The sequence below is a fragment of the Rhinatrema bivittatum genome, chromosome 4 (genome assembly GCF_901001135.1).
Source record: "Rhinatrema bivittatum chromosome 4, aRhiBiv1.1, whole genome shotgun sequence".
Classification (NCBI taxonomy): domain Eukaryota; kingdom Metazoa; phylum Chordata; class Amphibia; order Gymnophiona; family Rhinatrematidae; genus Rhinatrema; species Rhinatrema bivittatum.
In genome coordinates this window covers 405,856,838-406,001,016 of record NC_042618.1, presented here as the reverse complement: position 1 = coordinate 406,001,016, position 144,179 = coordinate 405,856,838, and the positions used below count along the sequence as shown (strand labels likewise).

Below are 144,179 nucleotides of genomic sequence, written 5' to 3'. Positions count from 1 at the left end.
TTTTTACTAAATTGATTCTGTATGCATTTTTGTTCATCACTCAGGCCTTTATTGTGTTGAGCAATTAAGAAATTTTAATAAATGTAAAATGTAAATGTAAATGGAATGTGTGTGTCAGAGAGAGAAAGAGTGTGTGTGCGGGGGTGTCTTTCTCCATGACACACCCATACACTGTGGGGTAGATTTTATAAATTTGCGTGAGCGTGTACTTTTGTTCACGTACCAGGCACGAACAAAAGTACGCTGGATTTTATAAGATATGTGCGTAGCCGCGTTCCCTCCAAGGCCGCTCTGAAATCGGAGCGGCCTTGGAGGGAACTTTCTTTCCACCCCCCCCCCGCACCTTCCCCTCCCTTCCCCTACCTAACCCACCCCCCCCCCCCCGGCCCTATCTAAACCCCCCCTACCTTTGTTGCCAGATTTACGCCTGCCGAAAGCAGGTATAAATCTGCGCGTGCCAGCAGGTTGCTGGCGCGCCATCACCCGACCCGGGGGCTGGTCCGGAGGCCTTGACCATGCCCCCGGGCGGTGCCACGCCCTGGCCCCGCCCCGAACCGCCCCCTGACCCCCGGACACGTCCCTCCCCGCCCCTTTTACGAAGCCCCGGGACTTATGCGCGTCCCGGGGCTCTGCGCGCGCCGGCGGCCTATGCAAAATAGGCGCACCGGCGCGCGAGTGCCCTGCGTGCGTAAATCCGGCTGGATTTATGTGCGCAGGGCTTTTAAAATCCGGCCCTGAGAGTGAGAATGTGTGTGTGGGTATCTTTCTGTCAGAGAGAGAGACACACACTCACACATACCCCCTTTCAGACACAAAGTGGGTGTCTGAAAAGATGTATGTGTGTGTGTGTGTGTGTGTGTGTGTGTGTGTGTGTGTGTGTGTGTGTATGTGTATGTGTGTATGTGTGTATGTGTGTATGTGTCTGACACTGCCTGGCAGTATGGTTGTCAAATTATTTGCCAACTGCTTCAAGAGCTGATTGGTTGGCAAGAGACTTTAATAACTAGACCATGAATCAAAGATATATATGAGAGATGTAATTGACTTGGGGGCAGATGGCAACCAATTGTATGGATGGTAGAAGGCCCATAGCTCTGTTTGCTCACCTCTGTTTGAGGGTGTGTTCTACTATTTAGTTATTTAGGAAAATATGAAATTTACGTTGCAGATTTTTTGGCTCAGTTCTGCCAGGCCCCAGTCACATGATGTACCTCTGAGGGATCAGTTTGGCGTGCTTTTGGGAACTGTTGAAACATCCTGCAGGGAAGGCGCACAAGGGAGTCAGTAGATTCCATGTGGGCCGGTTTTGAAGAAAATCCCCCGGACTGATATTTCCCTGCAATCCGCCCCTGTTTGGGACCCTCTGTTCTATCCAGTCACACTACAAATGTTCCCTCCTGGACAATGTTTCTCTCACTTCAAATTCTCAGGACTGATCTGTCCTCCCTTTCTATTCATCCTTTCTGCCTGGTGATTGTGCTGCATAATTATTTTCAAAAATTCCTTCACGTTGTATTCCCTTTTCTTTATTTCAGCTAATAGTTTTTTGTTTCCCCTCTGAGTCAAATATAATTTCTATCCTTTGATACTCCATAGTTATCCTCATAATGTTCAGTCATCGATATCTCATTATATTTATTTACAAACTCCTTATGCCCTGCTTTACAACTCATTCTCCATAGCCTCAGAATTGATAAGTAAAGAAAACGTTATGAAATTAGAAGGTATTGCCCTATAGGATTTTTTTTCTCTCCAGTCCAGGGGGATTCATTTCTCTCTCCACTGATTCCAGTCTACTGAATTTCATTTTCTTTTACTCAGAAAACTATAATGCTTAGAAAACAATGAACAGAATAAGCAGTATTTCATTGACAGTGGAGAGCCCTAATATGAATTTGAGCAAGTCTACCACACAATTCCATTGTAACACTTGTAGCAAAGCAAATCCTATGTATGTCAAGATATGTCCTTGTGATATTGTTCACACCATTAAAATGAAGGTAAAATGCAATTGAAAAATGCTTGAAATATGATTTGGAAAATATTTTCCTGAATCTATTCAGCAGTTTTGAGAAGAATGAAAAAAAAATACTACTACAGCAATACGGTAAATTATAATTTAGGTAGTAGTGTAGGGGTTAGGGGCCACTTTTACATGCAGAGTGAGACATACGAACAGAACAGTACACTCTTGTGAAGATTTGATGTCCTTCGGAGTGAGGAAACTCACACAAAGATGAGATTTGTACAATGTTCTCTCAATCTAGCTTAATGTTACCCAAGTAGCTAAATGTTGGGTACATATGTATGACTGATGTGTTCTGTTTGTGCATGTTCCTATTAATAGTCTTGAATTGCAGGTTAGAGTGGTATAAGGAACATAGAATTTAGATTTAAATATAATACACTTTAGGATTCTTTTTCTTTCCAGCACTCAGATCCAGCAGTAATAAGAACAAAATTTCAAGTAAATAAACTCAGTAGGAATATTATAATCAATTTAAGGAGATGTAAAAGATTTCTTACATATACTGTAACTTTTAGATGTTAAACTCTCAAAGACAATATAGTATTGAAATTTACAACATATGTAAGAGCAAAATATGCTCACGTTATGGGTAATTTTAATGTTTAAATGTACCATACAAATTGTTGCTTTCAGATTCAAAGGTATGTTAAAATATCTACTTCCAGATGCCCTCCTTACACTGTGTTTTTTATTCATCCTTGCTCTGTTCACATTAATAATTTGGCCTAGATGAAAGAATACCTTGGCCTTGTGAGCATATGTATTAATGCCAGACAGTTGTCAAAGAAAAAGAATGGATTTCTATTCATTAATCATCTGAGTACACCCAAAAGATATGTGATGAACATGCCATGCAAGGCAAAATGAAATGGTAACCTATTTTAGAGGTCACTAAACAAGATTTCTATACTTAATCCTGTAAAATTTATCTTTTATATTATTTCTTTGTGCAATATATACTCAGAGTTCAATTCAGGGTTTCCCTTTTGGTAACCACTTACCAGCTTTCTCAGGAAAAAGCCAGAGAAAGGGAAAAACAAGAAACAGTTATTTGTCTTAACCAAAGATATAACTTTATTTCTAAATATGCTTCTCTGTTCAACACCCAACACTGATGGTGTTTTGGCATCCAAATGCCTGCCTTATAGGTCACACCATCTTGAAGGAAGCAAACCTAAAACATAACAAATGTTTGTTCCAGTTGTTAAACAAAGGTCTACAATAACAGCTTGCACATATTTATGGATATTATATCTCAAATTTAAAAAAAAATGGCAGATCAAGCACTCTATTATAAACTCTCACTCTCCAAATGGATGAAATAACCAACCAATCAGCATACTTCACTTAGAATGACATCAAATCAAATACTGCTATATAGGAGGCAAATATCGAGTGAAATACAAATAACCCAAAATACAGTTGATCACTCAATAATTTCAAATGATAGGAGTATAGTCTAGTGAATAGTCATAAATATATAGGTAAAGACCATCACAATTGTGCTGCAGACAGCATACATAACTTCCTATGATGTTAGGAGTGGTACCTGGCAATTTCAATCACTTGGCCTTAGTATGTACATTGATCCTAATATACATTTTTTGGGATTTTTTTCACTATTGCACATAAAAACGTAATAAAATCCTTGGAGAAACATAATTGGACTGAATGTTCTTAATTATTTAACTTGTGTCAATGTTGAACATCCCCGACACTGGTCCAGCATTTCGAAATGAACCATTTCTTCATAAGGGGTATCACTAGTTTTCTGCGATGTCCTAGGGTTTTATAGTGTAATTAACCAATGTCTAAAATATTAACTCCTTGGGGGACAAATTGTCACCTGATTGTGTAACTTAGATGTTCTCCAAAGTTCTAAGAAGAAGGCTTGAATCAATAAATATGTATTGGAATCATACATTCAATTTAGATTTGCTCATAAAGCTACTGAGAAACTGACATAATATGTTGTCCCTGATGAAGAGTCGAAATGCGTTGCATGTTGGGCATCTTACGGGCTAGATTAGGAGTTCCCAATCACTATTTAATATCCAGCCATATCTGCTGCTGCGATTAAAGATAAATGCACACCTTTTAAGCATCAAAAACTTCTTAAGGTTACGTTTTCAGACAAGGCACAAGATATTAATTATTTAACAAAATAAAAAAATATAAAAATATTTGGACAGTGTTGGAGACCACTGATTATACAATAAAGGGATGTTTCTGTTTATCTTATATGGAACAACATTCAAGTGAACTCCTGTAGCCCCTGAATTATGACAGTCTCTTAAGTTAAGGTGTGGGCTGAATTTTGAATTTCTTCCTGGGTTGTTTTGTTCGATGATTTATTTCACCCTGGTTTTTTTGGTCTTTTGTTTGTGATTTTTTTTCCATAGGAACTTTTGATTCAGTGTTTTTGAAAGCAGTTTATGCAAATGTCTCAAAACTTTTAAACTTAAGTTGTTCTTTCTTACAACTTGGTTATTTTTAAGTATTAGACAGTCATCTGCATTCTAGTCATTTGAGATTATTTGATGCATTGATTTTACTGGCATGAAAAATGAATCTCAATAACTGGAAAAACTCCAGTATGTTAAGTTTTGGTGTAACATTGTATTAGTCCTGGGAGAATTCTGCGCTACTGTGAAGCTCAGTTTGCTCAGAATTCTCCCCCCTGTGCAGAAAATAGCAGAGAAGACCCCGGCATGCCGCAAACGGAGTGCACGAATACGAAGGCCCACGTGTGCCGCGGGGTGCTCTCTGTTCGCGGCGAAGATGAAGGCCCCAGTGATACGTTCGCGGTGAAGATGGAAGGCCCCCATGTGCCGCGAATGGAGTGTGCTCCGTTGGTGGCAAAGATAAAGGCCATGGTGAGAGAGAATGTGTGTTTGAGAGAGGAGAGGGGGGTGTGAGAGAGGGGGTGTGTGGGGGGGGGGAGGGCTGAGAGAGAGCAGGAGGGTGTGAGAGAGAGCATGGGAGATAAGGGGGTTGGGGGGATGCTTGAGTGTGGGTTTCAGAGAGAGGGAGCCTATATGAGGGGAGGGGTGTAGGGGAGGGGAGGGTGAGAGAGAGCATGGGAGGTAAGAGAGTGGGGAGGGATGCTTGAGTGTGGGTTTCTGAGAGAGGGAGCCTATATGAGGAGGTTGTGAAGGAGTGTGTATGTGTGTGAGAGATTGGGAGCTCATGTGTATGAAAAAGGGATCATGTGTATGTGAGGGTGCTAGCCTGTGTGAAGGGATTGTGTATGTGTGTGAGAGATTGGGAGCTGTGTGAAGGGCTGCGTGAGAGGGAGACATAGGTAACTGTGTGAGGATGTATGTGTGAGAGAGAAAGGGAGCTTGTGTGGGGTGTGTATACAAGAGAGAGGGCCCTGTATGAGGGAATGTGTGTGTGTGCGAGAGAGTGAGGGAGCCTGTATGAGGGTGTGTGTGTGTGAGAGAGTGAGGGACAGAGGGAGCCTGCTGAGGGGCAGTAAGAATTGGGTCAAACTCTGGGATTGGCAATAGAGTGGAAGGGGTTGAGCCTAGAGGTGGAGGGGAGAGATACTGGCAGGTGGAGGAGTTGGGGCCTGAGAGGGCAAAGTGGCCAGGGGAGTAGGGAGAGTGAGTGGAAGGGAAACTCTTACAGTTAATTTCTAGGGAAATTCTGCTCAAAATATTTAAAATTCTGCATCTTTAAGTAATACTTTTTTTCTGTATTAATTTGAAATGTAATTACTTAAAGATTGTCATGTAAATTGTGTTATTTAGACCAATATAAAGTTTGCAGAATTTTGCAGAATTTTTTGTGCACAGAATTTTAAGTTTTTTTGTGCCGAATTCCCCCAGGAGTACATTGTATGCTTAGCATATGAGTATGAAATTGTTCGCCTTGAGGGCTGCTCCTGCAAGCAGTCACTCTCACCTCTGTGGCCAGGCTGGCTGCGTGTCTCATTGGCACAGTGGAAGGCCACTGACATACTTTAGAGCATGTTGCTTTCGGCCAAGCTTGTTCCAGTCTTCAGCTGTCCAGCCTGCCTCTGCCCTATCTGTCCTTCCTCTTCTCCCTCAGACTGATACCTGGCCTCAGACCTTGCCTGAACTCTCACTATACCTGAACGCTGCTTGCCTCGACCCTTGCCTGGACTCTTGATACATCTGACTATAGCCTGCCCTTGGACCACGTTCTCGTCCTTCAGCTGAGACCTTTGCCTGTTGGCCCAGGCACTCAAAAGCTCAACCTGAGAGATACATGATCTGGTAGAGGTGTAGCTCCTGACCAGTCTCTGCTTCACCTGGGTCTGCCTGCTAACACTGATAACCTGCAGAGCTCCTCCCTGCAGATAGAGCCAATCTCGCCCCAGCCCAAGGGTCCACAAATACAACAGTTTGCTGAGACCATGGACTTGGCAGGCTTGACCTCACTCCAAGGCATCCCTTGCATAACCTGCAGGCTGCAGGATCAACAGGGTGCCTTGGAGCTTCTTGTTGAAGTTATGGATTGCCTCACTACCTGTCTGGATGCCCTGCCATGCTGCCCATACTGATGCCGCCATCTCCTCCAACACTCAGTCAGCCAGTTTCTCAGTTGCTAGCACCATCCCAGTATGCAGGGGATCCCATGCAGTGTTGGGGATTTCTCAATCAGTGCAGAATGCACTTTCAGTTGCAGGCTCTTCTATTCCCCAATGACCAAGCCAAGACAACTTATGTCCTTTCTCTGCTAGATGGAGCAGTGCTGGCCTGGGCCTCCCCCCTCTGGGAACAAGGGGATCCCATCCTATTCAACCTCTAGCAGTTCATGGAACAATTTTGCACTGTCTTCAAAGAGCCAGATCGAACAGCCTCAATGGCCTCTGGTGTACTCCATCTTCACTAGGGCTCCCGAAACTTAGGTCATACACCATGGAATTCAGAACCCTGGCCTCCGAACTAAATTGGTGGAAGGATAGCCTGGTCACCATCTTCCTGGAAGGCCTTTCAAGGAAGATCAAAGATGAGCTCGCCATCTGGGCGCTCCCCACCTTGCTAGAGGACCTCATTGCCCTACCAAGCAAAATAGGCCGATGCCTGCAGGAAAGGGCCTGGGAGACCCGACTGGCATGCAGAAGCGTCCCCTTGGCTCCTGGCTTCCAATGAATGCTCTTGCCTGCTACCACTACATCTTTAGCCTCTCCTCTTCCTAAGGAACTGATGCAGTTGGGTCATTGCCACCTAGCCCCTGAAGAGAGGCTCCAGTGCAGGTAACAGGGTCTCTGTCTCTACTACGCTGCTTGGGTCAACTCCTGGCTCACTGTCCTGAGAGAAAACTTAAACACCTAGGGTTAGTTGGGGAGACAACCCTAAGTCTCATGGTCCCTGCTCTCCAACTTCTCTTGCCGTTGTTCACTGTTCTACTCCTCTCCCGGAAGTTACCATGAATGTTGTTCACCCTGTCCATGAGCCCTGTCTTTTGCATTGTCATTTCATCTAACCTTAGGTTTAGTGCCCAATATTCCATGATATAGAACTGTCTTCCACCATACTCTTTCTGAACTTTATGTTTTACATTTTTTGGGGGGGGGGTTTTGCCAGTTCTTAAATCATATTATTGGCTTCCTGTTCATTATCAGATACAATATAAAATTGCTGTAATCATTCCTTTTTCATAATGTTACTTCACCTTGGATACAATCTACATTATCAATTCACTCTCCTGTTCATGCTTTGTGCTCTGCGAATCAATAACTTTTATGTTTAAATCTTGTTTATTAAAACATTTGCATAACAAATAGTTAACAACAGCCTGATTTGCTACATCTATCTTAACTCAGGCAAGATAAAACAATTTTATTACAATAACATGCCAAAGCCAAACATTATAACAACAAATAAAGACAACCTGATGAAAAGAGGTTATGCAAGCCATCAGATAAAATTGTATAATTGGAAGTACTTAATGGGGAAGCCGCCAGCATCCCAACCCTTCCTCTGCTTCCCCTCCCTCTCCCTCCCTCTGATCCTGAACCATCCCTTCATGAAATTACAAGGTCTTTTGCCACTCTCACCAGTTAAATGATGTTGTATGATGTTGAACAATCAAATGAGCAGGTCATTAAGAATCAAACCCCTCACAAAAGGAGATAAAGAATTCAAATATGGCTCCCATCGTTTCACAAAATCACGTTTTGTCTTGAACCATTCAATTTTTTTCAACATATTTATCCAATATACACATTTGATGTATAACATTTCTCAACTGTGTCAAGGTCGGCGGTTCAGCAGATAACCATTTCTGCAAAATACATTTCTTAGCCAACAAGATCGTCAGTCTGCACCACCATTTAACATATTTATTAGGAAATATGATGCCTCTCATGTCATCCAATAAAAATATATTGACCACTAGGAAAAAGGTAATACACTCATCATGTAAAGATAGCCATTAACTGCTAGCCAAAATCTGTGGAGTTCAGAACATGTCCAGAATTGGTGTCCTAAAGTACTATCTGCTTCCTAACCTATAAGCTATCTTAGATGGAATATAGAATCTGTGAAGAAACTTAAATCGAAGTTCCTTGAGAGTAATATTAACAGATAAAGACTGAGTTGTCATAAAGCACCTTGTACAATATGCTGACATCAGCCTAGACCCCAATTCCCTAATCCAACCCTCCACTAGGGTGCCCCAGTTTAGTTTGGGTTTTTGCTTATTGAGTAGTTTGCACCAAAATGAAATTGTGTGTCTACTTGGATCACCTAAATCAAGAAAATCTGAAAGACGTTCTCATGCATGATTGTGAGGATCAGGCAAGGACAACAAACTGACATAAAGGCCTAGATTCACTAATACCGCCGGGCTCTTTGAATCGCGCGGTACAGGGGGTGGGGGGCGAAGCGGGAGGGGGGCGAAGCGGGAGGCGAGCCTGCGAAAGCCGGCAGCGATCACACCTCTGCGGTGCGATCGCTGCTGGCTACGTTAGAAAATCCAGGCCTTAGTGACTATATCCTTGGGATAATTCCAGCAAATCGGTCACATTTAACTGTCTCTGTTCTTCTGACTTTCCTTGATATCTTTCCGATTGCCTTTGCGGTAAATAATAAGCCTTTATAATTAATGGGAGTGCCTCCTTCGGAATTTTTAGCTTTTCAGTTAAGTATTTCTTAAAAAGCTCTGTGGGCGATAACTGGGGTATAATTGGAAAGTTCACCACTCTTATATTTGTACTCCACAAAACATTTTCAATGTTCTCCAATTTCTTGTTTGAACATTTTCCACTTGAATTATATTTTGCTGACTTTTTTCAATCTGTTTCACTTTCTGTTCCACATCAGATATCTTTTTCTCTTGTATATTAATTCTATCTTCATTATTTCAGCTATTTTTATTTATTTCAAAGGCAGATTTAGATAAGCCTATTATAGCATTCTCTATCAAGGCTAAGGCATCCCATATTGATTCCATAGTTATTTTTACCGGATTGACCAGGAAGGTTTTTAATTCTTTTATCTGCTCACCTCCTCTTGTGGCCTCAGTTACATTGTCCCGATTCAATTCCAGTGGTGGTTCAGCAGGGGTTGATCGACTCCAGGAGTGAGGGTAAATAAGCTCCCAGTGGTGAACCAGGTAGTCCCCCTCTGTCGATGAGCTTTTCCCTTCCCCTTTTCTTATTTCTCCTCGACTGCTCTCCTTCCGAGCTTCCAGCTCAGCGGGGCTGTCTTGGAGGGCCAGTAAGACAGCCTCTCCTGCTGCTCTCATCCGCTGGAGTGGGGACGGGGTCTTTGGCGCGCCAGGGCTTAGCGAGATCTCCTCAGCCACTATTGGTGACACTTGCTATGCATCTCCAGTTTCTGCAGCCCTCGCTCCCAGCTCCGTTGGCGTTGATGCGAAAAATGTCTTAATAGTTGGTTGTTTATTTTCCAAACTTTTGGCGACCACTAGGCTTTCTCGGAGTCTAGCCTTTCGCTTAGTTTGAGGCAGGATTATCAAGGAAAATCCGAAATTTAGGAAATAGTGCAGAGCAGAATCTGCGAGAGCTTTTCGGACCTCCTAGTCTGTAGCCATCTTGGCTCCTCCCCCAGTACCCTTGATGTCTTGAATGTCATCAAAATGTCTTCCTTTCAATATTTCCTTTATCTTCGGATAAAGAAAAAAGTCATTGGAGGCCAGATCAGGTGAGTAGGGAGGGTGTTCCAATACAGTTATTTGTTTACTAGCTAAAAACTCCTTCACAGACCATGCCATGTGAGCTGGTGCATTGTCGTGATGCAAGAGCCATGAGTTGTTGGCGAAAAGCTCAGGTCTTTTTCATCTAACCTTTTCACACAGGCTTTTCAGCACTTCCAAATAGTAAACTTGGTTAACTGTTTGTCCAGTTGGTACAAATTCATAATGAATAATCCCTCTGATATCAAAAAAAGGTTAGCAACATCGCTTTGAATCTTCATTTGGACTGATGGAACATTTTTGGTTGTGGAGAATTGGCTGACTTCCATTATGCACTTTGACGCTCACCCAGTGATAACATGGCCCAAAACATCGTCTTGCATTTCCTAAAGGTCTTGGCAAACTTCGACTCTGCTTTGCTTTTGTTTATCAGTGAGCTCCTTTGGCACCATTTTTGCACATCCCTTTCTCATGCCAAGATTTTCGGTTAAGATTTTCCTAACTGTTTCTCTATTGATGTTTACTTTGTCTGCTATGTTTCTCACAGTCAGTCGATGATTTTGACGAATAATTCGATGAATTTTTGCAATGTTTTCGTCAGTTCTGCTTGTTATTGGCCGCCCTGACCTCTCTTCATCAGTGATGCTTTCTCTCCCCTCAGAAAAAAGTTTAATCCATTTGTACACTGCTGTTTTCTTCATGGCATTATCCCCATAAATGTGGACTAACATGTCCCTGATTTTACTTCCACTCTTGTCAAGTTTAACGAGAAATTTGTTTGTTCATTGCTCTAATTCAAGCTCCGACATTTTCACAACGTCACACAAAAACATGCAACAACAATAATGAACGCCACTCAGCAAGATAGTGCCACACGTTGACATGAACACAGCTGTGAGACACTGATATATCAAGTTTATGAAACCTTACCGAGCTGTTTGTACAGTGCTGTTTGTAAGCGCACAGTGGCAAGTTTGCGAACTTAATTGTCAGACCCTCGTATATAAGCAAAAACATGCTTTGAGTCCAGATCAAATTCTACTTGTAAAGCTTGAAAGGAGCGCATGTGATTCATGTCATCAACTACCTATACTACAGTTTGAATACCTTTATCATGCCAACAGTCTGCATGCCAGGACTAAAATCTTTAATATCCAAAAAAGGCAAGAAATGAATAATCTGCAGATGTAATCCCATCTTGTGGCAGAATCATCACCACAAGATGATTCTGCCACAAGATGAGCACCAAGATGAGCACACTATTCTGGAAATGTATTGGAAGCACATGTTTAGTTTTATGTAAAATATATCGCAATTCTAATAGCTTGACTCTAAGTTTTTCTATTGGCAATGGCATATTATCCATTATCCAATCTCCAATATGGTGCAAGTTATGGGCTACATTATGCATCTTAATATCAGCTAGCTCCAGTCCACCATGTATCTTGAGACACCTCAGTTTTACTAGAGATATATGGGGTTTTAAACCTTTCCAAAGAAACTGCCGCATTTGCTTATCTATGCCCGCAAGCTCTTTCTTTGTCCAATAAATAAGGAGTAGCTGCATCAAATATAACAACTCTCCCAGCCAATGATATCAGAAAATCCATCCATTTTTTTAATTGATTACAAGTACACTTCCATGTGACATCATAATTTAAAGCTTGCACTTTCTCTGGGATCCAATGGATCAGTATACCTAGGTACAGTAACAAATCTTCCACCCTAGGGATGGGAAAATCCTCTGTCACTTAAGCTTGGAGTTCTGGTTTAGTTAGCAAAACCAGAGATTTGCCTAGATTCAATTTTAATCCCACCACCTCACCGTAGGCATTAAACTCCACTAACAGCACCGTCCAAGATGCCTGCGGATCACTGAGATGAACTAAGATATCACATGTTTATTTATTTATTTTATTTATTTCTTTTATATACCGACATTCAATCGAGATATCACATCGCTTTCCAGATAACTAAAAGAATAGGGTGGTAACCTGTTTAAATGGTGCCACCTCCTCCAGCCTCATAGAGATCTCTTTGATGTTATCATTTCCTCTGATCTTGTTTAATAAAGGCTCCAAAGTAATAAGGAATAAAAGAGGAGATAGGGGACATCCCTGTCTCATACCTCTTTGGAGCTCAATGGAAGCTGAGGGAACTCCACTGATTAGCATGGATGCCAAAGGATGATAATAAAGAACTTCCACTACCTTACGGAAATATCCTGCAATGCCCATCTTGTCCAACACCGCAAACATAAAAGCCCAGCTTACCCAATCGAATGCCTTCTCAGCATCAAAACTGATCAGCATCAAGGGAATTCCCTGTCACTGGCAAGTCTCCAAAGAGGCCAGGATCTTATGTACATTTAGAGATGAACTTCTTCCCTTAACAAATCCCACCTGATCATTCTTTATTAGATGCGGCAGAGCTTTAGCCAGTCTATTGGCCATTATTTTAGCTAAGAGTTTGTAATCAAAATTTAGCAGAGAAATCGGTCGATACGAGACTGGGGAAGTAGAATCTTTATTAGCCTTGGGAAGTACAGTACTATAAGCCAAATTAAGGGAATAAGGTGAATGTCCATGATCAGCAAGATCTTTAAATACTGCACTCAAAGGCAGCGCTAATTGTGTGGCTAATATTTTAAAAAATTCTGCCAAGTATCCATCAGGGCCAGAAGTTTTGAGTAATTTAGCCTGCTTGATACCAGTATTATTTTTTGAGCCTGAATAGGCATATTAAGAAATGCCAACTGAGAATCCATCAAGTGGGACAGGTCAGAAGACAGCAAATATTCTGCAGTATGGGCTTCAGGGACCAGTTCAGCTGAATACAAAGTTTTATAATAAGCATGAAATATAACACTAATGTCTTTAGTAGAGTTAATCAATTTACCTTGCAAGGTCCACATCACAGAAATCTATCTCTTCCCGCCCCAAGATTTAGTCATATTGGCAAGTAGTCTCCTTGGCCTCTTCCCATACTGATAATACTTAGCTTTATAATACCAAAGGGTTTTCTGTGCCCTCTGATGTAGTATGGAGTTTAATGTATATTGTGTAGCAACCAATTTTTCCCTATTTTGCTTAGTCTGTTTCATTTCATAGGTCGACTTATGACCTCAATTGACTTTCAAGTTGCCGAATTTGGGTGACCAGGGCTCTGTTCTTAGCCACAACAAAAGCAATGATTTCTCCCCGCAGTACCACTTTAGCAGTTTTCCAATACAATAGTAGTTGACACTTATGCTCTACATTGTTGCAAGCATATTCTTCCCATTTTTTCAGTAAAAATGTTCAAAACCCGTCATCCCCATATAAGTATTTGGGAAATCTCCATATCCTAGAATCACTTATTGGACAGAATTCCTGCAAATCTAAGGTCACTGGTACATGGTCAGTTATTTCCAGCGGCCCACGCATCATCCCTCATTAAAAAATAATCTATTCGAGAACCTGTTCCATGTGCTCTCGAAATGTGGGTGTATTCAACATCTGTTGGGTAGAGTATTCTCCAAATGTCCACCAGATCTAATGTGTTACACACATAAGATACACCTCTTGTCATGAGATCCCCCAATTCTGGGCACCCTGATGTCCTGTCCAATGCCAAATTTAACATACAACTGAAATCAGCTCCTATTAATAAGAGGCCCTGAGCACATTCCGCTATCAATTTCATTATCTTGGTGAAAAAAGTATGTTGATAAACATTTAGAGCATAAATGTTATAAAATGTGATCAATTGCCCATTCACCCTCCCTATAAGTATAATATACCTTCCATCATCATCTGTTATTACCTGTTCAGTTTGAAAAGACACCTGTTTACCAATAAGTAAAAGAGGCAAAAATTTAAGAGACATTGCTATGCATTCTTTTTCACCTTTAGAAACTGCTGTCTTCGAAGGACTTGGACCATTGAACCCAAGTCACTTCTTCCTCCATCCATTACCATATCCCTAGATTTATGGCAACAACAAGGGATGCGAGTTTGGGGACGAGAGAATATCATGCTAGGACCAGCCTATATGCCTATAAGGATTTCAAGCCCGGTTATGAGAACCCGGCATTTCAGTTATGGAAGGATAGGGGGATATGGACATGGGATCAAATTTGGGGACCACGAGGGCTATGGACATTTACGGACTTACAGAGACAATATGATTTACCTGATTCGACAATATTCCCTTATTCGCAAATACATCATTTTGCTCTTACCTCTATGATTGGATTACACTTACAACAAGACATACCTGACTTTGAAAAGTCTACAAAACTGCTCTCAGTCATTTATAGACTGCTGGGACAAATCGATGAGGTCAAAGCACCACATCAAAGAGCATGGGAGAGAGACCTCCAACTAGATTTGACATCCCAGGAATGGAAGGGAATCTTTCAGGATTTGGGCAAAGGGTACATCGCCTCTCACCTCATAGAAAATTCATATAAACTGTTATACCAATGGTATATGTACCCATTAAAATTACATAAATTTACATCCGCATCTTCAAATATGTGTTGGAGGAATTATAAGGAGGAAGGTATGTTTCTCCACATGTGATAGGACTGCCCAGTCATTCAAGGGTTATGGAGGAGGGTGACTCAATGATTGAGAGAACTGGTACCCGACATCCCCATGATCGCGCCAGTTCAAGCACTTTTAGGTAAGGCAATTAAGGGGATATCTGTAGAAGATAACAGACTAGCACATCGTATTCTAACTGCCACCTGCTGTGAAATATCAAGAGTGTGGAAGTCCTATAGTGCACCAACACAAGTACTTATACAACAGAGGGTGGAAAAATATATTTATTATCCAAGATAATAGCTTACAAACATAAACATATACTTACATTTGAGAAGACATGGCAGGCATATCAAGCATGGAAGACTCAGCAGAATGCTAGTACACAAGTTGCCTAGGACGACCAGTGTGGTCAGCATTAATATGACATGCTCTTTGTAGCATTGAGAAGCAGAATCAGAACACCTCTATCTCCATTGCTGCTTCTTTGCTACTCTTCATATATGAGAACCTTACATGAGTACCTGAGGGGGGGGAGGGGGAGGTAACAGTTAGTTTTCTTAACAGTGAACCAAAATACAAGATAGATACATTTGTTTTTAGGGGAGGCTTTGCTGTCTAAGTTGAACAGGTTTTGATATTACAGTATTTATCTGATGTTTAACCATTTCCTCCCTGTATAAGGTTCAATGTATATTGTGTTATGTTCAAAAAAGTAATAAACTTTAAATTAAAACCAAAAAAGAAACTGCCAGCTTGATTTCCTACACTGAACCCAATCCCTGTGGCAAATGTAGTTTTTGTATACAGTCTGTCACAGTTACACATTGGACTGAACCGGCTTCTGGTAGAATTATACAGTTCCTTAGCAATACCAATGTTTGACCACTCATTTCATTTCCTTCCTACAGTGTCTTTGTGATAAGGTCTGTATCAACCGTACTAAACAGAGCATCAAGACGCATCTGATTAAACATAAAAGCATGAATACGAGTAAGACTCAGGCCATCTTGTATCCCATTGCTTGGAATACAAATACTGTTTTGAAGAATTTAAATGAGGTGTTCTGGAACACATTACAGATACTTTCAGAAAAAATGACTGGGCTACTGTCGAAAGAACAGTTTTGAATTTACTATTTGAACACTGTCATCCTGAGGGGTCTAAACGCTGAGATTGAGTGGTACTCAGTCATATAAAGAGCTCTATAAATATCCCTACCAGAACTCTTCAGGTTGTAGCTTCCGGTTTTTCAATTTTGGTGCCAAGGGAAACACTATGGCAATGAAGGGTAATGTTGTCATTAGACTTGTCATAACAAATGTTTGTACTGTGAACCTCCATTTTCAAGAAGTACAAGACAAAGAAATTTGCTGGTGCCTGAGAGCTATTATCTTGTGAAAGGCACTCTTTCTTTTGCCTTGATGTACTTTCTCATTGTAATATTGATGGCGTCTTTTCTATTGCAGCAACCTGCTAATATTTGAAAGAATTCATATAAGAAGAAGCGAGTGGCATTATATGAACATTCCCCCAATGCAGAGAACAAAACACGGACTCGTGTCGGTGAGTTTCAATGTGCATAAAAAAAGCTTGAAAAATAGTTATCGAGTACTGGCTGATGATTAATATGTAATGCAAACGAAGGTAACTTATACCAGGAGTGCCTAGTATGATGGCCACATAGATGGTAAAGAATCTTTGCTCTGGAAAGGGGTTTATGGTTAACTTTAGTAGGGATGTGCAGAGGGACTGCATACTTTACATTCGGTATTTGTATTCGTGGGGGGGGGCAGATACGTTGCATTCGGCAAGGAGGCCCCCGATCCGTTCATGCGTTCCATTCTTATTCGTTTCCCAGCTAAAATTTAATTAACTACAACCCCCACCCTCCTGACCCCCCCAAGACTTGCCAAAACTCCCTGGTGGTCCAGTGGAGGTCTGGAAGCAATCTCCTCCACTTGGGCTGTCGGCTGCCAGTAATTAAAATGGCGCCAATAGCCTTTGCCCTTACTATGTCACAGGGGCTACCGATGCCATTGGTCAGCCCCTGTCACATGGTAGGAGCACAAGATGGTGCCGGCCGTCCATTGCTCCTACCCTGTGACATAGTAAGGGCAAAGGCTATCAGGCCATTTTGAATACCGGCAGCCGATGGCGTGAGTGCAGTAGATGGCTCCCGGACCCCCGCTGGACCACCAGGGAGTTTTGGCAAGTCTTGGGGGGGTCAGGAGGGTGGGGGTTTTGTTTAAATTTGCTCCTTTAGACAGCTGAATAATTCAGTGAAGATTTGTTGTATTCGTGGGAATCGCAATACGTTTTGCTTCCCCACGAATACAACGAATATGGCCCTATACGTTGCGGATTGCCAATACATTGCAAATGAATGCACACCCCTAATCTTTAGGTCCTTCCTCTATTGCACCTTTGTTATATCATACCAATAAGTATCGCTACCCTAGCAGACCTAGTCGAGGACTGTGCAGAATACACTTGCCCCACCCACATATGACATAGCTTCTGGTGTTCTGCATGATCCAATTTAGTGTCTTGCAAAAACGCTACATGAACTTTATGCCTTTGCAATGATTGCAAGAGTTTACATCTTTTGACTACTGAGCCTACCCCGGAAACATACCAGGACCAGAACCTAAAATGTGTTGACGTCAGATTGTTGCAACATACAGAGTAAAAAAATCAGACTGACGAAACAGCACAAAAGAGCCCGGACCTCCCAGCCACGATCCAAGATCCAATAGATGAAAGTGTGAAAGTAGCCTCATATATCACGAAACCATACCCGATACCTCAGGATCAGCCACCCATGTCCCCCTAGTATATTCTGCAATGGAAAAGCCTAAATTCCATGGTTTTCCCCACCCACCCTCCTCCTCCCCCCATTACCGACCTTCAGAAATGACACCATACCACTTACTCAAGGAGTGCAGAGCCAGTAGCATACATGTGACATTCCATCTCCCCAGAGAACATAAAAGGAAGAAAAGGAAAAGAGAAAAGAGAGAAGAGAGAAAAAGAAAAATGAAAGAAATGAAAGAAAAACAAAACAAACAAAATACAAACCTCACCCTCTCGGGAAGGTTGTATCAGGACCACTTACATCAGCCTCTCAAAATGCAAAAGTAACCCACCAAGAAAGTCTACTGAAAAAGAGTGCCTGCTATTAAGCTACCAGCTTTCCCAATCATAAAATGTAGGGATATAGAAGTTGCAAATGAGTAAAACCTTCTTATAGTTCTGTGATTCCAAAAATAAGCAAACTTCGCTTACAGCTCAATCGCCATACTATAAAAAATGAAGCTCAAAAATTATGCAAAGATGCAACAGCAGCAAAAAACGTTAAAGTCAAACATTAGGTATTATGCCTTTGCAACCTAAAACTAGCTTACGAGGCAGTCAAGGTCCATGGTGCATGTAGCCCACGCTTCAAGTTGTTCCACTTTTTTCTAGACTGCATCAGAATGGAAGTATCAAGTCCAACAATCCAAATTGCAGGATTCCAAATTCCACACTAAAAAGAACATAACCAACCAGTACTAGAGGATGAAAAAGCAAGAGAGGTGGTTCAAGTCCTGCACAGCTAGCGCGAAAGTGAACCTATTTGTAAATGACTTTGCAGCTTTACAGCTCTTGTGATTGTCCCTTAGCAGAACAATTCTAATATAGCAAAGAGCTTTTCAGATGATATCGGGATGGCATTTGGCCTGGACAAATGTACTAAGGTGACCAAATTTAAAGGAAATCTAAGTAAAACTGAGAACATCTGAAGACTGTAATGTAAAAGAACTTGAGCAGTAAGGTGCATCCAAATATCTAGGAGTAGAGGAAGCTGAAACAAAATTTACAGAAAAGATCAGCAAAGACTACTACAGGAGACTGAAATTGATACTGAAAAGTGCTTTAACAGCAGAGAATAATAAGTTACAAACTATCGATCAACTTGCAATTCCCGCAGTCTCCTACAGTTTTGGAATTATAGGCTGGCCCCACAAAGATCTTGAACAGTTAGATGTAAGAACAAGAAAACTAGCAGATAATCTATAAAAGCCAGTGCTTGCCAAGACTGTAAATTAAAAGAGCTGAAAGCAGTATGGGTCTTATAGAAATAGATTAAACATATAAAGCTGCCATAACAGGCATAATTAATATAGCATCGCCAGGCCCAAATATTCAAAAAGTGCTGACATATGAAAGTGAACAGCCAATATAGGTCTCTATCCTTAAACTTGCACATGCATTCTGATGAGTAGAAAGAATGAGCAGTGTGACTTCCATATTAGTCTAGTGTTATATTTACTGGTAATGTCATCTTTTGCTTAGCTGATTTTGATCTGAGAAAGAGAATATTAGCTCTAGAAAGCTAGTGAAAAATGTATTGTCCAATAAAAAGGCATCACCTTATATATTTTTTTGTTTTAATTGTTTTTTTTATTTGTTTCACATGTGGGGGAAAGTGGTTACAGAAAACAATCTCTTTAAAGAATCAGGCCTACAAATAAGGAAAAAGAATTGCCAAAAGCATATAAATAAAGTTGAAAATACAAGGAGTTTTTCAGCAATCACACATAAATCAGAAGCTGACGAGAGGTGAATTGAAACCTAAAGGTGAGAGATTGATAATTGCAGCACAGGCCAGTGGACAAGATGACTCATAGGGCCTTATTTTCCAATATCGCATTAGGGGGCATTACGAGAGAGAGAGAGAGAGAGAGAGAGAGAGAGAGAGAGAGAGAGAGAGAGAGAGAGAGAGAGAGAGAGAGAGAGAGAGAGAGAGAGAGAGAGAGAGACTTACTATAGTGCCTATGCCCTACATAGGTATTTCAATCCCTATGGGAGGGCTACCTACTAACTCGGGGTGGGGATTAGGTATGAGCGTCGGGGGTTGGGGGCCACTTTCGCATTCCACATGAGACCTACGGACAGAACAGTGGTCTCTAGTGCAGATTTGCTGGCCGTCGGAGTGAGGACGCTCACTCCAAGAAGTGGTTTGGGCAACGTTCTCTCTACCTAGCTTGATGGACACTCTACCTGGGCAACAACATGCTAGGTGGAGAGAATGTTGGCCAAATCTCTGGCACTATAGTAAGGCTCTCTCTCTCTCTCTCTCTCTCTCTCTCCGGGAGCCTGAAACAGGCTGTCTGGAGGTATCGTGGATGGCGATACTCCTTTTCTGGCCCGTAGCGCAGTCCATAACGCAAGGTTGGAGTTGTAGTTATTAGCCGCGCTAGCAGCCACGCTAACACTGCTCCGCCCCAACTCCGCCCCCTGAATACCAAATGACTAATTTGCATTCGCAAATCGCGTTAACAGCTGTTAACGCGATTTGCGAATTTATCGCACGCGGTAAAGTGCTTGGAAAATGAGGCCCATAGTCTGCATGGCAAAAAGTGGTGCAAAAAAGACAAATGCAGATTCTGTACAACAGAACTGGAAATGGTTATACATCTCATTGCTGTGTGTGACGTGCTGATGTCAGAAGAGGCGTGTACAAAAAAAGCTTAGTAAGGTGACACAGCTCATCCATTGGAATATGCATAAACACTACAACATCATGGTACCAGAATAAACATTGGGAGCACGACCCTGAGAGAACTGTAGAGAATGAAGACATTATGATCACCTGGGACACACATTCCAACTAATACAAAGCTTGACACAAGGAAACCAGACATTGTAGTGAAGGAGAAAAAACACAAGAACAGTATTGCTGATAGAAATGTGAATACCAAACAATTATTCTGTACAACATATGGAGAGAAAAAATCCTTAATTGTCAAGAAATGCAAACAGAGAGCAAGAAAATGTGTCAAAAATATATAGAAATAGTCCCAATTGTATTGGGCACCACTGGCCTGGTTAAAAAGAAATTCCAGGTGCACCTTGATATGATGTCTATACTTTTTACATTCTAGGAACTCCAAAAGAAGGCCCTCGTTGACACAATGCAAGTATTAAGAAGGGCATTAGTAGTAAATTTGGAAGACTAAGATCATACCCAACGTAATCTAACTTACAAGTAAGGTTCATGTCTCTCATAGTATGTTTACAATAAATCCATTTGGAGGCATTATCACATAAGAGACATTTTACTAGTTCACTAATTTAAAAAAAAATGTTTTTCCTTTATTGTTGGTCATTGTGATATTCAAGTGATCACACAAACAGTCTACTTGTTAGTCATTTTACGTCTATCCCTTTATGCTTTCTTCCAAGGCTCATCTGCCATTCCCATGTATTGAAACAAACAGCAAGATACTACAAACAGCTTTTAAGTTATTAAAGTATATTAGCAACAACTGAAGTAGATAAATATTCATTTGGTACCACGGCAAATATAAAAATTTAAATCTTGCCCTGGAAATGTGTTTAAAAAACGGTTTTCAAAGCTACAAAACAGCCAGACCACTATTTCTAAATTGCAAGGAAAATTCTACATTGTCTTATTAATTATTACTATATCACCAAGACGCAATTCCGATTTGCAACAATACTTTTCTTCTAGAGTTAACATTTAAAAAATTAGGCCGCATGCTGCAGACTACAATGAAAGAAAGGCTAAAAAGTCTAAACAGTCACTATTTTATCAGACAACAGCAAAAAGCTTGCAGAACAAAAAGTAAATTGCACACATTATATCATATGAATTCATTAGCTTCTTTTATGAAAAAATGATCTTTTAAGCTATTTGAAGAATTTGTAGTCTTTTAAAAATAGACCAAACAATACATTTAATGACTACAATTGGACAATTAGCTTCTGTAAAACTGAAGTTAGAACTTAATAAAAAATAGAGTAACCAAGCACACTGAAAAAGAAATAGCTGTTTTACCTATACTACAAAAAGGATTGGAATTATTTAGGTTAACAATAGGTTACGTTACAGTTTAAAGCATTATTATTAATGATGATTCCAATTCAGATATTGCAGTTAAATATGGAAAAAGACAAATTTAAGTTTCTACAGCAACATAAATTGTTTTAAAAAGAAATCCATGACGATCTTACCACCACGAATCTCAAGCTATTTTTTTTTCATAGTTAAGGTGTCAAACACTAATTGGGGAAGAGTCAACATGGTTTTAGCAAAGGGAAGTCTTTCCTTACCAGTCTTAGATTTTTTTGAAGGTGGAAATAAACATGCAAATGAAGGTGAGCTGGCTGGATTTTCAGAAGGCATTTGACAAACTCCCCTATGAGAGACTCCTCAGGAAATTAAAAAGTCATGGGATAGGAGGCAGTGTCCTATCGTGGATCAGTTACTTGTTAAAACACAGGAACAGAGGGAAGAACTCCGTGGTCAGTGTTCCCAATGGAGAAAGGACATTGGTTAAGTACCACAGTGATCAGTACTGGAACCCATGCTGTTTAACATATTCATAAATGATCTTGAAAAGGAAGTGATAAGCGAAGTGATCAAATTTTCAGACGTCACAAAGTTATTCAAAGTTAAAATAGCAGCAGATTGCAAGATTAGTGGAGATGGACCTTGTGAGACTAGGAGAGTGAGCATCTGCATGGCAGATCAAATTTAATGTGGAAAAGTGCAAAGTGATGCACATAGGGAAAAATAATCTCAACTACAGGTACACAATGCCGGGCTCTGTATTAGAAGTCACCACCCAGGAAAAGCAACTTGGTGTCCTTGAGAACAAGAAATTGAAATCCTCAGCGGTCAAAAAAAAGCAACTAGAATATTAGAAACAATCCAAAAAGGAATAGAGAATAAAACGGAAACTATCATATTGCCTCTTGTATCGATTCATGGTATTATTTGCTTCTGTATCTATCCTTGAGTATTATGTGCAGTTCTGCACCACATATCAACAAAAGATACAGAGCTAGAAAAGGTATAGAAGAGGGAGACAACAGGGCAGAATGACTTTCCTATGACGACAGGCTACGCATGTTAGGGCTCTTCAGCTTGGAAAAGAGGTGCCTGAGAGGGGACATAATAGAAATTTATAATATCATGAGTGGGGTGGAGCAGGTAGATAAAGGATGGTTATTTACCCTTTCAAATAATACTAAAACAATGGGACGCTCCAGAAAATTAACAGACAGCAATTTAAAACAAATTGTAGAAAGTACTTTTTCACTCAGCACACAGTCAAGCTGGGGAATTCGTTGCTAGAGGATGTGATCAAGGCAACTAGTATAGCAGAGTTTAAAAGAGGTGTGGACAAGTTCCTGGAGGAAAAGTCCATAAAGCATAATTAATCAGGTAGATTAAAGAAAGCTATTCCTGTCCGTGGGAGTAAGTAACAGGAATTAGATCTACTTTTGCCGGGTTCTTGTGACCCGGACTGGCCACTGTCGGAGAGTGGATACTGGGCTTGAGCAAGCAAGCATGACAATTCTCAGGTTCTTGAAGTTAATCTGATAAAAGTCAAAATGGGTTTTAATTCTTGCATCAATAATAAACAGTAGAGATTCCAAAACCTGAACCTTCTTTTTATTTCTTTGATTCTGCATGAAGATGAAAGAACTTGTAGGAGTTTACTAGGTAGGATGAGCTGACTGCAGTGTCTGAAATCAAAACATGACAGGAAAACCATGGAACAATAAAATACTTATGCAATACCTTGATTTGCTTTTACAATTACAGGGGCGGATTTTAAAAGGCGCGCGAATAGCCTACTTTTGTTTGCGCTCCAGGCGCAAACAAAAGTACGCTGGATTTTAGTAGATACGCGCGGAGCCGCGCGTATCTGCTAAAATCCTGGATCGGCGCGCGCAAGGCTATCGATTCTGTATAGCCGGCGCGCACCGAGCCGCGCAGCCTACCCCCGTTCCCTCCGAGGCCGCTCCGAAATCGGAGCGGCCTCGGAGGGAACTTTCCTTTGCCATCCCCTCACCTTCCCCTCCCTTCCCTACCTAACCCACCCGCCCGGCCCTGTCTAAACCCCCCCCTTACCTTTGTCGGGGGATTTACGCCTCCCTCTGGGAGGCGTAAATCCCCGCGCGCGAGCGGGCCTCCTGCGTGCCGGGCCGCGACCTGGGGGCGGGTACGGAGGGCGCGGCCACGCCCCCGGACTGGCCCGGGCCGTAGCCATGCCCCCGTACCCGCCCCCAAAACGCTGCCGACACGCCCCCGAAACGCCGCGACGACCGGGCCCGCCCCCGACACGCCCCCCTCGGAGAACCCCGGGACTTACGCGAGTCCCGGGGCTCTGCGCGCGCCGGGAAGCCTATTTTACATAGGCCTCCCGGCGCGCAGGGCCCTGCTCGCGTAAATCCGCCCGGTTTTGGGCGGATTTACGCGAGCAGGGCTCTGAAAATCCGCCCCACACTATTTTATATAATGTACATTAAAAAAAAAGTGTGAAAAGATTAAATATGTAAATTATAAAATCCATGGCCTATCTGATCTATACAGTTCTCATACAGAACTTTTAAAAAGGTAGCACAGGTGAAGGATGAACTGATGTTTTTACATGAACAAATCATTCATTCAAAGGACTCTATATTCTCACTTAAAGTATTTCATAAGCGTTTAAGACAGATACCATGTTATAAAAGAGATTCCAGGCTAAAAACAGAATTTGTTATAAAAAGTTGAATAGCATAATTGAGAAGAATTAATACATTGTATCCCACTTTGTGCTTTGAAGGATTAGTGACTTATAAATAAAATCATGATACTAAAAATTGCAAAATGAGTAGCTAATCAGAATGCAACAGTGAAACTTCTTTAATTGCCAAGGAGTCTACCAGTAGGCAAGGTAAAGTCCAGGAAATCAGACTATTAGGCACTGCCCCAAATTCAACAGATATACCTCTTTCCCTGTGCCCCTCCTCACAGTTCTCTGCCTGGAGCTTACACAACATGGAGCAGTTGTCAAAAGTGCACATACCATATATATATATATATACTCACATTATTGTCACATTATGCTTTATTCAGTACTTAAAGAAGAGGGCTAGAATTGTAGGAGTTAGCGCAGTTCCTGGAATATACGTATAGGAGGTCTTTTAATTAAACTATTGTTTTCCCAATGATTTGATGATATGGAAGAAAAGTATCAATGATCCACATGGGTATAGCTTAGTTTTGTATCAATGTTGACATATAAATCTGCAACACTAAATTATTCATAAACATTCATCAGAAATATCTTTTAGATCTTCATACCACAAGGTGAACAGGCCAATTTAAGCTAAGCCAGTATATCTCACACTTTAATCATCCATTCATTCTAGTCCAAACAGCCCTTTTACTTTTATAACAAACATGAAAGGATAGACTGAAGAATAGATTATCTTCCTGGAAAATCAGAACATAAATTCCCAGATCAAAATACCATTCAATGCTTTTATATTTATTTTATTTATTTATTTATTTATTTATTTAAAATCTTTTCTATACCGTCGTTAAGCGGGTGCCATCACAACGGTTCACAAAAAGGCACAAAAACTATGTTGTATAAAGTGTTCAGAATTCTAACTCTTAAACAGGTGCCATCAAAAATACTGTAACATAATATCATAATAAATACTATTTGGTGAGTGTTATAAGTCATGTCCAGTTTTTCTAACTCCGTTATAAGAGTTATAATAAAAATTAGAAGAAAAAAGGTGATGAAACTAGAACTACATCTTGGTATAAAATATTACTGAATCAGAATACACGATTTTAGTTTACACTGCTTTATGTACACCACATGGGTGGAGCACAAGGGAAGGCGGCACATCTTTGAACATTGCAATTCTTAATTTGCTGCCTGCTCCCCTGCTTGGTAAGTGCAGTCAATAGCTCCAGAAAGTGTTAAAAAACAATAATCTCTTGTTGATTTTAAGTAATTATTTATAATGATAATAATGTCCTTCAATATCAGCAATTCCTTTGGTGAATTTTGTCTCTTTGGGCAATCTATACCAAGCATACACACCAGACAGTAATTTAAATAATTTTCATCTGGCAATTTAATATTGATTGTATTTGTTGCACTCCTGCTCGCAGGCCCAGCCGCAAGCAGGCGCTTACCTTCGCGGCCCAGAGGCCACCAACATCAGCCCTGTTTCCTGCGGCCTGGAGGCCGCCCGTGTTGTCTCCAGCACGGCGGGCCTCTCGGCACTTAAAGGAGTAGGAGTTGAAGCAGAAGGTATTTTATCTTGTAGAAAATTAGAAAGTTGTAAAGGCATAAAGAAGACATAGGTGCAATTCTGATATTTAATTACACATTTGCAGGGAAATTTTAATATAAAGAAAGCCCCCAATTCAAGAACCTTTGACCTTACTAGAAGAAACTGTCTTCTCTTTATCTGAGTGGATCTAGATAGGTCAGGATAAGCACTAATTTTGAGACCCAAGAATATCTCAACGATGACAAAAAAAATAGCTTCAATATCCATTCCTTGTCCGACTCCAACAAAAAGGAAACAATTAAAGTGGAAGGCATAATTGAGTCTTTCTGAGTGGTGGTTTCCAAGACATTAGTTATATCTAAAGCAGGAGACAATGGAGTAAGGACCTATATACCTTGTTGGTTCAAGGATTCTTTCGTAAAAGGGGGAATAAGCCCTAGAGACAATAGGTAGAGTTTGTTCAGGCATTTTCAGAATCTCAGTCATATACTTCTTCCACATGTCTTTAGGGAGAACTAACAGATCTTTAGGAAAGTTTATCATTCAGAAATTTCTCCCACATATTTGGTTCTCCAGTTGTTCCATTTTATAGGAAAGGGATTGAATTTCCTTAATAATATTTTGATAGACAGCAGAGAGATTATCAACTTCCTTTTTCAAAGAGGAACAAGAAGCTTTATTCTCTTCAACTGGTTTTTCAACTAATTCCAAATGCTGCTCCACATTATGGAGAGAAACCACTAAAGGATTAATATGAAGAAACAAGTTCTCATTTAAATACTGAATCACTTCCCAAATGGAATCCAATGTAATGCAGTCCGGTCTTACCAATTGAAACTTCTGTATAGGACAAGGTAATACTCCATTCTCCAACTGTCGAGATTCCACGTTGCTTGCAGTCTCCCTGGCTCCGGCAGAGGCCCCAGGGAGCTCCACAGCAGCTCCAACATCGCTCATGGCTTCCAGACACAGGTCAGCGTCTTCCAACATGCTACCCTGTTCTGAGCGGCATGCCTCAGCTGGGTTCTCCAGGGCCCTACGTCCTTCTGGGGTCAGAGATGTCTGCAGTTCCTACAGGGCAGCGAGTTCTGCTTCCACCCCACTGTGAATTTCCTCCCGGTGCCACGGCCTCCTGGAGCAAATGAGCATCCATCAGACCAAATAGTTGTTTGACGAGGAAGAAGATGTTAACTCACTCTCCTTGGCATGGCATTTCCTCACCGAATGTGGCATTACAAGAAAAAAGAAAAACAGGTTGTACGGAACCACATCAAATGCGTCCAGTCAGTTCTGCCATCTTGGATCTCAAAGGCACTCTTTAACATTTTGTTTGAAAATGTTCAAACCAAGGGGCCGATGTACTAAAGTGCACAAGCATTAATGCACATACAAAAGCTGTATTAACATGCTTAATCAAATTACTGCATTGTCTGTTTGCTGGTCTTAGAGAATCTTTTCTCCAAAGTTCAGAAGGCAGTTATTGAATCCCTGGTGATACCTGATCACTGCTCGGTAACCTGCACTGTTAAAGGCTTGGATGGTGAGAAAAGGAGGATGCCTATTTGGTTGTGCTCAGATAAACACTTCTCTACTTTTCTGGAAGGTAAATGGCTGGATTATGTAACTAATAATGCAGCTGATAAGGATACTCCCATACTTTCCTGAGACATGAGAAAGGCAATCTTAAGAGGGGAAATTATTAGTTACTCTACAGGATAGGCTAGAAACCTTGACTAGGACATATTAAGGCTGACTAAATTACTGGGAAACTACAAAAAGGGGATGTTGCATTCAACTGATGGAATAATAAAGGCAAACTTGTTGATAATGCAGCAACTATTGAATGACAAACTGCACCAAAGGGATCAAGCTTTATTGTATTCTTTAAAACATAAATTGTTTTTGTATGAGAAGCTCTGACATCAGGCCTGGGTTGGGACTCTGGCCTAGGCCTAGGCCCAGGCATTAGGACCCAGCCTCTTGGCTGGCCCCAGAGTTGAGACCTGGTCTCCAGACTGGGTCTCTCTGGCCTAGGCCGAGGCCCAGGGATCAAAACCCATTCTCCAGACTGGGCTCTGGCATAGGCAGAGACCCAGGTGTTGGTACCCAGCCTCCAGGCCAGGTCTTAACTTCAGGCCTGGGCTTGTCTGGAACCATTCTCTGGACTAGGCCCTGGTGTTGGGCCTGTGTCCAAGATCTGGCCTAGGCTAAGGCCCAGCTTTGGGACCTGGCTTCGGGCCAAGCCCAGGGTCAGGCCTGGGTCTGGGCTGATGTTTTCATTGTCGGATCCCTAAAGGATTAGGTAAGTCCTAACCCCAGAAAACATTTTTGGGCCTTGGCGTTTGCTCAGGTTTCATCTGAGACCCCAGCATTGGGCCCAGGCCTAAGCCAAGACCCTGGCGTCGTGTTTGGTCATAGGCTGTGGCCCCTGTGTTAGGCTGAGAACTTGGGCCAGGGCTTAGGCTGAGATGCTGGCATCATGCTCAGGTCTAGGCCACAGCCCCTTTTATGGGCCTTGGGCCTAGGCATAGGCTTAATGGGAGATTTTATTTATTTCTACAAACTTCTGTTCTGCTGATCATAAAATCTCAGCGGAATACAAAGAAATAGAAAATAAAATAGACAAACAATAACTTAATATTAAGCTGCATTAGCAATTAAGGAGCAAAAGCTACTGGAAACCTGAAAGGAAAGAGGCGGGAATCACATCAGTCACGGAATGTTTTACAAATGAAACAAATAGGATTCAGTGAATTTGGGGGCCCCATGAAAGAAATGAATTGGCCTTATTTGTTTCATTTTTCAGATTCATTTTTTCTGAACGCACATCTCTAGTTACTAAAAGAACAAAAATCTCAGTGGAGGGATTTGCCATGCTCAAAGAATCTCTGGACAGAAAAAGTCTGTGCTTAAGCAAGCCTTTGAAGCATTTACTCTGGCTTTTAAGATAGCAGCTTCTGGCTCTTTAGTGGAGAGATCAGGCTTGTGTCTGGCACAGCACGTGTAGGATGATTTAGTTGATGAATCCACTCAATTGGAACCAGGAGCAGCATATTGAACAGATGCCTGTTTTGATTTGGTATGGACATCTGCTAGGGGTTTATGTTCCATAGTGTTGGTTGTGTAATTGGTCGGCAGATTCCATGTCTAAGACCAATTTGACAAAACTTTCTTTTAAGGAGAAGCTGTTTGGGGAAGATCTTGAAAAATGGTGATGGCTTGGGGAGACTCTAAGATACGCTACCAGAAAATAGGTCATGAAAATCCTCACTTTCCTTTCTGACTCAGAATAGTTTTCAGGACTCTAGAAGATTTAAGAAGAGAGGTACTGCTTCTAATCGGAGATCTAGAAACTTTAGCAGATATCAATCCTTTTGTTTGAACATAAGAAGATGTAAGGAGGATACTCAAGGTCATGTGCCTCTTGAGGTGCCCACTGAGTATTTGAGGTCCTTTTCTCCAGTTTCAGAGAGAGGTGGTTGTCTGTCGCAAATCTTTCAGAGATGGGCTCAAATTATGTCAGATTAGTGGGTTCTGGAAATCATATGAGAAGGTTATGCCCTGGAATTCTCCTGTCCCATTTCAGATGTTTTTATAGGTTCCCCCTGTCTCTCTATCAGAAAGCAAGAAGCAGTGTGAACACCATTAAGAAGACTCCTCCACTTGAATGTGGTAGTCCCAATTCCAAAAGATCAGTGGGGACAAGGTGCATATTCCATCTATTTCACAGTTCCCAAAAAAGAGGAATCCTATTAGTCCATTCTGGATATGAAAACGGGTCAACAAGTTTGACAGTAACTCATGTCAGACTGGAAACTTTGAAATTTTATGATTATGGCAAAACAAAAGGAATAATTTCTGACTTCCTTGGATATAACAAAGGCTCATCTGCACATTCCAATAATATTGGCTCATCAGCGCTTCCTTACATTTTCAGTGCTAAGAAGGCATTTTCAATTCCAAGCCATGACCTTTGGGTTAATCATGGCTCCAAGAACCTTTTCAATGATGCAGCAATGCTGCGCAAAAAAGGGATTTTGGTACATCTTTATTTGGATGATTGTTTAATAAGGGAAAAATCAATTCAGGAGTGTGTGCTGGCTGTCTGGAGAGTAGTTCATTTTTTGCAGGAGTTGGGTTGGTTAGTCAATTTTTCAAGAGCAATCTTCAACCGTCTATGACTCTTAAGTATCTTGGAGATCTGTTCAATACAAACATAGGCCATATTTGATTGACAGAGTAAGGATCCATAAGGTGATTCGGCAGATTCTAACATTATCTGTCAGGAATCCGACTATATAGAGCTAACTTCAGCATTTCAGTTCCTGTGGTTGTGATGTTAGATCTAGTGCCAAGGGCAAGGGCTCTTATGAGGCCTCTTCAGAGAGCTTTGTTTTCCAGATGGAATCTTCAGTCTCAAAACTATTTCATGAGGCTTCCAGTTCCATAATCCATCAGGGCAAGCTTGCAGTGATGGTTAGATTGCAAATATTTAGTGCTAGGATTGGACCTAGAACCTCAAGCTTGGGTGTTTGTAATGATGGATGCCAATATTAAAGCTGGGGGGCTTATTGTCTAGGACAGATGACTCAAGGTTAGTGGATATCCAAGGAAATGAGATGGTCCATCAGTTGCCTGAAGGTCAGGGCTATTCATTTTTCTATTGAGAATTTTGCTCCTCTGCTGAGGGTGCAGTTATTCAGAATAATGTCAGAGAATGCCATGGCAGTAGCGTGCATAAATCATTAAGGAGGCACCAAAAGTACTCAAGATTCCTTGGAAGTGGATTTACTACTCCATTGTGCAGAAAATAATCTGAAGATGATTGTGTACTCACACATAGCTGGTATGGAAAATGTACAAGCAGACTTTCTAAAGTTGCAATGTTATTAATCCCTAAGAATGATCACTGTCTCAACAAGCTTTCAATCAGATTGTGGCCAGATGGGGGAATTCCTCAGATGGATCTCATGTCAACCTTCAAGAATGCAAATGTGAAAAGATATTTCAACTGGACATGAGACAATCGCTCATCAGATCTCAATGCTCTGATTAAGACTCCATGGCCAATGATAGGGATACTGCTTCAGATGATTTCCAAGCACCCAACTCTAGTGATTCCAGATTGGCCGCAGTGTCTGTGTGTGGTATGCGGATCTCGTCAGGTTGTTGCACGAAAGTCTGGTGAGCCTTCCTTTTCACAAGGAACTATTTTCTCAGGGTCTGCTTTTGCATGAGACCTGGTTTGATTTTTGTCTCATGGCCTGGCTCATGAAAGAGCTTGTTTAATGAAGAGGGGTTATTCCCAAAGCATAGTGAATACTCTTAAGTGCTAGAAAATCTCCCACTTCTTTAGCTTATGTGTGTATTTGGAGACTTTGGGGTAGATTTTAAAAGAAGCGCGCGGACGTACATGTACGCATGCTACCCGGCACGCACACACGTACGTCCAATTTTATAACTTGCGCGCGCAAGTTATAAAAACAGGGATCAGGGGGGTGCACAATTGTGCACCTTGTGCGTGCTGAGCCACGCTGCTTTCCCCCATTCCCTCCTAGGCCGCTCTGAAATCCCTTCCCCCTAACCTAACCTAACCTTCCCACCCCTTCCCCTAACCTTCCCCCCCCCAGCCCTACTCTAAACCCCCCTGACCTTTGTCTTACCTTTTGTGCTTGCCTCTGAGCAGGCGCAAGTTGCGCGCGCCAGCAGCCTGCCGGCACACGATCCTCCAACACAGCAGTAAATGGCCGCTGTGTCGGAGGCCTCTGGCCCCACCCCGCCTCCGGACCGCCTCTTTAGTAAAGCCCCAGGACTTAGATGCATCCCGGGGCTTTACATGCATCGCCGGGCCTTTCTAAAATAGGCCCGGCACGCGTAGGCCTTTGAAAATCCGGCCCTTTATGAGCAATGGTATGGAGAAAGGCAGTTTGTGGGGAGCGCAAAGCAGAGATATGCCGAGAAGCCTTATAAGATTTAATTAAATCAGCTTACCTGGCTTATTACCATATTGAAACAATTGAAATTGAAAATAAGTTAAGCTTTTTCTTGCCCTTTGATGTAGTAGAGTATTAATTGTGCTTTGGAGGGCAAAGTATCGCTCCCTATGAACACTAGAAGGGACTTGTTTTAGGGCGTGCCAGACCTGGCGCAGTTGCACACTGAGGGACAGGAGTTGTTTATCAAGAAGCTTCCGTCTATCAGCTAAATAAGAGATAATATCCCCCTGCAATACTGTTTTTGCAGTGAACCAAAATAAGACCGGGTCAGTCAGGTGTGTGCCATTAAAGTGAAGATAGTCTGCCCACTTGGAACGCAAGGAAACTTGGAAAGAATTATCGTCCGCTAAAAAATAGGGATAATGCCAGAGCCTTCCAAAAGGCTGGTCTGGAGACCAAGCCAATTCCAGCCATATGGGAGCATGGTCAGTCACTATCATATCTTCAATATCGGCACGTGTGATCTTAGAAAAAAATCAATCACTCACCAATAAATAATCAATCTGAGTTTGAGATGGATGGGCCCTGGAAATGTGGGTAAAAGGCTTATCTGTTGGATGTAAAATCCACCATGGGTCAACAAGGTATAAGGATTGCTCCAAGAAGTGGATACCTTTCCCTGGAGCCATATCCTGGGCAAGTGCACTTGTCCTGTCTAAACCAGGATCCTTAATGGAATTAAAGTCGCCACCCAAGATCATGTCATAATCTATATTTGGTACTAAGTGGCTATATAGGCTTCGTAAAAAATCAAAACGTGGGTAATTGGGTGCATAGAGGTTACATAGTACCACAGGCTGGCGATAAATTTCAGCTACTAATATTATATACCAACCCTGAGGATCTTTAATTTCTGCCTGGACTTGTATCAGAATATTTTTATTCAAACCTTTCATTAAATCTATCATTAAGGAATGCTTCTTTAAGCTCCAAACCATAAATAAACTCAAACCACTGCTACACTTTTCTGATTTCCGCACTGTACTACAGTCTATCATTTTATCTAAGGTAGACTATTGTAATGCACTTTTTCTAGGCATCCCCGCTACCCATATCAAACCCCTACAACTACTACAAAACGCTGCCGCCAGGATACTATCAAACACGAAAAAAAGAGATCACATCACCCCCACACTCATCGAACTTCATTGGCTCCCTATACACTCTCGAATTCTCTATAAAGCCTGTTCCATCATCCACAAAAGTCTGTTGAACTCTAACCTGAATTGGATTAACCCCCCACTCCTCCCCCGCACCTCGAACAGACCCACACGTACTGCCCTCCAAGGAACCCTACGTGCACAACCTATCAAATCTTTCAAATTATCGTCCACTATAAACAGAGCTTTCTCCCTAGCCGGCCCCCTCTATATGGAACTCCCTGCCTCCTGATATACGCCTGGAATCATACACACCCACTTTCAAAAAAAAACTGAAAACATGGCTCTTCCAGCAAGCTTACCACACATCACCTCCCATTACATAAATCCTTACTGATTAAATAAGTGATTCTCCTAGAATCTGATACGCGACTTATGATTTATTTCTCGGATTACGTTGTATGCCTATCGATTTTGTACTTTGACTCGGCTATTTATGTACTTATCTTTTGTATATAGTTTTGGTGATATGTATATAGTGATTTTGCTGTTCTCAATTTTATGTAAGGGCCCTGCCCAAAAGTTAACCTGTTTGCAATGTTATATGTAAGGGTTCTGCCCAATGGTTCCTGTTTAACTGTAAACCGATACGATGTGTGAACGGTTATCGGTATAAAAAAGACATTAAATAAATAAATAATATAGCTACACCGGCTGACCTGGTAGTTGCTGAAGCATAATACACCTCTCCCACCCACTGACAACTCAGTTTTTGATGCTCTACGTCTGTAAGATGTGTTTCTTAAATAAAGACTAAGTCTGCTGATTTCTTTTTTAATACAGATAATAATTTTGCCCTTTTTACGGGGGAATTAATGCCACAGACATTCCAAGAAACACAGGAATAGTAGACATTAATTAAGACTCAGAAAAAGACAATATGAAACATTGCAAACATATCTTTGTTATTGGTATGTGAAGGCCTTCCCAGCCGAGACCTTCACATAGATACCTGTCCAAACAGTGTGGAAAAAACTTTTAGAGTCCAATAAAACCCCAGAAATGTTTCACCTCGTGCAGACCATGAGCAGAGAGATCCCTTAAACCCTGGAAACCCCCCATTCCCCCTCCGCCTCCCCCGTCCCAAGCCCAAAACACTTTATGGGCTCAAACCAACAAAGACTCCTGAAGGGAGCGCGAGAAATCACCCACTGAGTTAACTGCCCCCCCCCCCTCCTCCCTATCCAGCCCCATCCTCAATCCCCATATTCTCCCAACCGTAAAAAAAAAAATCTTTCAAGGAGCAGAGACATAAGATGACCAGAACCCCGAACAACCCAGTCCCAGAAAGGGACATAAACAAAATATTCCCAACGAAGGGTAATGGCCAGTTGCAGTAAAGATATTTGGAAACCAGTCCTTAGTGTTTATTCCCGTGGGGAGAATAAAAAAAAAACAACCCCGTAGAGGAAGCAGAGAAAGATGATCTCTGAAATCTCCTGAGAAATTGAACGCAGCCGACAGGCCAGCCAGAGGATCTCCTCCGAGTAGCAAAAAATCTGTTGAAAAATATAGGCTGATGTCTCAAGAGGAGGCTCTGGCTGGGATCAAACAAACAGAAACAAGATCCATTTGCCAGGCCAGAAAACAGCCCCCAGCGACCCAGAAACTTACAACACCCAGCCTGCACCGCCATGTCTCACACCACAGTTCAAGAGACACCGTCTGGGACTGCAGGAGCTTTACCCCGTTCCTGAACATAATGCTGCTCCTCGGACGGATCCGTGAACCACTTGATGCCGGTTGAAGTGACCACGCGGAGTCTGGCCGGGTAAACAATCACCGCCTTCTCTCCCAGTGCATGCAGCTTCGTACAGAGAGGCACCAATATTCATCGCTGCTGTGCCACTGCGGCAGAGAAATCCTGAAATACTAAAATCTTTTGATTATCATGCTGCAGCGATTTCCCTTTGCGCAGCGCAGTCAGAATTCCCTCTTTATGGACATAGTTAATAATTTTGGCTATCACTACTCTCAGACGAGCTTCTGCCCCACGCTTGGGGCCCAAACGATTAGCGCGCTCAATTCAGAAAGTGCCGAGGGTGGGAGCCAGGTCAAGTGCGTGCGGGATCCAATCCTCTAAGAATTTACCCAAATCCCGGTTAGCGATTGACTCCGGCAGACCCACAAATCGCAAATTTAATCTTCAGGTGCGATTCTCAAGGTCCTCTAAACGTTCTGTCTGCCTTCCAACTGTGCTCTTAAGTGCAGCCACTCCCTGCTGCAGAGTGAGGTGGCCATCTTGCAGGTCAGAAATCCGTTGTTCCGCTTCTGTAAAACGATTTTCAAAGGAATATATGGAGGTGGACAATTCAGTCAGTTTAGAAGATATTAGCAGCAATTCTGGCCTGATTGTCTCTTGAATCACGGCTTTAATGTCCGCAAGCCCTGCTGATGCGAGTCGGTCCGGGGGCCTATCCTCCTCGTCAGTGTGTGTGTCGGTAGGCCGCAATCTATCTTTCTCTTTTTCCTTCTCTTTCTTTTGTTGGCGAGACGTCATTTTGCCTCAATTGGGTTACGCAGCGTTTTACTTACTTGCTCACGAATTTGTGAGGGTTTAACTGCCCTGGTATCGCTGTGGATGGGGCTAGATGCCTGCATCCTTTCTCCTCACAGCATCAGGTGACCTCCTCTTGGTATTGACTTTATTTATTGTAGAGCTCACAGTTTGAGCCTATTAAGGCTGCTTACTTAGAAAACAGTTTTCCTGGTGGCTATTTGATCAATTTGGAGAATTTCAGAGCTATAGGCACTTTCTTATAGAGAACCTTTAATACTGATCACTAAGGATATGGCAAAAATTTGTACAGTGCCTTCTTTTTTTACCGAAAGTGGTCTTGCCCTTTTGTTTGAATCAGTTTGTCTGCTTGCCTTCTTTTAGCAAGCATTCTAGTTTGTCTGAGTATAGGTTACTTCATGCTTTGTATGTAAGGAGAGTACTTATTAGATATCTCAAAGTTATTTATTTATTTATTTATTTAGAGTTTTTCTATACCGGCATTCGTGATTAAAAACCACATCATGCCGGTTTACATACAACAAGGGATGAGAACAAAAAACGGAACATAAACAAGTGCAAAGAGATCAAAAGTTACATTACAACAAGGGTCTTAAACTGGGAAGAGAGTTAGAATAAGAAAGCCGAGCAGTTAGGATTATATTATTTACATTATATTGTGAAGTCTCTTATACAAGTTGCTATCTCTTATAAAATTGCTATCAATTATAGAATTGCTATCATTTAATTCGGATCTGGGAAGGCTTGTTTAAATAGCCAAGTCTTAAGCCTTTTTCTAAACGTAGGTAGGCATGGTTCTTGTCTCAAATCCGGAGGAATAGAATTCCATAATGAAGGACCGGCTGTGGAAAAGGCTCGGTCTCTGAAAGTTAGGTGGTGAGTGGTTTTGGTTTGGGGAACGAAGAGTGATCCTCTGTAGGCTTCTCTGATGGGTCGGGTGGATGTGTGTTGTCTAAGTGGTATTTGTAAATCAAGCGTTGCTTGGTGATGGATAGCCTTGTGGATGATAGTGATGGATTTGTGGATGATTCTAAAGTGTATAGGCAACCAGTGCAGGTTCTTGAGAGTGGGGGAAATGTGATCTCTTCTCCTGGTGTTAGTCAGGATTCTCGCAGCTGAGTTCTGGAGCATCTGAAGGGGTTTAATGGAAGCGGAAGGGAGACCTAGTAAGATAGAATTGCAATAGTCTATCTTAGAAAAGATAATTGCTTGAAGGACCGTTCTGAAGTCTCTCACATGAAGGAGCGGTTTGATTCTTTTAAGTAACTGAAGTTTATAGAATCCGTCTTTAGTAGTTTGTTTGATGAAGGATTTTAAGTTAAGATGGTTGTCAATAATTATATCTAAGTCCCTTGTTTGGGTGGTAGGTGGGTTGGTTGGAAGACATGGAGATGGGTTGCTATTTTCTGGCGAGATGATAAGGAGTTCTGTCTTAGCCGTGTTTAATATCAAGTTTAAACTCGAGAGGAGGAAATTGATTTCTTTAAGACAGAATTCCCAGAATTCAAGCGTTTTGGTGATGGTTTCTTTAATGGGGATCAAGATCTGCACATAGTCTGCGTATAGGAAGTGAGTTAGTTTCAAGTGGGATAGCAGTTGGCAAAGCAGAAGAAGATAAATATTAAAGAGTGTAGGTGAGAGGGAGGAACCCTGAGGAACTCCTAAAGATGAGGAATGGCGGGTAGATTCCTTGTTGTGGATCTTGACCTTATAGCCTCTGTTGCTGAGGAATGAATTGAACCATGATAGAGCAGTTCCTGAAATTCCTATGTTCGACAGTTGTTTGAGGAGGGTGGAGTGGTTGATGGTATCAAAAGCGGCCGAAAGGTCTAAAAGAATAAGTAGAAAGGATTGGCCTTTGTCTAGTCCCATGATGATATTGTCTGTCAGGGATAAGAGTAGAGTTTCCGTGCTTAATGCTTTACGGAATCCATATTGTGTGGGGTAAAGTATTTTGTGGTCTTCAATGTAGTTGGAAAGTTGAGTGTTGACCAGCTTTTCCATTATCTTGGCAATAAATGCATTATTAATGCATTCAGGAAGTAATAAATGCATTATTAATGCATTAATTATTAATTAATAATTATTAATTAATAATGCATTAATTACTTCCTGAATGCATTATTAATGCATTCAGGAAGTAATAAATGTATTATTAATGCATTCAGGAAGTCAGATCATCTATTTCTCCAATATGGTGATGTGCAGAAAGGTGAGGCAGCTACTAAAACCAAAATAGCTGATTGGATTAAAGATGCTATTTTTGGGACCTATGTGGATTCTGGAAATGCTTTATCTAAGCAGGTGAGGGTACATTCCAAGAGAACACAAGCTACTTCATGAGCAGAGCTGAGTTTGGTTTCTTCTCTGGAGATTTGTAGAGGAGTGATGTGGTCTTCTTTACATTCCTTTTCTAAAGATTGTTTAGATATATTTGTCAGGGAGGCGACTTCCTTTGCTTCTGAGGTCTTGAAAGCAGTTTTGACAGTATCCTGCCATATTTTGGAGTAGCTTTGGTAAATCCCACATATCTGGACTGGTCTGACTGAATGACTAGAAAGAAGAAATTACTTCTTACCTGATAATGTCCTTTCCTTGAGTCCAATCAGACCAGTCCAAAACCCTCATTATACCGCCAAACAGGTGAAATATTTCAGTCAATATCTAAGACAATAACTGCTTCTGCAATTTTATCTTCTAATAGATAAGTGCATTCATGTACAATAGCTTGTCTTTCTGCTTCCTATTTACTTATTTCTTTGGAAACTCTCTGGTTCTTTGTTTTTGGGGGTTTTTTTTTTAAAGAAAATAATTAGATTTATTTAGTGGTCCACTTAGCTTGTTATAGATAATACTGCCTGACTGAGGTCAGCACGGATGCTTATAAAGGGTGACATCATCAAACCTCTTAATTTCTGTCTCTGTCTGCTGGTTGGTGAGTACAATCCACACATCTGAACTGGTCTGACTGCAGTCAAGGAAAGGAAATTATCAGGTAAGAAGTAATTTCTCCATAGCTCTGGATATATGATCTACATGTATATATTACCTCAAACTATTATCCCTTACAAAAGCATTTTTTGACTATTTTGAAAAGCATTTAGTATAGGGCCGGTGCAAGGGGATTAGGTGCTCTAGGCATCTTCTGCCTTGTGCCCGCCCCCACCTGGTTGTGCCACCACCACCTCTTTGGTGCCACCACTTGTGGCCCCACATGGCTTGCACCACCTAATGGTTGGCGTCCTAGGCACAGGCCTAGTTTGCCTAGTGCTTCCACCGGCCCTGATTTAGCGATAGTTATAATTATGAGCAGTCTTTCTTTGGCCAGGTAATGTCAGGACAGAAGAGATAGCAAGATTTCTGCTTCATGTGTTCAAAGCCTTTATGTGCCATAGCAGGAAACCAACTCCTGTTGATCTGGCCAAGATTCTTGGCCTGGTATTTTAAATCAAGCCTCTTAGATTTATAATAAAGTTTGCAAAATGGTGAACAAACATACATTTCTAATGTCTTCTGTGTCAGCCTGAATTGTATATATAGTATAACATGCAACATTTAATCAAAGCCAGTTCAGGATAGCATGCAGGCACTAGGTGGCAGCAATTATCTCTTTAATAATATTTATTCTTTTCCCATACTAACATGATGAGCTTCTAAATATTCTAGCCTTGTTCGTCAAAATTTTTATCACAATTACAGCACTTACTCCTTTTTAGAGATATAGAGGTTGATATTCAAAAGTCATTTAGTTGGATAACTGAAAAGCTATACATCTAAATGGCAACCCGGCTATATTTAAAGTTGAATGCAACAAAATTCTAACCACATAATGACTTATGCGGCTAGAATATAGTTGCATAAGTCGAAGCCATTCCAGGGGCGGGCAGAAGCTATTTCCGGGCAGGCCAGAATTAGCCACATAATTTATGCAGTATTCGGAGTTAGCTGCTTAACTTATGCAGCTAACTCTGGTTGAGCCATAGGGCTGTCCTAAAGTTGGCCTGATATACTTATCCAGCTAACCTTAAGATAGCTGGAGATATTCATCAGTGCAGCCGCACCGCTGAATATCCCCATTAAGTTAGCTGGATAGCTTTATCCGGCTAACTTACAGGCCGATACAGTAAGAGTCGTGGGAGAGCAGGCGAACGCCCGCTCTCCCGGCGCACGCACAGGCCACTCTCCTGTGTGCTCGATTTACTAAATTAATTTATCTAAATTAGGGCCCGCGGCAAAAAGAGGCGCTAGGGACACTAGCGTGACCATAGCACCTCTTTTTGGACAGGAGCGGCAGCTGTCAGCGGGTTTGACAGCCGATGCTCAATTATGCCGGCATTGGTTCTCGAGCCCGCTGACAGCCACGGGTTTGGAAACCGGACGCCGGCAAAATTGAGCGTCCGGTTTTCAACCCGTGAGCCGCTGGCCGATTTCAATTTTTTTTTTTTTAATTTTTAACTCAGTCTTTTTAACTTTGGGGGCCTCCAACTTAATATCGCCATGATAATAAGTCAGAGGGTGCACAGAAAAGCAGTTTTTACTGCTTTTCTGTGCTTTCAGCCGGCGACGGGGAAGTGCACAGAAAAGCAGTAAAAACTGCTTTTCTGTGCACTTCCCCGGCACCGGCTGAAATTAACGCCTACCTTTGGGTAGGCGTTAATTTCTTAAAGTAAAATGTGTGACTTGGCTGCACATTTTACTTACTGTATCGTGTGGGAATACCTAATAGCGCCCACAACATGCATTTGCATGTTGTGGGCGCTATTAGGTTCGGGGGGGTTGGACGCGCGTTTTCGACGCGCTATTACCCCTTACTGAATAAAGGGTAAAGCTAGCACATTGAAAACGCATGTCCAATTGCGGGTTAACAGTGCGCTCCACCGGAGAGCACACTGTTGACCCGCAAACTTACTGAGAAGGGCTTTAACTTGGGCTCACTGGGGAAAGGTGAACAAAGCCCCTGGCAAAATACAAGCCCTTACGTAAGTAAAACAAACACTTGTATAAAAGTATGGGGGGGGGGGGAGACAACATCTGGAAACCTGTGTATATTAATGCCCATAGTATGGGAAATAAAGATCAGGATCTAGAAGAAATCATGGAAGAAACTGTCACAGAAATATGGTACATGAAAAACCATGACTGGGATATATTTATACCGCTACAATCTATTTAGAATGGACACTATAGGAAGAAAGGTCTTACTGGATACCCCAACCAGTCATCATGGGGCACAGTCACTCTGGGGATCTAGCTTATCAGAAGCAAAGCAATAAACATAGTAGAACTCATTTTTTTAAGTCTGTAATCAAACAGCCTATTTCTAACCTAATTCCTATTACATCTTTAGTAATCTTACTTGTTGATGTTCAAGTGGTAAAAAAGAAAATACCAGTCATGTATGACTTATTGTTCTCAAAGTCTCCAGACTGTCTCTGCTTGACTGAGACATGGTTATTAGATTCTGATTTGGTTGTGGTAAACCAGATTCCTCCTTCCAGATTACACTGTCTTTTCACAACCTAGATCTAACAGACAAGGTGGTCTGATGGTGATGATTAAAAATAATTTTAGACCTTCATAGTGACAGTTGGATATATTCTACCATATGAGAGCATGGCGATCACCTCCACTTTAACCAGTTTTTGCTTAGTATATTGTTCACCCAATTGCTCCAACAATCACAACCATAATAAACAATTCACTAGTAGGGGTTTGACAACAATGAATCCTACATCTTGGCACTACTTGATCTAACAGCAGCCTTCAATACAGTTGACCATACCATGCTGTGCCATCAGCTGAGAAAAATAAGAATAGAAGGAAATATTAACAAATGGTTCTCTTCCTTCCTTGAAAATAGTACATTCCAAGTCAAACTGGGCAATCAGATTTCTGACACTTTCCCCATCGATACAGATGTCCCCTTGGGCTCAGCACTCTCGGCTACACTATTCAACATATATCTGCTGCTCCAATGTACACTACTAGCAAATCTAGGAATCAACTTCTTCCTATATGCAGATGACAATCAATTCTACATCCCCTTCGACAAAACATTTGTAAATGCAGTACAAAACCTCGGGATACATAAGAACATAAGAACATGCCTTACTGGGTCAGACTAAGGGTCCATCAAACCCAGCTTCCTATTTCCAACAGTGTCCATCCAGGCCGTAAGAACCTGGCAAGTACCAAAAACTAAGTCTGTTCCAAGTTACTGTTGCTAGTAATAGCAGTGGCTATTTTCTAAGTCAACTTAATTAATAGCAGGTAATGGACATTTCCTCCAAGAACTTATCCAATCCTTTTTTAAACACAGCTACACTAACTGCACTAACCACATCCTCTGGCAACAAATTCCAGAGTTTAATTGTGCGTTGAGTGGAAAAGAACTTTCTTCGATTGATTTTAAATGTGCCACATGCTAACTTCATGGAGTGCCCTCTAATCTTTCTATTATCCGAAAGTGTAAATAACCGATTCACATCTACTCGTTCAAGACCTCTCATGATCTTAAAGACCTCTATCATATCCCCCCCTCAGCCGTCTCTTCTCCAAGCTGAAAAGTCCTAACCTCTTTAGTTTTTCCTCATAGGGGAGCTGTTCTATCCCCTTTATCATTTTGGTCGCCCTTCTCTGTACCTTCTCCATCGCAACTATATCTTTTTTGAGATGTGGCGACTAGAATTGTACACAGTATTCAAGGTGCGGTCTCACCATGGAGCGATACAGAGGCATTATGACCTTTTTTGTTTTATTCACCATTCCCTTTCTAATAATTAATTCCTAACATTCTGTTTGCTTTTTTGACTGCTGCAGCACACTGAACCGATGATTTCAATGTATTATCCACTATGATACCTAGATCTCTTTCCTGGGTAGTAGCTCCTAATATGTAACCTAATATCATGTAACTATAGCATGGTTTACTTTTCCCTATATGCATCACCTTGCACTTATCCACATTAAATTTCATCTGCCATTTGGATACCCAAGTTTCCAGTCTCACAAGGTCCTCCTGCAATTTATCACAATCTGCTTGTGATTTAACTACTCTGAACAATTTTGTATCATCTGCAAATTTGATTATCTCACTCGTCGTATTCCTTTCCAGATCATTTATAAATATATTGAAAAGCACAGGTCCCAATACAGATCCCTGAGGCACTCCACTGCCCACCCCCCTCCACTGAGAAAATTGTCCATTTAATCCTACTCTCTGTTTCCTGTCTTTTAACCAGTTTGTAAACCAAGAAAGGACATCGCCACCTATATGTCTGTTTATCTGGCATAATGCCCGAAGTCTGCTTTCTAGCTGCTAAAAAGGTACTTTTTTCCAAAAACCGCATTCCCTCATCTTCCTCAGACCATCACATATCCTGCAAACCTCCTTTCCCTATAGATACTGAAAATGTCCTAATGCAGGCCTTTAAACCATGGAGTTAGACTTTTCCAACTCCTTTAACCATTCTAAGCATGAGTGACTGAATGAAAGATAAACATTTGAAAAGTAAAGTGTATTTGAATATTTTAAGGTAATTGAATTGTGAATGGTGATGTGTGAATGGTCAGGAGCAAGGCTGAAGCCTTACCTTGGTGGTAGTTCTAGTGCTCACAAGTTTCTAACGTATGCTGTTTCTACATGGGACACAAACACACAAGAAACTTGTACAGTTACTGCTTCAGGATTTAAGCACAAGACAGGAGATAATCGTCTGAAAGTTGAATTTAGAAATTAGAGTCAGGATAGCAGAGAGCACGGCTCTGTATGTTACAGTGAAAATGACCTGAGCTGTGCTAGCATTGTTATCGTTAGATCCAGCCTTTGCCTTCCCAAATACTTTCCCAAACTCTTATTGACTTTGTCATAATGAATGCTGTGGGATTCAAATCTTGGGTAGTTGAAAGATTGGTAATTGAATAACTGAGCAAGTGGAAACTTGACAACATGCAATAGTGGTGGCTCCCTGAGGTTCTCTTTCAGAACTGTGACTCTTGGAGCTCTTAGCTAGAATGATAAAGGAAGCTGGCACTCTTTCAGCAAATGTTGTAGCACTGCAGTGCATTCAGGACTGTAATAGTTTTTTTAATTACCCTTCAGAACTCCTAAATCCTGTGCTAAAATGTTAAACACAGAAACATGACAGCAGAAAAAGACCATATAATCTATCTAGCCTGACCATTCACAGCAACTATTTAGCTTTACCATGCCTACCACTCTCTCTGTATTTATCCCATGCTGTTGCGCTGGAGGTGGATCCTTGACCTGGTGCAGGATTGGTATGGCCCTCTGGTCAGACCCAAAGAGCGCCTGCCCCCAGGAGGCGGAGCACACTAGGAGACAGTTTCCGCAGGTTGAGCCCTTGGGTACTCGGACCGCCTGGACTTAGGTGGGCCTCTGATGGTCTCCCGGAGAGGTATCGGAGAGGTGTGCCTACCACGAGCAAGGGTGCGCAGCTGATGCAGCGTGGATGAGTTAGACCTGAACTGGAAGTTCCGGAGACCTCAGGGAGGCAACAGTTCAGGGAGGTCCTCCGGGTGAGACAGCCAGCACCTGTAGGTCTAGCCAAGTGGAAGCCGCAGTTGGTTTCCAAGCAGGTTGGCCCAATGGTCACAGGAGGCCAGAAGAGAGTGTCTGAATGAAGCGCAAGGGTCAGAGCCAGAGTATCAGTCCAAGAGAGGTCAACCAAAGCAGGGGTCAATACCAGAATCAGACCATGTAAAGTCGAGGCAAGCGAGGGTTGGTTCCAGGCGGCAGACAATAGAGTGATCAGGCAGGCAGTGGTCAGTTCCAGGCGGCAAGCAAGAGAATGGTCAGACAGGCAGAGGTCAGTACCAACGGTCAGTCCGGATAGTTACTACCTGGGAAGGATACAGGAACACGGAGAGGCTGGGACTGGAGACGCTGGAACAGGAGACGCTAGAACAGGAGACACTGGAAACATGGAGGAAAACTATCACACAAACAGTGTCAACCCAATGTGGTGCTCGGTGGTGATCCTGCCGGACCGGGACTCCAACCACCGTGGAAGGAGCTAACGGGCGGAATAGTACTCCGGGGATGGTCAGTCAAGGTGAGGTCCGGGGCGAGCACTTCAGGGGAGTAGTAACCCGAGTCCTTGGCAGGGAACGACCCAATTGCCAAGGCGAGGTTCTGGGGGAAGAGTCTCGCCTTACATACCAGGGCTATGTGATGTCATCTCCGGGTGCCGCGGACCAAGTTCCCGCGGTGGGCCCTTTAAAGGGAAGCGCGGCTCGCACATGCACGCCTAGGGGCGGGGCCAATGCCATGGAGGATGTCGAGCCCCGGCATGAGGAGCGCTGAGCGCTGGAAGACCCCGACGGGCCTGGGGATGCCAGGGAGTGCCACGGGCGATGGGAGCTGGCCGCAGACACCAACGAGGGGGAGCCGGAGCTGGTGGACGGAAGCACGAGGTAAGCGGGGCCAGGAAGTGCAACACATGCTTTCTTGAATTCAGATAATGTCCTACTCTATCCTCCATGGGAAGGTTCTTCCATGCATCTAATACCCTCTCTGTAAAGAAATAATCCCTAGATTACTCCTGAGTCTACCCCCCTTTCACCCTCATCCCTTGACCCTTCATTCTAAAACCTCCTTTCTGCTTAAAAAGTGCTGCCTCCTATGCATGGACCTTGGAGGTATGAAAATGTTTGTATCATATCTCGCCTATCCCACCTTTTCTCTTATTAGATTTTCAAGTCTGTCCTCATATGTTTTAGATTAGAACAGATATCACTGGCCATTTTAGTAGCCACCCTCTGGACAGACTCCAACCAGTTTATATCCTTTTGAAGGTGAGGTCCCACAATTGTACATTCCCATTGAGTTCTTACCAGGGATTTATGCAGGAGCAGTATTCCCTCAGGAAAAAATAAAGAAGGAAACAGACCTATCACACGCTCTACCAGAAGAAAGACATTTCTAAACTCTTTATTTATTCATTTTTACAATTTTAATACAAGCTAATTTTAACAAGAAATTGACAGTACAGAGGAAAATCATATAACAAAGTCATCGTGTATAGTGAAACAATACACCTGTAAGTTCATCATAAGACCACAAAAAAGGGGGGAAGTAAGGACCAATGGAGCAAACCTCCAAAAAGAAAACAAGAACAGAAGAGACTGCTAGAAAGAAATTTCAAAGACACAATCAAGCAATCTAATTTTCAAGGAGAAGGAAATTTACACTTCAAAAGACACAAATCAATCAAGCAAACAAAAGCACAAACTTCAAAAAGGCTCCAAACAAGTAACCTTCCCAGCAGAAATTGTTTAGTTGAGCAAGTTATATAGACCCCAGTTAATTAGCCAATGCCAAGTCCCAAGCTCTGCAACTCCTGCTTCCTCACCATGACCTTTAGTGTTTAGTAAGAAAGATACTTACCTCTGTGTTGCCTTGTGCCTTAAATCCATCCAAAATGTGCAGCAAGATCTGTTTTACCATATACCCAGGTGTGTATGCATAAATCTGGGGGAAAGAATCATGAGATATGTTAAAAAAAAGACCAGGATGGAGACAGACAAATGTAGTCCCTCTTCACATAAATGGGAGCAGAAAGTATTCTAGTGGCTACAGACCAGTTAAACTTTGATGGTGGGAAAATTAATGAAATTGATACTAAAGGTAGTGGACAATCTTGAAAGGAGCAGATTACTGAATCCAAGTCAGCATGGATTTGTAAAGTGCTGTTACTTAAAACCCCTTTGGCATAATTCAATCACTCGCAGGCAGACAAAAATTTGGTCCAGTGTGAGGGAACTGGACATGTTTCTGCAGAGAATGTGAGTTAGACTGTGAGAAGGAGCTGTAGAAAAAGGAAGTTGTAGCTGATGGCTCTCGGGGAGGATTATTTATTTATTTTACACATTTTTACCCCACACAATCCAAAGTACTTGGTGGGTAACAATTTACATACATAATAAAATATATAAAAAAAACAGCAAACATAAAAATGTACTTAAAAATCAAATAGTAATAAGGATAAGAAAGAAAATAAAAAATAATAAAAACATTTTCAGATATAACAAAGACCAATGCTGCAAACATCCTTCTCGATCATCATTTGATTAGTCCATCCTGCTATTATAAGCCTGTTTGAATTAAAACACTTTTACTTGATTCCTAAAGGCAATATAACATTGGATGCTTTGGATCTTATCTGGTAAATTATTCCATAGTGTTGGTCCTGCTAAGAAGAAAGACCTCTCTCTCGTTTCTGCCAAACATTCATGTCTAACTGGACATGAACAGCAGCTCACAATCTAACAGGTTGTGATCTGCTGATCTCAATTAGGGACTTGTATATCTTAAGAAGAGAACTAACACATACTGGAGTGTCACTACCAAGTGTCTGGTGAATTAGTGTTACTATTTTTAATTGGAGTCTTCATTGTATTATTTTATTTATTTATTTATTTATTTATTTTGAACTTTTATATAACCGACATTCCTGTAAAGAATACAGATCACACCGGTTTACATTGAAACAGAACTTTCTCAAGTTGCTCTGAATTCTCTCTTGCATCAGAGGGCTCATAAATCTATGTATTACTATAAATACTAATTGTTTAAGTTTGGAAATAAGTCTGGCAAACTTTTAGTGTCCTTGGTGAAGTGGAGAGTGGTCCCGGTATATTGCTGCAGTTAAAGATAAACAGGGTAATGTGGTAAATTCTAGTAAGGGGATTAAAAATATTTTTTGGGAGTTTTATCTCTCTTAATAATCTAAGGATAAGGTTGAGGGAGGAAGGAAAACATAGTTTTTAATAATATTTCCTTACCTTGTTTCGCTATTGCACAATCGGAGGCTTTGAATGCGCTGTTGTCCACTATGGAAATTCAAGTACAAATTGAGCAAATGGCTCTTTGCAAGTATCCAGGACTGGATGGGTACAGTGGGGAATTCTATAAGATCATGAAGGATCTGATTGTTCGTTCTCTGCAAGCCCTGTTTGATCAGTTGGTTGAGGAACAACAATTTCTATTTGGTGCCAACAGGGTGCTGACTGTGCTCCAGGAATCATGTCAGCAGATCTTGTTGCTTAATTCTGATTTCAAATTGTTGGCTAAGGTATTTGCGGATCAACTTTCTATTCATTTTCCTACTCTTCTAGTAGAACATCAGGTGGGTTTTGTATGGGGGAGACAATCAGTCTGTAATTTTAGGAAGGTGCTAGTCTCCATTTCCCAATGTAGTAAAGCCAATATCCCTTCTTTTCTTGTCAGTTATGATGCTGAAAAAGTATTTGACAGGGTGGATTGGGATTATCTGTTTTTTGTATTGAAGGAATTTGAGATTAAAGGATTTTTTTGTGATGTGGTGAACTTATTATACTCTGCTCCCAAAGTGCAAATTTTGATTAATGGGCAATTTACTAAGGGGCGGATTTTAAAAGGGTTACGTGTGTAACCGCGAGTACCCACTCCTGTGTGTGCCGAGCCTATTTTGCATAGGCCCAGCGACATGTGCAAGCCCTGGGACGCGCGTATGTCCCGGGGCTTGAAAAAAGGGGCGGGGAGTGGGCGGGGTGGGGCAGTCCGGAAACAGGTCGGGGGCAGGACCGAGGCCTCCGGCATGCGCAACCTACATCTGCCCGGAGGCAGGCGCAACTTCTGGACCAAAGGTTAGTGGGGGGTTTAGGTAGTGCTGGAGGGCGGGTTAGGTAGGGGAAGGTGGGGAGGGCGGAAGGAAAGTTCCCTCCGAGGCCACTCCGATTTTGGAGCGGCCTCAGAGGGAACAGGGAAAGCCATCGGGGCTCCCCTAGGGCTCGTCGCGCGCAAGTTGCACAAGTGTGCACCCCCTTGCACGCGCCGACCCCGGATTTTATAACATGTGCGCAGCTCCGCGCACATGTTATAAAATTGGGTGTAGATTTGTGCGTGCCGGGTTGCGTGCACAGATCTACGCCTGCGCGTACCTCTTAAAATTCAGCCCTAAGAAATTTGAGATACAACGGGGAACTCGTCAGGCTTGCCCATTGTCACCCATGCTATTTCTTTTGACTTTGGAACCCCTGTTGCAGATGATTCAATTAAATAAAAGAATAGTAGGAGTCCCTGTTCATGATCAGGAATTTAAAGTAGTGGCTTTTACTGATAATTTATTAGTTTATCTTTCTGAGCCTCGGGAATCCTTGTCTGAGTTCCTGAAATTGATTTCTTTATTTGGTTCTTTCTCCGGTTTAAACTTGATATGGAGTAATCAGAGGCATTGGTCTCCTCTCAACAAGTGAAGTCTGTGTGAGGAATGGACTTCCCTCTGAGATGGGCAAATTGTTCTTTGCATTATTTGGGTATAATTCTTACTTTGGACCTGTCCCAATTATATGATTTGAATGTGCTCCCACTATTGAAGAATTTGAAAGATAAATGTTTATTATGGAATTCTTTGCCACTATCCTTAATTGGACATGTTAATCTTTTCAAAATGGTGCTATGGTCTAAATGGCTTTAAATGTTACAGGTCTTACCAATTTATTTGCAGAGAAGAGATGTATGATTGAGTTATACTATGCTTTCTAGGTTTCTCTGGAGGGGAAAGTGAGCCCATTTTTCAATTTATCGCCTACTGGGGGGATGGAGGCAAAGGCGTCTGGGAGTACCGAGAATAGAACTTTATAATGTAGCTTGCACATTGCATCACTTGTGGGACTGGATTTTTGACACAACTCTATATATTCCCCTCATACCTGGAAAGCGGGGATGGGTGGCACCTTTGGCACTTCATTTTGTCTTACTGCAGAATATTCTATTTTGCCAGTCCATATTAGGAAATATCACATAGTTCTGTCCATTAAGCAGGCATGATGCTTTCTTTGTGACAGACTATGCCATAGTGATTGGGAACCTATATTCTTACCTTTACAAGGAAATGGGGACTTTCTGCCAGATTCACACTCCAAAGCTTTTACTGAGTGGGCACGGGAGCGGTTAAGTCATATTGTGCAGATGGTTGATGCAACACAGCAACTCATGTCTACTTAAGACATGGAACTTCAGTTTAGGATGAGTGTGGGACAGCGTTTTGCTTATAATCAGTTGCAACATTACTGGTGATCAATGACAAGAACTAAACTTCAGGAAAACCTTTTTGATGGGCCTGGATTACTATAACTCAATATATCTTGAATTTCCTTCATCAACTTTGAAGACATTGCATTCTGTCCAAAATGCAGCTGCTCAGATTTTAACTGGCACTCAATTAAGGGAACATATTATCCCGGTCTTCACTGCATTGCACTGGCTCCCAGTCCAGTCTTTTTGATAAAATGTAATTTTTTTTACATTAGTCCATAAAGGACTAAGCAGTGATACTCCTTTTTATTTAAATGCATTGTTGAAAATTTACAAACCTTCTCGTACTTGAAGATCATCTGGACAGAATTTGCTTGATGTGCCCTCTATATGTGTCGCCCAGTCATGTGAAATCCATGATAGATTATTTTTGGTTACTGGCCCCATTCTTTGGAATTCTTTATCTGAGGAGCTGAGGGCTGAGCAGTGGATTAGAAGAATCAAAATAAAGCAATTACTCTGTACAATATATAGAGAAAAAGGCAAGATCCCCAAGTATCAAGAAATGCAATCAGAGATCAAGAAAATGTGGCAAAAAGATATGGAAATTGTATTGAGATTAATAAAAAGCTTCCAAGTGCACCTTGACATGATGTCTGTACTTATTACATCCTTTGATCTTCAGAAGGAAGCTCTCTGGAAGAATGCAAAGATTTAGCAGGGCATTAATATTTGCATTCTGCCATACCAAACATACCCTGGCTTATGAGTGAGGTTCACTCCTGTCATGGTATGTGTAAAATAAAGAAAACAATAATTTGCACTGCCGAGTCAAACAATTAAGGAGAATTTATATGACCATCATATCTTGCAAAGCCACATATATATTATGTGGCTTATACTTAATCAGAGCATCAATGTGTTATAATCATCAGTCATTGGTGTCCAAATTATATGTAAAGCTTGCTTTTTAAAAAAAATATATACTTTCATATTGCAAATAAAAAGGCACTTATCTGGAGAACGATTCTGTTGGTCTGATTTGATGGCAAAAGTTCAAATCTCATGTTCAGGAACTGTTTGTAATCTGAAAGATGACTTGACACCAGTTCAGTGTTTCGAAGAAAGTAAATCTGCATCAGAGGTATCGATCTTCTCACAAATACTTGCTAAAGTCCAAAGTGCAAACCATACCCTCCAAAAATAATGATAATGTTCCAGCGATTTTTCAATAAAAAATGTCCAATGTTGATTATTACGTCTAAAAGAAAGAACAATTTGCCTCCTTTTATCTACAGATGGAAGCGCTTAACTAATAAGTAACATAAATTATGACAATTGCCATAAGATTGAGAAAGTTTTAAATAATGAACCTGAAAACCAATCCCTCTTAAATAATGTTACAAATACCATTGAAACAACAATAACATTTAGTGCTACAAAAGCATATAAAAAAGATGCTATAAGAGAACTAATTTACAAAATAGTACAACATCATTCTGGTATTCCTGCAGATTGATCTTCAGTGAGCTTCCTAATCTGCGGCCATCTTGCTCCAAAGAGTTAAAGCTTAGTCGTTTTTAAAGATTAAACCGTGGGAAGCCCACCTGTTAATCAGGATGATGTCCTTACTGAATTTAAAGTTTATTTATTTATTTATTTATTTAGGGTTTTTATATACCGACATTCTCGATATACATATCAAATCAAGTCGGTTTCCATATAACAAAACTGTCGCCGGTAAGGCGTTACATTAAACATGGTAAAGGTAAAGGGAGTACATTAAACAATAGACAAAGTATTGAACAGAGAACGTGCAGCATAACATTAAACAGTCAACAAATTATTGAACAAAAGAACGTAGATCAATAAATCTAAAATATTAAACGTAAAAAAGATATATAAAATAAAATAACTATGGGAAGAGCATGAGCTAGAAAGCTGATGCTTCAAGAGATGGTTTTTCATAGCAGGTGGGTGGACTGTCCAGAAAAGGTCCTGAAGGTCCTAAGTGTATAAAGTCGGTAGTGGACTTTATATTGTGCTATTTTGCTCTTTGACCTGTGTCGAATTGTTTCTGCGATTCCGAATAGGCTTGTCGGAAGAGCCACGTTTTGAGGTTTTTCTTGAAGGTAAGATGGCAGATTCTTACCTTCAAAAGGAACTTTTGGCCAGCTTGGGGGGGCCTCCTGACACCCCCAAGCTGGCCAAAAGTTCCTTTTGGGTCGAACGAGGATCCCGGAGCGAACCCGCGGGGAATCACGTGACGCCGCGTCACTCCGACGTGGCGCCGACGTCACGTGCTCCTCGCAAAGGAGTTCAGAAATGGCAGAAATGGCGTCCTGACTCCTCGCTGGACCACCAGGGAGTTGTGGTAAGTCTTTGGGGGGGGATTAAGGAAGGTGAGGGGTTTAAATTTTTATTTTGGATCAACAATCGCGATTTCCAACGTATTCAACATAGCTATGTTTACATGTAATGAACATAGCTATGTTGAATAAGTTGGAAATCCGATCGTTTTCGCCTCATCACTTTTTTAAGTTAAATGTAAAACGCTACTTTTTTTTTTTTTAAGTTCAAAACGAATGCACACCCCTAGTCTGCAACCTCTCAGGCCACACAGTTATCGGGTAAACCCCTGGACTGGAGTAGAACTGGTCTCAGGGAAAATGGCTAAAGCAGGAACAGGCAGTGCTGGGTCTTCTGCCTGTACTGGTCATCTCCTCCTTGGGTTGAGCCCACAGGTTCTGGTGGCCAGCAGACTTAAACTGGCAGTACATTGGAGACAGGGGTACAATAGGCAATCCACTAGGGCACAGAGGCTGCAGAGAAACAGAGACCAGAAAGAGGCTTACAAAATAAGAAACAGGGAGTGCATCAAAAAGACAGACAGACAGACAAGACAAGGACAGGACTAAGACCAAACATAGAAGAAACAGACAAGAATACAAACAAAGACCAGGAAGGCCACTACAATAGGGCCAACACAAAAAGCTAAGGCAAAGCTGAGGATGGATACAGAGGCTAAAACTAGGAAACAAGGCTTCTAGATAAAACAGGGAGTAACAGCTAAGCAGGCTTTAAAAAGAGAGGCCATGTTGTGTCAAGGAATAAGCCTCTGCTGATCAGAATGTGGCCTGCTAAGGGACCCTGCAGGCAGGAGGGCCGCACTGCAGCCAGGGTCCTCACATGACCTCATTACAGGTTTGTGCCACTGAACTTCTTTTTGTGGTAGAAGATTGTATCCACGTCAATAGGGGCAGTGAGGCCTGCAAGGCTGAAAACCCTGTCCTAAAAAAAGAAAAGGGCTGTGTCTCTCGACCTGATACAGAGAAATCTTCAGATTCACTGAATGATCCATTGGATGAGGAGATGATGACTTTCTTGTTAATGCCTACTTTATCAGGGTTGTCATTTCTAGCAACCATGGATATAATTGCAGAGAGACATACTCCTACTCATGCCGGTGAAACTTGGAAATCTTGACACGTTTAATCTCACTTTAAATTGATCTATATTGTGTTTAATCTCTTGCAAAGACACATCAATGTTATCTAATGTGGTCTTTTATTTTAAATCTTCTTCTAGGACAATGATCTGTTCTTGGAGTACTTCCGAGGCAAGCTCAGTATGAATACAGTCACATAAAGTTACTGAGCATCACATCTGAAAATTTGTCATCAAACCAGAGCAACAGAATCGCTCCAGATAAGTGCCTTTTGATTTGCAATATAATTTTTAAAAAACAAGCTTTACATATAACTTGAACACCAATGACCGATGATTATAACACATTGATATTTCAATTGAGGATAAGTCATACAACAGATGTGTGGTTTTCTGTTCAAGATATGATGATCATATTAATTCTCATTCATTTTTGACTCTGCAATGAAAATGCTTGTTTTCAATGCATTACAGTTATTTTCACTTTTAGGTTTTGTTTTTGGTATGCATAAAACAAACCTATTTGGAAACATTACTCCATGGCTCCAGGGACCTAAGTTTTTTTATTGGTTTTTATTTTTCCTGGGAATTTATCAGGGTTTATTATAAGAAGAACAAAAACAGGAGAAAATCAGTAGAAAAAAAAATGACTATTTTTCCAGGTAAAAATTGGAGTTTATTTTGGTGGACAGAAGCCAGGACAGTAAAACAATATTAAGCAGATTCTCCCATCCATCCACTCAGCAGCATTCCCCTCTCTAGCCCTCTATCCTCTGCCTAGCATGGCCCTCTTTCTCCCTGCCTCCACCAATATTCTCCCTCTCTCTCAACTTTCTCCCCTGCAACAGCATTCATTCTTACTTAGGGTGACTCCAGCTGTGGCTCCTACACTCTGCAGCACTGCACTTCTGCTTTTCTGCAGGATAGGCAGCCTGCTGGGAAGGGCTTAAAAGGAGGGGGCTGCGTCCGGTGCCACATCAGCGCACCGGACAACAGGCACTTTGGCTGGTTGGGGAAGGGAGGCAGGACTTGAAAGGTGACATTAACGAGTGCTTTCACAGCTGGAGGAAGAGAGGGACTTAAATGGTAGCACATGTTTTGGTCTGCACTGGCTTCCAGCAAAGCTGGGAGGCCTTGAAACCCTGCATCTGCAGCTCTGGACCTGCTCTATAATCATATTAAAATTAGGGTGAAAATTGGTTTAAACTGATTGTCATCTTTGGAAAAATACTGGAATTTATAGGCAAAAATTAGTTTAAACTGAAAATGAAGGACCCTGTCCAAGACAGACATTTTACCAGTTCCCTAATATAAAAATATGGTTTTCCTTTATTGTTGGTCATTGTGAACACACAGTCTATCTGATCTAATAGGTGTGTTCTTTTCAGTCATTTTATTTCTGTCCGCTTATGCTTACTTTCAAAGCCCATCTGCCATTCCCATGTTTTGAACTAAAGAACAAGATGATGTGAATAGCTTGTAAATTAATAACAGGTAGCAGCAATAAAGAAGATAACATTTCCAGTTATTACCAGGGCAAATGTAAAAATTGAAATTTTGCCCTGGAAACAAATTTAAAAACAGTTTTGAAAGCTACAAAACAGCCAGACCACCATCTCTATAACTGTAAGGACAATTCCACGTTTTCATATTGCTTTATCACCAAGATGCAATTCCGATTTGCAACAGCGCTTTTCTTCAGAATAAAGTATACAATACTGGGATTACATTTATAAAATTAGGCTGTATGCTGAAAGGCTAAAAAGTCTAAATAGTCACTATTTTAACAGAAAACAGCAAAAAGCTTGCAGAACAAAAAGTTAATTGAAAAAATTATTTTTTCAAGTTATCTGAAGAATTCATAGCCTTTTAAAATATGTAAACTTTATTGTACATTAACACTTTACTAGACCAAACAATGCTTTTAGTGACTACAATTGGACAATTAGCTTCTGCTAAAGCTGAAGTTAGAGCTTAATAAAAATAGAGTAGCCAACTGAACTGAAAAAGAAATAGCTGTTTTACCTATATTATAAAAGCATTATTATTAATGATAGCTCTAATTCGGATGTTGCATTTGTATAAGGTAAGGGACAAATTTAAGTTTGTCCAGTAAAATAAATTCTTATAAATAGAAAACATAACTTTCAAGTTATGTTTGTTCACAGTTAAGGTATAATTTTTTCAGTATTAAAGTTAGATCTGATAAAAGTCAAAATTTGTTCTAATTCATAAAGCATTAATAAGTAGTACCGTCTTTTCTTCTGTTTGAGTCTGTATTGAGATGAAAGAACTTGCATTAGTTTTTACAAGCTAGGACCAGCTGACTGCAAAGTCTGAAATCAAACCTGAATAAAAACGACAGCAAAACCATGAAAAAAGAACATATTTATGCAATACCTTAATTTACTTTTACAATTACACTATTTATATAATGGGTGTTTTAAAAGAATATCTAAAGAAAACATGAGAATATTAAATAATAAGTAAATTATAAAATCTATGGTCTGTCTGATCCAGACAGTTAGGGGTACATTTTAAGAAACAGCGCACGCGCGTACTTTTGTTCGCGCACCAGGCACAAACAAAAGTACGCTGGATTTTATAAGATACGCGCGTAGCTGCACGTATCTTATAAAATCTGGCGTCGGCGCACGCAAGGGGTTGCATATTTGCGCGCCTAGGGGGGCCAGACGTGGAGTTCGGAGTGGCGGAGTGCAGGAAGGCCACGAGAGCAGGCCGCTGTAGCAGCGTTCAGCGTCGGCCACGAGGAGCGGCAACAGAGGGGAGCTGGAGTGGATCGTCTGCCTGCGGAGGTAAGGGGACCCAGCCGCGGCCTTACGAGGCTGAGGATCCTAACAATTGTATATTGCTTTGGGTTTTGAAGGATTAGTATTTTATAAATAAAACTGGATTTTGATTTAGTAGGCTAACCAATGTTTTACAAATCATATATATTAAAAATTACAAAATGAGTAGCTAATCAAAAAGCAATAGCTGAACTTCTTTAATTGCCAAAGAGTTTACCAACAAGCAAGACATAGTCCAGAAAATCAAACTGTTAGGCACTGCTCCAAATTCAACAGTTATACCTCTTTCCCTGTCCCTGCCATGTATTTCTGTACCCTCTGCTTACTGAACATGGCTGAATTGTCAAAAGTGTACATATACATTTTCTTATTTACCACCTTGTTTTTAGTTTCTATTTTTTCCCATGAATTTATCAGTGTTTATTATAACAAACAAAAAAAATATGGGAAAATCAGTAGAAAAATGGCTCATTTTTTTCCATTGATTTTCTCTCATGTTATTTATTATAATAAACGCAGATAAATTCCTGGGAAAATATAAGATACAAATTAAAAACAAAAGTTCTTACTTTTACAGTACTTAGGGAAGAGGGTTGTTCAATTTTTTGTTCCAGTAACAACTTTCAGTATTAGAGTATACCTACAATCAGTGACAGATTTAGGATTTTGGCACCCCTGGCTAGGCACTGTTGATTCTGTCGTTCCCTGTCACCCCTTTCTCCTCCAGAGGTTCGACAGAAAGTCTAAGGCACAGACCCCTGTTCAGGGGTAGATTCTGTGGCAAAAATTAAAAAATTCTGAAGCATTATACAAAAAGTAGTTTTACAGTATAAGAACATAAGAACATGCCATATTGGGTCAGATCAAGGGTCCATCAAGCCCAGCATCCTGTTTCCAACAGTGGCCGATCCAGGCCATAAGAACCTGGCAAGTACCCAAAAACTAAGTTTATTCCATGTTACTATTGCTAGTAATAGCAGTAGCTATTTTCTAAGTCAACTTAATTAATAGCAGGTAATGGACATCTCCTCCAAGAACTTATCCAATCCTTTTTTAAACACAGCTGCACTAACTGCACTAACCACATCCTCTGGCAACAAATTCCAGAGTTTAATTGTGCGTTGAGTGAAAAAGAACTTTCTCTGATTAGTTTTAAATGTGCCACGTGCTAACTTCATGGAGTGCCCCTTAGTCTTTCTATTATCTGAAAGAGTAAATAACCGATTCACATCTACCCTCATGATTTTAAACACCTCTATCATATCCCCCCTCAGCCATCTCTTCTCCAAGCTGAAAAGCCCTAACCTCTTTAGTCTTTCCTCATAGGGGAGCTGTTCCATTCCCCTTATTATTTTGGTTGCCCTTCTCTGTACCTTCTCCATCGCAATTATATCTTTTTTGAGATGCGGCAACCAGAATTGTACACAGTATTCATGGTGCGGTCTCACCATGGAGCGATACAGAGGCATTATGACATTTTCTGTTTTATTCACCATTCCCTTTCTAATAATTCCCAACATTCTGTTTGCTTTTTTGACTGCCACAGCACACTGAACTGACGATTTCAATGTGTTATCCTCTATGACGCCTAGATCTCTTTCTTGGGTGGTAGCACCTAATATGGAATCTAACATTGTGTAACTATAGCATGGGTTATTTTTCCCTATATGCATCACCTTGCACTTATCCATATTAAATTTCATCTGCCATTTCGATGACCAGTTTATTTTTAATGAGTGAAGAAAGGTGATCTTAAGTATCAGTAAAGGAGGAGACCTCAAGGATGGGGAGAGTGTAATGGTTTGTGGGTATGTGGGCCCTTGGCCCGAGGTGAGCGTTGTTTCTACCCCGAGAAGGCTCTGTGTTAGGTAGCAAATTTATTGCGCAATTGTAGGAGCGGTGAGGGAGTAGGGTATCTGCGGCCTTCTTAGAGAACACATCGGAGAACAAGGCATACTGCGGAGGAAGGCCAGGAAGTGAAGGTGAGATAGTCATGCAAGGCACAGGGGAGATGGACTCTAGGCAGTTTTCGTAACAGGAGGGACCCCAACAAGAGATCTGTAGAGTAGCCCAATCGAACTGCGAAGTGTGCTGCTGTAGCCATGGCAGTTCCAGAACTACAGGGTGAATAGCCTTGTCCAAGATTTAGCAGGAGATGGTTTCCACGTGCAGGGTTCCGGTGCGTAGCTGAATTGGAGCCGTGGTGTGGGTAACCTCACCAGGGAGAGGCTCTCCGTGGATAGATGAGAGTAGTAAGGGTCTTGGAGAGCGGATGGTGGGAATCCGCAAATGTTCCACGAGTTGTTTCAATATGAAATTCCCACCAGCTCTTGAGTCCACCAATGCCAGGGTGTGAAACTCCTGGTTGTCAGCCTTAATGGACACAGGAAGAGTCAATGGAGGAGATAGTGAAGTCAGGCCTAGGAGTAGTCCTTCAACAGAACCTAGGTCTGGGAGTTTCCCGGACAGACAGGACAAGAGGCGATGGCGTGTCTGGGTTGGCTGCAGTACAGGTAAAGGCCGGATTGCTGGCGATGTCAACACTCCCTAGGAGAGAATCTGCTCCGACCCATCTGCATAAGTTCTTCCTCCGATGGACTCTAAGAGGTGTTCCCTCTGGGAGAAGAAGAGCGTTGGGATTGTGATGAGCTTGCAGTAGACTTCTGGGACGCTTGAGACTCCTGAGAGCATTCTTGTAGACGACGGTCAATACGCCCAGTGAAGTCTATCAAAGAGTGCAGAGACTAGGGCAATTCGCGAGCCGACAACTCTTCCTTAATCCAAGGGCTCAAACCTTCGAGGAAGATAAAGTGTAGACAGTCGGAGTCCCAGTGGAGTTCCGAAGCAAGAGTTCTAAATTCAATAACGTAGTCCGCCAATGGGCAAGAACCCTGTTGGAGATGAAGAAGAGATGACCAGGAAATGGCTCTACGACCAGGGTCTTCAAAGACGGACCAAAACAGGGCCAGGAATCCTGGAAGTTCCACCATCGGGAGGCAAGGTCTGGCTCAGCAGAGAACTCTGGGAGAGACTGTGGGGCGATCCCGAGGAGTGGGGCAGATATACAGCAGGAAGGGATTCCCACAGTTCGTGAAACAGGCTGGAGGTTAGTACCTAGGCAGAAACCTCCAGAAGAGATGGTGCTAGGCAGGCCCGTGGAGCAGGGAGCACCAACACAGGTAGTGCAAGAGGTATTCCAGAGAGACAACCCCGAGGGCCGGAGCTGCATATTGAAGGAGGTACTCCGGAGAGGCAACCCTGAGGGGTGGAACTGCACCGTGAAGGAGGTACTTGGTGCGATGACTTAGGCTCTCCGCGAAGCGGGGAAGCCCAAGTCTGGTCTCCAGCTGATGACATAGGCCAGCCCGAGGAGTGGGAGGCACTGGTAGAAGAATCAAGGGTACTGCCCTGAGGTGCGGAGAAGCACCGGTAGTCCCAAGAGTAATCGTAGGCACTACCCCGAAAAGCGAGGAAGCGCAGTCACAGGAAAGAACGTAGGCACTTCCCCGAGGAGCGGGGAAGCACAGAGGCAGAACGTGGTGAAGGTGTTCCCAGAGGCGGCCCCAAGGAGCAGGAAGTCAGCAGGATAGGACTTACTGGAAGGCGCAGGGCTAGCCCAAGGAGTGGGGGAAGCCAGGAGACCAGGTCCCTATAGACTGCGCACAATGGCCCCCAAGGAGCGGGTACTAGGCAGGGTCCTGAGTCCAATGAGATCCGATAGAATCACCACAGGAACGGCAGAGACAGGAGCTCATTGAGTAGTAAAGGAACTCATTGCCAAGTTGGCTAGCTGAGGGTGAAGGTGGAGCTTAAGTACTCTGATGCAATGAAGTCATTAATCCGGGACGCCCCCGAGGTTCTCAAAATTTGTCAGATATCGGAGCCCCCCCCTGAAACAGATAGGAAACCCCACGAATGGTTCATGTAGTTTTCGTATCTGTTTGGGGGGAGGGGAGAAAGGGAACATATCCAAACCCCCCCCCAAACCTACCCCGACCCTTTAGATCTAATTGTTTAGCATCCCCCACCCTCCCGACCTCCCCAAAACTTTTTTAAAGTACCTGGTGGTCTAGCGGGGATCCCGGGAGCGATCTCCCGCTCTCGGGCCGTCAGTTGCCAGTAAACAAAATGGCGCCGATGGCCCTTTGCCCTTACCATGTGACAGGGGTTACCGGTGCCATTGGTCGTCCCCTGTCACATGGTAGGAGCTATGGACGGCCGGCACCATCTTTAAACATGGCGCGGGCTATCCATTGCTCCTACCATGTGACAGGGGCTGGCCAATCGCACCAGTAGCCCCTATCACATGGTAAGGGCAAAGGGCCATCGGCGCCATTTTGTTTACTGGCAGCCGACGGCCCGAGAGCGGGAGATCGCTCCCGGGATCCCCGCTAGAACACCAGGTATTTTAAAAACGTTTTGGGGGGGTCGGGAGGGCCGCTGGACCACCAGGTACTTAAAGAAAGTTTTGGGGGGCTCGGGAGGGTGGGGGGATTCTATAGAATTTGATTTTAGGGGTCGGGGTGAGTTTATTGGTTTTGGGATCGGTCGCAGCCAATAAAAAAATGCCTGCGACTACGATCCCGATCACACGATTCCAATTGTGGACCCGATTCTGGACCCGAGTCACATCCCTACTTACTGTGATACTGTATTCAATGTTGATATTTAATTTAATTTAGAAAACTAAGTTTTGCTTTATCAGATTGTGTGTAGAGTGTTCTATGACATAATATAAAATATACCACCACACGACCATCGCACACACTAATCTCTCCAAAATGATCCCCCTTTGCTCTGTCTGCTGCAGGCTTACTCCCCCTCCTTTCCTGTTCCCTGCATGCTGCTAAGTGGGGCAAGGCTGGATAAGAAAATACAGACTGTTCTCTGCTGACTGAAATTCAGCACAGCTGAAAGTCAGCAGATCTTTAGCCAGTCTAATGTTCCCTGCCCCTTCCAGATTTTTTCTGCCCTAGGCACTGGCCTACTGTGTCTACTGACAAATCTAGGCCTGCTACCAGCCAGTCTCAGACACATACCCACACACTCTTTAGACAACCCCCCCCCCCCCCCCCCACACACACACACACATACTTTTTGGGGGCTCTATCTATAGGGGTGTCTTTGTATCAGAGAAAAACACATACACTCTCTCTCAGACACCCTTGTCTGCAATGAGAGACTGCATGTTTGGGTGTCTTTCTCTCTGACACAGAAAGACACACACACACATACACTATCTCTGATAGATGCAGTCCGTTGTGCTGCTGCTCATGTGCTCACACAGTAAGTGCCCCCACTCCAGCACTGCTGCATCATAATGTAAAGATTTTGCTTGCTGCCAGCCCTTCCCCAGTCTGCAGCAGCCCGTTCCTTTCCCTTCCCTCCCCTTCTTGGCACCCCCCACTCTCCAAGAGACTTACTGTTCCACAGCCAGTTGTTCCTCTCAGAGATCAGCCTAGCCACCTCAGACAGAAGCCTCCCTAATACCACACAAGCACTTCCTCCTGGCTCACTGCTCCCCTTCTGTGACCATAGCTTGCCTTCACCTCTCTGTGCCCCCTACCCCACCCCCATCACTCCAGCACATTCCCATTGACGGTGTGGTATACAGTCTGCTACTTTTATCGTTCCCCAGGCTCTGCTCTACCTACCTACTCCAGAGGAGGGGGGACCAGAAGTGATCCATGCTGTTCCTTAGGGACTTAAAAAAAAAAGAAAATATTAAGCTCTAGCTGAGACTGGGGAGAGCCACTGACGGAAACCTGATTTCTCATGGCCTATTCAGCCAGGGCTGATGCAAAGGTATTAGGCCCCAGAGGTGAATTTTACAGTCTTGCATCCCTCCCCACACACAATTAAAAATTATATATTTATAACAGATTTTACTTGAAAAAGGACATTTAAAGTATAGACTTCTGAGGTAAAAATATCATTTAAAACTTGTATGTTCAACATGTATTTAATTGCACTGTTGTGATGCCAACCAGAAAACCCTGTAAAAAAGATGCTTGGAACCCATATGGCATTGAGTATATTATAATGCAAGCCAGGTTTTGGATTGGCCCTCAGAAAGCAATGAGTACTACTGAATTACAATACAATAAACCTGCCATACCAAAACAGCACTAACTGCCAGCACTCAAACTGCAATAATCCTCCCTATGAAAAGACAACACTGCAAATATTACATCAGATCCTAAAGAAACAATACACCTCCTGTTAGGAAAACAGAACATGCTAGGCTGTTATAGATCCCTACAGAGAAACTATATGCTAGAAGAATAACTCACCTTGGTCACAAATGCAGCACACAGACAGACTTTCATCAAATATAGAATAAAGTGATTATAAACTATAAATTGAAATGTGCCAACAAAAACTGATCTGAAAACTGCAACAAGTCAGACTCTGTATGCAGGGCAACAGTGCAGATTAGGTTGCAGGTCTAAGGGGCTCCCTAGCATTTCAGTGGATGGAAGTCAGTTTTTGGAAGGTTTTAAATGTTTATTTTGTTTAATACCATCAAATGAGTGGAGAACAGGACACACCAATGGAAAATCCAACCAATATATATAAACCAATATTTATTTATTTATTTATTTATTTATTTAGCATTTTTCTATACCGACTTTCCAATAACAGAATTACTGATCAATTCGGTTTACATTTTAAACAATAACAACAATGACAAGTAAATATATATAAACCAATCCAACCAATATATATAAACTAGAAGCAGTCTTTTATTAATTCATTATTGGAGTTGTCAGGCAGACATACTTTGCTTATACAAACCAATGTAGCGGGATTATTATTGTAGTTGTATTAGTCCCCCAACACGTCCGTGTTTCGCTTAGGCTGCATCAGGAGAGACAAAGCAGGAGATCAAGGATGATTTTTACCAATAAACATTAAACAAAAAGATTAGGATTTAAAACCCTCCAAAAATGAAAAATAAATAAATAAATATTTTTTTCAGCCTGCATATCCCTAATAGTTTTAAGTAAATCTCCCATCCGCCCATTTTAATCAAAAGTCAACTGCCCACCACTTACATATAGTGGCTGGAATAGCTAAAGCCTCTGGGCCGGATTTTAATACCTACGCGCGGGCATAGATTTGTGCGCGCAACCTGGCGCGCACAAATCTACACCCGATTTTATAACATGTGTACACAGCCGCGCATATGTTATAAAATCCGGGGTCGCGCACGCAAGTGGGTGCACACGTGCACCTTGCACGCGCCGAGCCCTAGGGTAGCCCCGATGGCTTTTCCTGTTCCCTCCGAGGCCGCTCGAAATTGGAGGGAACTTTCCTTCCCCCCCCCCCCCCACCTTCCCCTCCCTTCCCCTACCTAACTCGCCCCCCAGCCCTACCTAAACCCCCCCCCTAACCTTTGTTCCATAAGTTGCACCTGCCTCTGGGCAGGCGTAGGTTGCACACGCCGGCCGAGTGCCAGTGCACGATCCCTTGGCACAGCCACTCTGCCGGAAGCCTCGGTCCCGCCCCGCCCTGCTCCTTTCACAAAGCCCCGGGACATATGCAAAATAGGCTCGGCGCGCATAACCCCCCCCCCCCCCATGCATGTAAATCCAGCTGGATTTACACGCGTAGGGCTTTTAAAATCTGCCCCTCTGAGTTTTTAATTGGTTTTATGTTTTAATTATTTTTGTGATGTTATTGTATTCTTTATGTTTGTAATCCACCTAGAACAGTGTGCTGATAATAAACAGAATCAGATCTAGATTTAAGGATAGGCCACTGCCTCTGGTGCCAAAGTTTGAGAGGTGCCGGAATATTGCTGCTGCATACCTCTGTCCGGGCCTGCTTCCCAGCCACTTACCTACAGTTGCACTGTCCCAATCCCACAGCGGAGGCAGCAGCAACAACTTAAAAGATGAAATTGGGGCCTGCAGCTAGCCACTGCATGCTCAAGACTCTGCCTCTCACCAGGTTTGTATAGTAAAAGGAAGCCCATGTGGGAGAAGGGGGCAGGGCCATGAGCGTGAAGTGACTGGCTGCAAGCCCCGCTCTGAATTTCATCTTTAAGGTTGCTGCTGCCACCACGCAATTGGGAAGGCACCATTGTAGTTAAGTGGTTGGGAGTGGACATCCCCATTCGCATCTCGAGGAATGAGGGGCACCTGCTAGCCTTCCCCCTCCTGCACTGCCTATGGGCACTGGCAATGCAAATCCAGCCCTGGGTGGAATATAAATTACTGTAAATACATAAATAAATCTGTGTTCCACTTAATTTCTGAAAAATCCCTTAATCTGTCAAATATTTCCATCAAATGAACCAAAGAAAGCTTGGGGTTAGTAAGATAAATCAAGAGATCATTGGCAAACACAGTAATTTTAAAGCAATGAGAGCCTAATTGAATTCCCTCAACCATACTCTCTTCTTGGATTAGATGTATCCATGGTTCTATAATGAACTAAAATAACAAAGGAGACAGTGAGCAGCCTTGATGAGTAAACTGGGGCAGACTAAACATATTTGTTCTATCACCATTAACCACAATTACTGCTTTGGGGTCCGTGTAAAGCATCAATATCACTTGAAAAAATCCTCGTCTAGTACCATATTCTCCAACAGATCGAATAAGCATCTCCATTCTATCCAATCAAATGCCTTCTCAGCATCAAAACTAATCAGCATAGATTACTCCTGGGGGAATTCTGCGCTACTGTGGAATGCAGAATTTGCACAGAATTCCTCCTTTGCGCAGATTTCCTCCCTTACCTTGCAGATTTCTTCCCTCGCCGCAGTTCCCGCTGGAAATGGATAAAAAAGAACCGGAAGCATGCCGCGCACGGACAGCGGCCAATCTGGGACAGCGACGTAAGATGGTGCATGGAGAGTGAGGGCATCGCATCGCAGCACAGCACCGGTGGCTCGAGGAGCAAGCAGCAAGGAGAAGAAAAGGGAGAGAGAGAGAAGGGAGGGGAACAGAGGGAGGGAGAAAGAGAAAGAGAGAAGGTGGAAAGAGAGAAGGGGAAGGGAAAGAGAAAGAAAGTGGAAAAAAAAAGGAGAAGAAGAGGGAGAGAGAGAAGGGAGGGGAAGTCAGGTGGTGCACATAGAGTGGGGGCATTGCATCGCAGCAGGGCACGACGGCTCGAGGTAAGCAAGCAAGGAGAAGAGGGAGAGAGAGAAGGGTGGGGAACAGAGGGGAAGGGGAAGAGAGACAGAGAAAGAGAGAAGGGGGAAAGAGAAAGAAGGGGGAGTGGGAAGAGAGGGGCTAAAGAAGAGACCCAGGCCCTGGCCCTGTGAGTGTGTTTGAGCCCTTGTGTTTGTTGTGAACAGTGGGTAGGTGTCTACCTGGGAGTCTGTATATGCGGGCGGAGCAGGTTTTTTATGTTGCTTTTATTATATACGGTATATTATATACGGTATATTATATATACGGTATATTATATATACGGTATGTTATATATTATATATTATATTATATTATATAAATTTATTATATACGGTATATTACCTTGTTACTCTTTTTATCACATTGTTAATTTTCTATCGCTTTCCTTACTTTCCAAGTTACTTTATGTCCCTGTTTTATTGTAACTGCTATTTCTTCTTATATCACATGTTAATGTTCTAAATTTTTTCTCCTCTTGTCACACCCTGTTAATTGTAAACCGACATGATGCGACTCCCATCGCGAATGCCGGTATATAAAAAATTAAAATAAATAAATAAATAAAATGTGTGAGAGAGATAATTGTATGTGGGGAGACGGAACATGTGTGTGACAGATGGCATGTGAGAGAAAGCATATGTCTGATATCATGTAAGAGAGACAGTGAGCAGGGATACTCAGGTGGAGAGGTTAGCAACAACTGCAACAGTCCCTGCCAGCTTGGCTCATCTGCCAGCAGCAGCAATTGGCTCTTCTGCCAGCAGTGTCAAGTTGCCAGGGACTGGATTGCACTGAAATGCATAAGAATTTGCAAAAAATATTGTATTTTGAAAAATAAATGTGCAGAATTTTGCAGAATTCAGAAAATGTGTGAGCAGAATTTTCAATTTGTTTTTGCAGAATTTTCAATTTTTTTGCACAGAATTTCCCCAGGAATAATAGATGGACTGCCACATTGCCAACACATCTCCATTGCTACCACAATAGTCTGAAAATTAGTGGTTGAAGATCTATGTCTAAAAAATCCCACTTGAATCTCTCATATCAAATCTGGAAGAATGAGAGTCAGTCTGTCTGCCATTACTTTTGCAAATAACTTAATATCAAAATTTAACAAAGAAATAGGATGATAAGACTCCAGACTCACTGGATCTTTTCCCGGTTTTGGTATCACTGTTATCAAAGCTGTGTTTGGAGTAATGGGAAATCTTCCTACCTGGGTCAAGGCCCTGAAATAATAAGATAGTGGATCTACTATGTTCTCTATTAGTATTTTATAAAATTCCACATTATAGCCATCTTGTCCTGGATATTTACAAATGCTGAATGTCTAATCCTGGTTATTATTTCATCTCTAGTTAAAAGCACGTTTAATGTCATCAAATGGTCTTGAAAGAATTTAGGGAGTTGGACTTTATTCAAAAACTGCTTACAGTGAACTTCATTGCTTCCTTGAGCAGAATAAAGTCCTTTATACAAATTTTCCGATATATCCTATATATCTCATATATCCAAAATATCCCAGTTTGAGATGCATAATTCTTCCCTACAGTTTTTTTAAGGTCACAATGTATTTGGGTCCCCACCATGTTTAATTAAGTTGGCCATCAATTTACCTGACTTTTCCCCATATTGAAATAACTGATATTTGCTCTTTGTTGCAGCAAATAATTTTAGCCACCTGGGTGGCTATATATTTCTATTAGCTGCCATTTTTTCCTTTGCTAAATTGCACTTATCCATATCCAACTATGTTTCAAATCTCAGAAGTGTGGAGTCCATAGTTTTTCTTGTACTAATTGTGTAATCAATAATCACATTCCTCAACAACTTTTGCTGTTTCCCAGAATAATATAGGATTATCAAAATGCCTATGGTTATCCTCCAAGAAAGTATTCCACTTCCTTTGAAAAAACTCTTGAAAGCTCAAGTCCCTGGCAAGGTAAATTGAGAATCTTCAGTACTTCTGAATAAGAAGCCTGTGAAAGAGTATACATGAGAAAATCCCAAAACACATTAAAGGACTGAATCCAGAGATCTTGCCTGGTCTACCTCAAACCTAAACCAGCAAGTAATTTTGGTCTGAGCGGAAGTCTCTGAGAATGTGTACAACTAGTCAGGCCAAAGAGGAGACCCAGGAGAGAGAAGGAAACTAGAGAAAAGAAAACACTACTGAAGTAAGTTGCAATACTACCTTTGTGTTGAACTGCAAACAATAGCAGAGTTGCTTTTGTTTGTTTTCTTGTTACTAATAAAGAAGGTTATGCAAGATTTCTGCCAGATTCATTCCACATCCTGAATATGTCCTCTGGTTACTCTAAAACCACTCATGGTGCCACACAGCCCTAAACCCCAGAAAAGTAAAATACAATCTGGAGCGTGATCAGAGATTGCCAATGTGCCAATAAGTGTATCAGTTACTCTAGAAAAACACCTTCTTGAAAACAATATGTAATCTATCTGTTGCGCTCGCTTGCGGGCCTGTCCCACAAGCAGCTCCACTCACCGTCCCTGACACCACAGGTGGAGCCGCGGCCCGAGTGCCGTTGACTCCTGCTGCTGTGCAGCAGGGAACCGTCGCCTCTCTATCCTCGGTGTGGCCTAGAAGGAGCCCCAACACTGCTGTGCCTCTGCTCTCATGCAGCACTGACGCCACCAGTGCCTGCCTCTTCATGGTCTGAGTGCTGCCGATGCCTCTAGCTCTTTTCAGCTTAAGCAACCTCATCTCCTGCACCTGACGGCTCTAGGCAATCTCTTCACAATTTAAAGGGCCTGTGGTGGGAAAAGCCCCGCAGTCCTTTCTGATGATATCATCCAGTCATCCCTATAAAGGGCTCTGTAATCTTCACTCTGGGCCTTGGCAGGATCCTCATGGTCGTCCATGGTCTCTTTGTCCTGCACGGTCTTCCGTGGTCATGATTTTGTCTTGATGCTCTTCATGTTCCTCGTTGGATGTTCCTGTCTCCTTGTTCTTCATCGGAGCTCCTTCGCTTGTCAGTTCCTTGTCCAAGTCTTCTGAGTCCTCACTTCGTCCAAGTCTTCTGAGTCCTTGTCTCATTCAAGTCTTCTGAATCTTCAATCAAGTTCCTGATTTTCCTGTCTTCATTCTAAGGTCTGCTTTCTAGATTCTCTCTCATCCCTCATTCAGGGAAGCGGCCACTGATGTGGTTCGCGAACAGCCCATGGGGGGCTGTGTAGTGAGCTTCCTGGCACAAGGCCTATCTTCAAGTCCATCTTCGCTGGATCAAATCCTCGGAGTCCATTCTTGTTTTTAGACTTCCAAGTTCCAAGTCAAGTTTCAAGTTCCTATTCATGTACCTAGTTCCAGGTCTCATGGAGCTTGTCTAGCCAGCAGATCACTATGTTCCTCATTCCAAGCCATGTTCCTCATTCTAAGGAATGTCCTGGCTCCCGTCCTCATCCAAGACTCAGTCAAGATCCTGTCTTGCTTCCAGTGTGGTCTGTGACCAACCCTTGGCGAGTTGTGTAGGACGCACAATGGGACAGCATGGTCTGCTACCAGCTTACAGCGGGCTGTGGAGGGTACGCTGTGGTGCAGTGCCTGTGGAAGCTGAAGTCTAACCTGTACTAGAGCCTTCGACCATGTTCCTTGTCTCCAGAGCCTTCATCCATGTTCGTCTCCAGAGCCTTTGTCCATGTTCCTCATCTCCAGAGCTTTAGTCCTAGTGCCAAGTCTTCGTCCAAGTGCCAAGCCTTCAGTGTCTTCGTCCATGTTCCACGTTATTCCATGTATAGTACTCAGCCTTTGTCTAACCTGAAGCACTCGCCATTCCAAACCGCAGGTCCGAAAGGGCTATCAAATGGCCAGAGGGCTACCCCAGAGACCAGCATTGCATTGTTGGGTTTCACTCTGTGCCAACAGGTTCAGTGGAGGTCTGAGTGAGCTTGTTCCAAGTCCAAGCTATGTTCCAAGTCCAGCCCGTGGCTGGATACGCTCACCTCTCATGGTGTCTACCTTGAAGCCTCACCCCGAGGTTGTGCTGTGATCCAAGGGCTCACTCTCTCTCGAGTAAGTGACCGCACCCCGTGCTTGCAACACTATCTGAGAGAGTGTAGAATGAGCCTGTGGAGGAGTGGCCCTAAAACCCCTCCTTAATCGGTGAGAAAGCAGGTTTGATGTCTGGTCCATCTTAAATCATATAGGGAGAGAGAGCTCTGTGGATGGGATCCTGCTTGAAGGAGAATAAAGGTTTGAGCCCAGCTGGGATCAGGATGATCTGCCTCTCCAGGAGAAGGCAGCTCCTGTAATATCTCTGACCTAATTTGAAAATGTGAGTTTACTACTGAAGGTAAGCAGTCTACATACTATGTTGTGAACTCTGAAGTGCTATAATAAAGCTGAAATCTAGTGTGAAAGAGATTGAAGTCAATGTGGAGTTTGCTCAGTCATCCCACTGAGCCCTGGACATATGTGTGAAGTCCTTTTCAGAAGGATGTAGCACCTTCCAAGCATCCACCATATGAAGCATGTCATTCAGAAAGGGAATCCCTCTTTTTGTGTTGAATTTCTCATTGGAAGGGCAAAATGATTTATCCATCCTGGATTGTGCACACAACTGAAATCACCTCCCACTATTAATCTATCATGGTCATAACGTAGCACCTTCTTTAGTAATAATGAAAAAAAAAAAAGAATGATCATAATTATTTGGAGCAAGAGATTACACAGCACTATAGGCTGACAAAATACTTTAGTTTTCATATTAAAAAGCATCCTTCAAGATCCTTGTTGTTAGCAACAGGAAGCATGCCCAATGTTTTAAAACAGGTTTCTGTGAGGCCCATATTAAAAAAATACTCTGATCCATTTATTTTAGCTAATTATAGGCTAATACCATCATTAGTGTTTCTGGAAAAGATCATTGAATCTGCAGTACTGTACCAACTCTGAATTTAGTGAGGAGAATACTATTGTTGATCACTGTCAATTCAGCTTCAGAAAATGTCTTCGTACTGAGAAACTGCTGCTCTCTAGCCTTGACACCATCATGAGGTTTGATTCAAACATTATATATGTCATGCTCCTCTTAGATATCTCCATTGCATTTGTTACACATGGTCATAATATCCTATTAATGTGTCTCCAATCATACAGACTAGGTGGCATCGTACTTCAATGGTTTTAATTTTATTTATCAGATCATTCACAGCAGATTAGAATTGGTCCATTTCATTCTGATTGGCATTTGATTACTACAGGTGTTCCTCAGATCTTTGCCCTTTTGGCAACCCTTTTTAATATATATTTATTGCCCCTCTGTAAAATCCTCACTAATCTTGCAATAAATTATAAAATGTACACCATTGATATACAGTTTTTTATGCCATTTGACACTTCCTGGAAAAATAACTTTGATCTGATAACTTTATACTTACATACAGTAAGCTATCCCAAACAAAGAAAAAATAACAACTTTAATAAAGAACAGGCCACAATGCAGCCTTAGCTGAGAACTCAGATACGCGCCATAGCAACTTAATGCATGCTCCAAGAAGGCCCCAGAGATTTTCTAGACTGCTTCTCCAATGTTGACACGACCCTCTGAGCCTCTGAAGGCAAAGGGGTAGATTTTAAATACTTGCGCGATCGCGAACTTTTGTTCGCGCACCAGGTGCGAACAAAAGTACGCTGGATTTTATAAGATCCGGGGTCGGCGCGCACAAGGGGGTGCACATTTGTGCAACCTGCGCGCGCCGAGCCCAGCGCGCACTGCCTGTTCCCTCCGAGGGAACTTTCCTTCACCCTCCCCCCACCTTCCCCTCCCTTCCCCTACCTAACCCACCCCCCCAGCCCTATCTAAACCCCCCCCTACCTTTGTCAGCAAAGTTACGCCCCCAAAATGTCGCGTCGTTTCGGGAACGCCTCCGGACACACCCCCTCCCGCCCCTTTTTGAAAGCCCCGGGACTTACGCGCGTCCCGGGGCTTACACGCGCCAGCGGCCTATGCAAAATAGGCGCGCCAGCGCGCGAGGGGCCCTGCACGCGTAAATCCTTCCGGATTTACGCGCGCGGGCCTTTTAAAATCCGCCCCAAAGTGAACTATTTAGGTGCTCCATCTACTATTACAGAGAGCTTTGCCAGATAGAGTAGTCTGAAAATATTCTTCATGGTATACAGTTTAGATCACAGAGGTGTGAACTCCCGGCATTGCGCAGATAATTTTTAAAGAGTAATCCTGGAATACCAGAATAGATTTATTCTCCTTTCTCAGTTCCTTACTGGTTGGCCTACAGGATCGTCATTTTATGGGCAAAGTTCAGTATGTAGGCAATCACCGCCTGCGTTCACTCTGATGACTCCCTCCTAAAGCCCTGCCTGTGCACATGCTCAATGAGAAGCTGGCCTTCCTCTTCCTTCAGGCCCAACTCTCTCTCGACAGCTATACCTCCAAGAAGTCCCAAAGCTCCTTTTCTGCTAAGGAATCAGGAAATCTAATGAATCAGAGGTTCTCCAGGTCTTCCATTTGCTATTTCTATCTTTATACAGTGGATTTCAAAGTTACAACATCTTTAGAAGAATGCTGAAAATTATCCCTGTTCTACTTCTGACACATGGGTTCCAAATGTTGCAATAGTAGAGGTAACCTCTTCCAGCTTAGCATATTCTTGATCAAATTTTGATTGCAATGCTTTGACTACAGCTGCTAAGAGTTCTTTAACTGCAGTAGCATTTACAGGTCCAGAGACAGAACTGATGCGTTCACTGCCTTTACCTCACCATTAAATCATGCTGGCAGTCATTTGATCTTCCTTCAGACTTTTTTAATGCAAGGAATACATTTTCTCTGAGTTTCCAAAATGGTATTTTTAAATAATGTCCATGCCTCATGCAAACTTTTACTTTTTGCAACTGCTCCTTTTAGTTTTTTTTTCTAATTTCCTCATTCTGTCATACTCTCCCCTTTTAAAGTCATACGCTACTGTAGCAGTTTTACTTAATGACTTCCCTCCAGTGATTATGTCAAATTTGATTGAATAATGATTGCTAGTCCTTAGCGGTCCCACCACAATAATCCCTTGCACAAGGCTGTGTGTTCCATTGAGGACTAGATCTAAAGTAGCTGCCTCTTTCATTACTTCTAGCACCAGCTGATTCATGAAGCAGTCATTTATGACATCTAGAAACCATCTCTCTAGCATGTCCTGATGAAACATACACCCAATCAATACTGGGGTAATTGAAATTTTTATTATTGTTCTGCCAAATGTATTTGCTTTTAAAATTTCAGCTAGCATTTCACAGTCTGGCTGATAGTATACAACCACTGCTGTACTCTTACCTGTCATACATGAAATTTCTATCCATAGGGATTCCAGAGTGCATTTTATTTTCTGCAGGATATTTATCATTTTTGACTCTATACCATCTTTTACACATAGTGCCACCCCTCTACCAATATGATCTGCACTTTTATATAAACATAATTTATACCCTGGTATCACAGTGTCCCATTGGTTATCCTCTTTCCATCATAAATCTGAAATGCCTATAATGCCTTTATCCTCATATAATGTCATACATACTAACTCACCAATCTTATTGTTCAGATTTCTGGTATTCTCATACAATCATTTTAAAGCATATTTTTATTTATACTTTCATTTCTCTTTGCATTCACTTCAATGGCCACTTTACATAAGATGCCAAGGGAAAGAGGCAGATGCAAATGAAGAATCATGAACATTAATGAAATAACAATGGGACCATCAAGGACTTCAATCAAAGAATTTACTCCAAGGGTCATCTCTCACATACACATCTTTTCTTTTTACCTTAGCCACACAGTTCTCTGTAACATACATTTTGTAACATGTTTATGTTTTATATAAAATATTCTTATGGTTAGAACAGTGGGCTATGAACCAGGACACCCATGGTTCACATCCCACTGCCACTCCTTGTGACCTTGGGCAAGTTACTTCACCCTCCATTGCCTCAGGTACAAACATAGACCTAGATTCATCAAATCACTATAAATATAGCGAGAATAGCACCCGTGATTAAAAAAAGGGAATGGTTAGGCTAATTTGCATCCTGCTGCATCGTATAGGTAAATAACACACATTTATTTTATTTATTTAGCACTTTTATATACCGATTTTCCAATAAACAGAATTACTAATCAAGTTGGTTTACATTCTAAACAATAACCATGACAAGAGGATGTCTTACAATAAACAGGTATATTGAACTTGGATAAAAATAATTGGGGTTAACAACATAAAGTAAAAGATATGGGGCCTAATGTAGGCTGGAGTTAAGAACGGGTGTTGGGCATAAGGCTGGGTTTTAATATTCTCCAATGTTGACACGACCCTCTGAGCCTCTGAAGGCAAAGGGGTAGATTTTAAATACTTGCGCGATCGCGTACTTTTGTTCGCGCACCAGGCGCGAACAAACGTACGCTGGATTTTATAAGACATGGCGTGTTGTCAGCGCATGTGGTGTTGTGTCAGCACACGGTGCGTTGTGTCACCGCATGGTATGTTATTTTATGCGGCTAGCATAAATTAGTGCGTGGTGCATTATTTTATCAGTTTATATATCCCGGCTTCCTGCAGCTGCCTCTTTGAGGATGTATCAGGAGTTTGGAGAGAGGAAGTAGGTAGGTGTTGGTGGCTAGTTGGAAGTTCTTTATAGTGATTACTGAGTGAGTTGTCTTCTTTTCTGTTGCCATCTGTTTCCCTTTCCCTTGGTCTTTTGACTTCTTTGTTGGCGTGCAGTTTGTCTGTCTTTTGGTGTGGCGGAGTGTGGAGGAGTGAAGAGGAGTGAGGAGGAGTGGAGGAGTGCTGGTAGAGGAGTGTCGAGGAGGATTGGAGGAGTGTGTGTGGAGGAGTGGAGTTGGTGGATGAGTGGTGTTTACTCTAAGGAGGCGTGAGGAGGGTGGAGCATGAGAGGCGTGGGGAAAGAAGAGAGGAGAGGCGAGAGCTGAGGCGGGGGAGGAGGGATGATAGGATGTGGGAAGACAAGGGCAGGGGTGCTAGGGGAAGGAAGAGTAGAAGTAGGAAATGGGACAGGATTAGAGATAGGCAGGAGGGAAGGGATAGGAGGAGGCGGGAGGGGGAAGGGGATAGGCAGGCGAGGACAGAGAGTGGAGGACGTCAGGTTAGGGATAGACAGACAGGGCAGAGGGGAAGGGAGTTGGCAGGACGGGGGCGAGAGGAGGAAAGGAGGGGAGAGGGGAGTGAGAGGAAGAGTGAAGAAAGTGAGGAAACCTCTCTGGAAGCAGAAGTGGCACCCTCTTCTGGTAGTCAGGCAGCAGGACACCTTTGTTTCAGGGCTATCAAGTTCAGCGTTCAGGATAATGAGATGGTCATTGGAGGGGTCCTGGAGCATTATGCCATGCTGTTTAGCAACTGGGCTGCCAAGACCTCAAAGGCATCCAAGGGCCAGATCTGGTGCAATATGGCCCAGGGTATCTCCAGGCACAGCAGAGTCCAATGAAGCAGGGAGCAGATGGCTCACAGGTACCAGGACATCAAGGTGCAGCGGAAAGCCAAGGTGGCAGCCAGAAATAAATTTATACAGTGGACCGGAGGAGGAGCTCCTTGTCCCATTGTACTCATCCCCATGGAGGAGCGCCTCGTGCAAAGGCTGGGACTGGATATCTTGAAGGGCATGGCTGAACGGCTAGACACCATGCGAGCCGCTGTTGGTAAATTCACCTCACCTGTAAACAAGCAGGCAGCAACGGGTGTACACATCATTTGGCATAAGATGCTCACAATGTTAAGAAGCAAAGTGCACCTCTGATGCCAAATGAAAAAAAGGATTCTTGCTGCCATTGATATTTATGGCTTATGTTTTATTTCCACTGCTCTCGCCTACGAAGCAGCTGGTCCTATCCAGGAAGTCCCAGGGACCAGCCAGCAAGCCCCAGGGACCAACAGCACAGCAGCCCTTTTTCACAGGCCCTTCCTGATGGATGCCCAGACCCAGGTGATTGAGGAGGAGGAAGAGGAGCAGCAGCAGCAATAGGCTCAAAAGCCATTGCAGATGTTGGAACCCCTGGGTTCACCCAGCCCACTCAATGTGTCCCTTAACCTCTTTGGCTTCATGGAGGAACAGAGTCTTGAATGAGAGCCTACAGAATCATTACAACTTCAAGTCAACATACCACAGCGCCAGCCTTCAGCACCACGTCTTCAACAAGAGCAGCCCAAAAGCCCCATCATGCCACAAATGGAGGCCAAAATTCCTGCACGCCACATCACCATCACAGCACCACCACCAGCACAGGCACCAGGCCTGGCACTAGCACCAACAACATTCCTGCCATCAACAGAGGAGTCCATGCACGAACAGCTGGACCAGCTGGAAAGGAGGCATGGGGTAACCTCTGACACAAACGAGCAGAGCTAGAGCACCTCAGGATGGCTGTCATCAGGCAGAACCAGATCCTGCGAGATCAGACTGCCACAAATACGAAGAATGATACAAGGCCGGCCGCAGCAGTCAATATCATGATGAATGTGCTGACACAGATCCTGCAAAGGATGCCCGAGCAGCCATTTGAGTCTTTCCCAGCATCACTGGAGTCCACACCCTGCAGCAATTCCTGGGCTGACAGACACCCAAGGGGTAAGCCCCCAAAAGACATGTCCCCCCAAGTGACAAGCCATGATGTGACAAGGGGCAATAAAGGACCAAATGTTGTGGCATTGAATGCCAAATCAGAAAAGTTGTACAAAAAATCCTGGGAGGGCCCCTCTACAGAGTTCCAGTGCTGGCTAGATGGAAGAAGCCTGCTGGCCCTGTCATCACTATAGAGTTCCTGTGCTGGCTAGATGGAAGTAGCCTGCTGGGCCCATCCTCACTACAGAACTCCTGTGCCAGCACGCAGAAGGGATGGTCTACTATCAGTCATTGTGGTCCAGCAGCCTAACTCAAAATCCTTCCTCGATGCTCTACCCATATTCCATCCTCCTTGATGCGGACTCCAGTCATGGGCCAGTTGCTACCTCTTCTCATCATGTCTCATCTCCTGCTCCGGATGTTGGTGTCTCATCTCATCTTACCTTATGCTGCTGCTGCTGCCTACATCCTGCTGGGTCTTCTCCTGGGCCTCCTGCCTCCAAGCTGCTGCATCTTCTCCTGGGCCTCCTGCCTCCATGCAGAGCTCTTTGGTCCTGGTCCTCCTTCCCTCACTTGAACTCTACTACCTTGGCCCTTAGGCTGTCCCCTGGAGTGCACTCTTTCAACAAGGACTGTCTGGGGCCTTCACTTGAACTCTGTTGCCTTGGCTCTCAAGCTGTCCCCTTGAGTGCACTCTTTCAACATGGACTGTCTGAGGCCTTCACTTGAACTCTGTTGCCTTGGCTCTCAAGCTGTCCCCTTGAGTGCACTCTTTCAACATGGTCTGTCTGGGCCTTTTCCTAGCCATCAGATAGCAAGGCTGCTATCAGCTCCAACATTAGAGCTTTACTGTAGCTATTGGGGGTGCCACTTCCGCTTTAAAAGAAAAAAGAATCCTGCCTTTATATGTTTTCCTACTGCTGGAAAGTGAATCTGTAACCTGAGTTATTATTACTATTGTTATTTTTATTATTATCACAGCAGAATAATGTGCGGCAAATCAATTAAACTGGACAATAGCACTATGAACAAAACATAAATGCTTTAATAAGTGCACACAACAATAGTGCACAGAATTTAAATCAGAAAAACTAAACACATAATCATACAAAGCCCCGATACGGCCATGTTTCGCGTCAGGCTGCGTCAGGGGGATCGATTCCAAAGGTTCTATAAAACAAGATACATACAGTTATTGTACAGTGTGGTGGACACGAAGGTAACATTTAAGGAAACTGAGTATAGAGGCACACAAAGCACTGTGAAAAACAAGGAAACAACAAAGCAGTCTGAACACCAGAAGCAACCAAAAACATGTAAATGAATGAAAGGTGCAAAACATATGACCCTGTGTAAATGGGAAGGGGTAAGGGGGGGAAGAAGGGAAAAGGGGGAAAGGAAAAAGGAAAAAAGGGGGGGAGGGAGGGGGAAGGAGAGGGGGGGAAGGAAGGGGAAGGGAAGAAGGAGGGAAGGAAAGGGAAAGGGAAGGGGAAAAGAAGGGGAAAAAAGGGGGCGGGGAGGGGGAGGGAGGAAAAGGGGAAGGGGGAGGGAAGGGAAAGAGTGTCCATAATTTCTGGACTCAGGGCCTTATAACTTATGCTGGTGTGGAAGAGAAACATAAAGAGATCTCCCTCTTGAACCCTAAATTATCATATTTGAATCACACTGAAACACATCACCTTCTATGTGATCGAAGCAGCTTCCATAGATAAAGATAAAAAAACCTAGTACATATGCATTTAGCTGATTCAGCATATAAGTATTATAAAGTCTAAGACTGGAAAATACTACTTAACTTGGAACATACAAACTAATAAAAACAGCATCACTTCAAATGATATCATTAACTTGAACACCTAAGGTCTGACAGAGAATGAAAGAACCTAGATTCTGCATAAAGTCACCCCCACAGAACAAAGAAAAAAACAAAAATCAGGTATAAATTGTAAGCCTTGCAGTCCATATAGTATGTAAGAACTTCTGTGGCCAATAATAATTCCTGCAATCAGTGCGTATATAGTTCTTTTAGTAGGATTCAGTGCTGATGGCAGGGCAGAATCTCTTAGCTCATTAGATTAGATGCATGTGTATGGATTCAAACCTAAATAAAAGTACAACAAAATCCGATTAAGTAGTAAGAAAATACTATTATATCACGTACTCCCTATATTTAATTTGCAAAATAATCCCCACATTATTTCAAAACATCATGCAATGGTCCAGACCACAAACATAAATACTCAGACGTTACATTAAAACAAGAGGAAAAAGGGGGAAAAGGGGGGGGGAAGGGGGGAAGGGGAGAAAGAAAGAGGAGGGGGAAAGGGGGAAAGGGGGAGGGGGGTTGGGGGGAGGTGGCGGTATACGAAGTCAAGTGTAATGACACCGGGGTTGGGATACTGAAAGCGTATTGAATGATGCGTAAGTAAGTGAAGACCGGGTGATACGGCTGATGTAATACCTTAGAACGGATCACTGCTCAAAAGACGGCGAGATCAAACTTCTAACAATGAAACTAAAAATAAAAATAAAAACAAACACAGGGGTATTAGTATTTTAAAGGCTCATTTTTCCTGGATTTTCCAAAAGATATCCAGTTGAGTAAATAGAATATTTGTTTGTATATTGTGTGTACCAAGAATTTGGTTGATAGGATAATACGTTTAATCAAAAGTCCCTGCAAAACATTTTAAATTTTGATTAAAGGGTGAGTGACACTTTATATTATGAAGAGTCTAGGGTAAAACCTTTTCAGTTTTTGTCAGAGACTGGGTGCAATTTTTAAATTATCAAAAGACCCAGTGGTATCTTTTGAATGTAGGTGATGAATACCAGTAAACCTTTTTTGAATTTTAGTTCAAGATAGAGTGAGATTTTATAGTCAAATGTCCTTGTAATTCTTTTTTCTTTTGCTCAAACCTGGTGAAATTACTTGGCATGGTATTATTCTGCTCTACCTATGAGCTTGTTATGATTTGTTTAAGTTGCCAGAAACATTGCCATTATGTGAGCTGCTTAGAAAGGCTTAGATACACTTATCCGGCTAACTTAGCCAGGATATTCAAAGGCATTCCAGCGCCACTGAATATACCCAGCTATCTTAAAGTTAGCAGGATAAGTGTATCCAGCTAACTTTAGGACAGCCCTGTGGCACAACCAGAGTTAACCGGATAAGTTATCCAGCTAATTTGACTCCTCCCCAATCTGCCCATTCCCCGCCCCTGAGTTAGCCAGATAAGCCACTTATCTGATGGTAGCCAGATATTCAGCAGCACCACCGGCACTTAGCCAGATAAGTCGGATTTATACGGCTAAGTTTTTTCTGAATATTGGGCTCTATACATCTATGCTTGGGGCCAATGCGTGGATTACAACTGATGCTGAAATTCAGTGCACAGTTTCTTGATGCAAGGGTTAACATTTTTTTTAAACTCCTGATGCGGTAAGCTAATAGTATGCTAATGCATCAGAAATTTAAAAAGTGCGCTGACTGGAAAATGTGCACACAAATCCAAGTTAAAATGTGCAATCAGCACAGGTTGAATACACATTTTAAACTTGGGAGAGTGAGTTGTTCCCTAATGCAACTAAATACTGTACCTTCTGCTATTTTCAGAGGTCCCAAAAGAAACCTGTTTTGATACTCTAATACTCTGAATAGGGTCTGTTTGGTCACAGGTAATAACAGTATTATAAGCAAAGTAATGGCAAGCTGAGGGTCCAGCCCAGTACAAACATAACAGAGATTTAAGGAATAGAAGACATGGACTATCGATGGGCAAGACAGAGGTAATTTTATAAATTACCTGGGATATATTTCCTTTCATGAACTGCATGCACAGTGAGATGAGTTTGAAAAAGAAAATAATGAAATGGGAACAAAACAGACTCACATTACAGTTAGAGCGAGACAAATTGAAACTTAATTTACTAGCAGTCCAGGACAAACAGAAAGCTAATGAGTAGGAATGTCCTGATTTCCTATATCCAGTGTCAAAATGTCTCAAGCCTTCATAGCCCAGGCTGGATCTACTCTTTGACCAGAGGACTCAGCTAATGGACCCCAGCATGAGTGGAAGGATACAGCTTCAGATCATGAACTAAAGTTTGTGAAACCATTGTTGTTGGATACTTGTGGGTACAGCATCTGGAGGTCAGGGTAAATTAGGTTTGATTGACACAAAGATTGTAATTAGTGTTACAGGCTGAGTTCTTCTCATTGCAAACCAGAAAAATGTAGAACTGTATGACATTCAGGGTGTTAATGGCACAGTTTCCAAATGCATAGCTATCCCAGTTAAATAGGATATCTCTTGCAAAGTGAACGTGACAATGACATTTTGGAAGCCAGTGCCTCCAAGGTAGTGAAAGAAAGGAAGGAAATAATTGGAATTGCTATTCTTAGCCAATTAAATCTGGTTGGTGGTACGGCTAGCCATAAACTATGGCAGTGTGTAGAAGTTTCAAATGTTCTCAAATCTTCAGTGCATTAAATCATTCCTATGCAGTTAGCTACTCCATGTTCACAGATTAGCAATATGATCTGAGTGTAATTCCATCAGAAGTCTCTAAAATTGCTGTCTGGGCATAAGACAAGCTAGAGTGTGGGAAAAATGCACACAGAGATTCTGTTGGACGGGCAGAAACAATACCAGTGCCTCATCAGGCAATGGAGCCAGTAACCAAAATTATAAATATTCAACATGCAACTCTCCAGCCTGGCCAGTAGTAAAACTGAAAGGATCATTGAAACTCACCATTGATTATCATTTCCTAAATCAAGTTTCAGAATCTGTGGTGCCAGTCAGCACACACCATTTCTCACGCACACTATACAGAAAGACATTTTGTATGTGAAAAAGGAGAAAGGCTTTGTTATAGCTATCCCCAGACCTCAAGGTACTGAATCAATTGCAGGAGTTTATTGAGGATCATAATGTACTAATTAGACCCTTACCAAATTGGTTTTCATCCTTATGATACTGAGATGCTTCTGTTGTCCAGTTTTAATGTGTTCCCTTGAGACTTTGATGCAGGCAACAAGTTTATTCTTATCCTATTAGACATATCATCTGCTTTCAACACATTAAATCACACAATTTTGTTATCTTGCTTGAACAATCTGGGCATTACTTCTATCCTGGTTTACATCTTATCTTGTGGACCAGAGCCAACAGGTTACTATGAGCCACACTTCTTCCTGGAGGTTTCCACTTGACAGAAGTGTTCCCCAGGGATCATTATTGCCCACAATCCTATTTAATATTTACATTTGACCAATTTATAAACCGCTTTCTGGGCTGGGGGTTGTACATCATCTTTATGCTGATGATATCCAATTTTACATCCTGGTGGTATTCTCAGTGCAGGATGCATTAATGCTGATTGCCAAGTTCCTAGCAGTCAATGGATGAATAATAAATTAGCTCTAAATTTATGAATAACTGAACTGATTCTTCTTGAGAAGTTTTTCTTCCTGAGATTCCATCTGTTTTCCAGTTTGAAGATCTGATATTTCCTATTTCATCACAGGCATGAATTTTGGGAGTTATATTGGATCCCACACTTTGCTTACAGCTGCAACTTAAAACTGTTGAGTGACTTTTTCAAACTAACTGGGTCATTTATCAAAATGTGTTAGGGCCATAACGTGCGTGATAAATACCGCAAAGCAAAATGTGTATGCTGTTATGCATGCTGTCTGTGGCAGACCTGCGGCACAGCCCCCTCACCTTTCTACAGGGACTCCAGCCTCTGGTTCCTCCTCGATGGCGGTGGTGGGCCGCCAGCTCCGTCCTCGGGCCAATGACCTTGCTCGCTTCTTTCAAACTAAGATTACCTCCCTCACAGCTAATTTCGGCACCAACTCCAAAAATACTAATTTCCTCCCCCCTAACCCGCCCTCCTCCCTTTCATCTTTAGAGGCTTCGTCTTCACTTGAAATAGAAAACATCCTAAAAAAAATGAAGCCCTCATCACACCCCGCCAAAACTATACCTCCCAAACTACTCCTTGCTATCCCAAAAATAATAGCCAAACCCCTCTCTGACATCCTCAATTGTTCTCTTGAACAAGGCATCGTTCTCAATACTCTGAAACAAGCAATTGTTAAACCTATCCTTAAAAAACCCAACCTTGACTCCTCCGTCTTTTCCAACTTCAGACCTATCTCAAATCTGCCCTTTATTTCCAAAGTACTAGAAAGACTAGTAAACGCGCGCATCACAGATTATCTTGATTACCATAAAATTCTCTCCCCCTCACAATTCGGTTTTCGAAAACATTTAAGCACGGAAACCCTGCTCCTTTCACTTACCGACACCCTTCTCAAAGGGACTGACAGTGGCAAATCTTATCTCCTTGCTATGTTAGACATTTCTGCAGCCTTTGACACTGTCAATCATAACATCCTAACCAACCTCCTTATCAATATCGGGATTACTGGAACCGCTCTCGCATGGCTGCAATCATACCTGCAAAATAGACACTATTCAGTATCCCTTGGCAATCATGAATCTGACCCTATCAAACTAGACTGTGGTGTTCCTCAAGGCTCATCACTCTCTTCTACTCTGTTCAACATATACATGCTCCCCCTAGCTAACCTTCTCACCAGTCTGGGATTTGATCACTTCATCTATGCGGATGACGTTCAAATTCTCATCCCCGTAACTCAATCTCTCCAGAAAGCCCTCCAAACCTGTGATTCCTGTCTGTCCTCCATTAACCAACTCCTTACTGACATGCACCTTGCTCTAAACCCCCAAAAAACTGAGCTCATTGTCATCTCCGCCCCCAATTCTTCCCCCACCATCCCTCCCTCTAACCCACCCCCCCCCCCCCCCCCCCCCCCCCATTATCTTCTCACTTCACACTCGTAACCTCGGAACCATTATTGACAGTCATCTCTCGTTTAAACCATTCATAAACTCTATACTCAAAGATTGCTACTTTAAACTGCACACTGTAAAAAAACTCAGACCCCTATTACATGGTTCTGACTTCCGTACTGTACTCCAGGCTCTTATATTCTCTAAATTGGACTACTGCAACGCTTTGTTCCTTGGTCTCCCCAACACGATCATCAAACCCCTTCAACTTCTGCAGAATGCTGCAGCCCGTATCCTCATGAATACCAAAAAGAGAGACCACATTACACCTACTCTGAAAGATCTACATTGGCTCCCTATCACCTCACGAATACAATACAAAGTTCTCTCCCTCATCCACAAAGCTATTATAAATGATATTACACACTGGCTCAATCCCCCTCTCCGACCTCATGTCTCAGCTAGACCAATTCGAACTATCCTCCAAGGAACTTTACACTCACCCTCCCTGAAACTCATCAGACTTTCCTCTACTTCTAAAAGAGCCCTTACCCTAGCTGGGCCTTCCCTCTGGAACTCTATGCTGCACGATTTACGCACTGAAACCTTCACACCGAAGTTTAAAAAAAATTAAAAACATGGCTATTTCTACAGGCCTTCAACTAAAGACCTCAATGCCACAAAGCTCTCATTAGTCTTTCAACTGCTCTCCCCCACCTCCCAGTGAAGTGCCCCTCCCTGTCCGGTCTCAGTGGTGCACTCGTTACTCTTCTATCCTACCTCAGTTTTTTAATTCCCCAGCTTTTAAATGCCTGTCAAGTCAGCTTCTGTCCCTGTGCACCCCTCTCCTAATGCTCCGATTTGCAAATAAATCCTCGCTTTGTAAACACTCTCGTCTAGCCAATGTGAACTGTCAAATATTTATTACCACCCTCCCCACTTAAATGCCCTTGCTCTTAGAACTCATGTTAATTGTTCATTGTTTATTTATGATCTTCCTTGTTTAATTCCTTAACCAAAGTTTCTTTTAATGTTCACCTGTTATTTTATTAACTTATATTATTAACTGTTCTCTGTTCCATGTAAAAGATATGCCTCTTTTGGCTTGTCCTTTTTGTTACATGTAAACCGGTACGATGTGCAAACAGATACCGGTATATAAAAATGTTAAAATAAAATAATTGAGATCTCACTGGTTAATCACAAGCTTGAAGTTTCCACACTGCTGGTATTGCACGATCACGTGTGGCCTGTTAGTGATGCATCACCCAAAATGTCGGCCACAGTTTGTCTTGACCCACACAGAGCTGAACCAGAAACAGTGTCCTGTGCATGTTGGGGGCCTGGCAAATTCCCTGTGTCAGGGCTCACAAATCGGTTTCTCTGGAGGACATACTGCAGAGCAGGCAGGGACTTGAACAATCACACCATGAGGTACTGTTTTTTCAGCTATCACAGGTGTGGCAGCACTTATGTATTGCTTCAAGGTTGACTGACTGCTACATACCAGTTGAGCTGGGTTACGACGGCCTGGCATGCAATTGATGGAATCCTCAGATGCGATTTAGTAGTCCAGAAGAACAGAGCTACTTTTGGCTAATGCTATCTTGCACATATACTGGCCCAGAACAATGTGACATGCATTTAACCTAGGCAAATCGGCCTTTAAGACTCAGGCAAAGGTACAGGCTAGCTTATAAAGCCTAATAGGATGCAGTGGTTTTCAAGCCAGATCTGCAATGCTATGATTGATGCCTTAAATCTGTCATTGCCGCAGGAGATTCTGGGTACGGTTGTAGGACCTGGCTTCTCACCCACGTTGCCATTCTCATCACACTGGCAGAGAAGAGGTACAAAGAGGCCTTATGTGCTATCAGCTGTGTCATCGAACGCACCTTTGGAGTTCTCTAAAGTCAATTTTGCTGTTTGGACAAGATGGGTGGAGCTTTAATGTAGGCCCCACCCAAAGTTGGAGATATAGTGCTGCTCTGCTGTGTCTTCCATAATCTCGCTCAACCCAAGGACCACGAATGGAGATACTTCAGGATCTCCCCCTGGATCCCCCATGTGTCCCTGCATGAGCCGAGTTGGGGATTTTGGCTATCAGCTAGAAGAAGTGCTAGAGATCTATATTTTATATATATCTAATGTGATATAAATGGGTTCAGGTTTGGTGCTGTCATACTCACAGTAAATGGACAATAACTACTGATTCAAACAAGAGTTTCAGATTTTCTATTTATTTGTGATAATTTGGTGATTTAATTTGGTATATCTGCAGTTAAGCTTAGCAGCTCCCTGGCAAAATGAGTCTAATTTTGTATATACTGTGTTTTTGTTGTTCATTGATCATGTTTTATTATGAATGCCTACTTGTTACCTGCCTAGAATTGTGGATCGCACGAGCTACAATTTTTAAAAAATAAACAAATTGGATTATCTCTGTGCTTGTGGTCATATGAGATTTGAATCAGTTTTGTTGTTCATCTCTATAACTCAGTCTTTTTAGTACTTTGTTGGAAAATATTCATACCAAGGGCAATGTATTAAAGTGCATTAATGACTGCAAAAGCGTTAAGCATGTTAAAAGCTGTATTAACATATATAATCAACTTAATGTGCACTAACAGCCAGTTAATTAGCTTTTATGAACATCAATGTAAAATCCATGCAAAACAAAGAATAAGTTGCAAAATTATACAAATTAGTTCATTACCTATCAATACATAGTAAGCTAATGAACATTAAAATGTACAAATATTATCATAGACCTATTAATGTGAAAAACTTAAATACACCTTGGGAAGGTGTAGTTAAGTTTTATTTGGATTAAAGTCAGTGTTAATATGCTAAATTTAAAGCAAGAAAATTAATACCAAGTGATGTGTATGTACTTATCATGGGCCATTAACACAAGCTAATTAATGCACATTAACAGCCCATCTTAACACTTTAGCACATTGGCCTCAAATACTGAAATAAAATTCCATAAACAAGCTGCGAATGAGACATTTTTATTGGACTAACTTAATACATTTGTGACCACCTTTAAAGAGCTTTGCGCCCTTCATCAGGTCTGCGCAGAATGAGCTAGAGATAATGTTGTCTAGATTTAGGACAACTATCCCTGCATCTATTTTTGGTTGCCTAGATTAGGTATGTAGCACTTAAATTTTCTCCCCCAGCCTATCCTTGCCTATCTGCCCATTCATTTTGTAGGCACCTTTTGAATTTAGACACCAAGCAAGTGAGACTTTTACTTACGGAGTTAGGTACCTGGATCTTCCTAAATTAGGAGCCCAAATTCTTTTAAAATTGATCCCTTGGCTGTTATAATGTGTCAAATCACTGGTGTGCAGGTAGGCCCTCTTCTGGACATCAGAGACACTTTCTCCATTCGTAAGTAGCAGGTCCAGTATTACCTCCCCATTCGTGGATTCTATCACTGTTTGTCTGAGCAGAGCCCTATGAAGGGAGTCCACGATCTCTCTATTCTCACCAATTCTGCAGATGAAATACTTCTATCTACACTTGGCAGGTTAAAACCTTGCATCAGCAACACCTCCCCCTTCATTCTCATCTTCTGCACCAACTCGATGAAAGGAGCAGAGCTAGTCACAAATGCATTAAATTAGTCTAACAAAATGTTTTCTTGTTCTGTGCTCAGCCTGTGTTGTCACTATTTTATGGTGCCTCCTTGTCCTCTAAAATGAGCCATTCTCAGTGATTCATTCATGTCCCTAACATGGTTATAATCCTGACCTAATCTTTTCCATCCTGCTATGATAAACTCAGTTATTCATCCTCCCTAGGTATATAAAACAATTACTGATAGTAAATAAGTAATAATAATGGTGTTCTGTCTGTAAAGTACGTTTGACAAGGTGCTATGTAAAAACTGTAGTCCTCCCAGTTCTGTGTTTGTAGAACGTTGTATCTGGGTACGCATCACATAAATACTCAAACACATTAAATGTTGAAAAATGCCCAGTGAAATAAATTTTACCCAAAGTTTCTACCACGGTCATGTAGGAATAAGTGTTGCGCTGGAGGTGGACCCTTGGCCTGGCGCAGGATTGGTACGGCCCTCTGAGGGTTCCCAGAGGGCGCCTGCCACCAGGAGGCGGAGCACACGAGGAGATAGAGTCTAGCTGGAGATTCGCCAATAACAGCCCAGGGTTTCCGTGGGTTGAGCCCTTGGGTACCCGGACCACCTGGGCTTAGGTGGGCCTTGGAGGATCTCCCGGAAAGGTAACGGAGAGGTGTGCCCACCGAGAGCAAGGGTGCGTGGCTACTGGAGAACAGTTGAGCTAGACCGGAACAGAGGTTACCGGAGACCACTGGAACAGAGCAGGAACTAAAGGTCCTCCGGTCAGGATAGGCAGGGCCTAGTGGTCTAGCTGGTAGAAGGCCACTGGTGACGTCAGAGCAGGCAGGCCTGGTGGCCACGGGAGTAGCAAAGAGAGTGTCCGTGTGGAGCACAAGGGTCAAAGCCAGGGTATCCATCCGAGAGTGGTCAGCCAAAGCAAAGGTCAGTCCAGGTATCAGTTCAAGCGTGGTCAGTAGCAAGCAGAGGTCAGTTCCAGGTGGCAGTCCAAACGTGGTCAGAGGCAGGCAGAGGTCAATACCATGAGTCAGTCCAAGCGTAGTCAGAGGCAAGCCAAGGTCAGTACCAAGTATCAGTCTGAAGGGTACAGCCTGGGAAGCGGAACAGGAACAGATGCTGGAGCACAGAAGGACCACAGGAATGCAGGAGCACTGGAAGACACAGGAACACAGGAATGCAGGAGCACTGGAAGACACAGGAATATGGGAACGCAGGAACACAGGAACAAGAACTGGAACAGGAACGCAGAAACAGGCAAGGAACAAGGAATGCAGGAACACAGGACGGCAACTAGCTTCTCAATGATGAGACGACCGGTTTGCTAAGGCAAGGAATTGGAGCCTGAGCCCTGCCTTTTATACAGGGCTCAGGTGACGTCATTGTCGTGCGCCGCAGAGGAACTTCCCGCGCTTGGCCCTTTAAATGGCCGGGAGTTCCGCGCGCGCGCGCTTAGGGGCAAACCCAATGCCAGCGAGGACACTGAGCCCTGACGTGAGGAGCCGTGCGAGGTCGAGGGTCTAGAAGGCCCAGGAGAGGCCGTGGGATGCCGCAGACACCGGGAACTGGCGGTGGCTGTAAGGGAGGACGGGTCAGGCCTTGCGGAGGAAAGCCCGAGGTGGGCAGGGCCGGCCGTGGCACCAGCGCGGCCGGGATGCACAACAATAAGTTTCATAAATATACACTGCCTGCCTTAACATTTGATTACTGTAGATTATCAGGGGAATTTGCTACCCTAAGTTACTATTAATTTGCATATTATCAGGTCAGTTTGTTTTATGCTAAAACAGGAATTGAACCTTTCTAAAAACAGACATATGTAACCTAAAAAAGTTAATCGACTAACACCCCATAATCCAAACTCTGTTAGGGAACAAAATATACAGAACATTATTGTCAAGCCCCTTTAATGAACAGCTGCAATCTGTTACATGCAGCTGATGAAAGGATTGCTTCACAATCTCCACTAAAAATGTGGTTTACGTTTTAATGTGTCCTTGCCCTAAAATTTCCGTGGGGCATACTGGTAGCCGATCCATCAGGATCTGTCTTTTGGAACATTGGTCATGGAAAAACACGGCGAATACAGCAGCTCCGATAGTAAATCACTGTATCGAGAAACAACATAGTTTCAATCAATTACGTTGGACTATTATTGATCAGGTGAAGCAAACTATTAGCGGGGGCATTTATGCAACACGTTTAAATTACCGAGAGCAATTTTGGATATATAAGTTATGCTTAGTTATCCCCGATGGTTTAAACGAAGAACTTGATTGGTCCTCGTTGTTGTGATGTCATTATGACCAGCCTTCATTTGTTCATTTTGTATCAGATGTATTATTTAAATTCTCTGCAGGTAAAATCAAATCAGAGTTCATGCCATTTACCAGTGATTTTTGCTACCGGAGAGACTGAAAGATTGGTATATATGATCCCCCTGATGAAGGAAGTGTTTCCGAAACGTGGCCATGCCGGGAGATTTATTCAGCTAAGTATTTACAGGTTTTGGCCAAGTGTAACACTGAAACGTCTTGATGGTAGGACATAAATTTGATGTTTACTATGGCGTTATAAAGCAAAGAATGGACTAATAACAGAGCTCCGTTTTGAAAGCAATGTATGATTGAATACACATTAAAGATTTTTATTCACGGACATTTGTTGACATATAAAAAAATTATTAGAAGAAAGTGTTGGTGTGTCTGCTAAAAAATCAGGTGGTAGGTGGTGAGCTGATGAAAGGGTGGCATTATTGAAACTACTGAATTTCACTTTGTGCATGGGATGGGGAAAGGGAAGGGGGAAAGACAAGGATTGCCCGTATATATATTATACCTTTTCAGCTCTAGAAGAAAGCTCTCTTTGACACAGTACAAGTATTAGGAAGAGCTCTAGCAGTACAGGTTTTTCTTTAATCTCTTGTCAGGGGGGTGCGGAGCTGTGGTCCACCCTGGGTGACGGCCAGCATAGGGGTGCCAGTCGGGAGGGGGTGCCATAGAGAAGAAGGTCGGAAGCCGTGAGCGGAGCCCATCCTGCTTCCAGCAGAAGAAAAGGAAGGCCACTGGGCCGTGTGTGGAGCCCATCCTGCTCGTGACAGAAGAAGAGGGAGGCCACCAGGCTGCAGCACTGGAAGACAGTGAAGAGCATGGCCGGATAGCCACAGACAGCTGAAGAGGGAGAGGGCCAGATGACCACATGCAAGCCTATGTGATTGAGAGATTAAGGGTGTAAGTATGTGTGTGTATGGGAGTGTGTGTGTGTGTGTTTGTGTGTGTATGTTAGGGATGTGAATCGTGTCCTCGATCGTCTTAACGATCGATTTCGGCTGGGAGGGGGAGGGAATCGTATTGTTGCCGTTTGGGGGGGTAAAATATCGTGAAAAATCGTGAAAAATCGAAAAATCGTAAAACCGGCACATTAAAACCCCCTAAAACCCACCCCCGACCCTTTAAATTAAATCCCCCACCCTCCCGAACCCCCCCCCCCCAAATGACTTAAATAACCTGCGGGTCCAGCGGCGGTCCGGAACGGGCTCCTGCTCCTGAATCTTGTTGTCTTCAACCGGCGCCATTTTCCAAAATGGCGCCGAAAAATGGCGAGGGTTCCGGCGCCTCGCTGAACAACCTCCTGCAGTCGATCTCCTGCCAGCGCCATTTTCCGTACGAAAACGATTCGCGGCGGGAAATCGCTCCCTGACCCCCGCTGGACCTCCAGGAACTTTTGGCCAGCTTGTGGGGGGCCTCCTGACCCCCACGAGACTTGCCAAAAGTCCAGCGGGGGTCCGGAAGGACCTCCTGCCGTCCAATCGTGTTCGTCTATGGCCGCCGCCATTTTTCGGCGCCATTTTGGAAAATGGCGCCGGCTGAAGACAACAAGATTCAGGAGCAGGAGCCCGTTCCGGACCGCCGCTGGACCCGCAGGTTATTTAAGTCATTTGGGGGGGGTTCGGGAGGGTGGGGGATTTAATTTAAAGGGTCGGGGGTGGGTTTTAGGGGGTTTTAGTGTGCCGGCTCACGATTCTAACGATTTATAACGATAAATCGTTAGAATCTCTATTGTATTGTGTTCCATAACGGTTTAAGACGATATTAAAATTATCGGACGATAATTTTAATCGTCCTAAAACGATTCACATCCCTAGTGTATGTAAGTAAAAGACTGGGAGCGTGTGTGTGTGTGTGTGTGTGTATAGGAGTGCGGATGCGTGTTTGTGTGTGAGAGAGGGAGCCTGTTTGAAGGGGTGTGTATGTGTGAAGAAGAGACAAATGGAGAGAGCCTGTATTCAGGGCTGTGGGAAAGTGTGTGAGAGTGTGTGCAAGAGAGAGGGAGCCCATGTGAGGAAGAAGGAAACTGGCGATCACTGGGGGGGGGGGGCAGAGAAGTGAACTTTGGGGGGGAGGAGTGGGCTAGAAATAAATAAATAACATTTGAAAGATTGAGATGATACCTGAGATATCCTGGGTTTAAGAGATGTGGGTGCTGGAGCTGCTCCAGTATTGAGTAAACCCTTTCACTGTGTCCAGAGGGTTAATGTAGTTGAGCTTGGCACTCCCAATCATTTTGAAAAGTTGGCTCTTATAGGTAGTAGCAACCGAACACCACATGGTAGTAAGCACTACCGCCTCCTATCCTCACCCCCGAGGTACTGCAGCAACCACTGAGAACATTTTAAGAGTACAATGGGGGGCGAGGAGGAAATCACAGAGATGTGCTGAGTGGGGTGAAGGATGTGCTGAATGGGGTAGTGAGAGGGAATTGAGACGGATGCGCATGAGGCACTTCAGAAACAAAACAAAAAAAAAATGAAAACAAGGTAAGTTCAGGTTCAGGGCCACCCCCACCGCTGCGACTGCAATTGAAATAAGCGAGTGGATATGAGTGTCGCCGTCGTCGTCCCCTTCCAGGTTTGCGCCAGTCATGCTCGACCTTGGGTCCTCCCCCGCTCCATCTCAGGGGAGCTTCATCTTGTGATTGGTACCTTCTCTCGCGTGGCGGGGTCCCCTCGGAGCTTTATAAGGAGTGCAGGGGCCGGCGGAGCGGGCACTGCACTCCCGCCCTGCCTGCCAGCCCGCCGCTCTCAGCCCCCTCCGCTCCGTGCGCTCGCAGACCCGAGGAGCGCCGCTCCAGGCTCCGCCATGAGGACCCCGAGCCGCCGCCGCGCGCCGCTGCTGCCTGCAGCCGCCGCCGCTTCCCTTCTGCTGCTGCTGCTGCTGCTGCTGCTCCCTGCGGGGGAAGGCGCCATCATTACAGGTGTAAGTGACCGAACGTCCTGCTGCTTCGTGCCTTCCTACGATTCCCATGCGCGGTAGGGAGCGCCCCTCTGCCCACCTTCCTTTCCCCGTCGCTCCCTGCCGGCACTGGGGGGCTCTCCTGTAAACTGCTCCCCACGACTTAAGTTGCTTTGTTTTTTGTTTTGGTTTTTTTTTTTTTGCTCCTGGTGCAAAACTTTCCGCCAGTGTTTTTCGTCATGGAAATTAAAGGAATTTCTTCCTTTTCGCGCGGATAACTCACTCTCGCGCAGGTTTTTGCACCGGAGCAAAACTGGTTTCAGATCTTCCTTAGTAAAACGGAGCAGCACCTGCACCGGTCCTTCTGGCCTGCAGCTTGTCGGCTCTTGAAATGAGGCAATCCCGGGTCCCCCCACCCCTCCATGACATAAGCAGATTTATACCCGAATTAAAAAAACAAAAATCCATTTTTCCAGGCGATTAACTGTCGGGGACTTCCCTGCGCGGGCAGCGGGAATATTTAGCAAGAGTCAAGGGGAGGGGGAGATGGTTCTTCCCAACCAAAGATGCAGATGCAAGATCATTTAATCCAACTCCCATAATGACAGTAACAAAAAGTCACATTTATTGTAGTGGGAGTCCTCCAGAATGTACTCAGAAATATCTCCAAAATGTTGCCGTTATGTCTTATCGAGCGAACACGAATAATTATAATCAGGGAGGGAAACCCGAGGACTGTTTTTCATAGCTGAATGATTATTCTTAAATTTTAAGTTTACACAGCTCCAATCCTTTTCATTAGCGCTTCTAGCTCCCATTTTAGTGTAAAAAATGCATATTTCTAACACTCCAAACAGCTGATTCCAGCCCAAGGTTTCCCGAGGGAAAGTCCTTGTTTCCTAAATTCCTTTTCAGTTCTGTGGCTCTCTTTAAGTTTAGCGAATAGTTTTCCTGAGGGAGGTGTGGAAGGTAACGAGCTAGATCTTCGATTTTCGGACTTTGCGCTGAGCATATTTCTAGGTGTCTTCTAGGCAGGGGCTCCTCGACCTGCCACGGGAGATAACATCCCAGTCCCACTGATACTTTCCATGCCCCCTGCCTTGGACAGGATAAAGGGATTTATCAGGCAGTCCAGTACATGCCAAGTGGCTCGAATCGGATCCATGTAGTTCTTACAATAAGAAAGTTCGGTGAAGGATCGGCGCGGGCACAAATCATCTCGGACACTGCCCGGGTTTATGACTTTGGACAGTAATTATCCGTCTCTGCCGGATCCTTCCCCAGTCGGTGCTAGCGAGCATCTTAGATGATAGAAACCCTGACTCCCGCCCCACCTGCTATAGACTCGAAGCGAACGCACAACTTTCCAGGGAAACGTGTTTTTAAATTGGTTGCACTCCTGGGGGCTTTGGAGCCAGTATGTCTTGCAGTTACTATACTGCCCAGAGTATATTCGTTAAATGCTTGAAGTTTATTTGCACCTGTCTAAACTCAGCACCTGGACGGTATTAAAGCAGAGCAGGAATGAGAGACGCAGACACGAATTCGTTTGTAGCCATACATTTAAAATCAGCAGGAAAAGTATTTGAATAGTGCTGTAGCCGACTCTGAAAGGGCAGATTGAGTTTCGTCTTTGCTGACTCGCATGCTTATGCAGTGCTAAGAAGAGGAGTTTGCCTGAAGTTTTTACAGAAGGAGTCCTTGGATGTTTATCAACAAGCAATATTAAGACGCTTTGGAGTGCTTGTGTTATTGCGTAGTGAATACTAAGCGCAATTTGATTCATGTTTATTAATAGAGACATTTCGGTGCACATTTATTGTGGGTACATCTCGTATTGTATTGCGTATGATTTTTTTTTTAACAGAGCTGGAAATAATGCTTTTTAAAACCCAAACCAAAGCCTTCCATATAGGGAGCACGTTGCATATATACAAAAAAATGGTAAACTGTCAATCCAGCTCTTTTAAGGTCTGTTGCCTTTTCTGAATTGTACTATAAGTCCTGCCTGTTGCTTTACCTCTTATTGAAATTTGCTGAGTAATTACTTACTTCAGCGAGGGCACTGACAAAAATCATTTGAAAATATCCAACAGGCATACAATATCCAGATGCACTGCTTGGCAATTCTAAAATATTCAGATGTTTACCAGCACAGTATTCTTGAATATGTTCTTAATTTCACTTTACTTTAGATCAGAAATAATTTAGAGAATGTTGGCAGATTCTCTTTTTTTTTATAGATTTGTAGACTAGAAGAATTATTAGTTAATACGCAGGCTGATGCAATATCAGCTTGCACTCATGACTGGGCACCCACTCTCCTAACGCATGTCCAGCCACCTCTCCTGGGCGCACGATGCATTATTTAAATAAGGGGTCACGCTAAAAAGGATACCCCAGTGCACGGTATTGCATGGGCCTGAAAATGTACATATTAATAAGTATCAAACTGAAAAGAGAATGTAATGGCTCATTCCTTGAGCAACTGCCAATCAACTAGCCTGTATATATTTCTTGAGGTAAGAAAGTATTACATACTGCACCTGGATGTAACTAACCTTGAGCAATGAAAAGGCATGTGCTAAATAATCAAATGTCAAAATGGGTGACTGCAATAGATTACGTATACACAGAATACGCCAATATTTGCAGCCTTAGATCAATCTAGAACAGTTTAATTATAGTTTTAGACCTTCATACTAGGCACATCCAGTTAGATACCTTTGTTTGCCTTATATATAATCATCGGTCTGTGTTCATTAATCACAAACAGTGTATCTGTTAATGTTTTTTGTTATGTGGTTGGGGTTTTTTTAAGACTTTTGACATAGGTCCATGTTTCAAAGAAGGGCATATCCAATTCTTTTCCATCATTCTGTGGCCTTTGATATTGCAAATTTGATATTTCAATTCTTTTTACTAAAAAGAAAATAGTGTCCGATTGTGAAACATGACCATGTGTAGATATGATTTTAAATTAAACAAAATTATTAAAGAAACTCATAGGAAGTTATCATAAAAACAAACAGCACAACTCAAACACAAGAATTAGAAAACACAGCTTGGATTTAGAGACCTTCATCAGATCAGCATCTCTGCTTAGAGCTGGCATCAAAAGTAAAAGCAAGGTTTCTTGTGATAATACCTGCTTGATTTCAACATTACTTAAGCCACTCCTCATAGCCAGCTGATCGCAAAAATATATTCATGATTGGAAGAAGCATGATTGGTATATTAAAAAATAAATACTAATACACAGGAGCTAAGTTTTTTGATGGGCTACACTTATCTTCTTTTTATTGATTAATGGTGCACCATTTGATATCCAGATGGTGAGGAAGAATTAAGAGAGTAGATGCAGAATTGTTCTCTGCAATTTAAATGAGCTTGTCAGTCACCTCCCCTGGAACTATTGGTGTTTGAGGTAGTTGTGGGTGGATCCTTGGGCCGGTGGCAGATGACCACGCCCCCGAGGGAAGATCCTGAGAGGGATCACCGGTCAGGCTCAGAGTACTGAGAAAGACACACACTAGTTCTTTTATTAAACAGTATATTGAACCACCAGAGGTGGCAGTAGTGAGCTGGAAGTGCCCGGCAGGGCTGTAGTCCCTCAGGTACTGGAACAGCGATCCTGGATAACTGAGCTGTAGAGAAACTGAATATAGTGAGTAGGCAGGGTATGCAGAGTTCAGGAATAGAGCCTTGATGGTAACACTCACACGTCTCTAGAAGTAGTCCAGGTGTTGGAATAGGTTAGGCCCTCGAGGAGCAAGTGTCTGCTTCCAGGGAAAGCTCTGAGAGAGAGAAGATAACTCACTGGTATAGTAGGCAGCGATGACTTCCAGGCAGAAAGAGTATTCAGCAAATACGAAAGAAATACGACAAGTGAGATAATCAAATTTGCAGATGATACAAAATTGTTCAGAGTAGTTAAATCAAAAGCAGATTGTGATAAATTGCAGGAAGACCTTGTGAGGCTGGAAAATTGGGCATCTAAATGGCAGATGAAATTTAATGTGGATAAGTGCAAGGTGATGCATATAGGGAAAAATAACCCATGCTATAGTTACACAATGTTAGGTTCCATATTAGGTGCTATAACCCAAGAAAAAGATCTAGGCGTCATAGTGGATAACACATTGAAATCGTCAGTTCAGTGTGCTGCGGCAGTCAAAAAAGCAAACAGAATGTTGGGAATTATTAGAAAGGGAATGGTGAATAAAACAGAAAATGTCATAATGCCTCTGTATCGCTCCATGGTGAGACCGCACCTTGAAAACTGTACAATTCTGGTCGCTGCATCTCAAAAAAGATATAATTGCAATGGAGAAGGTACAGAGAAGGGCTACCAAAATGATAAGGGGAATGGAACAGCTCCCTTATGAGGAAAGACTAAAGAGGTTAGGACTTTTCAGCTTGGAGAAGAGATGACTGAGGGGGGATATGATAGAGGTGTTTAAAATCATGAGAGGTCTAGAACGGGTAGATGTGAATCAATTATTTACTCTTTCTGATAATAGAAAGACTAGGGGACACTCCATGAAGTTAGCATGTGGCACATTTAAAACTAATCAGAGAAAATTCTTTTTTACTCAACGCACAATTAAACTCTGGAATTTGTTGCCAGAGGATGTGGTTAGTGCAGTTAGTATAGCTGTGTTTAAAAAAGGATTGGATAAGTTCTTGGAGGAGAAGTCCATTACCTGCTATTAATTAAGTTGACTTAGAAAATAGCCACTGCTATTATTAGCAGCGGTAACATGGAATAGACTTAGTTTTGGGGTACTTGCCAGGTTCTTATGGCCTGGATTGACCACTGTTGGAAACAGGATGCTGGGCTTGATGGACCCTTGGTCTGACCCAGTATGGCATGTTTTTATGTTCTTATGTAACCAGTCCGGGAACATGGGCCCTTGAGGAGCGAGTGCCGGTTCCTGACTGTGACCTGAAAAACAAAGAGAGAGCGAGGCCCCCGAGGAGCGGGTACCCCTGGTAAATCCGAGGAGGCAGAATAGTTTAGAATGAATCCTTTTCCTTTCTTGCTAACTCCTTTAGTTAGCGATTTCTAAGACCTTATATATCCAGTACTGATGATGTCATCTCAGGGGGACGCCCCTGAGGTTCGCACCACTGCTGGTATATCAGTCTGGGCCGCGTGGCGCGCGTGCCCTTAGGCCCTTGTGAATCATGGCGGATCGCAGCGTCGAGCTGCCCCGGGGACGTCGGAGGAAGACAGCAGAGAGACGCCGCGGCGGCCAACCTTCCACTTGAGCAAGAGGGAGTCGCCAAAGAGGTGAGGAGGGCGGAGTGGAGACGTCGAGCAGCAATGGTCTCAACAGGAACATTCCTGTATCTGCTCAATGATACCCCACTTCAGATTATGAAAGTCATGCTTTTGATCTAAACAATGTTCTACTAAGAGTGCCTGGGTCTTCCCTATTTTCAGGCAACTGCAGTGTTCCACAAGCCAGGTCTTGATCATATGTTTTGTTCTGCCAATATATGGTTTCAGGCATGGACATCTGATGAAATAGTTCACAAATGTAGAGAGACAGCTGGTGGCACCCCTTACTTTAAAAGTTCTACCGATAACTGGATCTTTCCATGTTGCCTCAGGCATAGTTAGGTCACAAAAATAGCACGATCCACATGGTTTATGCTCTCTTAAAGGACTCTCTGGATCAATATACTAGATGAAAGGTTAGATTTAACAACATAATCTCTGATATTACGACCTTGTGTGAAGGCTTTTCTTGGGGCGGGGGAGCTGTAAATCTTAGATGTAGTTGTAAAGTATGATGGATGAAATGGCTCCTGCTTTTTGGGAGCATCTGAGCTCACACACTGTGCTGGAGTTTTCATTATTTTTGTTTTCCAAACAAGTGCAAGAATTATGCACACACATTTTGGCAAGACTTACATGCAAATTGTACCTGGTCATTATTATTAGATATTATTGCTTGACTTGTGCTGTTTTGTTTCTGTGATTTCTTCCTATGAGTTTATTAAATAATCTTATTTAACTTAATATCATAGCGACAGGTGGTCATATTTCACACTTGTACACTATATTCTTTTTAGTAAAAAGGACTGAAATGGAAAAGAATTGGTGATCCCCTGATGCAGATCCCGCTTTGAAACATGGTCTCATGGCAAAAGTCTTTTTAAAAAAAAGGCATAACAAAACACAGTAATATAGACTGATGATTATATATAAGGCAAAACAAAGGAATCTAAGTGGAAGTGCCTAGTATGAAAGTCTAAAACTATAATTAAACAGTTTGGGATTGATCTAAGACTGCATATATTTCTATCATATCTTTTCTTTATAGCTTCCTCCATTTGACACATCCTATATAATATAGGTATTTCTACTGCAAGGTTTTTAAAATATGTCTTTGTCAGATTTTCCAAGAAAAGAACATGTGAAAAAAAAACCAAACCTGAATTCAGCGTTCTCATTATGAATTCACAAGCAGTCATCAAATCATCTCAAGGATCAGAACAGTCAGTATGTCTTGAACACATAAAATCAAAGTCAGAAATCCATACTGAAATATATGATCCATGTATTCCGGACCTTATCAAATATCAGGGGTGGGAAGAAGAAAAATTTTTGTTTTGTTTTTCATTTCGTTTTCGGGTTTTTGCTTTTCCACAAATTTTGTTTCATCAAATGTTTGTTTTGTTTATTTCATTAAACAAAATAAATATTTAAACAAAAATCAAAACCCAAAAACAAACAAAAAAAAGAAATGGGGCTTCCCACAGCCTCGCATACGAAAAAATGACAGGGCTGGGATCCTCTCTGGCCCCTACTTAAACAGTCCGGTGGGGATCTGATGCCGAGGCCTGGGCCCCGCAAATGGTATAGACCAAGATCGCAGAGATGTACCTTAGCCTACGAAAGGCCAAGACTTCAGCCTGGGTCAAAGTGTCGGGATGATCCCAACATCTAGGCCCAGGCTGAAGCATCGGTCTTGTGTAGGCCTAAACTGCACTAGGTCACCTCAACCAGGGCCTACAGCCTATGCAAAGCACAAGGTTTAAGGCTAGGACCCAACGCCTGGGCCTTTGCCCGATGCCGCAACCCAGTCCAGAGGCTGGATCCCAATGCCTAAGCTGGGGCCTGTGTACAGGCCCAGGCCCAAAGCCAGGGCCTTGGCCCAGACTCAGGTACGACACCGGGATGCAACCCAGAGGCTGTGTCCCAATGACAGTGCCTTGGCTTTGGCTGGGGCCCGGATCCAGGCCTGGAGGCCGAGTCCCGACACCGAGGCCTCACCCTGGACCCAGGCACAATGCTGGGACCCGACCTGGAGACCAGGTCCAAATGCAAGGACCTCGGCCCAGACACAACTCCAACACCATGACCCAACCCGAATGCTGGGTCCCGATGCTGGAGCCTCGGCCTAGGCATGGGCCTGTGACTAGGCCAAATGCCACGACCCGATTTGGAGGCCAGGTCCTGATGCCAGGGCCTTGGCCCAGACAGAGCCCCAATGCTGCGACCCAACCCAAAGATTGGGTCCCGATGCCGGCGCCTAGGCCGGGGCATGGGCCTGGAGGCCAGGTCACTATGCCTGGTACTTAGCCCCGACATTGGGCCTGGGTCCAGGGCAAGGCCCCAGCATTGTGACCCAAACTCTGGATCAGGTAGTGGCATCAGTCTGAGGCCCTGGCTCGGGACCCGGCCTCAGCGTTGGGATTCAGCATCAGGCCAAGGCCCTGGCATTGGGACCTGACCTCTGGGTTCGGTTGTGGCAGGCCCTGGCCTAGGCCAAGGCCCAGGCATTGGGACCCAGCCTCCTGGTCGGGTCCCGGAATTGGGCCTGGGCCCCCAGGCATTGGGCCTGGGTCTTGACTACAGTGCTGGATCCCCGGAGCAGGCACGTTTTTTTTTTTTTACAATTTTGGGGGTCTCAGTCAAGGTTCCAGCATTGTGCTCGTGTCTAGATTGCGGTTCATGCGTCGCTCTGTGGCCCATGCCTTACCCGAGGCTCCGACAGATGAGCCTAGCCTCTGCATTCAGTCATGATTCAGGCCTGGGTCTTGGCCAATGCCCCAGCATTTGGACCCAGCCTCCGGGTGAGGTCACGGCGTCAGGCCTGGACCATGACACTGGTTCCACAGAGCAGGTAAGAAATTTTTTTTTTTTTTTACATTTTTAGAGTCTTGATCAAGGCCCCAGCATCGCCCTTGGGCCTAGGCCATGGTTCGTGCATTGGGCCGCAGCCTATACCTAGGTAACACCCCAGCCTTGGGCCCCAGTATCACACTCTGGCCTAGACCGAGGCCCTTGCTTTGGGTCTTGGCCTATTCCATAGGCAAGGCCCTAACTTTGCCCTGGGCTTAGGCCTGATGGATCAATTTTGTTTTCAAAATTGATCCGTGAAAATGAACAAAATTTTATTAGATTTTCAATCATTTCATTTTGATAATGAAATTAAATGAAATAGTTTCTGCCAAATGCCCATCCCTATCAGATATACAACTGTAGCCTCTAATGACATAAATTGATTCCTCCATGGTGAGAAGAAACTCCACCAAGATGTGGATTCTATGTAGGGCAGTCCTTCTAATTAAGGTGATAAACTTCCCACAGAATCAGAGGCTCCTAACCTCTCAAATTCATATCTTTTTTTTTCTTTTTTAGCACAACAAGAGAGAAAGGAGGAATGATTACTTGATTACTTTATTATTATTATTATTATTATTATTATCTCTTTCATTAGGTTCTAATTCCATTATGTTGCCACATCATGTGAAAAGAGTATCTCCCCGCTTTCTACACCTTGCACATGGAGTCCAAAAATGAGATTTTGTATAACTTATACATAAGTTATATATATAACTTATATAGTTTGTATACCTTATATAACTTATTTAACTTTAGAGGAAATTGCAATTATGTTTCACTACAAAGATTTGTTCAGGTTCATCAATGAAAATATAGCAGTATCTAATATCTGTCCCCCTTCGAACCAGATTTAGATCATGTAATTGGAATTGTTTCATATCTGGTCATTACCCAGAAGGCAACACATTACAAGTCAATGAGAGAATATGGATGAGAGAGAGGCTTAGGCAGGGTGTTAGACAGCAGAGGCCTCTGAAGTCCAAACAAGGCAGCTGATTTGGTAGAGGGATGCCTCCCTGGTGACCAACTGCATTTGTGGGGTCGCTTATCTGGACTTAAAAAAAAAAAATATCCAACACTGGTACATCCATCGCTGGGCTAGTCCAGGGGTAGCCAGCTCAGATCCTGAAGAGCCACAGAAAGGTCCGGTAATCAGGATATCTACAATGAATATGCTTGAGATTTGCATCTGCCTCCGTTGTATACTGCTATATCTCAAGCATATGCATTATGGATATTCTGAAAGCTAGGACCGGAGTTGGTCACCTCTGGACTAGTTGGTTACTTGGCAGTTGGATAATAGGTCAATGGCTGAATTTTAAAAGGGGGGGGGAATAACCCACTGATGTTAAAGTGGATTAATATTCAACTTAATATTTGACTGGAACAAAATTTCAATAAAATATCCCATATAGGTTTAGCAATAGACTAGGGGTTTCAAAAAATTTCTCCAGAATAACTATTTAGAAATAAAAATTCAGAACCTTCAGACTCCACAGCTTACTGCATTTTTCAATTATAATTATGCAGGTATGAAGGATGAGAAATCAAAACCTGGAAGACAGTGACATTAAAACAATGAATGCATGGTTAAACTGCACTTTGTTGGGATTCAATTATCAACTCTGTTTTCAGTCTCAGTTCATACCTACGCTGAAGCGTTTAAAGAACCTTTTTGTCATTTTCAGGTTGAACAGTAATCTTATTGCTAAACTTCCAAAATTCTATTTTACATATTTGGGAACAGTTTAGAAAAGAATATTAGAGGTAGTGATGGTAATGCGCCTGATATAGGTTTCTGGAACTACATTATTTGTTAAATATATCAAGCACTAGAATACTTGACAAATGTGCATAGCTTTTTCCTGTGCACAGGAGACTGATTTCATCTCCACTTAAACCTTTGGGCTCGGACATGGCTTCATTAGAGCAAGACAATTAGTAAACCTTTCTCAGTTTACAGTGAAAGCAAAATATAAAAGAATCCTAAATACTATTTACCGTCGATAAGCAGGGCTGAATTAGACATGATCTGTGGGTGATGTCATCTGGTGACACCGAATGGACTTGTCTCTCCAAGCTAGAAGAGCTTTGAGCTCTACTGAACATGTGCGGGAGTTCCCGTGTCTCCATTGCCTCGAGTGCCTTTTCCATCTGTTTTTTTTTTTGTTATGAGCACAGCCCGGAAGTGTTCCTAATCTCTCCAGATATTTAATCTTTTAAAATTTTGTTTCTTTTTTTTCAGTTTTCCTCATTTTCATTGCCTTTCTGCCCTGCAGCGCACATTACAGCACTTTTTGATGCTACAAAAAAACCAAAACATTGTGCCTCCTCGAAAGGAAGACCAACATCTATGGCGAGACGAGGTCCCTCACAATATGATATTCCTAATTGCTCCGAAGATGTCGGTAGACCTATCCATGTTCTTATCACTCCATAGAGCCATGCACAGAGACACTGCAAAAGTCTCCCAGAGGCAGCAGTGGATTCCTCCTCTTGCAGTTCAGTGTTTGCGTTGTGGGGAAATGGATTGAGCAGGAGGACCTCATTCACTTCCCTGTAGGCCTAAATCAGTATCACGGGGTCGATGGTTACATTTGCTGAAACCAAGGTCAAGGAAATCTAAATCAGCACTATAATGTGCCGATGGGTGTGCTTGATGCGTGGTACATCACTGAATGCGCATGGCACATTGAGAAACACACTAGGGGGTAGATTCTAAAAGGTTGCGCGTGGGCGTACATGAGCGCGCGCTACCTGGCGCGTGCACATGTACACCCGATTTTATAATCTGCGCACGCAGGAGCGAAACCTTTTGAAAATCTGGTCCTAGATGCGCATGGCGCATTGAGGGACATGCTCAATGCACCATGCATTGATGCATGCAGCACTCACTCGCCATATCAAGGCTTTCAAAGCCTCGAGGCACTCAACACATTAGAAGCACAGAAGCATCAAGGCACTGAAGCAAACAGAGCATAGAGGCACTCAAAGCAGAAGACACATGGAGGAGAATAAGGTGTATGCAGGCCCTGCTGAAGGGCTTACCTACACTCTTCAATTACCTCAGCCCTCATTCATTCTAAGATGAGAGCTCCTAATTAGGCATTCTAGCTATTTCACTTAAAAAAAAAAACAAAAAAAAAAACAGGAGAAACTCTGCTTTGGGTCATAGAGCACATCAGTCAATCAAGCAGTCTGCAAATAAATATAATATACTATTATAGATTCAATAACACATCTTTTGGCAATTCTTAAGGAGCCACTTAACACAGGCAGAGTACAACATTTTTTTTTTGCCTGGTTATTTAAGGAAACAGAAGGAATAATCCATTAGATTGGAGTCCCAATGTCACCTACCATGGTTAACACTGTCTCAGAACTCTTGATACGAAATTCTAGATCTTCTCACACAATTGCAGTGAAGTAAGACTGTTCAGAGGTTGCTGACTGGGCTTTATTTATTTATTTTTTTAAATTTATTGTTTATTCATTTTACAACAATCATACAACGTATCCACTTTGCAAGGAAATATGGTATCAAATACAACAATTTAACAAAGAATAAACACATTTGGGAAACGATTTTTTACAGTACCCATTAGACCACATACCCTGGAGGGGGAGGGTATCAGCAATTTTAGGAGTAAGGAAATAAAAAATAGAAATGGCTTAGCTTACAGTACTACTCTATCAATACAAGATGATCTCAAGTGTTTAGATGTTACCCGATTGAAACATGACCTTTTTTGAATCTATGAAGCTTTTAAGCTGTTCTGGTATGAAGAAAATATAAGTATCTCTATTATATTTTACAATGCATTTGCATGGGAATCTTAGAAAGAAAGTAGCACCAATAGTTAGTGTCCTGTCTTAAGGCTAGAAAACCCTTCCTTCTCTCGAGTAGTTTTTATTAAGTCAGGAAAAATCCTGATTTTTTGACCCATAAATAATGCATTAGAATTCCTAAAATAACTTTTCATCACACTACTAAGATCGTTTTCAGTATATAGAGATATCAACAATGTAGCTCTCTCTGTTATTTCAAAATTAGATGACTCTAAATACTCTGAAAGATTATTTAAGTCCAATGAAGAATTCCAAAGCTGAACACCAGAGCGAGATGGTAGAATGTAGACTTTATCCAGAGGGTGAGCGGATTCATTTGTAAAGCCTAATACTTCCAGGAAATATCTTCTGATAGAAATTCTAGGAACCTCTCCTACGACCCTCGGGAAATTCAAAATTCGCAGATTAAGGTGTCTTAAAGTGTTTTCAATGAATTCCACTTTCCAACTCAGGGCAGAACAGTCCTGAGTAATTGTAGATTGAACTCTTTTCACATGTTGTATTTCTTCTTCCATATTCTTAATCTTTTCTGAAATTTCTTTTTACTGATTTTCATTAAACTTGACTAAAGAGCCCTCTCGCTGAGACAATGAATTTATCTTCAATGAACAGTCTGAAAATTTTTTCCCATAGACGAAATTAGTTCCCAGAGTGAATCTAGGGTTACTATAGCAGGTTTTTCCAAGCTATATGCTGTTACAACATTCGGTAAAAACATATCTGGAAAACTCTCACCTCCATTCAACACTTGAAAACTTGTAACCGCTGATGCAGGTATTATGGCATTTTCACTCTCGATCAGAGAGGATGTGAGCGCGGGTGCAACCTACAGCATTGCTCCCTCAACCTGTAGCGGGGAGACTTCTGCTTCAGAGCTCCTCGTGGTCCCCAACACAGAGGCCATCCGTGTCACAGCGACCCACAATCATCCTGGGGGCTCAACGACACCTCCTCCAAAGTTGCAGCAGGTCCTCCTTCACATGCTGTGGCAGCTGGAACTCCAGCCCCCACATAAAGTGCTGACCCTGCACACTGCTGGATTGTTATCTGCCTGGGTAAGGTTTGGGGAGCCGAGGGACAGGTTCTTATCTTCCCCTTCTCTTCACAGGCATTTCTCAAGTAAAAAGAGGAAACTCTTAGAGGAAGTCTTTGCGAGCAAGCAGAGCTGTGGCCCGGGTTAAGCTGCCCTCTTGGCTCCTCTATTGTTATGCTCAGGCTTGTGAACCCTTGGGCTGATGGGAGGATGGTATACCTTAGGAGGAAGATCCATAGGTTCTCCCATCAGGTGGCGAGGCAGGAACAGAAGACGTGACCAGCTGACCCTTGGCACTGGAGACTGAGGCGGCAGACTAAGGGTCGTGCCATCGAGGAAAGGAGCTGACTTCGCCACTGGAAGCCCATGGTCCCCCCAGGAGGAGCCCGTAGGGACCTGGACCACTGGGCCCTTGAAGACAATGGTCAAGAAGAAGTCCAAGGTCAAGTGCCAGAGGGTCGTCACTTACCAGTCCAAAGTCACACACCAGGAATCACTGCTAGCCAATCCAAAGTCAGGAACACCAAGTCAAGACAGGAACAAGGATCCAAAGCACAGGAAGACTCACCGAAGCAAGCATACTTAAACAGCACTACAAGAGACAGTTCGTAGCAGTGCTCGATCTTCATCCTACCAGGCCACATCACTGGCCATCAGTGGGAACCAGAAGTCCAGACAAAGGGTCATGGACAGCCAATCAACAGGAGTGAGCCCTGGGGCAAGCAGCAGTTTGAACAAGGTAGTGAGTCATTCTGGATCTACAGATGTAGAAATTCTTGAAGGGGGAGCTTAAACCCCCAAGCTTGGAAACAAGCATTCTTAAGTTCAAGGAAGTGTGGGCAGGGACCCACGAACATGGAATCAATTCTAGGAAGCGCCAAGAGTGGGACTCGATCCCACAATCTTTGAATCAAGGTCTCTTCAACTTAGGCACTGCGCCACATGCCAAGTCAAGGAATGAGCAGAGGAAGCCTCCTTTTATACTTCCTCTGCTCTGGCTCATAGGGAACAGCTGTAGGTGGTTAAAGGGATCAGGTCCCTTTAATTCTAATGAGGAGGCGCAGCCTCGCACCTAAAGATGGCGGCAGCCATCTTGGATTTCCTCCACGGAGGAAAGGCTGCAGGGACGCCGCGAGGAGGGAGCAGGGATAGCTCCCTACCCGGCGGTCAGACCGGGGACCCGCGCCGAAGCGTCGGGCACCGGCCCAGCAGTTATGTCGGGAGCTTCCGCAGTGGGTCGCTGCCGCAGTGAGGTAGGGGACCACGGTCGTGGCTGTCCACGGCTATGGAACACATCTATTCCCTTTTTTCTCCCTCTAAAGCTGCCAGCAGTTCTCCCTGGTTCGTCTTCATTGTCCTTGAAGTCCTGGGTTAGTAAACCCTTACCTTCAGACAAAGTCCTATGTATATATCTTCTGACACATTTCCAAATATGCCTGACATCACACCGGAACCTCGTCATATTCAAAGTTTGTGGAACAGGTGGGAACACAGCTTAGAGCCTGATTTTCAAAAGTGCCTGTATACTTAGATCTGAGCTCTATCTGTATATATATATATATATATATATATATATATATGCTTTACATATGTAACTCTATTGAACTTTCACTTGTTACCATCAAAGTCCCTTCCATGGAACTCTTTGTATCCCATCAGATATTGGATGCCCCTTTAGATCCAGTGGCTCTCCCATTCTACAACATTCTGAACTGTTCACCAATAATAAAATAGAAACACCCATCTCTGACATTCCTACAGCTACAAAGCTGAATCTCAGTTGTAGAGTTCCAATTTCCCAGGGTTTGCGGTCATCCTACCTGAATAAGGCTCCTAGACTTTCTTAGCAAAGAGTTCTTCTGAAGCTCCATATTTCCTACCCGTATCTCTAAGCACCGGTTCTATGTGGCCTAATATCCTAGCAACCGTATTCAACATCAGAGGGGTTTTTCCTGCAGTCTGTGGGAGACGGGGTTTTATTGCCCATAACTGCTTTTGAAGTCAGAAGGGTGAGTTTGTCACCTTCTCAGTTCTGTTTATGAACTTTTCAACTCTTTTTTTTTTTTTTTCCACCTGTCATCTTCAACTGGAGCTCGGTGTATGATGTGGCCAAGGGCAAATAGCATCCAATTTAATTTTGATGAGAAGACACTGGATGTACTTAGTCACTCTGATAAATAAAGTAACAGAATGTAATAGTCCAACCCTATCATGGATCCCCAAGCACATTCTACACTTACCAACGGTCATGCTGTCCCAGGAGTCAATTCTGGGTATTCTAGCAATACCACCTACCGTCTCTTTCAACCCAATATTGGCAACCATCTCTGGCCACACTCTGGCAGCAGGAAGGCCACCAGTCTAAGGCAACAGAAAAAGCTGGCACAAGCCCAGGCCGATTTTTCATCCCTCCGAACTCTGTTCTGCAGTGGGACAGGATCCAAATCTTTTTTTTTTTTTTTTTTTTTTTTTTTGAAACGTGGTGTCAGATAGACAAGGACCTAGAGGTCCTCCGAATCGTGGGGTCTGGATGATATTACCATTGCTCCTGGCTGCCATCCCCTCCACACGTTTCGAATTTTACTCCATATTTATCTCAGTTGATGCAGTCTCACCATGAAGCACAAACACTTCTTCATCATCCATTGATAACACCAGTCTCTGTGCCCCTGCTTAGACAAGATTTCTACTCCCCGTATTTCTAATCCCCAGTATCTCATGATGATTGAAGCCATTTTTCTGGAAGTGAAGCCCTTTAATGAAAAGTCTGCTTCATTAGGGATTCAGAAGGTATTCCCTCAGAAGGCGTTTCCCTTCCATAGAAAAAAAAGATGATAATTTCGGAAGGGATTTACACTCTCAGGCTAACTGATCTAAAAGCTCATATACCCATCCATTTTTCACATTGCTGTTGCCTTTGCTTATAGGTGGATTCTTCCCACTACCAGTACAGGGTAGTCCCATTTGCCTTTTCGGCGGCTCTGAGAGTCTTTACCTAATGCCTTGTGGTGGTAGATGCATGCTTCTGTTGCCAAGGGATTCATGGTTCTTTCCTGTACTTGAATGACTGGCTTATGTTGTCTTTCCCTATGCGAGGTGGCCTGTTTTTTCTATAAAATTTGAACTTTCTGGTCAATCTCCAAATGTCACATCTAGTATTGGCTGGACTAATGACATCCATTGAACCATGGATAGACTAGCTGCAGGAAAGAGTTTTTGACAATGAATCAAGCGTCTGAGGTAATATCGCTCATTCTCAAAGTTCAATGACAGCTGGAGCGATTGTCATTATGTCAGGACAAATGGTAGCAGCGATATGGTCCCACTGACTTCCCTTTATCTACATTATCTATGTGCAATCGTTTTTCCCGAATTAGGCAATGTCAACGAAATTGCCTAATTCGGAATGGTTCCGGAGAACCGAAAATTTTTCTGAAATTTCATGAACATTTTTTTTTTAGTTGGTGCGCGCTAACCTGAAAATCCGGAACCACAGGAAAAACGAAATTCCCGCGGGGGGGGGCCTTGAAACGAAGCCGAACACGAAATTTTTACCCGAAGCACATTTCTATTATCTATGTGTGGGTCTATGCTCTCACAGGGATCAGCTAGCCCAGTGATCTTCCACCATAGAACAGGTTTCCATGGCAAGAGTTTTCTCTAATGCAAAACCCCCTTATAATTCAGGATGGAGTGTTGTCTTTCGCTCTTTCTTACCAGATCTTGCTGGTGATGGCCACCACCTCGATAAGGAGAGACATTCACATGAGATCATTTTGATCTCAGGGCACCTGGTATTGTGAAGGGAGCCGCTGTGGAATCAGTCTGCTAACTTAGGGGTGATAACATATGTTATTCCCCAATTCACGCATCTCCTTTGAGGGAAGAGTATCTTAATTCAAAAGCCTAACAGGTTTCCCTGTTTTATATCAAGAAGTAGGAATGCACAGAATCTTAGATTCTCTGCAAGAAAGCATTGAAGAGGGAGGGGTGTGCATGTGGACATTGACCCATCCTACCAACCTCCTGGAATATTCAACATGCTGGAGGATCACTTCAGCAAACTGTTCCACCACACGAGTGATCCTTTTGACAATCATCAACCATCCTTTTAGGCGATTAGGGACCAGTTTGACTGGTTGGCATTGATACGGTGCAGGAAACTAGATTGTGTTCTTATTTCTACCCAGCATTCTCACTGGTTTAGGGGCGTTTTTTTCTTCTCTATAGGAGCGACAAGCCTCATCAACTTTTTTCACCTCTTCTGCTGATTTCTAAGTCAGTGCAACTTTGGCTGCACAACCGTCTCCTTACTTCTTATAGCTTCAGCATGACCCAGACAGCTATAATTGTATATCTCGGATGACTTGCCAACTATGCCCCTATATACCTGGGGACACACCCTCCATTAACCGATTTGATTTGCATATAATGTAAGAAGATCGGTATAGAAAAACCATAAATAAATAAATAAATTAATTAATTAATTAACTTAAAATGAAAGAAGGCTCTTATCTAGTCCTTCCATACCTCACACTGCTGGTTCGGGTGATAAACACTCAGTACTTTCTCATGGATTGGGTATTCCAAAGGGACAAACTTTTTTTTTGTGAGCCAAACACTTGTCCCTCTCTGGTTGGGGGCCTGCCACACTGCCGATGGAAGTATATTTCACTATCTTAGCAACTTCTGTGTTCAAGTACACTCAAAATCTTTCTCTGCTCATTCACTGATATCTGGCTTTGTGAGACTTGTGCCACATCTACCCTTGGTGCAACTATCTCCCTTTCCAGGTGACTTGAATATTGCCCTTTTTCAACACAGGGGGCCCTTTTTTCGTTTTTTCTCAAAAGAATTTTCTTCAGTTTTGACATGGAAAGTGGCGGTCTTCACAGCGGTTACCTCAGTTGCAAGAATCTGTGAACTTCATGCTAATGCCCGCTTTAAGCTATGCATACAATCCTTTTCAGTGATCGGGTGGCTCTTCCCGCTCAACCAAAAATGTTCAACTGCAGGTTGTCTCAACTTTCCATATCAATTTGGGTTGTCGACCTTTCTTCTGGGATCTAGTGTCCAAAAAAGAGGAAAACTCCTTCAGACCTTAGGTTATAGTGATGACTTCAACCAGTATAAGATAAGAACTTGCTCGTGTTGCCAGGCTTATCCTTAATTGGTCACTTGCAGCACCAATGGACTTGACATTTTATTTTATTTATTTATTTAACTTCTTTTACTATACCGATACTCAAGACCAGGTCTTATCGTACTGGCTTACAATAGAACAGGGGGAAACCAATTAACATCTAGGTAGAAGGTAAAGTTACATTAAACAGGGAGCGTAAAACATGGGAGATGGAAGACAGGGCAGAATTTAAACTATAACTGAAGAGTGATAAATATAATCAACAATAAATTAGTAATACATAAACAGTGATTTATCCTAGGCGGTTATTAACATGGTATGTCCAATGGGAAGAAAATGACATCAAAGTCATTTTCCATACGTTGTCCACCATCTTAACGGAATGTGTTCAGTTCGGCCCCATTTTAGCAGGATTGTGGCTAACAGACAGTTCACCCTTTTCAACTCAGAGCTCAGGCTTCGCAAGTGTTAGGGTTTTGTATGTCTGTGGGCCCTTGGGCCAATGGGAGTGATGGTACCACCCATAGGGAGGAGCCTTGTGAGTCTCACCATCAGGAGGCGAGGTCTCAGCAGGCTTCAGACACCACTGTGGAATAGAGTCTTTATTAGAGAGGGACTGCCCGAGAAGAGGGCAGGGCAGAGACAAGCACAATGTTCATGAGATGGGGTAGACCATTACCTCCTAGTAGATTTGTGAGATGGGGTAGACCATTACCTCCTAGTAGTAATCCGGTAATGGTCCACAGAGCGGGGTACACCGATAAGGTCCTCTCGTACAGATGGCTTGGTAGTGGCCTGCAGTGCAGGGTACACCAGCAGGGTTCCTCAAGTAGATCAGGGATGGTAGTGGCCTGCAGCACGGGGTATGCCAGAGGATTCCCACAGATGATGGTATGGAGGAGGTCCACAGGATGAGGTGCTCATAGGAGGTCCTATGAAGGTGAATGTGGTAGTGGCCTGCAGCGCGGGGTACACCGGAGGTAGGAAGTAATCCAAGGATTCAGAGTACTCACAGCAAGGTGCATTCCAGCAGTAGTCCTGGAATGCTGGGTAGAGTGATAGCCCAAGGCAGAAGGTCCGTCCGAGGAGCGGATAGCCAGAGACAAGGAAGGGCCCTCCGAGGAGCGGGTACCCAGAGGGTGTCTCGCTAGAGTAGGAGCTGGAACGGAAGTCCGTATCGTGAGGTGCGGAATCAGCAATGAGGGAACTCGTTGCCAAGTCGTCAGTGGTCAGGTTCAGTCGGCTTAAGTATCCGGGAGTGGAGACGTCATCAGCGGGGGATGCTGATGACGTCCTGACACAGGTCAGGTTAAGCAGTGCTTAACCTGACCTGTGTGCGCGCGCACGCGCCTATGTGATCACAGAGTCAAGATGGCGGTCAGCAGCGCCCACGCCGTCCCGGGAACGCCAGGTGGGTCGGCGGTAGCTGGCAGAGGCTGCCACTTTCCCCAGTGGAGTCACTGAAGAGAAGAGAGAGGTGAGCAGATGTGGTCGCAGCCATCTGCGATGACTGGCATAACATGCAGGGTTCATCTTAGGGTAATACCTATTGAGTATGTTTGCAAAGCTACACCTTGATCACATGTATACTCATACGTTCTCATTCTCCAGTTTTTTTCTGTCCTTTATTTCCTGGCTACTCTAGCCCCCAAGTTCATTCTCCCTGTTATTTGTATCTGCGCCTCGGCCTTCCTGTTATATGGTTTTTGTTCAGTTAACCCCAGTTTGATGTAAACCGGCCTGATATGAAGCTTGTCATGAAGTTCAGTATAGAAAAATGGTAAATAAATAAAATCAATTCACACCTTTATGATCCATTTCTGTCTCTACATCTGCTCAAGGATAGACAGTACCTACATCAGTTATACGTGATGGGGCCGTGTGGTAGTTTACTATCCCTGAAGGGGCCCGGGTTGCTAACTAAGTAAATGCTTCTCTGGGACTCCCGACAGATCTCATCTAATTCAGCCCTGCTTATCGATGGAAAATAGCAAGTTAATTTTGCTATTTTATAACATGTATACAGTAATCGTGTTTTCCATACATAGCAGGATGAATTAGACATGAGATGCCCACCTGCCTCCCTGGGGAGTTGACTACCTAGAGATATATATATGGATAGGATATTAGCTTTGTGATGTAGACTGAGGAGGCACTTGAGGCAACGGCTGCATGGGAACTCCTGCACATGCTGTAGTAGTAATAGCTTGGAGAGACAAGTCCGTTCAGTGCCTACGGATGACATCACTCACAGATCATGTCTAATTCATGCTGCTATCTACAGAAAACACTGTTTTATGGTAAGCAGACTTGCTTTTCATGACTTTAAATGTAATTCTTCCAAACACTAGAGAGATTTAAGATTCTCATAAAAACTTGACTTAAAAACTTTTTAAATTTATTTTTCTGGAATTCTTATGTTGTAGAACACAGACATATCAAGTTAGAAACTGAAATATGTTTGCTAGATGGAACAGTTGTAACCACCTCACGGAATTTATATTTTGCATGGTTTTAGGACATCTACCAACTTACCAGTGATAATGAATTTAGGCACTGCCTCACCCCTCAGAGAAACTTGGCTGCTCCCTGCCGCTCAAAGAAAATGCTATATTTAATATTAAACAGTGAATTTTAATAGTTTCATAATACATTTTTGTGCTTTAATGAATGGTATCTTCACTATTTCTCCACCTCCATTTAAATTTACCTCCCCATGGTCAAAATTTCTGAATTCAGCACTGATCTGGAGATTTATACCATGCCAGAGTATGAAGAGATTACTGAATTTTTGTTTTGTCCTACTTTATATGCTTGCATACATTTTTTATTTTTTTATTTTTGACAATATACACAGTGCTTCAGAGAATAAACAGTATATTATTTACATTTTTATAATACAACAATCATGCTGATTGATCTACAATACAGTATAACTTGAAATATTTTAAAGAAATGCAAATGTTAAGAATTGCAAAACTTTGCTGAATTAATCTTCAGAGTTCGATATGTTAAAATATCTGTTAAATATCTAATGGACTAGAATCTGTTTATAATAGAAATACTACATTTTCACTTTAATGTGAAAGGTTTCTGATTGTACAGCAATGTTCATTCTCGCCAGTCTTTTTTTTCTTAGTCATTTGAAAATGAGGAGTATATAAATATTCAGAGCTGATTTCTGCCCTGTCTAATCATGTTTTTTTAATTATTATTAAATTTCAGGCTTGTGAAAAGGATTCACAGTGTGGAGGAGGCATGTGCTGTGCCGTTAGTCTCTGGATTCAGAGCGTGCGGATCTGTAAACCAATGAGCATTGTCGGTGAAGAGTGTCATCCTTTGAGTCATAAAGTTAGTGGTAACACCAACTCTTGGTACTATTTAGACTGACAGAAAAGAATTAAATCAGACTATATACTTTGTCATGAGTCAAACAACATACAGATCATAGCTGGGTACAACTATAAAACAGTATTAACTGTAGTTTGAACATCTCACTTTACAATTGCTAGATATCATAGACTGAATCTATTAGAGATGTGAATCGGAACCGGAATCTGTTCGGATTCCGGTTCCGATTCACATGTGGGTTTTTTTACATCGGGCCCGATAGCAGTTTTGTTTATCAGCTGCGCCCGAGCCGATAAACAAAAAACCCACCCGACCCTTTAAAACTAACCCCTTAGCTGCCCCCAAAAACGTTTTACAGGTACCTGGTGGTCCAGTGGGGGTCCCGAGAGCGATCTCCCGCTCCGGTCCATCCTCCCGCTCCCAGGCCATCAGCTGCCACTAATCAAAATGGCGCCGATGGCCCTTTGCCCTTACCATGTGACAGGGTATCCGTGCCATTGGCCGGACCCTGTCACATGGTAGGAGCACTGGATGGTCGGTGCCATCTTGTGCTCCTACCATGTGACAGGGGCTGACCAATGGCACCGGTAGCCCTTGTGACATAGTAAGGGCAAAGGCTATCGGCACCATTTTGAATACTGGCAGCCGATGGTCCGAATGCAGGAGGTCGCTCCCGGACCCCCACTGGACTTTTGGCAAGTCTTGTGGGGATCAGGAGGGTCCCCCAAGACTTGCCAAAAGCCCCTGGTGGTCCAGCGGGGGTCCGGGAATGATCTCCTGCACTCAGGCCATCGGCTGCCAGTAATCAAAATGGCGCCAATAGCCTTTGCCCTTACTGTGTCACAGGGGCTACCGGTGCCATTGGTCAGCCCCTGTCACATGGTAGGAGCACAAGATGGCGCCGGCCATCCAGTGCTCCTACCATGTCACATGGTAAGGGCAAAGGGCCATCGGCGCCATTTTGATTAGTGGCAGCTGATGGCCCGGGAGTGGGAGGATGGCTCAGAGCAGGAGATCGCTCTTGGGACCCCCACTGGACCACCAGGTACAGGTAAAAAGTTTTTGGGGGCGTCGGGAGGGTGGGGGAAGCTAAGGGGTTAGTTTTAAAGGGTCGGGGTGGGTTAGGGGTTATTTTTGTGTGCCTTTTTCCCGCCCTCCCCCAAAACGATAAGGGAACCCCCACGATCAATATCGTGGGGTTTTCCTATCGTTTTGGGGGAGCTCCCGATTTCTGACGATTTTGAAAATATCGACAATATTTTCAATCGTCCGAAGCCCGATTCACATCCCTAGAATCTATATTATTTTGAGTTCTGCTTGATAATTGTCAAATATTTTTGCAAGTTCCTGGACCCTTTTGGTTCAGACCACATCAGAAAAATAGAAACCATAAAAATGGGTGACATATTTACAGTTGGCTATGCCACAATAAATTAAAGCTCAACCTACATAAGAAAATTGCGGGGAGGGGGAGACCCAATCTTCTCGTGGCCTCAGGTGACTCTCTCAATGGGATAGATCTTCCCTTTAGCCCATAGCCTGGGCTCATATTAGACTCGAAGCTAACTTGTGAGCTTCAGGTCCAGGTTGTAACTAAAACTACACCACCTCTGACCTTTCTTAGACAACCCTGCTTTTGCCACAGTCATTCAGGTCTGTGTGATCTCCTGCTTTGACTGCTACACTTCCTGTCTACATCAGGATCCCAATAAAACTAGCCCAGCATCTACAACTCAAGGAGAATGCTACAGCTCAAATGAGTTTGAGTCCTAAGACGTCTGAGAGGATCATGCCCATTTTAACATTCCCTATACGGGCTCCCAATAGTTCAATGAACAAGTAGTTTAAAATTTTGTTTATGGGTTTTAAAGCCTTCAATGGCTGCACTCCGCTCTTACTTAAATCACCATCTGACTCTCTACATACCTTCCTGCTCTCTGAAGTCACTATCACAAGCGTTACCAATGGTACCACCAGTTAAGCAATATCTCACTTGTATCAGGGAGAGAACCTTCTCACCTATGGTTTCAGAACTGTGAAATTCCCTACTTTTCAATACCAGACTAGCAATGAACACAGTATTTTTCAGAAAACCACTAAAAACGTGGATTTTTGAAACTGCCTTCTCAACTCGAGACGCAACTTAAGATATATGGGTCTCTGAAGAATGCTGTTTTCTGAACCTCAAACACATTTATAATTTGGCTATAAAACAATGTTTCTTAAGGTTTTATGCTGCTAACACCCTACACCTCACTAGATGTATATCTCCAATTTTCTAATCCAGTTGATACCCACCCTAATTTCAAATATATCCATGCATCTGTGAACACTACTCTATGTGCCTTACTTAAAGCAAACCCTATTTATGCTACAGTCCCATACTGTGTTATATATTTCTGTTCTGTTGTAACACACTTTGAGCTCTCTCTTGATAGAAAAGTGGGAAATAACGATAATCATCGTATTCTTATTAGAGTGTGACTCCATGCTCTATCCTGACTTGGCGCACTTTTCAAATAAAACAAGCACTATTAGGGACAGTGTCTGCCAATGTTTTCTTTATACTGTGGCATCTTCCAGTTGTCCTCATGTTTTATCTATACTCTTGGAAAAGCAAAGTTTTTTTTTAGAAAATGTGTGGCTGAATGAGTGCTTCACTATTGCACCCGAACTTGCCACCAGAGATTCCTTTTCCTCCCTTCTTCCTGGTGCTTGAAAATCTTACCTCACACCAATTTAAGAAACATAGAAATGATGGCAGAAAAAGACCAAATGGTGCATCCAGTCTGCCCAGTAAGCTTATGGTAATATCTGCTGTGCCGTGTAGGTTGCCCCATGCTTATCTGTTTCCCAGACCATAAAAGTCAGGGCCCTCGTTGGTTGCTATTTGAATCCAATTCTCTGTTATGCATTGCTGTTGAAGCAGAGAGCAGTGTTTGAATTGCATCAAAGTATCAGTCTTAATGGTTGAGGGTAGTAACCGCCGAATCAGCAAGTTATCCCCATACTTGTTTCCCCAGACTGTAAAAGTTGGGGCCCTCGGTTGCTGAATGAATCCAATTCCCCCTTCTCCCCTGCCATTGAAGCAGAGAGCAATTTGGTATGGTACATTGCAAAAAGATTCAGCCTTCTATTTGCATTTAGCAGTAACTATTGTCATTGATTTAAGATAAAGGTCACAAAGGCATTCTTTCAAATACTAAACATTTACATTCATTCATTTAGGTGTTACAGCACATATACCGTGCAGTGTCTTATGCACCTAACCATGTCTGTTTATGTTTTTTAACTTGGCCTTTTTCTGTTAATGACGGGTTCTGTGTAACAGGAAAGCAAGACGCATAAGATGAAGAAAGTGATTGAAAGTTACCAAATTGGCAGGTTCTCAGCACTCTACATTGTCTATCACAATGCCTTTCTTGGCAGTTTATCTGTGACTCCTGCCTTTCACCAGTTTGGCTACCCCCAAGCCTGAACACCTGACCTGAAGCCTATTGCTGCAACCACTTCCACTCCACATCATTACCTGATCTCTAATGTGGCCCACCAAGGCCCAATTCATCCCCCTACCACTGACGCATCTGTAGCCACCACTGAAGCGATGAACAGCATGTGCAATGCCCCTGGGGCTTCCAGTCCAGGCCCCCCACTCCACCTCAGCTCTCCAGTTTGCTGTGGAATATGTCTTCATTGTGCAGCTGGCATCACCTTGCCACTAGGGCCAACCTGGGCAGACTCTGGTCCTTCACAGCTGCTCTTCCACTGGATTTCACTGCCACTATGACTTAAATTTAAAAAAAACAAAAACCAAAAGGCTAGCAGAGCAGCCGCAGATACCTCCATGAGAAGCAGTCAATCCCCTTCTCATCATTTAGTATGATAAAAATTACAAATACTGTACATACATATAAAGAGCCACTGAGGAATGAGTGGAGGGGGACAGAAAGGACTGGAGATTGAGTGGAAAGAAAGAGACATAAAACTGGGAATTGAGCAGACACACTCAAACCTAAATTCCCCCCTTGGCTTTGGTTCCCTTTTTATGACACAAATAGAAGCTCAGTGGGAAGAACATCTTTGGAAATTGTGTGTGTGCTCAAAGGAGTGCTCCTTTCCAATATTTAAACACTTACATATCCATTATCCCCCTACAATAATCAACTTGGTATTAATATTATAGCTTTAGAATAATTTATTTCTATAGCTATGTCTTACTTTCATTGCATTTCAGTGTCATTTCCCATATTTTGCTAAGAAATGTTAAAGGTACTTAGCAGATTCAAGTGCATATAAATGGTCAGAAATAAGAAGCATGTCCTTTGCTGTGGAATAGGCATTCTCTCTAAAAGAATGTCATTTTAGAATAGATAGGTCTTGTCATTTTTGCATTAATTAATAGATGATTCTGGAAAACATTTTCGGAAGCTATATGTATTCAACATCTATCCCAATATAAGGTCAGATTCAAGCAGAGAATTATTTTTATTAAGTGGTCAAGCTTCTTATGCTTTCCTTACTCAAAACATAGATATATAAAGGGAATTTAGAATTTCAGTGTAGTTTTCATGCAGGTATTTTGATGGGAAGGTCGGTGACTTAAAATTATAAAATTAAGAAGAATATAAGAACATAAGAAAATGCCATACTGGGTCAGACCAAGGGTTCATCAAGCCCAGCATCCTGTTTCCAACAGTGGCCAATCCAGGCCAAAAGAACCTGGCAAGTACCCAAAAAACTAAGTCTATTCCATGTTACCATTGCTAATGGCAGTGGCTATTCTCTAAGTGAACTTAATAGCAGGTAATGGACTTCTCCTCCAAGAACTTATCCAATCCTTTTTTAAACACAGCTATACTAACTGCACTAACCACATCCTCTGGCAACAAATTCCAGAGTTTAATTGTGCATTGAGTAAAGAACTTTCTCCGATTAGTTTTAAATGTGCCCCATGCTAACTTCATGGAGTGCCCCCTAGTCTTTCTACTATCCGAAAGAGTAAATAACCGATTCACATCTACCCGTTCTAGACCTCTCATGATTTTAAACACCTCTATCATATCCCCCCTCAGTCGTCTCTTCTCCAAGCTGAAAAGTCCTAACCTCTTTAGTCTTTCCTCATAGGGAAGTTGTTCCATTCCCCTTATCATTTTGGTAGCCCTTCTCTGTATCTTCTCCATCACAATTATATCTTTTTTGAGATGCGGCGACCAGAATTGTACACAGTATTCAAGGTGCGGTCTCACCATGGAGCGATACAGAGACATTATGACATTTTCCGTTTTATTCACCATTCCCTTTCTAATAATTCTCAACATTCTGTTTGCTTTTTTGACTGCTGCAGCACACTGAACCGATGATTTCAATGTGTTATCCACTATGACACCTAGATCTCTTTATTGGGTTGTAGCACCTAATATGGAACCCAACATTGTGTAATTATAGCATGGGTTATTTTTCCCTATATGCATCACCTTGCACTTATCCACATTAAATTTCATCTGCCATTTGGATGCCCAATTTTCCAGTCTCACAAGGTCTTCCTGCAATTTATGGTGTCCATAGCATGGTACAACAATAATATAGTACACTATCACTTTTTTTTATTTATTTTATTTATTTATTTATTTATTTTATTTATTGTGTTTTTTTCTATACCGGCATTCACGGTTGGTCGTATCATGTCGGTTTACATATAACAAGGGGTGAGCAATACATTATAACGTAACGTACAGAACTATAACCTGTGAGTATACATTAGAAATTAGAAATTATAACAAGTGCACAGAAGAAGAAGTTACAATAAAACAGGGATGATTCTAACTGGGAGTAGAAGAAAAAAGAAGATAGATGTTTAACAAAAGTGGTAGAACGTTGTAGTAGCAACGTTATTTCTTACCCTACTACCTAGATATACCCTGTGATCGTTAGTCTCCCTGTTTTAAACATCATCATCAGTATTCTTTCTTTACCTGCTTACCATTGTATAATGCCCAAAAGGGATTACAACATAAAATCAGACATAGCACCATATAAAATACAATAAAGATTACAATCCATGAATACATCAAATTAAACATCAAAACATAAATAAAACAAAAAATCCTCCACCTCTTCTAATTCCTTTAGCTTCAGTTATGTACTTTAACCATGTAATGGGTTACAGACTAGTTGCTACTATAACAAAATACCCAAACCTCTCCTTTTTCCTTTCAGTTTATTGAGCTCTAGTATGAGTGGGCTTAAATTAAACTGGCATCTGTTTATCTCTTGACATAAATAGATCAAAATCTTTTATACTTCAGAGCCTGATACATCAGATATTTAGGAAATGGAAAAGTACTAACAATGATTTCAGATACGTCCCTAAGAGGTAGATTTTAAAAGCCTAGCATACGCATCAATTGGGTCATGTGCACACAAGCTGGGTTCACACGTAGACATAGTCACTGAATTTTAAAAGCCATCCTGATGTGGGCATATTTCCCGCTGCGACACATCTCACTCAATTTAAAAAAGGGTGTGGTCTGGGTGGGACATAGACATTTTGGGGTGTGGCCAAGAGATGTTTATGTAAATACTTGCACACCTAAGGTCCACTGCCGAGTAAGTTTACTTCTGCTATGGAGGAAGTGTAAATTGTAAAAAAAAAAAAAAAAAAACCCCACACACAAAAGCCCCCCCCCCCCCCCAAAAAAAAACAAACAACCACTTTGGAGGGGTTTAAAGGGTCTGGGGTAAGTGGGGGAGTGAAGACTATTAAACCAGGGGGGGGTGTCTTGGCATGGATGCGTGCCGTTTTTAAAAGATCCTGACTTACGTGGTACAAATGGGATTTACGCATGTAGGCACATGCCCACTTAAAATTAGGTACACATGAGTGCACTTCAGTCTATTTTATAATATGCACACGTTATAAAATCGCCACGTCCCTGGGCACCCACTGACATACATGCACCAATGCGTGCCCGCGCACCACTTTAAAAGTTACCATTCCTTAGTTTGAACACTACCATCTGTCTTTACTGGCACTTGAGACTAAGCACTGTATTCCTTGGCAGTACCATGGTATTAAACCCCCTTTCATCTGCAGAGTATGAATTATATCTTGCATGACTCCGTGTGCAGAGGCATGAAGGAGTCCACTCAGAAGATGAAAGGAGGGAGTCCACCTATAAAGATTCATTGTTGTCACCTCCATCTGGAATGGCTGACTCTGTCATGGGTCTGACCATGGTGCCCTCCAGACAGTAGATGCCTGTTCTGCCTAATGGGAAATGCAGCCTTCTTCATATTCTTTATATCTAAGGAATATTTGTGATTTCAAGCAAAGTACTAGAAAGTATTTATTATGGATGTTTTTATTTTGTTAACTGCTTAGTTTCTTAATGGATTACAGTTTGGGCTGCCAGAAGTAATTGTGGTATGAATTACTTAAACTGACCTAGAAAGCTTCAGTTTTCTAGATATCCCAACAAAAATAATTTGGGGCCTAATATGAACAGGTCTGTATTAAACATTATGGTGCCCATAGGCAGAAGACAGAGGTGCAGACATTTCTCCCCACAAATCAGAGCAGTAGGGGAATCTTTGGGGGTTTTTTTTGGTGCCTTCAGAAACTTGGCACCCTAGGTACTTGCCTGTGTTGCCTATCCCTGAAGTTGACCCTGAATATCAACTCCAATTATGTCAACGTCTTTATTATCTTAGCTATATCCTTACAATATTGTCCAATGGACATTCCTACCCAGTGACTTAGCCAAAACAGAATTTTGGCTGGGCCCAAAGTTAACATGGGTGGGCACTAAGTATATACATCTGAGCCATGGTAGTTATGCTATTGATAAAAATTTTAGCATGCACCCAGCAGAAATTACCATTTCTCACAGTACATCAAACAACAAAATCAAGAAATACAAATCAAGAATCATAATAGTAAACCCATACTAATAAGAATAAATATTTCAAAACATCTGATAATTAAAAAATGCTATACATTTCCAAAAATACCAATAAAATATTTCAAAACAGCAGAAACATCAAATATACTCAATTACATCTACTAAGGATTTTAAAAAATCTCCTGCCCTCCATACCTGGGCTCTTTTGATTTACAGTCACCCTGTGTTGTGCGGGTCGGCTGCCCTGGCCGGCAGCCGATCTCGGTTACCTTAGCCGCAGCGCAACCGACAGGGTTCCAGGGCCCGCCGTTGCCACTGGAGCTCACCACTATTGCCTTGCAATTGCCCCTCCTCCAGCCGGTGGCGCGGCGGGACGCTTCAGGCTGGCTCGGCGAGCCTGCAGAGCATTCAACGCCACCAGCATTCAAACGGCTCCCTAGGTGCGCACATCATTTCCTTTTGAATTAAAGGGCCAGTGTCGGGTAATTGCCCGGCCCTCTCTGACATCCATAGTGCAGGGACTATATAAGAATAGTCCCTGCACTCTACCAGTGCCTTGACAACAAGTCTCCTAGCCTGGCTTCCTGATTTTCCTAAGGTTTCCTAGGTTCCTGAGTTTCCTGTGTGTCTCCTGAAGTTCCTGAGTTCCTGTCCCATCCTGTTCTTCGAACTGCTGCCTGCCTCGACCTTTGCCTGGACACCGACCATGAGTATCCCCACCTGCCTTGACCTTTGCCTGGACACCGACCACAAGTATCACTGCCTGCTTTGACCCTTGCCTGGACAACTACCACAGAGACCCCACGTAAGTCCAGCCGGCCCCAGCACCCGAGGGCTCAACCTAAAGGGAACATGGGCTGGAAGTGGTGAAGCTCCAGCGGGGTCTCTGCTCCTCTTCAGCCTCGCCTGCCGAAGGTAGGGACTTGTGGGGTTTCTCCTCACAGGTAGAAACAACTCCCCTTCGGTCCAAGGGTCCATATACAGAACAGATTGCCAAGGCCATGGATCTGGTGGAGGCTATTCCAGGCCTACCTCAGAAGATTATAGAACAGCAAAGGGTCCTGGAGACACTAGCAGCATCCATGGAGCATCTCAGCGCCCACCTTGACTCCGTGGTACCTGCCGGTGCTGCTGCAACCCCATCCACGCCAAGTCTTCCAATGCCAGCGCCACCCAAGCACTCGGTATTTTCACTTCCTGCTCCTCCTCGTTATGCCGGGGATACACAGTGATATCGAGGATTCCTTATTTAGTGCAACATGCACTTTTGCCTTCAGGCTGCACTGTTCCCAGACAGTGTTACGAAGACTACTTTCATTCTGCCCTTACTTGAGGGTAAGGCTTTAGCCTGGGCTTCCTCCCTGTGGGAACGCTCGGACCCCATTCTCAAGAATCTTCCCCGATTCCTGGACTTTTTTCGGACAGTCTTCAAAGAACCAGGTTGTTGGTGGCTTCCGGATCTGAACTCCTGTGTATCCGTGAAGGCGGGTGTTCCCTGGTGGATTATACAGTTGAATTTCATATACTGGCTACCGAACTCCATTAGGGAAAGGACTGCCTCTGGTCTATCTTTTTGGATGGGTTAGCACCCAGCATCAAGGATGAGTTGGCAACCCATGAACTTCTGGCCTCTCTGGATAGTCTTAACAGGCAGGATTGACCGACGCCTGCAGGAGAGAGCCCACGAGCTACCGGGCCCGAGGAGGCATGGGACTGCCGTCAGTCGTCCCTGACATTCTTCTCCTGCATCACGTCCACCTTCGTCTCCTGAAAAACAGATGGAAGAACCCATGCAGTTGGGTCGTGGTCGCTTGTCTCCTGAGGAACGCCAGAGGCATCAATGGGCTGGACTCTTCCTGTACTGTGGAGAACCCAGTCATCTAATCGTCGCTGCCCTGTCTGTCCGGTAAACTTCCAAGCCTAGCACTCACCGGGGGATTGATCCTAAGTCTGACCTCACCTGTGCTGCCATTAACACTTTCTGTGGGAGATCGTGACTTTTCCACCTTAGCCTTGGTAGACTCCAGAGCCGGTGGGAATTTTCTGATGCAAGATCTTGTGGAGCAGTTGTTAATTCCTACTCATTCATACCATTGACTCTCTCCTCCATTCATGGGGATCCTCTCCCAGAGAAGATCACACACATCACCACTCCGCTGAAATTCCGCATAAATCTGCACCACTTAGAACGTCTCACCTTTTATGTCATTTGGAAGGCCATCCAGCTCAGCATTCCCTGGCTACAGCTACACAATCCCCAGTTTGACTGGTCCTCACTTCAGCTGACCCAATGGGGCCCTGGTTGCCAAAAGACCTGCTTGAAGCTCACTGCTCTACCATGCTTACCTACCACTTTGGTCCCTGATGGCTTACCTCCTCAATACTCCCAGACATCTTTTTCAAAAAGACTGCGGACACGCTGCCCCCACATTGGGAGTACAACTGTGCCATCAATCTGGTACCGGGTTCCACACCTCCCTGAAGATGGGTCTATCCCTTGTCCCTACCAGAGACCCGCGCTATATCTGAATACATAGAGGAAAATTTACAAAAGGGCTTCATTTGGTTTTCCTCCCCAGCAGGGGCTGGCTTTTTCTTTTGTGGGCAAGAAGGACTGTACCCTTTGTCCGTGTATTGATTACCGTGGGCTGAATACAACCATGAAGGACTGGTACCTGCTACCACTCATAGCTGAGCACTTTGACCACTTACAAGGGGCAAAAATATTCTCCAAGCTGGATCTCCATGGAGCCTACAATTTGGTCCGATACGTGATGGCGACGAATGGAAGACTGAGTTCAACACCAGGAACGGCCACTATGAATACCTGGTCATTCCGTTCAGACTCTGCAATGCTCCTGCTGTCTTTCAAAACCCGATGAATGAGATTTTCCGCGACCTCCTCTACAACTGCGTGGTCATGCACTTAGATGATATCCTGGTATTTTCCAAGGATCTGCAGTCTCCTCACCATGATGTCGCTAAAGTGTTACAACGGCTGCAGGAGAATCGATTGTACACTAAATTAGAAAAATGTGTTTTCGAAAAAGAGGCCCTTCCTTTCCTAGATTACATAGTCTCTAACCAAGGTTTCCGTATGGACCCAGCAAAACCTAAGAGCATTCAGAATTGGCCGCAACCCAGCTGCTTGCGGGCCCTTCAGAAGTTCCTGGGCTTTGCGAATTATTACCACAGCTTCATTCGGAACTATTCCAAATTGGCCGCACCACTCACAGCCCTAGCACATAAGGGAGCCAACACTAAGCAATGGCCCACCGAGGCTGTGGTAGCTTTCCAAACTCTCAAAGAGGCCTTTCTCAAGAAACCGTGTCTCCAGATCTGAGACTTCCTTTCATGGTGGAAGTGGATGCCTTGTCAGAAGGATTAGAAGTGGTGCTCAGTCAGAATGATTCCTCAGGAATCTTGCACCCCTGCTCCTTCTTCTCCAAGAAGTTTTCCTCGGCCAAGCAGAACTATGCCATTGGTGACAAGTAACTCTTAGTGATCAAACTTGCATTTGAAGAGTAGTGCCAGTGGCTTGAAGGAGCCCAACATCGAATTACCATCTACATGGACCACAAAAACCTGAAACATCTCCAGCAGACTCAATGCCTCAACCCACATCAGGCTCATTGGGCTCTCTTTTTTATGTGCTTTGACTTTGAGCTTCGCTATAGACCCGCAGCCAAGAATCTCCACGTAGATGCTCTTTCTTATTCATTCAGCTCTGAGGAAGCTGCCGAGTCTTCACAACATATTATTGATCCAGCTCGAATCCTCCTCTTAGCCACTGAGACTGTCCCCTCCGGGGAAAACAGTGGTTCCCAAAAGACTCTGGAACAAGGTTTTGTCTTGGTCCCACAACTCTCGTGTCACTGGCCACCCAGGACGTGCCAGGACCCTGGCCTTACTTCAGCAGTTCTATTGGTGGCCTAATATGCACAAAGATGTCTGGGCATACATGGACTCTTGTCCAGTCTGCACGCAACAAAAAGCTCTGGTAGGATGCCCTTGGGGGAAGTTACAGCCACTGCCGGTTCCCAAGGAATCATGGACACACACATTCACTGACTTCATCGTGGACATCCAATCTCGCAGGGCAAGATGGTCATCTGGATGGTAATTGAACGCTTTTCAAAGAATGCCCACTTCACGGCACTACCTGGCCTTCCTTGGGCTACCCAATTGGCTCAACTCTTTGTGCAACATATCTTTCACTTGCATGGGCTTCCTAGACATATTACTTCAAATCGGGACACTCAGTTCACTGCGAGATTTTGGCGGAACCTCTGTAACATAGCTCTAGCTATCACAACTGCTTATCATCCCCAAGCTAATGGCCAGGCTGGGCGGACTAACCATTCTCTAAAGTAGTTTGTGAGAACCTACGTCAACACTCAACAAGACAATTGGGCTGATCTCACACCTTGGGCTGAGTTCTTGCATAACTCACATCCATGCACGGCCACAGGAGCCTTGCCATTTCAGATCGTCTATGGCAAACATCCATTTCCACCATTGCCACTGCATTTGTCCGACCCATCTCTGGCAGCTCAGTTGACGGCTGAGATGTTAAAATAACTGTGGATCCATACCCAACAAATGATTCAGCAAGTAGGCTTGATGGCCAAAAGGTTCACAGACCACCACCGCAGACTGGCACCCCAATTCCTTCTAAGAGAAAGTTTGGCTCAGCACCCACTACATCTGCCTAAGGGTGCCATTCATGCATCTGGCCCCTCGCTTCATTGGTCCCTTCACAGTGCTTAGACAATTGGGACCAGTGACATACCAACTTCGGCTACCCCCTTCACTAAAGATTCATAACTCCTTCCACATCTCTCTTCTTAAGCCCCTCATACACTCCTGGCCTTCCTGGAGAGTACCTGATCCACCGCAGCTTGCCGCTGAGAGCAACGCTATCTATCAAGTGCATGAGATCCTGGATGTTCGGAGACAAGGTTGAAGGTGGGAATACCTTCTGTCTTGGGAGGGATATGGGCCAGAGGAGAATTCATGGGAACCGGCTTCCAACATCTTAGACAAGAACCTAATTAAGCAATTCCATGCGGATCATCAGGGAAACCCAAACCTTCAGGAGGAGGGTGTAGACGGAGGGGTACTGTTGCGTGAGTCGGCCACTTTGGCCGGCGGTTGTCCTGGTTTACCTTAGCCATGGAGGACAGAGGTTCCGTGGTCCGCTGCAGCCACCGGAGTTCACCACTGTCGCCTCGCAATTGCCCCTCCTCCAGCAAGCAGTGCAGCAGGACACTTTGGGCTTTCCTGGTGCGGCCTGCAGAGTGTTTGATGCCAACGTTCAAATGTCTCCCTAGGCACGCATGCAAGTTGTTTCCTTTTGAATTAAAGGGCCAGTGTCAGGTAATCGCGTGGCCTTATTGATGACATCATAGTGCAGGGACTATATAAGAATAGTCCCTGCACTCTCAGTGCCTTGGCAACAAGTCTCCTAGCCTGGCTTCCTGATTTCCTGAGTTTCCTGTGTGTCTCCTGAAATTCCTGAGTTCTTGTCCCATCCTGTTCTTCGGACTGATTCCTGCCTCAACCTTAGCCTGGACACCAACCATGAGTATTGCTGCCTGCCTCAACCTTAGCCTGGACACCGACCACAAGTATCGCCGCCTGCCTCGACCCATGCCTGGACACCCACCACAGAGACCCCACGAAGTCCAGCCGGCCCCGGCACCCGATGGCTCAACCTAAGGGGAACTTGGGCTGGTAGTGGTGAAGCTCCAGCAGGGTCTCTGCTCCTCTCCAGTCTTCCTTGCCAAAGGTAGGGACTTGATTGGTTTCTTCTTACAGGTAGAAACAACTCCCCTTCGGTCCAAGGGTCCATATTCAGAACATCCTGAGATTGTCGTGGGCTGGGGGCTGCACAAACTTTATCTTCTCTCTCATACACATACATTTACACATTCATTCTCTCACATACTCCCGCTCTCTCTCCCTCATATAGGTGCACAGGCTCTCTCTCACACTCACACACACACACACACACACACACACATATTCATTCTGTGACACACACGCCCATGAAACAGCCCTACATATGAAAAGTCAGCACTGCAAATATTACACCAGGCACTGGAACACCAGTATACCTCCTATTAGGAAGACAAAACAAGCCAGGCAGCTACACAAAAACTACATGCTAGCAGAATACCTCACCTTGGTTACACAATCAAAATACAGAACCTCACCAAATACAAAATAAACATCATAAAGTATAAATAGAAACATGCAGACAAAACTTGAAATGGAAACCACAACAAGCCAGATGCTGTATACAATGCAACAATGGAAAAATAGAATCATCACCTTTCTTTATAAACAATAGAATCAAGAAATATAAAACATCAATCATAACAGTAAAATCATATTAATAAAAATAATATTTCAAAACAGCTGATGAACAGAATCATCCAATAATTAAAAACTCATATAAAAATATTTAAAATTGTCCCAAACACCAATAAAATATTTCAAATCAGCAGGCACATCAAATAAATTCCAATAATTAAAACTAGTAAAGGAAAAAAATATTCTGCTTTCCATACCTGGAAACATTTGATTCCAGTCACCCTGAGACTGTTGTGGATTATTTATGTATTTAAAAATATTTATATCCCACCCCTCCAAATAGTTTGGGGCAGGTTCCACAATAATATACATAGTAAATAGTCGGGGGCAAGGGGGTGTGCACAAAATTTCTCCTCTCTCTTATACACACACATTCATATTCTCATATGGTCATTCACAAGCACATTCTCACTAACACACACACATTCTGTCAGATGTTCATAGACATGCTCCCGCACACATACAGTCATGCTCTCAGAGGCTCCCTGACACATGCATGCTACCTGACTCACACTCTTTCATGTGCTCCCATATATGCACATGCTCCCTCACATATCTGCGCCTACACAGACATACATGCTCTCAGATACTCCTTGACATACAGTCTCCTCTCCCTCACACATTCCCACACATGCTGCCTGACTCACACATGTGCCCTCTCTCACGCTTCTCCCCTCCATAAAACAAAAAAATATTTTTACTTACATTCGGGCCGATACAATAAAAATCGCAGGAGAGCAGGCGATCGCCCGCTCTCCTGGCGCGCACACAGGCCACTCTCCTGTGCGTGCGATTCAGTAAATTAATTTATTTAAATTAGGGCCTACGGTAAAAAGGGGCACTAGGGACACTAGCGCGTCCCTAGCGCCTCTTTTTGGACAGGAGTGGCGGCTGTCAGCGGGTTTGACAGCCGACGTTCAATTTTGCCGGCGTCGGTTCTCAAGCCCGCTGACAGCCACGGGTTTGGAAACCGGACGGTGGCAAAATTGAGCATCCGATTTTCAACCTGCGAGCCGCAGGCCCATTTTAAAATTTTTTTTTTTTTTAATTTTTAACTTTTTTTAACTTTTGGGACCTCCAACTTAATATCGCCATCCTCAACACCTACAGAAACGCCATCCACAAAACCAAGAAAGATTTTTACGCAAAAAAATCCACAATTTCGTCTTCGACTCAAAGGCACTTTTCTCATACGTCTCATCACTTACCAAACCATTACCTCCTTTCATTCCAGACCACCAAGCACTTAACAAAGCCAACGAACTCGCCAAATACTTCAAGTCAAAAATCTCCAACCTAACCTGTTCTCTTACAACCTACAACCCCACACCATCACCCCACCTCACAACCCAGCCTCAACAAAATTTCAGTCTAGGGTCCTTCAAACCCACCTCTGCGCTCGAGATAGAAAATACCCTCAAGAAACTCAAACCGTCCTCCCACCCTTCAGATCCACTACCAACAAACCTGCTTATCGCCATCCCGAATACCATCGCAAAACCACTAGCGGAAATCATTAATACCTCTTTATCACAAGGCATAGTACCCAACCAGTTAAAGTTAGCAATTCTCAAACCGCTTCTAAAAAAACCAAACGCCTCTCCAAAGGACCCAGCTAACTTCCGGCCCATCGCAAACTTACCTTTGATTGCCAAACTGATGGAAAAAACGGTCAACAGGCAACTTTCAGAATACCTCGAAGATCACAACATACTCTCCCCAGCTCAGTACGGCTTTCGCAAATCTTTAAACACCGAATTCCTTCTTCTCTCACTCACGGACACCATCCTCTTTAACCTGGAGAAAAAACAATCCTTCCTGCTGGTGCTTTTAGATTTATCTGCAGCTTTCAACACGGTGAAACACACAATACCATAGACCAACTAGCAAACATAGGCATCAAAGATTCTGCACTCAACTGGTTCAAATCCTTCCTGTGCAACAGGCTCTATAAAGTAAGGATAAATAATAAAGAATCTCTCCCTGTCCAGTCAGACCTGGGAGTCCTTCAAGGCTCCTCCCTCTCACCCACGCTGTTCAACATCTACCTCATCCCACTCTGCCAGCTTCTCTCAAACCTCAAACTCACTTTTTATCTCTATGCGGATGGCATACAGATTCTCATACCGATCACAGAGTCCCTGCAAAAAACTATTACCTACTGGAATGACTGCCTTCAACCAATCAAACACCTACTCTCCAGCCTCAACTTAGTGCTGAACGCCAATAAAACCACGACTCCCTCACCAACCCAGCAAGCATCGCTCAAACCACAAGCTTAAACATTAATTTCTCACCAGATGTCAGGAATCTAGGAGCATGGCTGGACAACCAACTAAATCTAAAAAAATTCATAAACACCACCACAAAGGACTGCTTTTACAAATTGCAAGTCCTTAAAAAGTTAAAACCTCTCCTTCACTTCAACGACTTCCGCCTAGTACTACAATCCATTGTCCTAAGAAAAATTGACTATTGCAACTCTCTCATACTCGGACTCCCCTCCAACTCAATCAAACCCTTACAGATGGTCCAGAACGCCGCCGCCGCCAGAATCCTTACAAACTCCAACAAAAGAGAACATATCACCCCCATTCTCTGCAACCTACACTGGCTACCTATCAAGTACAGGATTCTCTTCAAAGTCCTTACCATCATTCATAAAGCAATTCACAACATTTCTCCCATCAACTTAAAGTCACAACTTCGACCGCACACATCCTCCAGACCCATCAGAAATGCTTATAAAGGCACACTGTATGCACCGCCTGCAAAAACTTCACTTAGGAAACAAGCTCTATCTGCTGCAGGACCCCACCAATGGAATGCTCTCCCCCCAGACCTACGACTTGAACCTAGCCATCCGGTGTTTAAAAAAAAGCTAAAAACCTGGCTCTTCAGCCAAGCTTTCCCAGACACTTAAGCAAAACCCAATTGGTTATCTCCACCGAATCCTCGTGTTCATTATTTAGTATCCCTCCCTACTATATTTGAATTCATAGTCAAGCAGTAGCACGAACTCTCCATCAGCAACCCTCAGTTCAGGAACTTACTTAAGTCCAGTTATTCTCTCTAATGCCAGCTCTATTTCATGTCATATTTACGCTCTTATCACATGCTTCCCTCCCTACCACATCGTTCAATCGTTTACGTAAAACCGCTACATTTTTCTGTATAATGTGATTTAATTTGTTCAAATCGTTTTCTAATGTATTCTATTTATAGCCCTTTGGCATGTTTTTATATCTCAGAGAGATTGATTTACTGTTCAATTGTTTTTTTAATTGTTTTTTATGGAGTTGTCCTGTTCAATTGTTCAATTGTTTTATGTAAAACCTAGGGCCTCTTCTTAGGCCTTGGGCATTTTTCTGTTTCTCTGTTCCATGTAAACCGGATTGATTTGTATCTCTTACAAGAACTTCGGTATATAAAAATTCTAAATAAATAAATAATATTAAGTCAGAGGGTGCACAGAAAAGCAGTTTTTACTACTTTTCTGTGCACTTCCCCGGCGCCAGCAGAAATTAACGCCTACCTTTGGGTAGGCGCTAATTTCTTAAAGTAAAATGTGCGGCTTGACTGCATATTTTACTTACTGTATCGTGCGGGAATGACTAATAGTGCCGCAACATGCATTTGCATGTTGCGGGTGCTATTATTCTCAGGGGGGGGGGGGTTGGACGCGTGTTTTCGACGCGCTATTACCCCTTACTGAATAAGGGGTAAAGCTAGCACGTCAAAAGCGCGGCCAAATGCGGGTTAACAGTGCGCTCCACCAGAACGCTGTTAGGAATCTGTGTTGCGGACTCCTGAAGGAGGGAGGAATTAGCAGTCTGTAATAGATCTGCTATCTGATGGGAGGAGCAATCAGATAGGAGCAGCAATCTGTTAGGAAAGCTCTGTGATGGAGCTGTGAGGTAGCAATCTTGTAGTGTCTCAGATATCGTCTTGCTAAGGAGTAGCAATCTGTAATGAATCTGATATATTGTAGGTGAATCCTTGGGCCGGTGGCAGATGACCACGCCCCGGGAGGATATCCCGAGAGGGACCATCGGCTAGGCTTGAGTATGGAGACAGACACACATTAGTTCTTTTATTAAACAGGTTTTTGAAAACCACCAGAGGTGGCAGTAGTGAGCAGGTATGCCCGGCAGGGCTGTAGTCCCTCAGGTACTGGAACAGCGATCCAGGAAGGCTGAGCTGTTGAGAAACTGTAGAAAGTGAGTAGGCAGAGTAGGCAGAGTTCATGAACAGAACTAGATAACAAAACTCACATAAGGTCTCAAGGAAGCTCAGGAGCTGGAAAGGTTTAGGCCCTCGAGGAGTGAGCACCTGGTTCCAGGGAAAGCTCTGAGAGAGAGATGGTAACTCACAATTGTTTGTAACAGCGATAGCTTCCAAGCAGTAGCAAATCTTCAGAGTGTCCAGGAACATGGGCTCTCCAGGAGTGAGTACCGGTTCCTATCTGTAATCTGAAAGAAAGAAAAGAGCGAGGCCCCCGAGGAGCGGGTACCTCTGGTAAGTCCGAGGAGGCAGAGTAGCTTTGGACAGCCGAAGCGAGTCCTTGCTAACTCAGTTTGTTAGCAAAATAGAGACCTTTAAATATTGGAAGCGGATGACGTCATCTCAGGGGGACACCCCTGAGGTTCGTGCTCTTGTTGGTAGTTCAATCAGAGCGCGCGCGCCTTAAGTCTTCAGGCAACATGGATCTGCAACGTCGAGCCGGTCCGGGGACGCTGGAGGGAGACGGCATGGAGACGCCACGGCAGCCAGCCATCCATCAGACCCAGAGGGAGTCGCCACAGAGGTAGAGAGGGCGGAGTGAGGGCGTCGAGCAGCGACGGTCGCAACAAGTGCACTGTACTGTATCGGCCTGACTGGTGGTCAGGGAGGGAGGCATACTTGGGAACTCTCAGGATTTCCCCCTGAGACTCGAAATTTGCATCAAATGCAGGGTCTCAGGGAAGCACTAAAACTCTCAAGGTCTCTCTGTGTAGAGCTCAGCCACTCCACTTTCTCAGTAAGCCTGCAGAGAACAGCGAGCCTAGAGTAGACACTGCAAACAGCATGTGGGGAGAAGCTGGAGAGGGGCTGCAACTCACACAAAACTCAGTCTGCAGCTGTGATTCCAGAACTTGGGAATCACTCAGCTAAGGGTCGAGTGAGAATGCATAAGTCATGGAGCTGAGACTTATACGGGGAGGGAGCAAAAAACATGCTGAGGTCAGGGAGAGATGAAGGGGAAGTATGCTGGGTCATCTCAGGAGGCGGGACAGGTGATGGGTGGGAGAAACAATTGTGGATTAGTTGGATGGGGGGCAGTGGAAGAGAAAAAGCTCATTACATATTAGTCCATTCCTTCCCCTCCCCCCACCCTCTGCTAATCAACAGCAATCTCAGGGTGACCACAACTCAAAGTTCCCAGGTATGGAGAGAGAATTCAACAAGCATGGTGGCCCCAAAATAAACTGAATCCAAGTTGATTCCTGCTCCTGACCCAAAGGTGGTGTGCTTTGGTGTGGGAAGGGGCTGGAAGACCCCCAACTGTGTGTTTTGTTTTGTTTTTTAAATTACATTTTACTGTGGGACCAGCATGAGGGGAGTCGAGCTGGAGGCAGGGGTGGAAAGTCCCTGTGCTGCCTCCCGTTGGCACTCCGAGGCAGGTGAGCGGGAAGCAGCTACTGATGTCGCCGCGTGAGAAAAATGCTGCTTCAGGGTCTGGTGTTGGTTGCAGTGGCTCCATACACCAACCCCTTCACTGGCAGCGGTGACCGCTGAGCCACAGACACCAATTCTTGCGCCTTCCTGGCCCTGCTGCGCTGAGCTGGACGCTTTGACTTCCTCCTAGGCTAGGGCGTACCCACATGATGCTATGGAACACACCTCCATCCAGACTCCTCTTGGGTGACCCAAGAGGGAGGGGAGGGAATGAGCATGAGGAGGCTGCCACTCGGAGGAGGGAATGAGGTTTTGGGTACGCCTGGGGCCGCAAGAGCCTGCCGCTGACTTCCAGCCGCCTCTGCTGCTAACTTGTATCTGGCGGGCAGGGTGTCCGAGGAAGAAGATGAACTAAGGTAGGATTTTTCCAGTAAAGTTGGGGACCCCTCCACTAGGATTCCTGGATAGCCGCTGGGAGAGTTAGCGCATTAAATATCACCAAGGGCTCTACCCAGAGGTCTGAATAAAGGATCCCTACCTACAGAGGAAAATCACTAATGTATCGTCAGATGCAAATTCACATTTCTGGACAATGAACTTTAATTTATGAGTACGACTCAGTAAACTTTTATTTAACAGTCAGAGCCTGGTCCTGTCTATTCATTACTGCCTCTCACTTCATGAGAAGCACCTACAGTCTTCCCACACTGGGAGTAGCACAGCATCATCTGGGCCACAAATGAGAGCTTATCCCCAATAAACAGAATCCCCCCAAGGGATTGAGAGTCAAGCATGGGATGGAATTGCTAGCTGGAGCAACCCCCCAAAAATATAAATTAGTTGTGTGCCCTGAAAGGAGTAATTACTACCAAAAAAAGGATTGCAACAGTGAACCTCTTAATCAAAGTGATTCCTTACCTAAAATGTATAATACATTGAACAGTGCTCATTCTGTGTGCAACCAGCATCAACTGCAGGATCATACAATAAAACAAAAAAAAAATTACTTCTAGCAATCCATGTAACAAAAATGTTGCAGGCATGAGCCCTTAGGCTGAGGCGGGGTTGGCACAACCTGCACAGAGAAGTCCTGCAGGTCCCCACAGTCAGCAGGCAGACCCAGATGAGGAAGAGGCCCAACTAGAGCTTGCCTTTACCAGCCCACTTTCCCCTTGGGTTGAGCCTTTGGGTGTTGGGGCCAGTAGGTCTTAGTTGGGGGCCTCTGCTGGAGAGATCCGTTAACGAAGCCGGGTTGGAGCAGGAGAAGATGAAGCATATTCAAAGGCAGACTATGGTTGGAGGCAAGCAGCAGTCAGGAGAGTCCAGGAGTCAGGCAGTGATTAGCGACAGGTCGCAAGCGAGAATGTCCAGGAGTCAGGCGGGGTCAATACCAGGTTATCCACCTGTAGGCCAGAAGGAATGGATAGACAGGGCAGGAAGGCGAGAAGCAGCACAAGCAGGTAAGGAACAAGTAGAAGAACAGAAGACAAAGACAAGGCCCACAGGAACTGAAGACGACGGGGATCACTGGAACTGAAGACACAGAATGCAGGGGCTTGAACGAAGGCAGGGAACACTGAGGCGACTCACACACTGTAGGGAAATCTGTTGCCAAGACGAGGACTGAAGGAAGAGAGGGCCTTTTATAGGCCAGGGCTTGTGAGGCCATCCATGCGATTTCCCGCCACAGGCCCTCTAAGATTGATGATGTCGGGCATGCGCATGCCTAGGGGTGGCCATGAGAAGAACTGGTGGTGTCCTTCCGCGTGTCGATGTTGAGCCTGTCTGAATGCAGCTGCCTGAGAAGTCCTTGGCAGTCTCTGGAATCGGTGACAGAGACTCAGACCGCAGGTAAGTGCAGGGAGACCCACAGACTGCCAAACGCAACAAAAGATGACTTCAGATGACTCCAGAGATATCTTTACTCTGTATTTTTATTATACCGAACTAAAGAATTATTAGTAATTCTCTACTTCTACTGGTGTTGCCTCTTGATTTGCAAATACCTTTTTTGTTTTTAACTGTGCAATAAGTAATTTAGCCTTCATGCTTTATTGGAGTAAAACTAATTTTAGTAAATTGACTACCAGTCTCTTAATTTCTCAGGATAATAGTGTAAATTTAAACCTATTTTTAGTAACTTATGAAAAGAAATGACAAGCATAGTGCATTTTATTTACATAAGAATCCCTAAGAACAGAACATTTTATGGCAAAACATGCTGTATGTCAAACATTCTAACCATACATTACAAAGGGCCAGTCTTGTGACAGTTCAATTCCTGCTCAGACCTTCAGCTCCTTAGGTTAACTGGGGATGAGGCATTGTTCACCTGATGATGGGGGGAGGCAGTTACCGTCATTGCTTAAGAGTGATGCCTAGTGGCCAGCTTCAGGGCTTGTGGTTATTGGGTTGTGGAAGGAACCCGGGTGCATGGCTCCCTGTGCAGGGCCATCACCGCAATGGCTAGACTGGGTGCGTTTAGTAGTGAGGGGAAGAAATATAAAATAGGGGGAGGGGGGAAAATCCCTTGGTAGTTACAAATGAAGGCTCATGGTTACCAGATCCAGGCTCTGGTTGCGATTGAGCTGGAGGGAACAGGAGGAAATTGAAAAAAATCTAGCAGACTGTTGGTGTGAAAAAACTCCCCCAAATCATTTTCATGAGTTGGCAACCTTGTATTGCCCCCTGTATACCTAGAGCAGGGCTTTCCAAACTCGTGGTTAGGATCCCAGATGGGGGTCACAAAACCTTCATTTGGAATCGCAAGTGTCTCAAATGGCAGCACTCTTTAGGTGCCAGCAGCATTAGTGGAAGTGAGGGGTGAGATCAGCTGGGGAATGATGTGAGAAGGGTTAGAGGGGAGGAGAAGATGCTGAGAGGTGAGAGAGGGGATGGGGGATGAGAATGAGGGAATAGAGGATGGGATTAATAAGAGAAGGTGACAGAGGATCATTTGAGATTATAAGAAGGTTTTGGGGGAGGAGGAGAGAATCAGCTGAATGGCTGTGAAAAGGTCTGGATGGGCTTGGGAGATGACAGGAGCAGAAGTTGAGAGAGAGGGTCTGCTGGAGGGAAGAGGTTAAGAGAGGAGGTCTTCTGGAAGGGTTGGAGGTTAAGAGAGTGGATCAGCTGGAGTGCAGGGAGGGTGAGGAGGACCACACTTCTCCTAATTTGTTATGGTCATCTTCTGGGATCATGTAAATTTTTAAGTGCTAAAATAGAGGTGCATTGTGTAAACGTTTGGGAAGCCCTGACCTAGACTGAAGAATCATAAATCAGAGTATACAATTTCCCTGATGACTCAGATTAGCACTATTCAGAACACTTTTTTTTAAAAATTCTTTATTTATGAATTTTAACAATAATTGCACAGAATACATTTTGTACAGAAACAGAGAAAAAGAGAAAAAATAAAGGAAATTATATAGTACAAAGGAAATCTATACTTAATTTTATCCACCATCAAAGAGACAAAGGGGACAGGAAAAAAAGGAGAAAAAACAAAGAATAACCAATATGAGGAAAAAGGCATTATGTGATTTACTTGTTGCATCATTAAAGCATAATAGACTTTCTTAAAGAGAACCTATGGGACTAGAGGTTAAAGCTTTCCGAGCATTAACAAAAGCCTGAAGCTGTTCTGGAACAAAGAAAACATAACTCTCATTTGCTAACTTAACAAAGCATTTGCAAGGAAAGCTTAACATAAACGTAGCACTGAGTGCTAAAACATCTTTACGAAGAGCTAAGAAAGCTTTCCTCCTAATCTGAGTAGCTCGAGAAAAATCCTAACAGCTAGACCCATAAAAGAAACAGCATTCAGAACACTGGTACAAATTATCTGCTACACATTGGGCCAGATTTTCGAACCTACACATGGGCGTAGATTCGGGCGCGCAACCCGGCACTTGTGCACCTTGCACACGCCGAGCCCTAGGGGAGCCCCGATGGCTTTCCCTGTTCCTTTCTCCCCCACCCCCCCATCTCCCAGCCCTACCTAAATCCCACCCCCTACCTTTATTATTTAAGTTGCGCCTGCCTCCGGACTAGTATTGCGTCCTCTGTGTCCGGCCAGCGTAACCCTTTTAAAATCCGCCCCATTGTTTCTGATTGGCCCATGTTGGCCCTGATGTAACAATTGAAGTGACAGAGAGCAGAAAACAACAGAATATCATTCTACTTGATGTAATTTATGGCATAGTTTTGAGCAAAGCTGCTTCCTATGGATGAGGGTGGGTATACTTGTAAAATGGATTTGTGAAACACGTACTGTATTTGTTTTTCTTTATGTTTAATCATTTATATTAGTATTTTTAATCTACTAAGGACAGTTAAGTGAATTTCAAGCAATTTACATAGAAAAGGAAACTTTATTTTTTATGTAAAAAAAAAAAATTACTTATTTTGTATTTCCTATTCCTAACAGTTTTCAATATTTTTTCTAGGTTCCATTTCCTGGGAAGAGAAAGCATCACACCTGCCCATGCCTGCCACACCTGAACTGTGTAAAAATATTAGAAAACAAATATAGATGTTTATAATGTTCAGAAATTGAGGACTACTTTTTATTAGCTAAGGCTTTTTAAAATGTTGTGTTCGCTAATACTGGTCTCCCTTTCTCCTGGGAAAAAAAGATAATGGACCATAGGAAAAAAAAAATCAATATTTGAAAACAATAGTCCATTTTTGTCTTTTAAAGTGTTTTCATGCATGTCTGTTGGTGGGCTTCCTTGCATGCCATTGGTGGCATAATGGTGCATGAAACAGAGTTAGACTGCAGCACTGTGGAGCCGTATCTCCTGGCAGTGCTGTAAAATATTGCCTCAGTACCATATCTTAATTCTGCTCAATGCATCATCCTCCACAAGTGGCCTATAAGAAACCCTTCCAGCTTAGAAAAATTGCTGGGTCTTAGTTTCGTTTTTTTCTCTGTAAGGAAAAGAGTACTACAGAGGCAAGAGCCACACTCTTAATGTGTCTTTGTTTGTCTGGATATGTTTTATGGCGGTAGAACTGCATTGCTCGTCTTCTCATTGCTGACAATGATGGCATCTAGTTCTATAGTACATGGTTATTTTCCTTTTTGAATGTTCAAATTGTCATAATGAAACAAGCTCATGGCACATGAAATCCTAGTCTACTTCTCTGTGTTTCATACACTTAAACAATCTTATTTCATCCATATGTGACAGGTTTGGTTTTATTTTGCCTTGTTGGGATCTGGGATTTTACATTATTTTTAATTACCTTCATAATTTGAATATGATTTAAAAATATGATTTAAAAATAGCATAAGAATTTTTTCAATTTTTTAGTATTATAAAAATACTATTTGCAGATGTAACCCTTAGTGGGGTTTTTACCCCAAGGGCACACAAACTTATTTATCTTCTTATTTAGGGGCTTCTCCAGCTAACACTCCTCCCAGGTCTTGTACTCTCAATCCCAGAGGTGGATTCTTTTTATGGAGGGAGACTTTCGTCTATAGTCCAGACAGTGGTAGGTGGATTCCTGTGTATGTTGATAGCTGTGGCATCCCATGGAGGGAGTTGCTGGGACAAACCAGGCAGGACAAGGCACTGGGTGTTAAATAATTTACTGATTTATTAAGAGTCAAATTAAAGTCCATCTTATCCATAAATGTGCAGTTACAGCTGGATTTAATACAGATAGGGATGTCTCTCTTGGATAGGTGTCCTTTTTTTCAGCAATCTGAGCAGAGCTTCCCATGGTGGTGGAAATTGTGCACAAAAGCTTTCTCAGAGGCCTACCGGGAAACCTTTGAAAGGGGTCCCCTCCTAACACAGAAAAAGCTGACCTGCCTGAGTCTTCAGCTCAATCCCGGACACCCAGCCCTGTATCCTGGTCTCATATAGGTGGAGATCCGGATGGGAGTCTCTAGGTCTTACTTGTCTCCTTCAGTTGTTCTAAATGGTGACTCCTCAACTTGAAAAGTCTTTAGGAACAAGAACCTGCTTTACCAGCCTGGCTCCCAGTGAGAAAGAGTAGTTAAAAACCTCCTCACAGTCAAAAATCTTCCTGGACTGGTGTTCTGCTGTCACAGGTGCTTGCACATTCATGAGGTGAATGGGCTCACCAATCTTCCGCCCCTGTCCTCTGTGTCCGGCAAGCGAGGATGACCTTCCCCAAAAGAGCAAGGTCAAACACAATTCCTTTCCAAAAATAGATTCCTTCTGGCCATCAATTGCCTCATGCTGCCGAGCCTGTCACAGGTACTTGCCATATTCATGGGGTGAATGGGTTCACTGGTCTTCAGCCCTGGAAAAGGAGGTCCACATGAGTTCCAGAAAAAGGTTTCCTTACTGCAACTCAAGACCCTCTGGCAGGGAGTGCACAGAGTAAGTCTTCTTCCAAAAAGTAAAGGCCTGATGGGGCGGAGGGGGGGGGGGGGGGCTCAACCAGGGAGTTAAAAACAGACATCCTGCTCTGTGTCTGTCCTGAACTAACCACACTCTGAATCACAAAATAGCTGGGATATAAAGGCAAGAGCAACCAATCCCAGCTCTCCTAAGTGGGAGGAGGGCAAGGGGATGGAAGGCTCTTGAGAGCTGAAATATCCAACTAGGACCTAGGGACAGTTAGTGGCAAACTGGAGAGTCCGGCCACATAGATAATATTGCAATGTATTCAGGACAAATGCAGAGGCTGTACTACTAGTTAGATAGAGCTATATGAATGTATTAAAATAATGCAGGTGTAATGGATAAGGCTGATCATCACATCAAAACAGGATTCACTTTTATATGACATTGCAGAAAAATTAGGTTTGAAATATGCTAGTCTAAATTTTATTTTAGCATTTTAATTGGAGAGATTTTATATATTAATCCAGCATAAAACTAGTTGTACATCTTCTAAAAATATTTATTCACTTATATGATAAATTTCATTGAAAGGGTATTTTGTTGTACCAGACTGCCTAATATATTGCCATTGTATACAGTATGTGTCAACATGTAAATTGCTGAAAAAAAATGATTGCGTAAAATTCTGTATCAGAATAATAGCAGTATGTCACTTGATTTTAATATATTCTTATTTTTATGTGTTCTGCACATTTCTTTCAGTGTAAGAAAATAGCAAATATGTTCCTAAACTTGAAAATGAATTAAGCAGAATGAAATTTCTCTTTCTGTTCTCATGCTAAGTCTAAAACAATGTATACTAGTCGTACAGTGTATCATAGATCTCCAAAGATATTGGAGACCAAGACCCAAATGCCTTAAGTTTATTTATGAGTTAGGGCATAATCTGCTCTAGACATAGTTTCTCAAACATTTCTACTTGTCTCCCCTCCTCCCCTTAACAATGTTTGTTTATTTTTTAGATTTTATTTATATTCCGTCTTTCAGGTACTTCGAAATGGATTACATTTAGGGACTATAGGTATTTTCCTTATCACCAGAAGGCTTCCAGCATAAAGCCCTGATTTACTAAGGCTTCTCTCCCATTCTGTGTTTTTGGAAAAAATGCTTAGTAAATGAGGCCCTAAGGCCTGCATTTATCAAAATGCGGTAAGTACTGCATGTGATTGCAAAAGGGGCGTGGTTTATGCAAAAATTCAGTTTATCGCAATTTGCACTAATTACCTATGCGAAGAGCTAAGTTAGTGCACATTGTGATAACATTATCAGAATTTGCAATAGGTGTCAGACCTGTTGTATTTCCTGCATATGACCACTGGATGGACCATTTTTATTAGGGAGAGGGAGGGAGGGAGGGAGAGAGAGAAAGAGAGAGAGAGAGAGAGAGAGAGAGCCTGGCCATAATGTCATCCCCATAGGTAGGTATTTGTATCCCTATGGCCCACTTAGTAACTCGAGGTGGGGTTTAGGTATGAGTGTAGGGGGTTAGGGGCCACTTTGACATTCTACGTGACACGTACGAATAGATGACCTTCGGAGTGAGGAAACTCACTCCAAGATGAGATTTGGGCAATGTTCTCTCCACCTAGCTTGATACAAATACCTACCTATGGGGATGACATTATGGCCAGGCTCTCTCGCTCTCTCTCCCCCCCCCCCCCCCCCCTCCCAAGGCTCTGGGCCCTTCAATTCACCTGAAATAGGCCTTACGGGAGACATCGCAAAAGGCGATGAAACCTTACCGCACAGCCTAACGCAATTCAAAGAGGTGTTGTTAAAATTGGCGTTATGGCTGTGCGATAGCTCTTCGCAGACAGGCTAACCCAGCCCACTCTCCGCATTTGCATCGCACCATACGATATGGTGCTATCGCATGCGTTAATGGGGCTTTTCGCATGCGAAAACGCCTTATCACATTTTGATAAATGACCCCCTAAGTTTGTACCCGAGGCAATGGAGGCTAAAGTGACTTGCCCAAGGTCACAAAGAGCAGCAGCAGGATTTGATCCCTGCTTTACCGCTCCAGGCACTAGGCTACTCCTCTTCTTCCTTGAAGTAAGGGCATTCCTTGTCAATATTTTTTTCTTCAAAATATAATAATATAAAGCTGTAAACTCAGCAAAGTAAATGGTGGGTCACTGTATATATTCAGTTATTATGTAAAAACACATGCTAGAAAAAAGGTGAAACCTAGAATAATCATCATTAGCATATAATATCCATTAACTTTCCCATTATGTTTGGTTTCTTAAGCACTCCAGAATGCTTCTCAGGTTGAGGTGGCTAGAAAAACAGAATTGGAAGTAAAGAACTGAAAAAAAATGCAGCCCTAGCACAACACTGATTGCTAACTCTGTTTTGAAGATATATGAATGGATGTTGTCTACCTCCTCTGCAACCAGTTGGCACCAACCTGGACAGGGTTGTTGTCTCATACCTGAACCAAAATTTTAGACTTGTGCTGAAAAAAGGAAAATAGTGTAAAATATAAATTCTCATCTTTAACATGTTCATCTTTCTCTTCCTGTGTGGATGTAGAATTGCTCTGTTTCCTGTTCAAGCTAAGTGCCTTTCTGTTGACTAAAGTGGTCATGTATTTTGTTATTTGTGAAATAAAAACAGTTTATATTGTGCCTAGAGAAAAGATGATTACTATTAATTAAAAAGCTTTGGCATAGTCTGCTCTACTATATATCTCCCTGGAACATAAATTAACTGTTTCCAAACTATGAAATGTTATGATCTAACTGTTTATTTTTTTAATTTATTAATCATCATGTTACATGATTAATGTCATTCTTTGCAATAATGATCTTCATTAATATTTCACTTGTTTTATATTTAGACAGAGGTCAATATTCAAAGCCATTTAGAAGGATAACTCACAAGTTATTTCTCTAAATGGCAAGTTATCCATCCAACTCATAAGTTATCCATCTAACTCCAAATTAGCTATTTAAATGTTTAGTTTTGAATATTGACCTCACAATAAATAATTGGATATTTTAGTTTAGGGCAGAATTTTCACTATAGTCTTCTAGGTTTGGGTGCATATATTGGTAAACAGAAGCACTCCGATGGTTTCAACAAATATGGACAATTGAGAGTGGTGCTTATTGTCTTCAAGAAAGCCATAATACCTCTAAATATATTATCTGCATATATAGATTACCTCAAACTGTTATAACTTACAAAAGCATTTTTGATTACCTTGAGAAGCATTCATTGATAGACTCCTCATAATTATAACTTCTTTCTTTGGCTAGCTAATGTCTTGAAAGAAGCAGGATCAGGCTTAATGTACCAAAAACCTGCTCCTTCATGTGCCATAGCAAAAAACCAACCCTATTCTGATTTGGGCAAGATTCTTGGCCTAGTATTTTAAATCAAGCCTCTTCGATTTATAATAGTGTTTGCAAGATGATTAACCCTCCAACTCCAAGAGAAAATTGTGAACATACATTTCAAATGTTTTCTATGCCAACCTGAATTGTACATACTTGTAAAATATGCAACATTTAATCAAAATGGCATATTTAACCTTGTCCAGGATTGCACATGGGCACTAGGTGGCAGCAATTAGCTTTTTTTAATAGTTTATTCCTTTCCCTCACTAGCATGATGAGCTTCTTAATATTCTAAGTTTAAATTCATCAAAATCTTTGCCCCTACCAGCATTGACAGCCCTTACTCATTTTTTAGAGATATCGTTTCACAATGATAGTCAAAATGAAATTTGGTTGAGCAGTGAAATTGTAAAATTATGGTGGTTTGCCATGTTATCATCTAACTCTTTCCAAGATGGTAACAGATCAGAATGTCTCCTTGACCAGCATGATATGCAATAGTTTCTCTCCTGGTTATCCACAAGATTCCATGTCGTCTCTAGTCTTTAACAGGGTCTTATTTCCAAAAGTGTTAATGCTGGTACCAAGCCCTGACTGCTGGCATTAATAGCAAGCTCTTATAAAATTGTGCAACAGCTTTTACTTAATAATACAGCCCTAAAAGCTAAAATAGGAAATTGAAACATAATAATTATAACCCCATGCCCTATCAATCCACAAATGGGGGAGATTATCCCAAGATCAAAGGAAAAATAAAGAATTAACTTTACATATCATAAATAATAGCAGTACACCGATAGGACCCTATACTATACTATAATGTATTAATTGGTTGGAGAAGAGGTTGCTTCAGGGAAAGAAGTCTCAGGGCCGTTCCTCTTCTCTTGCTTATCATTCAGGAAAACAGATAACTGAGCAGGAGCAAAAAAAACCCATATTTGATCCCATGAAATTTTTACAATACACTTGGAGGGGAAATTAAGACAAAAAAAGCACCTAATTCTAGGACTCCAGGCCATAATAACAGAAATCTCTTCCTTTTTGCCTGTGTTGCCTTAGAAACATCTGGTAAGATATGAACTTTCAAACCATGAAACAAAATGTCCTTCTTGCAAAAAAATAGTTAAGAATATAGTCTCAGTCAGAATCCAAAGCTATAGACACAATAAGGAGATATAGCTTTATCAAGAGGTTTTTCCAATTCCGCAGTTAAGAAGATCCAAAGAGGGCTGACATGCTATCAAATCTTGTGCAACATTTTTCATAGGCAAGTAAAAAGCCTTGGAAAAAGGAAGTATCAAATTTTCAGGAATTTTCAATACCTCTAGAAGGTATGACCTCAACATTTTTATTGGAGATAACATATTCTTTTTCGGAAAGTTAATAAGCCTAATATTCAATTTCCTAATGATATTTTCTAAGTTCTCAATTTTATTAGACAAATAAAGATGACCTTTTGAAAGTGTCCCTATGGACTCCGGAAGTGCTGTGGTTTTAGTTTCTGGTGATTGTACCTGTTGAGAGGTGACTTCATACTGCTCCCAAAGATTTTGTATATTGAAGGCGACAATCTAATGTTGTCCAACAAATTGGCCCACTTGCAATGAAAGTTTAGTCAGTGCCTCCCAAATTATTTCCAGCGGAACAGTCTGTAGGTTTGGAAACTTGAAAGATTGTACCTCTACTGAGGAAATAGGCTCCGCAAGTTAGTTAGATGACAATGGAGGAACAGCTCAATTCAGGTGCCATCTTCTCAGATATTGCCAGAACTTCAGCTCTTGATGATGATGGCTCCCAGGCTACCACATTGCTCCCAGGG

The 144,179-nt window shown here is 43.0% G+C and overlaps 1 protein-coding gene across 1 annotated transcript; it reads left to right on the top strand.

Annotated features, from left to right (window-relative positions):
• The first annotated feature begins 91,017 nt into the window (after window positions 1–91,017).
• Window positions 91,018–137,810, top strand: PROK2 (prokineticin 2). Its single transcript, XM_029597604.1, has 3 exons — window positions 91,018–91,192; window positions 112,562–112,687; window positions 137,073–137,810. Exons 1-3 carry the CDS (start codon window positions 91,076–91,078, stop codon window positions 137,166–137,168), a joined length of 339 nt encoding a protein of 112 aa, XP_029453464.1. The 5' UTR covers window positions 91,018–91,075; the 3' UTR covers window positions 137,169–137,810.
• The last annotated feature ends 6,369 nt before the right edge of the window (window positions 137,811–144,179 follow it).

Excerpts from the sequence above, each read along its gene's own strand:
- PROK2 (XM_029597604.1), top strand. The coding sequence starts at position 91,076 with ATGAGGACCCCGAGCCGCCGCCGCGCGCCGCTGCTGCCTGCAGCCGCC. Across the intron at positions 91,193-112,561 it reads AAGGCGCCATCATTACAGGT|GCTTGTGAAAAGGATTCACA; the intron begins GTAAGTGACCGA and ends ATTAAATTTCAG. Across the intron at positions 112,688-137,072 it reads GTCATCCTTTGAGTCATAAA|GTTCCATTTCCTGGGAAGAG; the intron begins GTTAGTGGTAAC and ends TATTTTTTCTAG.